The 136,395-nt window shown below is 41.1% G+C and overlaps 2 protein-coding genes across 2 annotated transcripts; one reads left to right on the top strand and one right to left on the bottom strand.

The window, feature by feature from the left end:
* Positions 1-21,806: 21,806 nt before the first annotated feature.
* On the bottom strand, positions 21,807-129,740 carry Homer1 (homer scaffold protein 1). Its single transcript, XM_004651657.3, has 10 exons — positions 128,959-129,740; positions 88,328-88,484; positions 83,780-83,911; positions 80,779-80,871; positions 73,616-73,755; positions 44,876-44,911; positions 43,215-43,371; positions 36,741-36,851; positions 35,323-35,403; positions 21,807-24,570 (listed from the first exon to the last, which is right to left on the bottom strand). The coding sequence occupies exons 1-10, from the start codon at positions 128,961-128,963 to the stop codon at positions 24,382-24,384; spliced, it is 1,101 nt and encodes a 366-aa protein (XP_004651714.1). The 5' UTR covers positions 128,964-129,740; the 3' UTR covers positions 21,807-24,381.
* LOC123454666 (basic proline-rich protein-like) lies at positions 129,186-130,499 on the top strand. Its single transcript, XM_045133398.1, has 2 exons — positions 129,186-129,362; positions 129,486-130,499. The coding sequence occupies exons 1-2, from the start codon at positions 129,186-129,188 to the stop codon at positions 130,497-130,499; spliced, it is 1,191 nt and encodes a 396-aa protein (XP_044989333.1).
* The last annotated feature ends 5,896 nt before the right edge of the window (positions 130,500-136,395 follow it).

The following is a 136,395-nucleotide window of genomic DNA, read 5'->3' as shown; positions in this document are numbered from 1 at the left end:
AATTAAAACTACTTTGAAATTCCATCTCCTGTCAGAATGGCTGTCATCAAGAAAACAAATGATGATAAATGCTGGTGAGGGTATGGGGAGAGAGGAACCCTTCTACACTGTTGGTTGGAATGTAAACTGGACAACCATTGTGGAAATCAGTGTGAAGGTCATGTGACCCAACTATAGCACTCCTTGACATGTTCCCTGAGGACTATACTTCACTATAGAGATACTTGTTCAGCCATGTTGATTGCTTTCTACTCACAATAGCTAGGAAATGGAACCAGACTAGTTGCCCACCAAATGGTGATTAGATAATGAAGATGTGGTACATTTGCATAATGGAATTTCTTATTCAGCTATATTTAAAAAATGAACTTAAATTTGCAGGGGAATGGTTGGATCTGGAAAGGATTATGCTGAGGTCACCCAGGCTCAGGAGGTCAAACACTGCATGTCCTCTCTCATGTTGATCCCAGATCCGAATGTCTAGATTTGGATGTGAGCTGGAATATAAGCAGTGGAGGCCTGTAAAGCAGAAGGGGCCGTGGGGGGGGGGGGGGTCAGTAGATACACAAGTAGAGGGCAGACGCTGGCAGGGCAGGGCTCTAAGCACTGTAGGAGGGCGTGCAGGAGCGGAGGGTTAGTCAAAGATGTTACGGAATCAGGCATATGGAGATTACTCCGCTAGCTAAATAACGCATGATTAAAAAGGAGTTTGGCAGAAGTACCCTGTGGGGGCGGGGTAGATAATACTGCATCAGGAACCATAGATTATTAACAGGAAATGTCAGTGCCAGCACTGGGATACTTTCCAGCGAACTGTTGGTCAGGCTGGGCCCTAATGCTTCCAAAATATTGTAGGCTATTTCCAAGGCTTTTGGATGCCCACCAGAACTAGATGGTAAGACCCTACTGCTGAAGACTCCACCACATGCCTGGGCTGCAGGACACGCGAAGTCAAGCTGGAGCTGAGTTGGAAGCCCCTCGCTGTTGACCAGCTGTCGAAATGCTGGAAAGAGCTGCGCAGCCTGTGGGCTAAAGTCATCAATGGTCTCAACCAGCAGTGGGCCCTGGAGCTCTGCCGCTGGCCGGCCAGCCCAATGTGCCAATTGGTGCAGTGGTGGCACGCCTGTTATTGGGAAAGCAACTGCTCTGATTGGATTTGGGGCTCACTCCATAAGGAGGAATTCCTGCCTGATGCTACCTACATTAGACCTGAATAATAGGAGGGGGAGAATGAAATCAAAATAGGAGAGACTAGTTGGAAAGAAAGGATTCAGTGGAGGAAGGATTTGGGAGTGGGGAAAAGGGAGGGCAGTAGAAGGGGACTCTATATATGGAAGTTGTCAAAAAAAAATTTTTTAAAGAGGGCATCTGGGCTGTAGAGATGGCTTAAACAGTTAAGGCACTTACCTGCAAAGCCAAAGAACCAAGGTTGGATTCCTCAGGACCCACATAAGCCAGATACACAAGTTGGCATATCCATCTGGAGTTCATTTGCAGCGGCTTAAGGCCCTGGTGTACCCATTCTCTCTCCATCTGCCTCTCTCTCCCCTCCAAATAAAGTTTCTTTTTTTTTTTTTAAACTTTTTTTTTGTCTATTTTTTATTTATTTATTTGAGAGCGACAGACACAGAGAGAAAGACAGATAGAGGGAGAGAGAGAGAATGGGCGCGCCAGGGCTTCCAGCCTCTGCAAACGAACTCCAGACGCGTGCGCCCCCTTGTGCATCTGGCTAACGTGGGACCTGGGGAACCGAGCCTCGAACTGGGGTCCTTAGGCTTCACAAGCAAGCGCTTAACCGCTATGCCATCTCTCCAGCCCTAAAGTTTCTTTTTTTAAAAAAAGAAAAAACAAAGGGCGTGGTGGCACACGCCTTTAATCCCAGCACTCGGGGGGCAGAGGTAGAAGGATCACTGTGAGTTCGAGGCCATGCTGAGACTACATACTGAATTCCAAGTCAGCCTGGACTAAAGTGAGACCCTACCTCAAAAAAAAAAAAAAGAAAAAAGAATTCCGTGAAGGAGGGACACTAGAAGGGAACTATGATCATAGCATACTGTCTATATGTATGGAAGCTGCTGATAAAAAAGTTATAAAGAAATACAATGGCAAAAAATTGTTATATATGTATTTTACCACAAAAAAAAATTTAAAATATTTTTTAGAGTGTGTTTATTCAAGGTAAGGTCTTGTTCTAGCCCAGGCTGACCTGGAATTCGCTATGTAGTCTCAGGCTGGCCTAAACTCATGGCGATCCTCCCACCTCTGCCTCCCAAGTGCTGGGATTAAAGGCGTGCGCCACAATGCCCAGCTTAAAATAAGATTGTTTAAAAAGCCAAGAAAAATGTAAAATATCATTCCAATAACATGAAGTTTAAAACTGAGCAAAACTATAGTGTTTAGCGATATTATTCAGCTAGTAAAACTATAAAGGAAAGCAAGATGATTAGCATAAAATTCAGGGTAGTGGTCACCTTTGGGGGAAAGGACTAGAAGGACTGGCCACTTGTGGAACTCAGATTTTAGTATCTAGAAGAGGGTAATGGTTAGACAAGGGTTCTGTAGACTATGTTCACTTGTAGGTAATTCTGAATAATATTGTATTTCATAGATTGATTTTAAAATCCTCTAACAGGGCTTCCTTTGTTAGAATTCTGGAGATTGCTTCCTGAATTCAGTTGTCAGTTTTTTTCCTCTGCAAAATAATTTGCATGCATGTTCTGCAAAACAATGAGAACCATATAATCTAGCTTGGTTCACGTTTTCTTTAGCTAGCAGGAAATCTGAGTCATAGTTAATGTTCTAGTGGCAGAAGCAGCACACTACAGGTTCCGGGTAACGCGGTTACTGCTCCTTTTCATATGTGTACGTCTTTGAACTCCTGCCGTAAGTTGTTTTGTTGTTTCCAGGAAGGATCTCACTCCAGCCCAGACTGACCTGGAATTCACTGTGTAGTCTCGGGGTGGCCTCAGATTCACAGCGATCCTACTTCTCCCTCCCGAGTGCTGGGATTGCAGGCGTGTGCTACCACACCTGGCTAGGAATTCTTTTTTTGTTAATTTGTTTTTATTTTAATTTTATTTATTTATTTAAGAGAGAAAGAGGGAGTGAGAATGGGGGCAACAGGGCCTCTAGCCACTACAAAGGAGCTCCAAATGCATGTGCCACACATGGGTCTTGGAGGATTGAAACCTGGGTTTGCAAGCAAGCCTCTTAACCACTAAGCCATCTCTCTAGCCCATAGAGGGTGGGAGGAGACATGCTTTCACCCCCGCCCCTCCTCAAGCCCGGTGCTGCAGTAAGGCAGGGAGAGAAGAGGTGAGAGTCAAGAGTTTGCAGGGCGCAGGAGGGCCTGAGTCAACGTGAGTGCGGTCACACCTCATCTGTGGCTGGGCTCTGCCAGGTGGGGGCAGCTTGAAGAGGGGGTGGAGGCTCCCTCTCATCACTGCCAGACACCAGAGGTCCATAACCTGCTTGAGAGAATGCCTGAGCCCCAGCACTAACAGCAGGAGGAGGACAGGCAATGCTGGATACTGGAGGGCTAAGTCAAGATATGCCTTCAAACCAGGCACCACTGGCTGCCCTCTGCCTGGCTCTGAGAGGCCCCGGAAAGGCACGTGGCCACCAGCTCTGCAGAACCCTCCTGGAAAAAGTCTGAGAGAAAAGACCTCTGTGGGTGGCTGTGGGTGATGGGGAGGTTGGCCAAAGGACCATACTGGCCCTATTGCAAAGCCACATCACCCTACCAATCCCCAGATGATGGTCTCACACAGGCCACTTACTGTCAGAAAGTCACCACCCAAAACACAGGAAGAGGACTGGAGAGATGGCTTAGCAGTTAAGGCGCTTGCCTGTGACACCCAAGGAACCAGGTTTGATTCCCCAGGACCCACGTAATCCAGATGCACAAGGTAGCACATGCATCTGGAATTCGTTCACAGTGGTTGGAAGCCCTAGTGCACCCATATTCTCTGTCTCTCAAATAAATAAAATATTTTAAAACATAGGAAGAAAGCAACTCTCAGAAACAGGGGGATTAATTAAAATTAGTTATAGCAGAAAAATACGATGATTTAAATGCTGCATGCACAGACAAGAACATGTTATAATAAAAAGGAATAATGAGAACAAGGACGGGCATTTAGAAGCTAAAACAACCACAGAGGAAATGATGAATTCGGACAAGTAACTCTTCAGGCTGAAGCAGCAGCCAAGGAGAGAAAGTTAGAGGACCAGGGCTAGCAGTTCACATCTGATTTATGCCTGGTCGGGGAGGGCAATGAAGCGGAGGGAATTATTTGAACAATCCAGGAGCTCACTGTTCTGTGGGCAGCAGCTCAGCAAGGCTTGCTTTCCTGTGAAGCCATGGACGGTCACCGGAGGAACAAGGCGGTGTGGAACTCAGGGCTGCCGGGGTGGTGGGGGGGGACCCCATGGGGAAGGGGGGCCACTGGCTGCCTTGGAGAGAGCAGCTCTGCTGAACAGTGGGCAGAATGCAGTGAGGTCTGCAGGTGGAGACACTTCGTGAATACACTTCTCTGAGGACCAATTTACCAGCTATAAGGATTAGACAGGGCGTTTTTTTAAGGGCTAAGGTGCTAGGAGTTATTCATACGTGATGGTTAAAAACAGTAAATGAAAAGCGAAAGTAATTTGAAATAGCAACACATTCCTAAAAAGCAATACATTTAGTGAGCACATACTGCGTATTGGCCACATTCCCGTCAGTTTATAAGCTTACCTTCTCTCCCCCTCCCCCATGCCACTGCGGGCCCTCCTCGGTGCGTGGTTTCACAAAGGCTCCCAGCACACCTTCTCCCCGCGCACTTCCTGCAGCCTTTCCGCCCCGCTCCTGCACTGTTCCTTGGGTGGTGTTGCAGTCCGCTTCACGTTGCTGGCAGAAACCCGACCAAGAGCGGCTGGTGGGAGGAAAGGGTTTACTTTGGCTTACAGACTGGAGGGGAAGCTCCATGATGGCAGGGAAAATGATGCCATGAGCAGAGGGTGGACATCACCTCCTGGCCAACATCAGGTAGCCTCCAGCAGCAGGAGAGCGCACCCAACACTGGCACAACAATAAGCTCGCCCCAGCAATACACTGCCTCCAGAGGGCTCCAATTCCCAAGCTGCTACCAGCCGGTGAGCTAGCATTCAGAACACACAAGTCATGGGGGACTCCTGAACCAAACCTCCACAGGGGTGTGTCATAAGCTTTCTTTAGCATTGGGGTCTCTGCACCCCCTCACTTTCTGCTTGGATGAGTTCTGAGTCTCAGTGTCTACTTCCAGCTCCCTGGAGAAGGTTCTCAGACGAGCTGGGAGAGCGGCACGCGTACTTGACGCAGCACTTCCTCTACAGCTGTTCCTAGGCCCGGCAGGGGCGCTGGAGGTGACCATGGAGCGCTGGGCAGCCAGCTTTCGTGTCAAGCAGATGGCTCTTGGGTCTATCTGGTACTCGCTGACATCTGGGCTCTGGGCAGCCTACTCAGTGCCCAGGGTTGGGGAGTACAATCTGATCAATACTCCCTACTCAGGGTTGGTCAGCAATTACATTCCTAGTTTTTAGATTTTCTGTTTAAATTTTCATTTATTTATGATGGGGGTCAGAAATTGTTGCACCAAAGCCTCTTGCCACTGCAGCAAACTCCAGACACATGCAGAACTTTGTGCATCTGACTTTACGTGGGTTCTTGGGAACCAAACCCCAGTGAGCAGGCTTCCCAAGCAAACCTTTAACCACTGACCTTTGTAATTAAAAAGAAAATGATAACGGAGCTTGGTGGGTGGCACATGCCTTTAATCCCTGCACTCGAGAGGCAAAGAAAGATAAGATTGTCATGAGTTCAAGGCCAGCCTGGGACTACATAGTGAATTCTAGGTCAGCCTGGGCTAGAGTGAGACCCAAGCTCAAAAAAGAAAAAAGAAAAGAGTGTGTACATGAAATCTCAATTATAGCAAGATCAAAAAGAAAACATTAGATTTATTTAGGTTCCTTTCACCTTGATGATGAGGGCAATTTAAATCCTAGGGTTGAAAGAATATGGCATGTTTTGGGGTGGTTTTTTTTTTTAGGTACCTACCTCATGGTTGTTATAGCCAGTGTTTTGTTCAGTCATTATTTCCCAGAGAAAGTTCCAGTAGCTTTCTTCCGGCACCAGTAAGTGATGTGAGTAGTCATGTAAGGTCAGCCGCCTTGTCACCCACTTGCTCAGTGAGTAATTTTCATGGCTGCACAAGACTCCGGAGCCCCACACCTGCAGTGCGCCACGGTGGCTGCACATGCACAGCGCAGGCCGTGCAGACTCCACGCAGAGCAGGCCAGAGCACCCTCACTCTGCGCGGAAGAGAGGCATGGGTGCACACACCCAAGGTACTTACCACGCAGCCTGGTCTCAGAGCACAGCACAGGGTAAGGACAAACGACTCCCCTGGGAAAGTGTGCAGCCTCACATCTGAAGACACCCAGGGGAACTGTCACTTGCTTCCTGGGGAGTCACAGTGTCCCCTCAAGACATCAGGGAACTCCTGGGCTGTTTCCTCACTCTGGGCTCATTCCTGGGGTCTCTTAACACTCTGGTCATCTGCAAACTGCAACAGGCTTCCTGGGAAAGGTCCCTGAAGAACACTCAGCAACAGAGCAGGTAACCCAGGGGCCAGGACGCTGCAAGATATCAGCTGTCTCTGTGTTTGCTTTGCTAGGCGTAGTCCAGGCTGGCCTGGTCCGCACTCTGTAGTTGCGGTGTCAGGGAGAGAACAGCTCGACCCACAAGGGGTGCAGCCTGCCCAGACACGGCAGAGCCCAGTGCACAGGCAGGAAGGCAGAGCTGCCGCTCAGATCAGGGCCTGCCAAGCTGTCACTCGGAAATTAGACCTAATTTACTCCCTGGCAGCAGCTGAATCACGAGAAGAATGTGACACCACTTCAACCAAGAATGCACTGTGATGAATGTTCTTCTGTATAATGTATCTGTTTCAATAGCCATCAAGGAAAAAAAAAAAAATAGGCAGAGAAAAAGCAATAATAATGGAGACACATTTCCCAGCTCCAGAGACCATTCCTATCCAATAAATAATTTTGTTCTAATTTTGTAAATGCAAGTAACAATGGAAATTTAACATGGCCATACCCCCCATGTGGTAGTGTGCCACGTTCTACGATAATCCCAAGTGCCTCTCATTTACTCACACGGCCAGGTTTGACCCTTGTGCTTCTCACAATAGTCAGAATCAAGAATTTGCTGCCTGTTCCAGTGAGAACTTGTCACAGCTTGCCTAAGGTAACCACCACTGCTGTGAGTTCGCAATTCAACAGCCATTTTATCACCAGAGGCATTTCACAGCACTCCTCCCCTTTCTCGCACTCTGACATTCTGCTGTATCTTCCCCTGGCCTTGGAGGGGGTGCTGTAGATGTCCTGTTCAGGGTTAACTGCTCAGCTGTCCCCTATTCTCACAGGGGGACTTTGATGAGGTATGTCTTTGTATTAACTGTCTTCCACTAATCTTCAGCAGGTCACTGACGTGAAAAACACTGTATGACAAATGCAGTGTGAAGGTCTTCAAGGATGGTAATGCCTAGACAGGAGGAGCTCCAGGGCTGGGAAGGAAGCTCAGCTGGAGGATTACTTGCCTAGCATACACAAAGCCATGGTTTTAACTTCTAGCACCACAGAAACCAAGAGTAGTGGCACATGCCTGTAATCCCAGCATTTGACAGGAGGATCACAAGTTCAAGGTTATCCTCAGCTACATAGTGAGTTTGAAGCCAGCATGGGAAATAGGAGACCTAAAATGTTGTCTCAGCTATGGACTACCAACAGTTGAAAGTGGTCTTAGTGAACCAATATCTTGGATGACATCTTAGAGAAAACCAAAGCCCCCAAGACTTAACAGATGTTTGAAGAGACTTCACTTATCCCTTGGGGTCAGCCCTTGGGAGTGGGAGCATCCAACTCCTCACCCATGCGGGGACTCATGCCTCATGGAATGCAAAACTGCTACTAATGAGTTCTGCCTTAATCCACTCAAATGGATTTCAGCCAACTTAATCCATTCTGTCTTTCGTTAAAAATGAAGGAAGATCACTAACTGATTGCATCTTTTTCTTAATCTAAAATATAAGCTTAAACACTCCACTTAACATCAAATTTCAGTAGAATAGGATTCTAGTTGAAGTGTACCTTTTCTCTGCCGTGGTCACTGTGCGTAGTTGGGAGAGGGAGATTTGAGACCATTCTTAGCTATAACAGCAAATCTTATTTTAGAATACCACTTGATGCATGACATTTTAAGTGCTGCAATCAGGTAGATCAGAGAACAAATATTTTGAAGAAAAAAACATGTTACCTGCAAGTCCTTAATCATAACCTCTGCAACAGATAAAATTACCTTCATTCTTCTGAGAAAATACAACGCGAGGGGGAATTTTAGATGTGAAAAGAATGTATTGGTCAAGTCTTTCTTGGTTTCATTCTTTTTCTTGAAGAAGTGAAAAGAATTGGAATGGGAGTCAACATTCTTCGAAGCAAACAATAGAAAGGCAAAAAAGCACAGCTTGCTGAGAGCCCTTATCTTTACCACATTGTCACAGTGGGCAGCTTTCTTCCAGGCAGCCAGGCTCAGAAGAAAACAAAGGCCATCATCTATGCTTGCTGCGCAGCCTGGAGACAAAGCCAGATTTCAACGGCACTTTCTGTTTTGTGCTGCACCCCACTGCTTTTTTTTTTTTTTTTTTTTTAAGACAGGTCAGCCTGGCCTGAAACTTGCCACCCTCCTGCCTCAGCCTTCAGACTGTAGGATTAGCACCGCGGATCATCCTGTCCAGCTTAGTATACTTCTGAGGCCCCGCCTTCCTGCACTGGGGAAGGAGCTCAGGGCTTTGTGTGTGCGAGCCACTGGACTCCCCTCGCCCCATGCTTTTAAGCAACTCATATATCTTCTGGCTCTGAAGACACTGTCCACTCCCAGCTGAACAAACCCTTCAGTGTGCAAGCACCACGGACCCTAAGCTTCATGTTGAATTCTTTCCTGATTGGAGGAGCTCTTGCTGTAGAAGGTGCTGGGGAAAGACCAAGTTCTCTAGATAAGAGAAATGGGTGCTCTTCTGGGGGGGATGGAGGGAGGGGGTTAGGCGTACTGGTACTAAGTGCTCCCCGTGTGACCGCCAGCTGTGAGGCACTCAGAACGAGAGTCTGGGTGGTCAGAGAACGGCCCCCAAGGTGGCTGTGAGCAGTCGCACTGCTCTACCCTGACGCCAGCAGACAGCCGCACAGGGACTGTCCACTGTGCGCAACTTTCTTGCACTTTCCCTGGGTGAGAAATGTCATCAGAGGAACTAGGCACTTGGTGAGAGTGGGAGCTCATCATGGACTCCTAGTCCTGTTTGTTGACCTCAACAGTCTAGTCTGGGGATCAAATATACAACCAGGCAACAGAAAGGACATTGGCTCATGGTCAGCTCCTCAGGAGAGACTAGTCATCCGGTGACCCTGCCCCAGACTCTAGCAGCAGCCTCAGAAAGAAGCATTGCCAATGCCAAGTCTGTCCCTCCCCTACCCCTTCCTCTTTCTCTCTTCATTTTTTCCTTCCTTCTTTTCCCTTTCTTTCTTCTTTCTCTTGTTGCCAAGCTTGGCAAAGGAAAACAGGCTGTTTAGAAAGACAGGCTGTAGATAGAACCAGCTTTGATCAACCTGGAACACCTCCTGTTCAGTGGTGGGGAAGTGCCGTGTCTCCGGGTAACTTCGACTTTTCTCTGGTCGCTAATCTACCATGTGGGTATCTTCCTTACACCACAGATCTACAACATCTAACTCTAGGTGTGCTCCCTGTGTAATTTAAACTTTAAACTCAGGGTAACTGTGAGTGTAGTCCTCTTCATCGTCAGCTCTCCTCTAAATCTCCACCTCTGCTGTGGTATCTGTCCTCTCACTCTTCCCACTCACCTCTGCTCTGAATCTCCACCTCTGCTGTGGTATCTGTCCTCTCACCCTTCCCTCTCACCTCTGCTCTGAATCTCCACCTCTGCTGTGGTATCTGTCCTCTCACTCTTCCCCCCTCACCTCTGCTCTGAATCTCCACCTCTGCTGTGGTATCTGTCCTCTCACCCTTCCCCCTCACCTCTCCTCTGAATCTCCACCTCTGCTGTGGTATCTGTCCTCTCACTCTTCCCCCCTCACCTCTGCTCTGAATCTCCACCTCTGCTGTGGTATCTGTCCTCTCACCCTACCCCTCACCTCTGCTCTGAATCTCCACCTCTGCTGTGGTGTCTGTCCTCTCACCCTTCCCCTCACCTCTGCTCTGAATCTCCACCTCTGCTGTGGTATCTGTCCTCTCACTCTTCCCCCCTCACCTCTGCTCTGAATCTCCACCTCTGCTGTGGTATCTGTCCTCTCACTCTTCCCCCCTCACCTCTGCTCTGAATCTCCACCTCTGCTGTGGTATCTGTCCTCTCACTCTTCCCCCTCACCTCTGCTCTGAATCTCCACCTCTGCTGTGGTATCTGTCCTCTCACCCTTCCCCCTCACCTCTGCTCTGAATCTCCACCTCTGCTGTGGTATCTGTCCTCTCACTCTTCCCCCCTCACCTCTGCTCTGAATCTCCACCTCTGCTGTGGTATCTGTCCTCTCACCCTACCCCTCACCTCTGCTCTGAATCTCCACCTCTGCTGTGGTGTCTGTCCTCTCACCCTTCCCCTCACCTCTGCTCTGAATCTCCACCTCTGCTGTGGTATCTGTCCTCTCACTCTTCCCCCCTCACCTCTGCTCTGAATCTCCACCTCTGCTGTGGTATCTGTCCTCTCACTCTTCCCCCCTCACCTCTGCTCTGAATCTCCACCTATGCTGTGGTATCTGTCCTCTCACCCTTCCCCCTCACCTCTGCTCTGAATCTCCACCTCTGCTGTGGTATCTGTCCTCTCACCCTTCCCCCTCACCTCTGCTCTGAATCTCCACCTCTGCTGTGGTATCTGTCCTCTCACTCTTCCCCCCTCACCTCTGCTCTGAATCTCCACCTCTGCTGTGGTATCTGTCCTCTCACCCTACCCCTCACCTCTGCTCTGAATCTCCACCTCTGCTGTGGTGTCTGTCCTCTCACCCTTCCCCTCACCTCTGCTCTGAATCTCCACCTCTGCTGTGGTATCTGTCCTCTCACTCTTCCCCCCTCACCTCTGCTCTGAATCTCCACCTCTGCTGTGGTATCTGTCCTCTCACTCTTCCCCCCTCACCTCTGCTCTGAATCTCCACCTCTGCTGTGGTATCTGTCCTCTCACTCTTCCCCCCTCACCTCTGCTCTGAATCTCCACCTCTGCTGTGGTATCTGTCCTCTCACTCTTCCCCCCTCACCTCTGCTCTGAATCTCCACCTCTGCTGTGGTATCTGTCCTCTCACTCTTCCCCTCACCTCTGCTCTGAATCTCCACCTCTGCTGTGGTATCTGTCCTCTCACTCTTCCCCCCTCACCTCTGCTCTGAATCTCCACCTCTGCTGTGGTGTCTGTCCTCTCACTCTTCCCCCTCACCTCTGCTCTGAATCTCCACCTCTGCTGTGGTATCTGTCCTCTCACTCTTCCCCCTCACCTCTGCTCTGAATCTCCACCTCTGCTGTGGTATCTGTCCTCTCACTCTTCCCCCTCACCTCTGCTCTGAATCTCCACCTCTGCTGTGGTATCTGTCCTCTCACTCTTCCCCCTCACCTCTGCTCTGAATCTCCACCTCTGTTGTGGTATCTGTCCTCTCACCCTTCCCCCTCACCTCTCCTCTGAATCTCCACCTCTGCTGTGGTATCTGTCCTCTCACTCTTCCCCCTCACCTCTGCTCTGAATCTCCACCTCTGCTGTGGTGTCTGTCCTCTCACCCTTCCCCCTCACCTCTGCTCTGAATCTCTACCTCTGCTGTGGTATCTGTCCTCTCACTCTTCCCCCTCACCTCTCCTCTGAATCTCCACCTCTCCTATGGTATCTGTCCTCTCATTTTTCCTTGACCCTCACCACTTGCCCTCTTAGCTTTAAGCATTTGACAAGTTCTCTGCATGTTCCTCATTTCTCCCTACACACAATCCTAGATTCTATTTTCTGGTTTTACTCTGTTTCACCTCAGTTTCATTGGGCTTGGTGGCATACACCTTGAATCCCAGCACTTGGGAAGCAGAAATAGGAGGATCACTGTGAGTTCAAGGCCAGCCTTAGAATACACAGAGAATGCTAGGTCAGCCTGGGTTAGAGAGAGGCCCCATCTGGGAAAAGCACCCCCCCCCCGAAAAAAGCCTCCATTTCTCACAAGCCCATGTGCCAGCAGCTTCACCCTCATCTTTCTTCAAAGGCCTCAGTTTCTCTCCAGTCACAATCCCCTTAAGCAAGCCCCACAACTTGTGATTTTCCCTCAATAAACTGAGTAAATCATAAAAAAGCATTCTCAGGAGTAAGGAAACACACACACACGCGCGCGCACACACACACACACACACACACACACACACGGCCACATGTAACCTGTAATATGTCCATAAAAGGGGACACTGAGAAGAAGTGAGAAGGGGGATGAAGGGATGGCTTAGCAACTAAGGCACTTGCCTAAAAAGCCAAAGGACCAAAATTCAATCTCCCAGGATCCACGTAAGCCAGATGCATAAGGTGGTACATGCTTCTGGAATCATTTGCAGCAGCTAAAGGCCCTAACACACCCATTCTCTGTCTCTAGCTGTATCTCTCTCTCTGTCCAGTAAATACAATAAATAAATAATTTTTTAAAAAGAAATGAAAAGGAATCAGGAAGGCTGGTGTGTGCCAACTTGGATACATCTTTCCAACAGATTAAGTAAAATAAGCAAACCACAAAACATACTATATAGTACTCTTTAACCCGCCCCCCCCAAAAAAGTTTCAATAAGCACATGTCTATTAATGTATATCAAATGCTGAGAGAATGACATTCAACAGGTTATGGTCATATTTTCAAGAGAATTGAAGAGGCCAAGAGTGATTTTTCTTTTTCTATATATTATTTAGAACATCACATGAAAGCCACTTGTATAATTTAAACAGTTCATCTTAAAAGGAGAGAGGTATGAAGAAAGTCTTGTTATAGGACCACTGTGTGATGGAAAACAAACCCCTGGGTTGATTCTTCTCACTGACAGGTCGTTAGCTATGGCAAACTGACAACTGCCTGTACCTGCCTTCTCAAAAGATACCCGTAGGTCACAGCTCAGGCGTGATGACGCGGGAGGGGCAGGGGCAGAGGCAGGAGCGGGCCTGTGCTTTCCTGGCCTGCTTTTCACTGGGTCAGTCTCTCAGCCCTGCTGACCCTCATAGGCCCCATCTAAAGCACGGGATGACTGAGCACCTAGGTCACGAGAATGTCTATGAAAACTGCTGTGACACAGAGTGCTTGGCATGCACCATGCACTACATAGTTCTGTTTGCATTCATATAAAGAATGCTGGGGTTTTCATGTGCAGAACTAAAGTAAAAGTTCTGCTAAAGGAGACCGACATTAATCAAATGGAAAATATGAACAAGGGTGGTTTAAAAGCTACTGTTGACTTGGCCATTCACAAGTTGACCTGCACATTTTATGGGTAATTTCAATCCAGCTGTGAGCACTGGTGACACATGTTTCTCTTTCTGGAATTGAACATGCTCCATTTGTTGCCCGGGTGACAAGTCATGTCTACTCAAGGAGTCCAAACTAATTTGAAATGTGACTCAAACTGGAAGTAAGATACCAGGGTAGCCTACAACTAAGTACAAAGAATGTATTTTACCATATTTGAAGTCATTCCTTCTGGAGATAAAGAGTTAGGGACATTTAGGATAACAAACACAGATTCTCGACTTTCTATAGCAATGCAAATGCAAGGCGACCTAGTCCAGTGCCGACTTAGCATCAGTGACACACTGGAAATGCAAGTCATGCGGGCGGGCATGCCCCTAGAGCTTGAGTTCAGGAGACAGAGGAACCATGAGAAGGGAGAGGGGCTGGTCCATATCTTTTGGCTATAGCCTAAATGCTGGACACTTAAATAACCGTATGCAGCATTTAACTGGTATATCAATAAAGACTACAAAGCTGTTTTCATAAACGCTTGAGACGGGTCTACAGGAGACAGGTTATTTCCTCCTGGGCTTCGGCTGCACACTGACCAAGCCTCCACTCCTACTGAGAAAACAGCACTGCTTCCCAGGCCTCAGACGTACCAAGAGCTCCTTGCTTCTCCAGAGACGGCCCTGTTCCCGCATCTGCACGAAAAGCACTTAGCCTGTGCTCACTGGTTCTGCAGCTCAGTGTTTTTAAATGCTACACAATGTATAGTTTGTTTTTACTTCCTTTAAAGTTTAAATGTATTTAAAAGTCAGGTATTAGTGAAAGATCTCAACAGAACAGTGTGAATACCATGACCTGAGGCATGGTGTTGATTTGTTTCTGTGTGAAGTCTGGCTTTCTAGAATTCCACTGTAGGCTTCTAGAAGGGCCCCTTTTCTGGTCAACACCAAGTCTGCAGGCCACTCTGCTTTCTCAAGATATATATAAGATATATAATGGCCTAGAGGCGCATTCTCACCTCCAATTCTCCCTTTTCATGCCCCCAGCTGCCATCACACATAGTGTCAATTTCCAAATAGCTACCTTTTTTTTGTTTTTGTTTTTTCAAGGTAGGGTCTCTCTCTAGCCCAGGTTAACCTGGAATTCACTATGTAGTCTTAGGCTGGCCTTGAACTCACAGTGCTCTTCCTACCTCTGTCTCCCAAGTGTTGGGATTAAAGGCAGGTGCCCCCATGCCAGGCCAAATAGCTATCTTAAACTTCCACCTGGACCCATACTTTCACGTAGACCTGAAACTCAGATGAAACTCACTTACTCCAGCAAGGATGGAAGGGAGGGAGGGAGGAAGACTAACCTGCTTCTCTAGGGTGTCCACCTTCCAGCTTCTGTGCTGAACGCAGTGCTGTGTGCTATCAGAACCAGAAGCCCTCCTGCAGGCTTGTTTTCCCTGCTATGTAAGTGAATCAAGAAGTCCTAGCTGATTCTGCCTCTGAGCCCTCTTCAAACCCACCCATCCCTTTGTCACCTCAGTGCCACTGCCATCAGCAGTCTCTCAGCAGGGACTGGGTGCGATTCCTGTGACGACCCGGGCTTATAAAGCAGTTCTGATTACCTGACTTCCCTGCAATGACATCCCCTCACTAACTCTCCAACACCACTGGAATGAAACCCAAACCTTTTGGCACGCCTTGAGCGTCCTGACATGCTCTCTGTCTCTGCCTCCTACTCTTCCCTGTCTTCCTTGCCCATATCCCAGGCCTGCTTCTTCTGAACTGACCCAACTTGACTTTGAATGTCTCCACGCTTGGCCCTGAGCCTGGGCACACAGCATGCTCTCTGCAGTCTTTTAACTCCAACAGCTAGCCAGCTCCTGATTCCCCAGCAGCGGTCCTCTGGGAGGACTTCCCAGTCTTTCCTTGGGCTATCTGCTTCTAGTGCCCCACTTTACCACAGCATTTTCGCACCACAAACAGCTGGGTCTTGCACTCAACAATGGCTTTCTACCAGTCCAGTCCACAACAGGGCGTGGGCCACAGCTGGAGCTGGGTGTCTTAGGAATAAAAGACATGAGCTTACAGGCTAGTGAATCACATACAAATCTATTAACGAACACTAGGTCAGACTATAATTGCCCAACATTTTGTTTGACAAACCTTTAAGTTTTACCTAATTCAAGCCCAAGTCTTTGCTGGTTCCTCTAAAAGTCAAATACAGTTACTGTATGAAGCACTTCCTCCTGGGCATATAACAAAGAATGTTAAGCAGGGACTGAAACAGATGGACAGACATAAATGTTCATAACAGCACAGCTCACCATGGGCAAATGGCGGAAACAACCCAACTGTCCATCAACTGGTGTTTGGATAAAATTCTGAGCTATACCGTAACATGAATGAACTATGAGAACTCAACAGTGAGACAAATTGGACCCACAGTGACAAACACGACTGCACGTACAATGGCACCTGGACCAGACACATCCCTGCAGGCATAAAGTAGAACGGTTTACTACAGCTAATGGGAAAGGAAACGATGGTGGTAACACAACACTACGCAAGTCCTTATGGACACTGAAGGGTACACTTAAACATGGTTTAAATGTAAGCTTTGTGCATGCTATGCCTATTTTAACCACACTTTTCTGTATGAGAAAAACACCCCAAGCAATGCTGGAGGACCTCCACAGTGCAGGCGCTCTCACAAGAGCTCACTGAAGGTCTACTCTGGAGCCACACAAAGTGCTTTTCCCCTCTCCATGCCGCAACTGCTGCAGAGCCACCTCTGACCACTACGGCGCCCACAGTGGACAGCAAAGCCCACACCTGCGAGCTCAGCGCTGCTGGGGGGGGGGGGGTGGATCCAGGTTTACGATTTGTTTTACTAGCGACCTGAAGGGCCGTTGCCTTCCTAAGGCCTAACAGCCTGCTACTGCTCTGCGCTGACACTTATCACGTGGCCAGGCTGGCTACACGGTAACTGGCAACGCTCCCGCCTCAGCCTCTCCAGTGCTGGGGCTGCAGGGGCGCAGCACGGCGATCCTTACATCTGGTACGCGGAGATCTTCGTGGCCCAGCTTCTCACTTAGGGACTCTACCCTCCTGGTTCTCGGGCGCAGTTCTCCGGCCGCCTCTTACTGTCTCGTTTCCGTGAACCCTGCTCATGTCCCCCCTTGGGCACGCACTGCCTGCCTGCCTTCCTTCCTTCCTTCACTTAAATTCTTTCTACAGTCTAAAACAATTGTAACCTTAAAAAGAATTTTCTCATGTTAGGTCAGAAATCTGTAAGGGAATTTTGTTCTTGAGGCAGTGTCTCTTGTTTGCTACTGTGAACAAGCTAGCTAGCTTGGAAGCGTCTGGGGCCTGTCCTGTTCCTGCCTCCCATCCTGCAGTAGGCATAGAATTACGAATGCACACTGTCATGTCTGGCTTCATAGGTGCATTCAGGGAGGTTTGGCCATAGACAGTTCTAGGCATCTGAATACAGGGTATCAGGCTTGCATAGCAAACACTTTCACTCGCTATTTTATCTACTCAGAGCATTGTTTTTTCAAACTGGGCCTATAACATGGTCCATCAATAAGAATACTACAAAATTATGATTTTTAATTTAACGATAAAAATTATAAACATTGGGGCTGGAGAGATGGCTTAGCGGTTATGCGCTTGCCTGTGAAGCCTAAGGACCCCGGTTTGAGGCTCGGTTCCCCAGGTCCCATGTTAGCCAGATGCACAAGGGGGCGCACGCGTCTGGAGTTCATTTGCAGAGGCTGGAAGCCCTGGCGCGCCCATTCTCTCTCTCTCCCTCTATCTGTCTTTCTCTCTGTGTCTGTCGCTCTCAAATAAATAAATAAAAATTAAAAAAAAATTATAAACATTGGAGAAGGATGAAGAAAAAAGACTGAACATAAAATGTGTAGGTAAATGTCCTGATAGACATGTAAGAGAGGCAAGGCAGGCAGGCTACAGGAAAGCCCTGTATCAGAACAATGGGCAGTACACTGCAGCATCAGACCAGTAACTATGGAATGCAGGCAGCACCCTCCCCGGGGCCTTTCCTCTCCTCCCCTTTCCTTCCAAACAAATATCCCTGCAAGGACCACTGTCAAGTATGAGACAGTGCCTATTGCAGAGCCGGTGTTCCACATGCCCATCTCCAACTGAGGCTGCAGGGAAAGCGCCCACCTCAAAGACATCCAGCCATGTTCTCCGAGACAGTCCTTCCATGTGAAGGTAGTGTGACAGAGGCCAGCCAGAGTTCCTTATTATGTGAGTGTACAGCAAGGTGTCAGAGCAGATAATAAAACATGTTAATAGAAAAACACAAGGGGGTCTGGAGAGATGGCTTAGTGGTTAACCGCTTGCCTGTGAAGCCTAAGGACCCTGGCTTGAGCCTCATTCCCCAGGACCCACGTAAACCAGATGCACATGGTGGCACATGCATCTGCAGTTCATTTGCTATGGCTGGAGGCCCTAGCCCGCCCATTTTCTCCCTCTGCCTCTTTTTCCGTCTGTTGCTCTCAAATAAACAAACAAACAAAATTTAAAAAAAAGAAAAATACAAGAACATTTTTTTCTGTGTTGCAGAAACTGCCTTAGTATCACATTTATTAGGCACCTACTACCTTCACTTGATAGTATTAAGATGAAGCAGAATAGTATTTCTTTCCCTGGGTATATATCACATGAAAAACCTGACATAAGTAGGTTAGAGGAGCTGGGAGAAGGCTCAGTGGTAAGCAAAGGCAGTTGCTTGCAAAGCCTTCTGGCCTAGTTCAATTCTCCAACCACCCATGTTAAGCCAGTCAAAAAGCAGCACAAGCCAGGCGTGGTGGCACACTCCTTTACTCTCAGCACTTGGGAGGCCAAGGTAGGAGGATCACTGAGTTCAAGGCCAGCCAGAGACTAGAGTGAATTCCAGGTCAGCCTTGCCTAGAGCAAGACCCTGCCTCTTTTATTAGCTTACATAATCAGGCAAGTGACAGAATGTTCCAAAAGTCTTTGGAGTTCATTAGGGTAATCCTCTTCATTTAGTTAAAAAGCAGCAGCAAAACGGGGAGTAGCCAGGGAAAGGCTTTGTATCTCTGGCTTTCTCAGCATGCTTAGGTGAAAAGTGAAGTCCTATGTTCCTATTCTTTTTGCTAGATCTACTTTCACACATACACCCACACACACACACACACAAACACACACACAAATTTTCTCTCCTCTATTTTTAAAGAGGTGGGACTCACTGTGTTGCCTCAGCTGGTCCCCAACTCCTGGGTTGAAGCCATCCTCCAGCCTCAGCAATCCAAGCAGCAGATGTGTGCGTCCTTGCCAGGTCTGAGCAGCTTTTTTTTTTCTTTGTCCTTTAAAGGACGAAGGTGCCCAGCAGAGATCAGGAAATTGATGGGAAGTTTGGTGGGCTGCTAGGGAGTTAACCCATGTCAGTAGGTATGCTTAAGCACATGCTCCCCACAGAACTACACCCATAGGCCTCTTAAAAGAGTCCCACTTAGTGTACTAAGCAGAGACCACTTGGGCAATGCATTGCTGGTCAGAATTTTCTTGGATAAAATTGTTAGCTATTTTACTAGGTAATATATGAACAAAAGTAATTTGTTTTTAAATTCGGTAATTGCACTTGTGGTACTTCTAAATATATAAATACTGGCATAAAAAATAAAGTCCAGGGCTGGAGAGATGGCTGAACAGTTAAAGCACCTGCCTGCAAAGCCTAACAACCAGGGTTTGATTCCCCAGGACCCACATAAAGCCAGACACAAAGTGGCCCAGGCATCTGGAGTTCATTTGCAAAGGTTGGAGGCCTTGGCACACCTATTCTCTCTCTTCTCTTTCTCTGCTTGTATATAAATAAATAAAAGCATATATTTAAAAAATTAAGTTCCAATGAAGACTTCTGTGGAATTTTATTCATTCACTTTCCCAAGAGCAAATCATTGTACTTTCACCATTTTTGTATACAAATGTCTCAATTCTGAGTGCCTAAGAGACTCCCTTTGCTTATTTCATCTTTATCGTTATTGTTTACTTTTTTTTTTTTTTTTTAGGTAGGGTCTCACTGTAGCCCAGGCTGACCTGGATAATTTTTTAAAATAAAGTTTCACGTAGCCCTAGACTGGCCTGCAACTCCCTATGTAGATGAGGATGACACTGAACTCCTGACCTCCTGTCTCCACCTCCCAAGTACTAGGATTACAGTCTTGGGCTACTGTACCTGGTTTTTAACACAAAGCTGGGGACCAGACTCAGGGCTTCATACTAGGCAGGCACTCTACCCTCTGAGCCACATCCCAGCACCTGCTTCTGCTTACTGTTTCCTCTTTTTATTTAAATAGTTTATTTGTTTGTTTGTAAGGGGTGGGGAGAGAGAGGGAGGGAGAGGGAGGAAGAGAGAGGGAGGGAGAAATAGAAATGGCACACCAGGGACTCCTGTCACTGCAAAAAACCCTCCAGACGCATGCGCCAGTGTGTACAGCCTGCTTTTCTAGGGTATTGGGGAATGGATCCTGGGCCACTGAGACCTTTGGGCCATCTCTCTAGCCTTTGTCTGTCTTTGGGAGACAGCCTCACTGTACAGCCCAGGCTGGCTTTCAACGCCATCCTCCACTTTAGCTTCCTCAGGGCTGGGATTAAAGGCACAAGCTACAATAAACACCCAGCTGATTTAAGACAGCAGAATGAGTGTGCTTGAAACAAATTTTAAGTACAATTCACAGAGTAATATTCGAAAAAATACAGGTTCACAACTTAGAGGAAATTGAGGACAATCTGCCCCATTTCAAAATGGTCCTTTTTAAGGATTACTAAGATAGCACTCTCAACAAATACTTATCCCTACTCAAGTGATAGTGCAGTGTCCTCCCTAAGATTATTTTTATAGGGCTGGAGAGATGGCTTAGTGGTTAAGTGCTTGCCTGTGAAGCCCAAGAATCCCAGTTCAAGGTTCAATTCCCCAGGACCCACATAAGCCAGATGCCCAAAGGGGTGCATGCATCTGGAGTTCATTTGCAGTGGCTGGAGGCCCTGATGTGTCCAGTCTCTCTCTCTCTCTCCCTCTCTCTGCCTCTTTCTCTATCTGTTGCTCTCAAATAAATAAAAATAAACAAACAAATTTTAAAAGATTTTTATAAATATGACAAGCTCTTCTTCTTTTTTTTTTTTTTTTTGAAGCAGTCTCACTCTAATCCACGCAGACACAGAACTCACATTTTATCGCAGGCCTTAGTCAGGGTGATTCTCCTACCTCAGCCTCCCAACTACTGAGATTAAAGGCACGGGCTACCATGCCTGGCCGGCCTCAAGTACTGCTTACCTGATCCTTTTCTTCTGGAAAGTTTTATATAAGCTGAGGGTGTAGCTCAGTGGCACAGCAATTATGCTAGCCCCTGGGCGTAACCCCCAGCACTGTGGAAACACAAAAAAGAAACTATTAATTTACTTTATGAATGAAAAAGAAACAATGTCACACAGACAAGAGACAAAAGTTCAGCGAACACCACTGTTCATTTTTAAGGATGTTAACATCCCTTGATGTCAGGTAACCGGAAGGATTACAGCATCTCCACCCATCCCGGTGCCGCGAGGGTCAGGAGGCCGAGGAGCACGGCAGTGGCGCGTTCCCAAGTGGGTCAGCTCACGGCAGACACGGGTGAAGGCACACCAGTCAACGGGCTGACTTTAACAAGGAAAGAAAGAAGTTTTAAAAGGCATCTGTGGCAGCTTAGTTGTAAGAGTCCTTCTTTAGTTTATCTGTAAAAATAAACACAAGCTTTTCTATAGGGACAAGAAAGGGTGCAACTGTAAGATCTTCTTTTAAGATCTGGAGCGGAGAAAGGGAGAGAGAGAGACAAGGAAAGAAGAAGGAATGGGGGAGAAGAACAAAACCAAAAACAACAAAAACAAAACACAATTTTCCAGGCAGGGAAATACTTATCAAACCTTTTATGTCAAGTTGGGATTTCATAGCATAGCCCTGAGGCACAGACCCCCGGAGCATGTGCAGGGTCTGAGTGAGAGCCGCGTCACGTAAAGGCTTTTCACTCCTTTTCAAAGAGAACAAGAAGTACATTCTCCAGAGCACAACCAATGTATTTCAAAATAAAAACTGTATTTTTCCAGTTTTTGCTTTTGTACCAGAATTCATAATAACTTATACACGAGGGGCTCGATCCTCGGTGTCGCCGCAGCTCCCGTGTTCAGGCTGTAGTCCCAACTGCGCACTCTGCTTCATGTGCCACCACAGTTCCCTCTCAATATAGATACAGTATGTCATATTTATCTCTGGGAAAAATCAAACTTTAATATGCAAACATTTACATAATACAGGAATGGAAAAAACTACAGTAGGCACACAATCCATGACTCGTAGATGCTGATCTGCGCGCTCCTACTGTAAATGAGTGTTTCAGAAGGTCTCAAAAAGGTCTTATTTATGACTCGTAGATGGTCATCTGTGCGCTCTACTGTAAATGAGTGCTTCAGAAGGTCTTACTTATATGTGTGCACTTGTGTCCACCTCATCCCATATACTGTACATGTCTACTGACAATCTGGGAATTTAAAGGTGCAGCCCTCAAGAAATTGTTTGATCACTAAAAAAGAAACTAGTAGGCTCTACTGGACACGGAAAACACTCACAAAATTTCCAATTTTAAATTTCACATCAGTAGGAAAATATTAAAAATAATTTTCTGTATATACATATACGTATATGTATATATTGAATTACACATATGTCTCACATTATCAATACAATCCAAGTGGAGACATTTTGGTGAGTTATTTTCCCATCAAATGACAACTGTGCCAAAATTTAAAAATATTTTATTACATCATTAAAATAATTCACTTGCCATTTCAACAGCTTACACTGTTTTGTTTTTTCATTTTTTTAAACTCTTCATTAACTAAATTCCCTGAACCCTAGTGTTAGTCTCCTATTTTAAATTAAAAACTTGGTATTCCTTGTTACTCAGAAACTCATACATAAAATCTGTTTCAAAGTCTATCCATCAAATACATTTTGTTACCTGATTTACCGGAGAGATATCTCAGCTCTGAGCATATTCATCTAAATTATTCTCCTTATAATAAACAGGCAAGGAAAATACCCTGATAGATGGAGGCGGCTTGCATGATGACACAGCACGTGTGACGCACGAGGACGAAGCGTCCGGTGCAAACTCTCAGAGACACCTAGAACTCACTGTAGAAACTAATTTCTGAAAGAAACCATTTATTTTCACCCTAATATAAATTAATATGTATGTATTTATGTACATACACAAATATAAAACAAAGTTATCTAGTGTTGAGAAGCTGTATGAGTGAAAAAATGGTTACAAATTGATGAGTTTGCTTACTTTTGCACTAACAAGTCAATCCTCTGGGGCACAAATAAGAAGTCGGTGCATTCAATGACTCCAGAGTCAGATTCTCCAGCACACACTAGAGGAGGACGCTCTTCGGCATCACAGGCACTGCACAGCAAGAATGTGTGTACCCTGGTGAAATTCCTCCTCCAAAGCAGACTAGACAGCACTTGGCTTACTTGTAAAATCGCTTTGTAAAAGAAATAGAGCATCTAAAGAAATGCAAGTTGGCTAAAAGTCTTTTAAAATTTCATCAAAACAACATTAAAACCTGCTCACTGAGAAGAGCCTGCTGAATGTATGTCCTGTTTTGAAGTGCCTAGTTAACAGTTCGGAATATTGCCTTGTGAGGTTTGAATAAAGATGTGGTTGATGCAGAGACCCAGACAGAGGGTATCTCTCCATCTCCATCTGCCATGATCACAATTTAGATACAGTCTTCTGATCAGCTATAAGATGTAAATGGATTCCTTGAAAATAGCTATACACCTTAAAATTATCTATAATAAACAGTTCCCTAGTAACCACTATTATTCATAAATTGAAATGCATTGATCATTCAGAAAAGATTTCTTGCAAAATATATAAATAACTGTAACTGCATATTTTCTGTAAATGTACTTAACATTGCTAGACTAGACCGTCAAGGACGGGCTGCTGTATTTCAGTTCTGTGTGTCAAATTTATTAGAAATTTAAAAAGAAAAATTTCTTAGGGACTCAGCTGCCTTTGTTAGTTGGCTTTAAAATGTGTAATAAAATGGGAGACAATATCCTCTCATAAATACATGGAATCAATATGGAAAAGTAAACTATACAACAGACAAGATTAGAGAATACCAGAGTGTACCAGAGTAGTCACCAGAGTGAAAAATCTTCCAGTACAAAAAAGGGAAGAACTCTATACACCTAGTTATAGTGATTTTAATTCACGATGCAGCTCTCTCTCACTCCTGGCAAGAATTAATTGGTAATGGCACTGCTTCTCAGCAGTGCAAAAATATCCTGAGAAATTATTCAGATTACAACAAAAGACAGGGCTTTCGTTACTAAGTTTTTGCACAAAACACAGCTCTAGATATCATAAATAAATTAATTTAAAAAGCAGATAATCTTCACTGTGTTAAACACAAATAGGGGGTGGGATCCAGACATTGTTAATTCTCCCATTGGCTAATACCAGGACCAAAAAAAAAAAGATTGCATTAAGTGTCTATTTATAACTTTCTAGTTAACTATGGCCAATATACATGGAGGTAATTTGTAGTTCAAGTTTTTCATCTTTTTTTTTTTTCCCAACTAGCTACAAGCTGAATTCTAAAATTTACACTGAAATATACAATTCCAATTTTCAAAACATCCTCCTCGTGGAGGAGTGATATTCAAAAATTTTTGTGCAATCTTGGTGCAGAGCCCAAACAGTCCTATGAAGACAGACAGTTATCTTTTAATCAACTGGCACTGAAATTTCACTTTCCTTAACTGCATTCTAGTAGCTTGGCCAAATTATCTCGTAATTCTGTTAGTTCAAATATTTTTCCATCCAGAATTTCTAAGAGTGTCTTCAGGTTATTGCGAAAAGCTTCTTGTTCACTCTGGCTCTTCTCCAGGCGTTGCTCTAAGTCAGAGAGCTGTCCCTCCAGGTCTTTGTTCCGAATTTCAACTTCCTTCAGAAACAAAAGCGTAATACACACGTATGCATCAGTTTATGGCTTAGAGAATGAAACAGCTTTCTGTTCTTACTGTATCATGTGATAAAGCAGACAGTCAGGACGTGTCTCTGAAACTCAATTTACCACAGCTTACGGAGGTTTCAAATCAAACAATCTCAAAAAGCTACAAGTTTAAAGAACCATCTGCCCACCTAGCAAATTGTTTCTGACTCATTGCTTCGTGCCAGCAACACTAGGCTTTCATGTACGAGACAGGACTGAATACCCATCCTGAGGCCTGTTTACATCTCACTTTCATTGCTGCTCTCACACAGTTGTGAGCAATCTCAGGTGAAAGTATGCAGAGAAAAGAAGTTCAGGTTTCTCCTTACTGGAGCGCTACAGAATGATTAGGAGAAAAAAAGCAACTCTATAACATGAAATGATGGGAACTTCTGATACTGATTCTCTGTTCAGCATCAAAGCAATGTAAGTAAGTAGAACAATACTGTAGTGAAGACTTACAGTATAGATACACAGTAACTATATACATTAGAGGAGTAGAAAGTTGCTAAAAATCTAGGAAGGAAAAAAATGACAAACAGGAAGCATAAGTTTTTAAAAACAAAAAACGGACTGTTTTAGATCTCCCTATGTATCCCTAACAGGCCTGGAACTTGCTTTGTAGATCAGGTTGGCCTTGTGTCAATCCTCCTGCCTCCCTCTGCCTCCCGTATGCTGGGATTACAGGCTTTAAAAAAATGTTTTAGGGCTGGACAGATGGCTTAGTAGTTAAGGCATCTGCCTGCAAAGTCAAAGGACCCAGGTTCGATTCCCCAGGACCCACATCGGCACATGTGTCTGGAGTTCGTCTGCAGTGGCTGGAAGCCATGGCATGCCCATTCTCTCTCTCTCTTCTCTCTTCTCTTTATCTCTCTCTGCTTGCAAATAAATAAATAAAAATTTTAAAAAATGTTTTAGGGTTGAAGAGATGGCTTAGTGGTTAAGGCATTTGCCTGCAAAACCTAAGAACCAAGGTTCAATTCCCCAGTACCCACATAGGCCAGATGCATAAGGTGATATATGCATCTGGAGTTCATTTGTACATGTTCTCTCTTTCTCTCTCTGCTTCTCTCTCTCTCAAATAAATAAATGAAATATTAAAATATTTAAAAAATGTTTTAAAGATTTGCTTCAGAATACTACCTGGCATACTAAGATTTATTCAGGGGTTATAGCTTTTAGCAGTGCTTCTAAGCAGAAGAAGTATAATGGAATCCAAAAACAAAAAGAAAACACCAAAATGACGTAAGTTGAGTTAATGATTTAATTTCAGTTTAAAATTCAACTTTAAAAGCTGTCAAAAACCAACTATTACACTCTAAATAAAACTATTCAGAAAAGCAATGAACTAAAAGTTATACACATCCTTTCTGGAAAGCTCACTTTTATATTTGAAAGGAACTGACTTGACACAAATCATATCCTAATATGTAAATTATATTGGCCAACAAAAACATTTTGGTAATAGCTACACGACATCAATCAGCCAGAGAAAACAAGATACTTCAAATGTTAATGCACCATTTAAATGTAAATCTCTGAAGAATTTCTATCAAGGCCTATAAAGATCATACAATTGGGTTGGAGAAATTGTCCAGTGGTTAAAAGATGGTTGTTTGTAAAGCCTAATGGCCTGGGTTCGTTTTCCAGTATCCATGTAAAGTCAGATGCAGAAAATGGTGCATGCTTGGAGTTCATGTACAGTGGCAAGAGGCCCTGGTGTGTGCATTCCCCCCACTCTGCTTGCAAATAAATAAAAATATTTTTAAAATAGAACACAATTTTAAAAGTTATGTTAGATGTTTCAACAATAAAAGGCACTTGCTTGCAAAGCCTCACAGTCTAGGTTCAATTCCCCAGGACCCATGTAAAGCCAGATGAACAAAGCGGCATATGCTTCTGGAGTTCTTTTGCAGTGGCAAGAAGCCCTGGTGCACCTATTCTCTCTGCCCCATCACTTCCTCACTGCTTGCAAATAAAATATTTTTTAAAATTGTATTACTGAGGGGCTGGGGAGGTGGTTTAGTGGATAAAGTGCTTCCTTTGAAAGTGAGAGGACCAGAGTTCGGATGTCTACTGACCACCTGAACTCCAGCAGGTGTGTCAGCTCACCTGTAATTCTAGTGCTCAGGAGGTAGAGACAAGAAATCCCTGGTGCAAGCTGGCTAGCTAGACTAGCCAGATCAGCAAGCCCTGGGACTTAACCGAGACCCTGCCTTAGTAAGTACACTGGAGAGTGACGGAGGAGGCCACCAGTGCTAAGTTCTGGCATGCGTGCGCATGCGCACACACACACACATGCTCACCAACCACACACACTAAAACTGGTGAAAGACAATCTGGTAAATGTTATATGAGAATATGAAACAGCTCATTGCAACCAGGCAAACATTTGTATGCGTGAGGATCCACTGGAAATTCACAATGAGAAAATAAGAAAGAATTTTAATGGTTGAGATTTATGGGCACCCCTGTCCCTGAATTTATTTTTCTCATAATCTCTTCAAAAAATTAAAATTTTAAGAGAAAGAATCAGGAAACTGACATGAATACATTTAAGAAAATAAGTTGATTTAGAACTCTGAACAAATCACATGCATTTGACTGAGATAATTATGAGCAAGGCTCAAGCAAGTACACCACACATGAGCTTCAAGGAGGGAATAAAACAGCTATGAATTATAAACAAAGGGTTTAAGGACCCATTCTAAACTATTTACTATTGCAGGTTAACCATGGATGTTTCTAGTCTCCCTTCTTCCAATATTGGTAAGGTGAAGTAAACTCGGACAGATTCTGAAATTAATATATCTAAGTTCAAAAGGCCAATACATGGAGGCTGCATGCTGTTAGGGAGGGTACAGATCCTGTGATCGAATGTAAGATTCCACCCATGAAGGCATGCCATGCACTCTGGTTGCTGAAACAGTAAGCTTAAGGATAGACTGTTTTCAGCTATAAAAATAGAGCAAATGTCACTCACCAGCAAACACCCACTTCACAAGCCACCACCCAGCATGCCCTCCACAGCCTCCTTCAGAAATGAAAGGCTCCCTTGTTCTCCTGGCCAATCAAAGAAATATCCGAACATTTTTAATGGGACCACAAAGAACACAAAATTCCCTCAATTCTTAAACTGCATTACACTCTCTAGAATGAGCCTCCTGCAGGAATGTTACCAGTTAGGTAACAAAAGGTGTCTACCATGATGCACATGGCCCTGGTCTATTTTTAGGCAGAGAGTGTGTTCCAAGGGCAAGAGCAGACAACCTAGAAAACAGGCCAAGCAGACGAGTGAAGTCATGGCCAGTGGTATTTCCCTGCTGCCCGTCCACGCTTCCCAATCCCTGCTCCTTGCCTTCTTTCCTCTTTCCAGTCTCAATCACCTGCTATCACTTGTGCCAGCTAATTTCCTTTTCCTTTTAACTGTGCACATGAAGGGCACCGGTTGCATGGGGCAAATCCAGTCAAGTACTGTACACAAGAATCTTGAATGCCTTTTAGAGTGTCTTAAAGGCTAAAAACTCAAATTATAAAACTCTACTGGGCAGAAGGTCATGGTCTATATTTGTTGTGACATTAAAGACTCAAACACTAGAGAGATTAAAAGAAAATCACACAAATATAACCATTACCAATGTGACCAGATCAGCTTAGTTTTCTCTACATTTAAACCCTACATCATTTCATCTAAATAAAAACCACGGAGGACTGTCTTACTGGCAGTTGCTTCACAGCTTACCTGCTTACAAGTAAGGTCCACTTACAGTGTATAATAGTGCAGACCTTCACACTTAGCATGACCTTTATACTTAACATTTCAATCTTCAAGTATTCACTTGTTTTTATACAGAAAAAAAATGGGTAAAAGACACGCATGTACATTCTTTACAATAGTTATTAAACAATTAATTATCAGACATCTTTACAAGTCATCGGGAATACAGCAGTAAGTAAAATTGAACTGGTTCTTGATTAAACTCAGCACTCATTCTATCAGGAAGGTACTGGCAATAAATAATTTGTGATTTCTGAGCAGTCCAGGGAATAGTGACTGCCCACCTGTGCACACCTGCCAATCGCTCTTCCCAAATGACATGGACACACAGTAAGCATAAAGTGTGAATGCTGTGACTTCAGTATTACTAACAGGTGAAAAACAACACAAGTGTCAAGTTACCTGCAGTTAGGTAGTGTAAGTAACCCCTTCTGCAGGTGTATTTCTCAGGTTCTAGAGAGAGGGTGGGGTGTGCAGTGTATGAAGGGGGAAGGACTGAAAGGCCCATGACTGAACTAGGATAACCCTACACTATGAATGTCAGTGCCTTGGTACAGCAGCCAAGATTACAAGAAGGGGACCTCACAGTGTCATGAAAGTTGGAGATGCAATCTTGGCAAAAAGGCAGACACTTCAGAGAGATGAGGAAGAAACAACAAAAGAAACTTTAAGATCTTGTTGAACAAAAGATGTTCAAACATAGACAACTTCTCCTTCTACTGTCTCCCCAAATGAGGGTGTTTTAAAATGTAAGTGTATGAATCACTTCAAACTGTCATTCTATCCACAAAATACAAAGGACAACTTCATCTATAAAATTATTACAAGAAAACAGAGAAGTCTCAAATCACCTTAGTTAATGAAAAAATAAAAAGCTTCCCAAACCAGTTATGAAGCAGAAAGTAACTCTAGAAAAATATGCCACTTTAAAAGTTTCCACACAAGTATTCAAAAAGAGCTTAAGGGCTGGAGAGATGGCTTAGTGGTTAAGGCACTTGCCTGCAAAGCCTAAGGACCCAGGTTCAATTCCCCAGTACCCATGTAATCCAGATGCACAAGGTGGCACATGTGTCTGGAGTTAATTTGCAGTGGCTAGAGGCTCTGGTGTACCTATTCATTATCTATCTCTACCTGCCTCTTTTTTCTCTCAAATAGATAAATAAAAATTTTAAAAAAAAGATTAAATTAGTCGTTCAAAAACTAAGAACAAAAATGAGGAAAACCATTGAAAAATAAGAGTTGACTGAACTGATGAGAGAAACAAAGGAAGGCAAACATCATAACTGAAATGGACAACGATGGGAGGGAAGATGGCTCAATGGTTAAAGGTGTTTGCTTATACAGCCTGCAGCTGAGTTCAATTCACCAAGCCCCCACATCCAGGCACATGGCTACTGGTTTGCAAAGGGAAGGAACCCTAGGATAATCATACATATACGAGCGCAGACAGACAAGACAGACAGACAGACAGACAGACAGACACACACACACACACACACACACACACACACACACACACACACACACACTCACTCACACAATGGAAATTAAAAGCAATGACCTAGAAGGTGGCCAATGAAAAACGGCCATTAGTAAAAAGTATTAAATTCGGGCTGGAGGGATGGCTTAGCAGTTAAGGCATTTGCCTGCAAAGCCAAAAGATCCAGGTTCAATTCCCCAGGACCCACATTAGCCAGATGCAGAAGGGGGCACACATGTATGGAGTTCATTTGCAATGGCTGGAGGCCCTGGCGCGCCCATTTTCTTTCTCCCTCTCTTCCTCTCTCTCTCTCTCTCTCTCTCGTTCTCTGTCAAACAAACAAACAAACAAATAAATAAATAAATACTATTAAATTCAATTATTCCTTACTTAAAATTTTTTCAAGACAATAAAAGTGACATAAGGTAGAGAAAACAGGTAAAAGAAGACAAAAGAAAAGCAATTCAATTACATATAACTGGAGCCCCTGAACAACGAAAAGCAACACATCCGAACAGAACAAATAGTCAAATTTTATGCAAGAATATATACACTACCTCTCTTGGGGGGAGGGCTTGGACAATCTAGACAAGCACTGTACCACTAAGTATCATACCCAGCAAAAATAAGGGAAGACGTGAATGAACAAATGAAGATGGCCCAAGTACTGGGATTAAAGGTGTGTGCCATCATGCCCAGCTCAACTAGTTGCTTTTATTTTTATTTTTATTTTTTTCAATGTAGAGTCTCACTCTAGCTCAGGCTGACCTGGAATCCACTATATAGTCTCAGGGTGGCCTCGAACTCATGGAGATCCTCCTACCTTTGCCTGCCGAGTGCTGGGATTAAAGACGTGTGCCACTAAGCCCGGCTCTCAACTAGTATTTTTACCTGATGAAGCTTGACAGGAAAAAGTCTTAAAAGTGTAAAAACTGGGAAAATAAGTATAATTGCCTCTATTTGCAAATTATTTGTTAGTATAATTAGAAGCAGAAACAATGAGAAATGTTAAATTTAACTACATACAATAATTTGTCAGAGTCAAAGGAGTGACATACTAAGAAAATATTTCTGTCACGATATAAAGAACAACTTGAAAATTTTGGAGACAGGGCCAGTCATTCTGTACAGAAAAGGACAAAAGACCCAAGTAGACAACTCACACATACTAGAAGATAGAGAAACGCCCTTAAAGAGCCTTTTATGAAGATGTTCCATTTTACCCATAATAAGAAAAACAAAGATGGCATTTCTCACCTACCAGACAGTGCCAAAATTTACAAAAAACAATAAAACATTCCGTTGGTGACACTAGAAAAACAGGCACACATGCAGCTGAATGGAATGGGAACTGGCATCATCCCTCTGGTGGAAAATTTGGCAACATTTAACAAAACTTTGTAGGTTTGTGATGATATGAGAAGGCCTTTGTTCTTAAAAAAGATAGTGAAGTATTCAGAGGTAACTATACACAATTTAGTCTCAAATAGTTCAGGAAAGAATATATACATGGAGAGAGAAAGCAAAAGAGAGGATCCAGAATAATAAAACAAAGCAAATATAGTTAGAACTATACTTATAGTAATATTTAGTAATAAAGAGTAATATTTGGAAAATGTAAGAACGGGGCATATGAGTAGTATTTCTGCATCTTTCCTTGTCTAACATTATTTCAAAATAAAAGTTTCAAAATGATGGGGCTGGAGTGATGGTTTAGCAGTTAAGGCACTTGCCTGGGAAGTCTAAGGACCCAGGTTTGATTTCCCAGGATGCACATAAGCCAGGTGCAGAAGATGGCACATGTGTCTGGAATTCATTTGCAGTGGCTAGAGGACTTGGCATGCCTATTCTCTCTCTCGATCTGCCTCTTTCTCAAATAAGTAAATATAATTATCTTTTAAAACTTTTAAAATAAGATCACTTCAAACACTGATAAGTGTATGATGGAAAATAAAATATGGTAATATTACAAAGAAAACCTGAGATTACAGGCTATGGAGATCTGCAATATATAGAGCTTAAACTGAAAAGGCAGAGAAATTAATGTTGGAGACAAGCCTTAAATGACAGGTGGAAGCTTCCTGTTTAACGGCCTGGAGCTTAAATTTCCAGACAGGAACACTCCATATACTCTTACAGTGAAACCACAATTGGAACCCTCAAGATAATAAAGACCACAAATATATAGAAAAATTTTCAGTATTACACATAATAAAACACGAGTAACTTTTCTTTTTGGTTTTTCAAGGTAGGGTCTCACTCTAGCCCAGGCTTACCTGGAATTCACTCTGTAGTCTCAGGGTGGCCTTGAACTCATGGTGACCCTCCTACCTCTGCCTCCCTAGTGCCTCAAACTCACAGTGATTCTCCTACCTCTGCCTCCTGAATTCTGGAATTAAAGGTGTGTACCACCACACCCAGCTATGAGCAACTTAAAAAAAATATTTTATGTATTTATTTACTTGGGAGATAAGAGACAGATAGAGAATGGGCATGCCAGGGCCTCTTACTTCAGATGCATGTGCCACTTGTGCATCTGACTTACATGGGTTCTGAGGAATCAAACTTGGGTCCTTAGGCTTCATAGGCAAACACTTTAACCACTAAGCCATCTCTCCAGCCCATGAATAACTTTTTTTTTTGGTATGTGTTTTTTAAGGTAGGGTCTTGCCTAGCTCAGGCTGACCTGGAATTCACTATGTAGTTTCAGGGTGGCCTCAAACTCTTGGTGATCCTCCTACCTCTGCCTCCTGCTGGGATTAAAGGTGTGTGCCACCATGCCAGCTTCCATGAATAACTTTTAAAAGTAAAGGAGACGTGGCCAAAGGCTGGAATGGAGCTCAGTAGCAGAGTGCTTATCTAGCATGCATAGAGCACACAGACCTAGGCTTGATACCCAGCACCACAAAATCAGTAAACAAATGCAGTGAGCTACTTTTTTATTCCCTGTGAGGACATAAGACCAACAACCAGTGTGTGCCCTGCCTTCCCACCCGCTTCTCAGCACATTATAAAATATTGCACTAACGGGCTGGAGAGATGGCTTAGCAGTTAAGCGCTTGCCTGTGAAGCCTAAGGACCCCGGTTCGAGGCTCGGTTCCCCAGGTCCCACGTTAGCAAATAAATAAAAATTTAAAAAAAAATATTGCACTAAGCAGTTCTCTTAACAGTTCATATTCAAGAAATCATCAGAAAGGCAAATAATCATGTGAAGAGATTCAGTATGACAGTATCTAATAAGCATGCTGGGGACAGCCATGTAAAGACACGCTGTCTAAACATTCACTGGGGAAAGGAGGGCCACACGCTTTGCTGTCGGGTGAGATCAGCAGGGTGATGTTCTCCTTTTCCAGTGAGCACATTACACTAATCGTTAGACATGTCTCAATATTAAAACCTTGGAAATCAGAAACAAGCCATCACATTCTGAATCACAACTCTGAACTCTCCTTCCATATGCAGACCTTCAGGTCAACTCTAGCTGCTGCGACTTCAGGAGCCCTTCCAGCTACAGAACTTGGTGATCCCAGTTTTCTAGCTTGAACTGATACATGAAAGGCCAAGGGTCCTGGGGATTTTGATGAATGGGAGACATAAGGTTTTGATAATAAATTTTGAAATTCAGTGAAAGAATGGGTAAAGCTGATAGCTACAATTTCAGGTATAAGCTAAAAACTTCCATCGCTGCTCAATCGAGGATGAGGCGCCTGTAGAAGTTCAACACAGAAGTTTGATATGAACACACTGCCTCAAATTTCCTTCAGAAATGGGACAACATAAATATGACTAAAGCTAACACTGACAACAAATCTTAAACAATCATCAGAGAGGGATGGCTTGAGTTCTGACTGCTTAAGAAAGTACTACAAACACAGAGAGACCACGACTGGGATCAGACACATCCGGGTTTCATTACTGTAGCTAAGTACCTTTATTCAACTTAACATATCTGACCTGTCTTCTCTTCGCAAATGGAATACTCAGCCTGCTGGCGTGAGGACGATGACGGCCCACAGTAAGTACCAGAAAAATGGTAAATGAGAAAAAACGAAACTGATTCCCTGCACTCACTGTCTAGTTCTCCATGAGGGTTTCTCAACCTTAGCATTCCTGACGTTTTGGACCAGACAGTCCTCTGGTTAGCAGCATCCCCGGCTTTGCCTAGTAGATGTCAACAGGCACTACTGAACCAATGAAAATATAGAATGTCTCCACACATCAGTAGATATCACCTGAGATGAAAACTTGCCTCTAATTGAGAAGCACTACGCTACATAGACAATTAAAATGTAAAAACATCACTTCACAAGACAAACCCAAACCAGCAGTCTCATTTTACCAGCCTGTTGAAAACCAGTGAGTGAGAGGAGAGGCAGAGGAAAATGTTTAATGCAAGGAACCTGTTTTCTTTATGAAGGGTCCCTACTGCTGCCGTTTGGTAGCTGAAGACAGGGGTGTTAGAAGTTTTCCCTCTCTCCATTTAAATACAGATTGAACAAGTTAATGTTTCCCAGCCTCAGCTTCTTCACCGTTACATAGATTAAATGCATAATACAGGTGAAGTGGTTAGCAAGTGCTGGACAAATGCTGCTCATTCTTATTATATTCCAATCCTGGGCTTTCAGGTTCCCCTTATCATGCCTTTTGCCAAATTCTATACTTTATTTCTAGTCCAAAGTAGTTCCAGAGTTCCAGACCCTCTCTGAGGAAGCTAGCCTGAGCTGGCAAGAGAAGACTTGGCAATTAATTCTGTAAAATCTTCCCTCTCTTATGTCTATGTTATATATTCACAGGATATGTGTGTGTGTGTGTGTGTGTGTATGAGTTAGCATCAGGAAGCAGATTACTTATGCAGAAAAAAAGGGAGCAAATTTAATTGAGATAGGAGGAAAACCCACTAACCACTAACTTGTGTTCCTTTAAGGCATAGTGTCTGCTATAATTTAAGACATTAATTTAGTGTACAAAATATGAGTAGAGTTCCTAAACTGAATGAAATCCACTTGAGAATTTCCCCTTAAATTCAGGGACTATTTAATTGCAGAAGTAGAGCTTTCCAAACTAACTTACTAACAACAACGTATAAATAGCTATCAATGTTTTTTTTTTTTTGGTTTTTCGAGGCAGGGTCTCACTCTGGCTCAGGCTGACCTGGAATTCACTATGTAGTCTCAGGGTGGCCTCGAACTCTCGGCGATCCTCCTACCTCTGCCTCCCGAGTGCTGGGATTAAAGGCGTGCGCCACCACGCCCGGCAATGTTTATAAACTACTTAAATGAAGTTATAATTTTTGAAAAACCAAAAGTGAGGAATGAACCAGAGGTACTAGAAAAGAAAACGGACTAAAATCTACAACAATGAAGTCTCAGGAAAAAAGTCATTACTATGTGAAAGCATGACTGATACCTTTTTATGCAGAATGAATCAATGATTCATTGGGGCTCACCTGTAGTTTCTGTGTTAGAGAGTCCCTCTGTTCTTGGAGTTCTCTGGCATTATCAATTTCTTGTTTTAATCTTTCTATTTCCTAGAAAGGTAAAGCAGCATAATTAACAACATTTAAACTATATGAAGGAAAGGGAGGGCCTAATTCTTCTGAAATTATTATTCCAGTTCTTAGAAAACAATAATTAAAAGAATATTCTTGGGCTGGAGAGATGGCTTAGCAGTTCAAGTGCATGCCTGCAAAGCCTAAGGACCAAGGTTCAAATCTCCAGGTTCCATGTAAGCCAGATGCACATGGTAGCCCATGCATCTGGAGTTGGTTTGCAGTGGCTAGAGGCCCTGGCATGCCTATTCTCTCTCTCTCTCTTTCTCTCTGTGTGTCTCTAATAAATAAATCTTTAAAAGAAAAGAATATTCTTTTACTATTTTTTAGAGGGATGAGTATCTTTTAAAAGATATTTTTTAAATTTACTAGAGAGAGAGAGAGAGAGAGAGAGAGATTGAGAATGAGTGCAGCAGGGCCTCTAGCCACCACAAATGAACTCATTCATGTACCACCTTGTGTATCTGGCTTATGTGGGTACTAGGGAACTGAACCTGGGTCCTTAGACTTTGCAGGCAAGTGCCTTAACCACTAAGCCATTGCTCTGGCCCTAGGGATGGAATGAGTATCTTTATAGGTATGTTGCCTAGAACATAATGGGGTTTCAGGTTTTTTTTTTTAAGGTAGGGTCTCACTTTGGCCCAGGCTGACCTGGAATTCACTATGGAGTCTCAGGGTGGCCTTGAACTCACGGTGATCCTCCTACTTCTGCCTCCCAAGTGCTGGGATTAAAGGCGTGCACCACCATGCCCAGCTTTTCAGGTTGATTTCTGACACAGGGTCTCGCCACAGTCTAGTTTGCTCTTGAACTCGTTATGTGGCGCTGACTGGGTGGCCTGGAACTTCAGCCTCTCCTGCTTTGGTCTCCCATGGGAGTTGTAGTCGTGTACCACCACGCTGACCTCAGAATGACCTCCGGCAACAAGTCTAACATGATGGCTTTGCCCAGCTCTGCTGAGAGTATCTGACCACTAGTTTAACATGGCTTTAAGTCTAAGATGTAATTCTTTCCCAAGGGATTCAAATGTTTTTTGGCTGGAAACCAAAGAAGGTAACATCACACAAAATTAACATCTAGTGGTTCTCTACTGATATTGTGAAAACAACTCTCATACAGAAGTCATGGGCAGTTTCTCAGACTGAGTGCCTTACCATGATCCACCGTGTTCACAGCAACAAATGAAGCAGTAAGGAGAGGCATGAACAGGCTCAGCACACTCAAGAAAAATGCTCCCTAGACACCTTCATGTCTGCCGTGGACTCATGTCACACACAAAGATTAGCTGGGTTACAGAGCATTGAACAGTGGTAAATACCTCTTCTTTTACTTTCAAGGTCTCTTCCAGTTCTTGTATTGTCTGATTGAGTTCTGTCTTATGGGTATTCACAGCATTTGCTTGGCTGCTAACACATTCAAGCTCAGTGACCTACAATTAAAAGAGAACCCAGGGCAAATTAGGCAGCAGTTTCAAAGGTTTCTTGCTGAAGACACAGCAGGCTCCCAGTAAGTGAATAATGAATTGTGGATGACTACATGACAATTAATTTTGAGAACTATCAAGCTACTAAGCATAACATAGATAACTTGAAGATGTGTATTTAACATAAGGACAAAAGAACAAAGGCAATATTTTACATGCTTGATTAGGGAAAGGTTAGGGAAACAAGTGATTTATCATTATAGAGAATTCCCATAGTGAATAAAGGTCTTCTTTCTTTTCCTTTTTTTTTTTTGAAGTAGGGTCTCGCTCTAGTACAGGCTGACCTGAAATTCACTCGGTAGTCTAAGGGTGGCCTTGAACTCACAACAAACCTACTTCTGCCTCCCATGTGCTGAGGTTAAAGGTGTGTGCCACTGTGCCCGGCTGAAAATTCTTTCTGAAAATATACTAAATATAGATATTGCCACCTGCCCTCCCCATCTGTAGTCTTCAAATAAAATATGGGTACTGAAAACTCATCTTGCAGAATTGAATTTTTTTTCCCAAATACATGTCCAAAATATAAGAGAAGGTAAAAAGAAAGATATGCTTAAAAATACAATCTAACTCATTAACTATTACAATGAATTCACATAAACAGTGCCTCTATGGGAAAGGTAACAGCTCTTTAGTCAAGTAGGATTTACTCTGAGCTCAATGAAAGAGCAACACAGTTTCAATTAGGACTTGAAATATAAGTAATTGTGCTTTTTTTGGGGGGGGTTTCAAGGTAGGGTCTCACTATAGTCCAGGCTGATCTGGAATTCACTATATAGTTTCAGGGTGGCCTTGAACACACAGCAATCCTCTTACCTCTGCCTCCTGAATGCTAGGATTAAAGGCATGTACCACCAGGCCCAACTACTGGACTTGATACACACACACACACACACACACACACACACACACACACACACATATATTGTTTGTTTGTTTTTTGAGGTAGGGTCCCACTCTAGCTTAGGCTGACCTGGAATTCACTATGTAGCTCAGGGTGGCTTTAAACTCACGATGATCCTCCTACTGCCTCCCGAGTGCTAGGATTAAAGGCATGCGCCACCACGCCCTGCTGGACTTGATATTTTTCTGTCCTTAAAAGTTATTCTATCCCACGAGTCAATACAGATGTAAATCCCATACCTATCATAGTTCTTTACACACATACAAATGCACACGCACACCTATCATAGTTCTTTACACACACCAGTTTCCCAAAATTCAACACAGACGTAAATCCCATACAAATGCACACGCTCACCTATCACAGTTCTTTACACACACCAGCTTCCCAAAGTTCAATACAGACATAAATCCCATACAAATGCACACGCACACCTATCAGTTCTTTACACACACCAGCTTCCCAAAGTTCAATACAGACGTAAATCCCATACAAATGCACACGCACACCTATCACAGTTCTTTACACACACCAGCTTCCCAAAGTTCAATACAGACGTAAATCCCATACAAATGCACACGCACACCTATCACAGTTCTTTACACACACCAGCTTCCCAAAGTTCAATACAGACGTAAATCCCATACAAACGCACATGCACACCTATCAGTTCTTTACACACACCAGCTTCCCAAAGTTCAATACAGACGTAAATCCCATACAAATGCACACGCACACCTATCACAGTTCTTTACACACACCAGCTTCCCAAAGTTCAATACAGACGTAAATCCCATACAAATGCACACGCACACCTATCAGTTCTTTACACACACCAGCTTCCCAAAGTTCAATACAGACGTAAATCCCATACAAATGCACACGCACACCTATCACAGTTCTTTACACACACCAGCTTCCCAAAGTTCAATACAGATGTAAATCCCATACAAATGCACACACACACCTATCACAGTTCTTTACACACACCAGCTTCCCAAAGTGTGTTTCACCAGAATATAAAAAGTTCTAGCAGGCATGGTGGTACACACTTTTAATCCCAGCACAAATATAGGAGAATTTGAGTCTGATGCCAGTCTGAGACTACAGAGTGAATTCCAGGTCAGCTTGGGCTAGAGTAAGACCCTACCTCAGAAAAAAAAAATAAAATAAAATTCTACACTATCAGGAAAATACTTTAATTTTTTAAAAAACTTTTTTAAAGAATTTATTTTATTTATTGGAGAGAGAGAGAATAGTTACACCAGGGCCTCTAGCCACTGCAAACCAACTCCAGATGCATGTGCCACCATTGTGCATCTGGCTTATGTGGGACCTGGACAATTGAACCTGGGTCCATAGGCTTCATAGGCATGCGCCTTAAACACTATGCCATCTCTCCAGCTCATTTTAATTAATTTATTTATTTGAGAGTGGCAGAAAGACAGAGAAAGAGGCAGAGACAGACAGAGAGAATGGGTACAGCAAGGCCTCCAGTCACTGCAAACGAACTCCAGATGCATGCGCCCTCTTGTGCATCTGGCTTACATGGGTAGTAGGATATTGAACTCAGGTCCTTATGCTTTACAGGCAAGCACCTTAACTTTAACGTCTAAACCCCTCCCCACCCTTTTTTTTGTTTGTTTGTTTTTCGACATAGGGCCTCACTCTAGCCCAGGATGACCTGGAATGGAATTCACTATATAGTCTATGGTGGCCTTGAATTCACAGCACTCCTCCTACCTCTGCCTCCCAAGTACTAGGATTAAAGGGGTGTGCCACCATACCCGGCTTGGACATACTTTTGTTCCTTAAACTTACCAGTGAACTACCCTTTACATTCAGTTGGCATACCTCTCACATCACTTTCTACTCTTGCACTAATATACTTCCTGTACAGACTATTACCCAGGCCTCCCAGTGGACTCAAATTATAATTTCTATCTGTTTTTACCTATTCTGCAAATGCTAACACATAGTCTTTCATTGTGTGACATCCCCATTCAAAACATTCCCATGTATCATCTTTTCCCAATAGCATTTTTTTCTTTTTCTTTTCAGTCTGGGTTTGAACCCAGGGCCTTGTATGTGACAGGCAAACACCGTACCAAGCACCTTTAACAGCTGGGCCATCTCTTCAGTCCCATAAGGTGGCTTTTAATTGCGATAAAAACATAACAAAAATTATTGTGGTGGTGTGATTCAGGTGTCCCCCATAAATTTAGGTGTTCTGAATACTAGGTTCCCAGCTGATGGAGACTTGGGAATTAACGACTCCTGGAGGCGGTGTATGCTGGGGGAAGCTTATGGGGATGCGGTGGTTTGACTCAGGTGTCCTCCAATCAATTTAGGTGTTCTGAAGACTAGGTTCCCAGCTGATGGAAATTTGGGAATTAACGCCTCCTGGAGGCGGTGTATGCTGGGGGCAGGCTTATGGGGATGCGGTGGTTTGACTCAGGTGTCCTCCAATCAATTTAGGTGTTCTGAAGACTAGGTTCCCAGCTGATGGAAATTTGGGAATTAACGCCTCCAGGAGGCGGTTTCGGGCTTACAGGTATTATAGCCAGTTTCCCTTTGCCAGTGTGCAGACTCTTTTGAAGGGGCCTGAATGCTGAAGAAGTGTGCTGTTCTTCAAAGTCTGCTTTATTCCCCCCTGGATTAACAAATCGGTAGCCCACCTGGTATTATGAAGTATAAGAAATGCAGGAAAGAGAATGTTATTGAATTTGCAACGTGGTTTTGCATTTTGGAAACAACCATGGGCAATTGGGTTTGCTGGATTACCTGCGTGGAGACCCAATGGAGATGCCAGGACTATGGGATGGCTGCCAAGGAGAGCTGCTAGCCTCAGATGAAGTTTTCCAGGACTGTGAGTAGCCTAGCTGGAGGGGTGTAATTGGAACTCCAGAGACTTGTGGCTGGTTAGAATTATGGGACTTGGAGATTTGTTACTGGTTAGAATTGTTGGAATTGGAGCTACAGAGTTTGATGTTTGCCTTGTTTAAATTTTGTATTGTTGAGTATTGTATTGCTATGCCCTATGCCATCTTTTGCAGTGTGAGTGTTTATTCTGTGCCATTATGGATTTTTCAAGGTTTTTTTTTTTTTTGAGGGGGGGGGGGGATTATTGCTCAGTTAAAAGATCTCCGGAGCTGGAGAGATGGCTTAGTGGTTAAGTGCTTGCCTGTGAAGCCCGGTTCAAGGCTTGATTCCCCAGGACCCACATTAGCCAGATGCACAAGGGGTACATGCATCTGGAGTTCATTTGCAGTGGCTGGAGGCCCTGGAGTACCCATTCTCTCTCTTTCTCTGCCTCTTTCTCTCTCTGTCGCTCTCAAATAAAAAAGAAAAAAAAAAAAAAAAGCAAAAGATCTCCGACTATGGGAATGATTGAATGAACATCATTAGGGTTGATAAATACTATGGGGACTTTTAAAGTTGGATGAATGCATTGCATTTTCACATCATGGATGGTTATCAGTTTATGGAGGCCAGAGGCAGAATATGGTGGTTTGATTCAAGTGTATCCAATAAACTTAGGTGTTCTGAATGCTAGGTTCCCAGCTAATGGAGATTTGGGAATTAATGCCTTCTTGAGGCAGTGTATGGTTGGGGCGGGTTTATTGGTGTTGTAGCCAGTTTCTCCTTGCCAGTATTTGGCACACTCAACTGTTGCTGTTGTCAACCTTATGTTGGCCAGGGGTGATGTCCATCCTCTGCTCGTGTCATCATTTTCCCTGCCATCATGGACCTTCCCTTTGAGTCTGTAAGCCAAAATAAACACTTTTTCCTATAAGCTGCTCTTGGTCAGGTGTTTTCTGCCAGGAATGTGAACCTGACTGCAATAATTATCTTAATCATAAAGGGTACGGTTCACTATTGCTTTAAGTATATTCACATCACTTTAAACAGAGCTCCCTATACTTTTTACCTTTCAAAATTGAACATTAATTTATATACATAGGAATAGGATGATATTTACTTAGGAATGAAATACAGATAATGAGAGATCCCTATTTCCATCTCTGTCACACTATTACTAAACCTATTCCCTATTGTCTGTGGAGTTCATTACTTGGCATCTTTTATAAAAAGAGACATTAATGACATCTGCTTATTTGGCTGCTGATAATAATATTAGGATTTCTGATTTTCTGTTTCAAATCTCCATTACCATTTTTTGTATGTGTATATATGCAGCATTCATGTTTACTCCCAAGTGTATTGGTGCATGTGTGTGCAATTGTGTGAAGGCCGGAAATCAAGAGAGCGCCTTCCTTGTTTGTGCTCTGCTTAGTTCCTGAAGGAGGTCTCTCTGAATTCACTGATTCGGCTGGTCTAGCCAGCCAGCTTGCCCTGGGGATCTTGTCTCCGCCTCCTGAGTGCTGGGGTTACAAGAAGGCAACCACCCAGCATTTATGTGGATGCTAAAGATACAAATTCTAGTCCTCATGCTTAGGTAACAAGTACTTTATTCACCAAGCCATATTCCCAGCCCTCTAGTATTAATAATTTATACCTATATTTTTAAACTGTTCCTTCATTAAAGTTAGTAACATAAAATAAAATCATAAAAGCAGTTTATTGACTCATTGCAACTTACTGAGTCAAGGCAACTATATTACCACTCCAGTTGCTCAACTGACAGGAATTGTACAGGCTATATGCTTTGAGGATGGAATCTTGATATGTTGCCCAGGCTGGCCTTGAGATTAGGAAAGCTCGAGAAGTCTCCCACCATAGCCTCAAGTAACTGGGAATATCTTTAGAATTCCTGTGCCCAGGCAGAATGTGGTTTTGACTTACTGTAACTGACAAATGTGCATGTTAATCTTTTTTTTTTAAATATTTATTTATTTATTTATTTGAGAGCAACAGACACAGAGAGAAAGACAGATAGAGGGAGAGAGAGAGAATGGGCGCGCCAGGGCTTCCAGCTTCTGCAAACGAACTCCAGACGCGTGCGCCCCCTTGTGCATCTGGCTAACGTGGGACCTGGGGAACCGAGCCTCAAACCGGGGTCCTTAGGCTTCACAGGCAAGCGCTTAACCACTAAGCCATCTCTCCAGCCCCCATGTTAATCTTTAAGGGATTCCAGAGACCATACATGATTCTTATGTTACAGGAGAAAATCCTGAGCTGAAAGAGGATTAACTTTCCAAAGTCGATACAGCTAAAATGGCACAACTGGGCTACAATCAGCTCATTTGATTTCAAAAGCTACACAATCTTCATTCCCATTAAACTATGGGAAAAGTTTTCTTAACCCAACAAACCTCAAACACAATTCATATATATGTTCTGCCAAACAATGAATATCCCAGAAGATGGCCATGTGCTGGATCTCCCTGCAAATTTCTTCTGTCAAGGAAACCGTTATCTCTGCGTCACCCTACTCCTGCACGTACCCGCTTATGCAGGCGCTCTGCTTCCTCTTGATAGGCAGCAAGCTGCTGCTTCCATTGTTTCACGTTGGCAGTGGACTCCAGCAGGGCTGCGGTGAGTTTGGCATTATTTCCTTTGAGGGTAGCCAGCTCAGCCTCCCAGTGTTTGCTGATTGCTGAACTAAAATAAGATGAGAAAATTCTATCTATTACACTAAATAGTTTCTCAGTGGACAACAGTTTTCAGTTCTGTTACTGAGCTTATAGTCAAAGAATGTGTTCAAAGACAACCCCCAGAATAGAAACACAAATACCTCACTGAAATGTTCCTAGTTTGGGGGGGGGGGGGACAAAGTAAGTGAAGAAATAAAAAATGTATTTAAGTCTTAGTCTTATCATGGAATGGTTCTCTCGTTCATTGCAACAGAAACCATCCACTCTCTTTAGAAGAATAATTTTTGTTTTGTTTTTCGAGGTAGGATCTCACTCTAGCTCAGGCTGACCTGGAAAATATTTTTTAAACCCCAAATTTAAAACAATATCTAGCCATGTGGACATCTAAGCTACAGTACAATTTCATCCCTTAACATATAAGGATGCCTAAATGACAGAAAGATTTAGGGCATGTAGTATAGTATTTCTTTTGAAATTAATGATTTATATCATCTTATTCAGAATTTTAAAAATGATCTCATATACAACGATTGATTGTAATAAGCTGACTTAATCATATGCTAGACCAAGAAATTGGTTCTAATAACTTAATTTCTAGTAATAATTCTGAAATCATATATGAAAGACAATAGTAATTCCTTTTTCTTTTTTTATATTTCACATCATAAGTTACCTAGGGTTATATATCTCAATCAAGGCTACTTTCTATTACAAAGATAATTTGGCTGGGGGAAGAACTCTCTCTTGATAATTCCTTTCTAATTTCTCAATGTAGAAAGATCTGCTTCATTTGAAAGAGAAAGGTGGCTTCTCTATTTTTTTAAATATATGTATTATTATTTATTTATTTATTTATTTGATAGAAAGAAGCACAGGCAGAAAGGGAGAGAATGGGTGCACCAGGGCCTCTAGCCATTGCAAATGAATTCCAGACGCATGCGACCCCTTGTGCATCTGGCTTACATGGGTCCTGGGGAATTGAACCGGGATCCTTTGGCTTTACAGGCAAACATCTTAACCACTAAGCCATCTCTCCAGCCTGAAAGGTGGTTTCTCTTATGTCAATCTTGAACTTTATTCCTACTAGTGAAATTCTTCTAATCTCAGCCCAGCAACTTATTAGCAATGCATCTGTGCATCACAGAGGAGAAGCTTACAGAATGAAATTTTATAGTAGTTTTAATAAAGAAAGCTTCTATCACCAGACTTTCTAATGCTAATCACTAGTTTTAAGATAGGTACCCATCATAAACTCCCTGATCACTTCCTATGATTTTCTTAAAATCAAAATCCAGGATGTTAAATAAGGAGAAAATGTCATATAAACCCAAACTTAAACATAATGTTCAAAATAATTAATCAAAACACTTTAAAAATGTAAAGATAAGACTAAGGGGTAGAACAGAGGAAACTAAAAAATAACAATTACATACAGTGTGGGATCTCTGGATAGGTTCCTGTAATAGAAATGGGACATTAGACTAAGATACAGTTCAGTGAGAAGCACTTGCCTGGCATGGGAGAGTCCCTGGGTTCGATCCCCAGCACTGTACAAAGAAAAAAGAAAGGGTCATTAGTAAAAATTGAGGTTTTAGTTAGTATTATTACATGAACGTTAATTTCTCATTTGACAATTACATTATGGTCAGACAACATCAATGAAAACAAGGTTAAAGGTATATGGGGAAAGTGAAGGTTTTGTAACTTTCCTGCAAATATAAAGTTAGTTTAAAATATAAAGTTAAAAATGTTCCTAACTGGGCTGAAGGGAGTGCTTAAGGCATATGCCTGCAAAGCCAAAGGACCCAGGTTCAATTCCCCAGGACCCATGTTAGCCAGATGCACAAGGGGGTGCATGCATCTGGAATTTGTTTGCAGTTGGCTGGAGGCCCTGGCACACCAACTCTATCAAAAAACAAATAAATAAAAATATTTTTTAAAATGTTCCTTTACTAATTTCATCAAAACATGTGAGCTTGCACTCATCTCTTCAACTTTGGTTTTTCATGTTAACTATGGAGACTAGTCAAGATCTGTATTATCCAAATAGCTACTAGGTGCATGTGACTATTGAAGTTGCTAAAATTAAAGGTGAATTTTCTGCTGCTTGATCTCATTAGGTACATTTCACACAGTCAATGGCCACATAGGACAGCAAAGATACAGAATTATGGCAGAAAGTGTTAATGGACAGTGTCACCCTCGACGATCTCTACATTTCTGACTAGTTTTTCACTTCTGTGTGTTATAGGATCATTTGTGTGACATTCTCTAAATTCATATATTGAAGCTCTATCCCCAAGGGCTTCATGGTATGACTATACTTAGAGGTAGGAGTTTTTAAAGAGGGTTAAATAAGATCACTAGGGTAAGCCTGACTCACATAGCTGATGTCTTTATAAGAAAAGATATGACCACTGAAGTTAGCACATTTTTTAAATTCATCCTGGGACTTTCTTCATATTTGGTTATTACTTAGACTAAAGGAGAATCAAGTTTAGGATACAACCTCAAATACTGTGAACACTATTGTTAAATCCAGGTAAATGTAATGGCCATTGATTTTTTTTTTTTTTTTTTTCTATGTATGTTCATAAAACTTTGGGATTTCATGCTTGGAATGGCATTTGTTTGTAAGCAGGACAGCTATCAAAAGTATTTTTCTTTTTTTAAAAAAATTTATTTATTTATTCATTTGATAGAGAAAGAGAGAGACAGAGAGAGGGAGAGAGAATGGGCATATTAGGGCCTCCAGCCACTGCAAATGAACTCCAGACGTGTGTGGCCTCTTGTGGATCTTGGGGAATCGAACCTGAGTCCTTTGGCTTTGCAGGCAAATGCCTTAACTAAGCTATTCCTCCAGCCCCTGCTTCTTCTTCTTCTTCTTCTTTTAAATCAAAAGTACTTCTAAGACTCCTGGAAGCAATAGAAGCTTTTACCACAGACTTTTATCAGGTGCTCAGGAGAAAGACTGGAGAAAGGGAGGGAGGCAAGAGAGGATCCTGGATTAAGGGAGAGGCCCTTATTGTAAGAAGGCCACAAAGCCTGCCTGGACTCTTCTCTGTGGAACCAAAGCCCTTCTGGGAGAAGGTCATCCCAAGTCCTGTCACCCCTACTTCCTCGGACACAGGTAAGGACCTACTGTTGCTCGGAAGACTCTCCAACTTCAAGAAGAGGAGAAAGTAGTCCTGGAGCCAGGTTTCCACCCCCTGGGAGAGGGGCAGGAGACCGCTACAGCACACCCTCAAATCCACAAAGCCAAATTTATCTGCTGCTGGCTGGGGAGCAGTGTCACTGAGACACAGGGTGCACAGGATGTAAGGGGACAAAGACACCCAGAACCCTGCTTTGTCCTTACCACAAAGCTCACAGCAGCTGCCCACCATAGGGACACTGAGACTACAGAAAGACCATGGGGTGACCAGGTACCAGAACAGTGAGAAGAATTATCTAGCAACTCCTCCTGACCCTACACACCAGATAATGCTAGTTTAACACCTGAGGAGAATGACTGAACTCCGCACTAACACCACAGCAGAGGAGTCACGCCTGTCTAAGCAGGAAATACAGTAGTCAGCCTGGTTGCATATCCATGGGTCTCACGTCTATGGACACAACCAATCATGAACTAGAAAGATCCAGGGGAAAAGATGATGCTTGTATTGAGTAAGAAAAGACTAGACTTTCCTTACAGGAGAACAGTTCAGTACTGTTTGTGTTTCTAAACTGTTTTAATCTGTGTGTGAGAGAGAAAGAGAGAAAGAGAGAGAGAGAATGAATGAATGATGAATGAATATGGGTGTGCTACAGCCACTAGCCACTGCAAATGAACTCCAGATGCATGCATCACTTTGTGCATTTGGCTTTATGTAGTTACTGGGGAAACTGAACACAGGGTGGCAGGCTTTGCAATCAAGTGAGTTTAACCACTCACTGAGCCACCTCCCTACATTTTCATATAGTTGATTCAAAGGTAAATCTACATATGTTCTTCTGGTTATTCACAATATTAATCACATTTTATCACTTGGTAACTCTGACTCTGTTAGAGGACATTCTTGCTTCCTCTACTTTGAGTAGTCCCTTGAGGAACTGTACTTCTAGGGCACACAGTGAAATAAAAGTTGGCACATACTTTTGCCAGTCTTCCTTATCTTCTCTTTTTATATATTCTTTTTGTCATCAAATGCCCAAGTGCTTCTAATAGGATGGCTTACACAATTTCAACTTCAATAAATACCATATCCTAAAGATGTCCTACATGTGAGTTCTCAGATGTATTTCATATTTCTCTCTCTCCCTCTCTCTCTAGGCAAATTTTAATATTTTACATATTGTTTAAAAAAGGTTCCTTTCTATAATATTTAACTTTACACTGTCTTCTTTTCTACCAGATTAATACTTAGCAGATAACTTTGAATTAATTCTGAAACCAAATTTTTAAGTCAGCATCTTACATTTTCAGGAATAAATACTTATTTAAAAAAAAGATCTGAGCTTGGTGGTGCACACATTTAATCCCAACACTTGGGAGACTGGGGTAGGAGGATTGCTGTGGGCCTACAGAGTGTGTTCTAGGTCAGCCTGGGCTACAGTGAGACCCTAGCTTTAAAAAAATTAAAAAACTACAAATAAAAAAAAAAAAACAAGAATGATGGAAACTGGCACCTGCCTTGCATGTATGAGGCCTCAGTTTTATTCGCAGCATCACAGAGTTGAGGTCCTCTGTGGGGAGTGAGCTATACAGATACTATACAGGTTATTATAGGTGTTGAAAGTTGTACAGTATCAACAAAGAAAGTGAAACTGTCTAGTGGGACATAGCATGGAAGCACTGTCATGACCTCATGTCTGAATGCTGGGATAAGGGCAAAAGAATGGCTTTTCCTTGCGACTGCTCAGTCAAGTTTCCCTTCAGAAAGGAACAGCCAGCTTCCTGCTGGCAACAAATCTAGAAGGAGTTCAAAACACTCCTGGAAAGTTTCTTTAAACTAGAATTTGTTTCCCTTTATTTAAAGTCAAAGTTCTGGGGGAAAGTATTAAACTCCATTAATTACACAGAATCAAGAGGAATAAGTACTTCAATAGACTAACAAAACACGAGCCTAATGCATGAGCACTGTGCTTAGGAACCCCCGGAATAACTCTGAGTGGTCACTTGCACAGTTTAATAAGGGTGTCTCTCCCAGGCCTGCAGAATTTTGGGTCAGTCGTCAGAATCCAGAATCATAAGCCCTTATCTGTACTCTTCAAGCACATCAACTATGCAGAACTGACTTTCAGAAGAGGATCAAAATACGGGATGCAAGGGCTTTTTTCCTCAACATGCTTCTTGGGACCAGGAGTGAGACCACCCCTGAATGGCTTAACAATACCACCTGATCTCCAGGTGGCCTGCTGAGTTACTTGACTTCTCACTTCCCAACTGACTTAAATCTACTTGTGTACCACGTTCGGGCTGCATGTCCTCACATTAGCCTATCAGCTCTAGCTGGCGCCACTTAAAAGCTATTGATATAGTCAACAGTTCAAGGTCTGGGGTTCTGTTTCTTTCTTTTCTTTTTTTGTAATTCTTTTATAAGAGAGAGAGGGGGTGAGAGAATTGGCGCTCCAAGGCCTCCAGCCCCTACAATTGAACCCCAGACACATGCATCATTTTACGTGCATGTGCAACCTTGCACACTTGCACCATCTTATGCTCACATATGGAGAACGGAGAGCCGAACCTGGGTCCTTAGGCTTCGTAGACAAGAACCTTAACTGCAAAGCCATCTCTCCAGCCCTAAGTTGTCCTTTTAAAGGCAAACAATTCCTCTTATATGGAAGCAGTGTGTGCTTGTTCATCAACAAGTATATATTTGTTAAAATGAAGTACATGGGTAGAGGTTTCAGGTTTTGCCAGGCAAATAGTCTACTATATGAAGAGAATATTTTCCTAGGTTTAACTAAAAGGCCTGACTTGCCTAAATGCTTAAAGATACCTCTAAGAGTTTACTGTCATTTTTGGCAACTCATTAACTTTAGCCTACTAAACAAGGTATTCCTTTGAAGTTTTTTGTTTTTTTTTTTTTTTTGTTGTTGTTGTTGTTTTTTTAAGATAGGGTCTTGCTACATAGACCAGGTTTTGCCTCAATCCCAGCACTCAGACAACTAAGGAAGGAGGATTTAAAGAGTTTGAGTCAATCTGTGATACATGGTAAAATTCTGCCTCAAGAATGAAATTATAACTGTATAATCTCAAAGTTAATCAGATAAGTGAGATTTCAATATAAAGTGACAGTAACTCCTTAAACTACTTGTTTTATATATAACACATGTGCACAAAAGTAACATGTATTACGTCTAGGGAAATGGCTCCATGGTTAAAGGCACTTGCTTGTAAACCCTGTTGGCCTGGGTTCGATACCAAATTAGCCATGAAAAGCCAGATGTATAAAAAGGCTCATATGGGGCTGGAGAGATGGCTTAGTGGTTAAGCGCTTGCCTGTGAAGCCTAAGGACCCCAGTTCGAGGCTCGATTCCCCAGGTCCCATGTTAGCCAGATGCACAAGGGGGAGCACGCGTCTGGAGTTCGTTTGCAGAGGCTGGAAGCCCTGGCGCGCCCATTCTCTCTCTTTCCCTCTCTCTTTCTCTCTGTGTCTGTCGCTCTCAAATAAATAAATTTAAAAAAAAATTAAAAAAATAAAAAATAAAAATAAATTTAAAAAAAGGCTCATATGTCTGGAGTTCATTTGCAGTGGCTATACGCCCTGGCATGCCCATACATTCTCTCTCTCTCTTAAATAAATCAATTTATTAAAAAGTAGCATATTGGGCTGGAGGGATAGGTTAGGAGTTAAGGCATTTGCCTGCAAAGCCAAAGGACCCAGGTTTGATTTCCCAGGACCTACATTAGCCAGATGCATAAGGGACACACGCATCTGGAGTTCATTTGCAGTGGCTGGAGGCTCTGGTGCACCCATTCTCTCTCTCTTTCTCTCTCCCCCTCTTTCTCTGTCAAATAAATAAATAAATGAAAATAACTTTTCTTTTTAAAAAAAGTAGCATACTGAGAGCTGGAGAGATGACTTAGCAGTTAGGCCTTTGCCTTCAAAGCCAAAGGACCTTGGTCCGTTTCCTCAGGACCCACGTAAGGGGATGCATGTGTCTGGAGTTCATTTTCAGTGGCTGGAAACCCTGATGTACCATTCTCTATCTCTTTCTCTCTCTCTCTCAAATAAATAAATAAATAACATATATTTTTTTAAAGTAGCATATTGAAATCTATGTCTAAATAGGTCTAAAAGAGCTATCAGATATAGCTTAACTGACCATATTTTTTTCTTGGTGAAATGAAATATATTGATATGTTCTATTATCTTATAAAATTTACCTAACTCTTCTAAAGAAAATGAAATATCACTGACTTTAAGGAAGTTATGAAATTATTTCAAAGTGCATAATGAATGCCTTAGCAGTATATTCATATTTCTGAGTTGTAGAATATTTTGTTAAATACATAAACATAAACCAACTGTCCTAACACAGGTTTGGGGACTGTAGAAATGGTCCAATAGTTAAAAGTGCTTGCTTGAAAAACATGCTGGCTCTGAGTTTGATTTCCCAGCACCCATGTAAAGCTGGATACAAAGTTTGCAGTAGCAAGATACCCTAGTGCGACCCCTCCCCCTACAGACACAAATAACTAAGTACATAACTAAATGAGTAATTTTTTTAAGTACAGGTTAAGGCCTTAGGCAAGTTATTTAACCTCATTAGGTTTCATCTGCAAAATTAGGATTTGTAACAACTATCTTCATAGGGTGAATTTCAGGAGTAAATAGCCTATATAAAACACAGAATCGATTCTCAAAATATTGGTACCTTCTTATATGTATAAGCAGTAAAGAATCTTAGAAGAGTCTTAAGTGAGCTAAGAAAACACTAAAATGATTTAATGTTAATTATTTTATTTAAGGGCCTCTTTTAAAAAATATTTAATTAGGGCTGGAGAGATGGCTTAGCGGTTAAGCGCTTGCCTGTGAAGCCTAAGGACCCGGGTTTGAGGCTCAGCTCCCCAGGTCCCACGTTAGCCAGATGCACAAGGGGGCGCACGCGTCTGGAGTTCGTTTGCAGAGGCTGGAAGCTCTGACGCGCCCATTCTCTCTCTCTCCCTCTATCTGTCTTTCTCTCTGTGTCACTCTCAAAAAAATAAAAAATAAAAATAAATAAATAAATAAAATATTTAATTATTTGAGGGGGGGGAATGGGCACACTGAGTTTACTGAGCAAACAGAAATCATTCTCAAAAACAATGGGATTGGTTTCTGATTGTGAGAGAGGGGAGGAGAAGCAGTAACTCCTGGGTCTGCACTATATTATTTGTACCTCACAAAAGACTCTGCACTACAGGGCAGTTTCCTATCTGATTCTGGAGGGCATGGAATTCTGGCTGTACCTCAATTTCTATTCACTAACTGGAGAGAGCCTATAGTAGTGCTTGTAAAGGCCTGGTTCTCATCACAGTGCTCTGTGCAGTGAAAGCAGGATTTCTCCACATGGATAAGCAGCTCTACCTTGAGATGACTGTGTACTGCAGATGTGTCTGCCTACATCTGCTCACTGCCTGCCTGACACATGGCCTCCTGTGGTCTTTGCACTGTGCAAAGTTGTGGCTGAGGACTGGAAATAGAGCTGAAGGGCCAAAGGAGTGCCAGTTTCCCATGTACTTTACAATCTCACTGCTGGTTCTTAAAAGCGTGTGCCAAGGAAACCAGAGATTCCCTTTGAGGAAAAAAAATTAAAAATATTTGTTTACAAACAGACAGAGGGAGGGGCAATAAGCACACCAGGCCTCCTGATGTAGTACTACTTTGTGCATCTGGCTTTATGTAGTACTGGGGAACCTGAGCCAGGGCTGTCGGGCTTGGCAAACAAGACCTTTAACTGCTGATCTCGCCACCCCTCCTTGGAAAATTGATAGCAGAATAGTCTCTATAAGGTAGCAGGTGTAGATACTTCCTGCTCAAACATTTACTTGTGAAAGGCTCAAATTCTTTACAAGTATTTTAAATATTTTAACATAAACTAGCCTTCCTGTACCACTAAGTTAAGAAGGTTGAGGTCCAGATTTGCAGGAAAGGAAGAAAGAGCAATTCAAGTAGACTACTGGTATGTTGTAAGTAAAAAGAAAAAAAATAATTAGTGCCTCAAGATAATACTGTGAGCTACACACCTATTATATCCATGCAAGTAATTATTTATGGTGATTTCCTTAAAAAAAAAAAAAAACTATGAGCTGAGAGCTTTTTCCTTGCAACGTTATCCCAAGCAAGATGCTAATTATCCTATTGGGGAGAGATGTCTTCAGGAAACTAGCCTTGCTTATTAAGGGAAAAAAATATGTAACTCTTGACTCTCAGGAATCTTTCAGAGTAAGATCAATGAATTTCTTGCTGGCTCTTATTTGCTAGCTTATTACCATTATAATCTACTCAAGACAGAAATGACTTTTTTAATTTATTTGCAAGGAAGAGGAGGAGAATGGGTGCACCAGGGCTTCTAGCCTCTGCATACCAACTCTAGATGCAAGTGCCACCTTGTGCATCTGATTAAACTAAGGATTAAACTAAGGGATTAAACTAAGACTCCTGCCTTATAGTGTTTTGCTTGTTTGGTTTTGTTTTTTGAGGTAGGGTCTTGCTCTAGCCCAGGCTGACCTGGAATTCACTATGTAGTCTCAGGCTAGCCTAGAACTCAGTGATCCTCCTCCCTCTGCCTTCCAAGTGCTGGGATTAAAGGCATGTGCCACCACACCAGCAGAGGGGATGGGGTAAGAGAGAAAACGAGTGTGGGCATACCAGGGCTTCTACTTGCTGCAAATGGATCCAGACGCAAGCGCCACTTAGTGCATCTGACTCTACATGGGTACTGTGTAATTAAACTCAGGTTGTTAGGCTTTGTGGGCAAGTCCCTTAAACTGCTTGACTGTCTCTCCAGCCCCCAACCCCATAGTTATTTTTATTTTTTTAAAACACTTATTTGCAATCAGAGAAAGCGAGCTAGAAAGTAGAGAAAATGGGTCTGGGCACACCAGGGCCTCCCTTTAGCCACTGCAAATAAACTCCAGAAGCATGCACCACTTTGTGCATCTGGCTTATGTGGGTTCTGGGGAATTAAACTTGGGTGCCTAGGCTTCACAGGCAAGCGCCTTAACCACTAAGCCATCCCTCCAAACTCCCTTATAGTTTTATTTGATTGAGATATTTTTCCACACATGCTGCCTCTGCTCCAGTACCTGATGGGAGATAGGTAATTGGCAATCATGTAACAGGTTACTGAGACCATCACACAGAGATCACCAAAAGACAGGACACTAGTTTTCAACATGTTGGAATATGGATTAATAGTTATTGAGAAATATCATCCTACTCAGGAATGAAATGTTCACATTGGGGTGAAATTTTTTAATAGTTTAAAGACTTTCTGGGCCTCATCCTAGTCCACTTTGTAGCCAGGGATGGTTCAAACTCATGACAGCCTCTCAACTGCTGGGATTAGGTATGGGCCACCATGCCCAGACTGAGTTTCTACTGTGGAAATGGGAGACTATATGCTACACTTCTATTTATACAAGAGTAAATAATTTTACAACACACTTAAATGTTAGTATCTATGAAACTGCTTTAGGCCCTTCCACTGCTGTCTGCTAGGCTGCTGCCCATGGGCAAATGAAGATTACACTAGAACTAGACTTACTACTGAAATGTGCCTCTAGTTTACTAACATCTCTAGAAAAGCATCTTAAGTCACCTCACAGTCTAAGCCTAGCGGAAGATCTGATCATAGACATTGTGTTCACCTGCACAGGCGGACTGTCCGGGCAAAAGCTTTGTGATGAGGACTCACTGATGATGACTCGTTCCTCAGGCTGTCTAATGATCTCTCTCTGATTTTACTGAGTTACAGAAAACAGACTAAAGCTTTAGGAGAAACTATGCGAATACAGACCTGAGGTCTGACTGCCTTGCTGTTTCCTCAAGAATCGTATTAAAATGGTATGACTTGCAATGATAAACTTCGTATGCACATAAAGATTGTTAATCTGGAATCCAGGGCCTCATCCATGCTAGCCAAGTGTTACCATTGAGCTATACTCCCAGCATCCCACAAAACATGTATCTTTTGAGAGTAAATTCCCTTTTCAGATATATTTTTGTAAAAGTGAATAAAGAAATAGAAGAAACAACATTTAAATTCTATTTAACTGATACTACTTAATACTGTATTCACTGAGGGCCTTAATAGGAGTGCTAAGTGATATTCTGGATTTAATATAATTAGAAGTGCCTCTTTATAACAAACTTTCATCAACAGAATCATTTGACAAATTCTAAGAAACTTAGGAATTTGTTTTGGCTTCTGAGGTTTATATGAAAAACATGTGGAATAACTAAGTTTAGTTCAATTATCTGCTTGCAAGATCTGCATTTCAGAGCTGGAGGGGAAGGGCTACCAAGGTTCACTGGAACCCACATGATGTCATCATTAGCTGCAGATACTGGACAAGGAGTTACAGGTTTTGGCATTTGACCTGCTAGTTTTCTTGCTTTGCCCTCCAATTCTTCCCTTGTAGAACGGAATCACTTCTTCTATGACACTGTACAGTGGAAGTAGGTAAGTTGTTTTTGGTTTTATAGGGACTTATAGCTAAGAGTTTGCCTTGAGTCTCAGAAAAAGTTTGGCCTTCTGAATAGTGTTACCAACTGTATGACAATGGAAACTTTTGAAACTGGACTGAATGTATTAAGATATGGTCATGAGCCTATGGGAGCTAGGGGTGGGTGGAAGGTTCTGGTTTGAATGTGAACTGTCCCCCTCAGGATCACACATTCAAACACTAGGTTCCCCATTGGAAAGATTCTACAAACTGCCAAAGCACTCCACAGTTGGGAAGCAAGTGTCACAGAATCAGTTATTATCTGCATTATTAATCAACAGAATAAAGAGGGCTGGAGAGGTGGCTTAGCAGTTAAAGTGCTTGCCTGCCAAGCCCAAGGACCCAGGTTCAATGCCCCGTACCCACATAAAGCCAGATGCACAAGGTAACACATCTGTCTGAAGTCTGTATATATAGTGGCTAGAGGCCCTGGTGCATCCATTCTCTCTCCATCTGCTTCTCTCTTTCACTCTCTAACTCCCTAATAATTCTGCTTTGCAATACTCATAAAATCCATTTACAATTGTAGAAGATTTACCTCAACCTATAAGTTACTAATTAACGTGTCTCCATCTTTAGATCTACTTAGCAGCGAGCAGTATGGTTCTGAAATTCACTGTAATGCATTCCAGGCTAGTCTGAGGTCACGTTATTTCTTGTCCCAGTGCTCTAATTTTACATGACTCTATTGTTGAAAAGTCATAACTAATACATCATACATTTTCAATTCATAGTGCCATCTGGAAGGAATTTAAATTTTAATTATGTATGCATATAATGCCAAAGCATAGAATACTACTGTTTCTTAATGTTCTACTTACAGATAGAAATGGCTAATTTTCCATATGTAGTGGGTTCTTTCATGTTACATAAAAACATTGCCAGTATTTTTACGATTATAAACCCAGTACTAAACCTTAGATCCAGCCTTGAAGACCCTAAGGGGATATAGTATTCATATCTTGGACAAAAGACAGGGCTGTGTTACGATAATCAAGGCAAAGCTACTTTGAAACCACACTCTAACCTTTCTCTCAGTAAGTAGATGAAAACTGTAGTTCCAAGCAGTGAAATCATTTGCTCTAGTGAATAAGACTGGTGGCAAAGCCAGAACATATGCACAATTCCTTCATTTTTTTAAGATGGTAAGACTGTTTTGTACTTTTAGAGACAATAAAATGAAGATAAGACCACTATGTTATAAGTTAAGTAACTCTTATCTGAATTACATGGGATCAGAAGTGTTTTAGATTTTAGAAATTTTTCATATAGACGAGGTATCTTGGAAATGTTATCTAAATCTAAATAAATGAATGAAATTCACACAGATAATCTGAAGGGTTATCTAATACAATCTTTTTGGTATGCCTACATTTTGACTACATACTATCACAGGAGGTCATGTGCAAAATTTCCCATTTGTGGTATTGTGTTGGTACTTGAAATGTTTCAGATTTAAGTATTTCAGATTCCAAATTTTTAGACCAAGGATGCTCAATTTGAATTCATGTTTTTTCCCAGTAAATTATTCCTTCTTCAATTAAATCAAGCTCAAGATAGAGTCTATAAGCCAATCCCATAATAAACTGGGAAATGATACAAAAAATCCCATCTAAAATTACTAAGGTAATTTTTATTAAGATAATTAATGATTAGTGGCATTATATTTCTTCACTATTTCTAAAGCATATGCTCACTAACTATAACACTTGCTCTCTGTAATACATCAGCTAGAAAAGCACAATTTTCAATTCTACTGTATTAAGGGAAGAACAATAACTCTTTTCTAAATATTTTATTTAAAAAAGTTCTTTGAATTAGATTCCATCTTAATGTATAAAAAGCAAGGTTCAGAATTATCCTTAAGGAGCTTTACCTTTATTCTTTTTAAAAATACTTATTGATCCATCCTCTCTCTCTCTGCTTGCAAATAAGACAGATTTGGTAGATAGATATAGATTAAATAGATAGTTAGCATGGGCATACCAGGTCTCCAGCCACTGCAAAAGAATTCCAGATGCACATGCTGCTCTGCATCTGGCTTACACAGGGACTAGGGAATTGAACTCAGGTCATTAGGCTTGGTAGGAAAACACCTTAACGGCTGAGCCATCTCTCCAGTCCTTTATTATCAATTCTTATACAGGAAATTTTATTAATGATTCCTTTCCTGAAATTCAGTACAAAGCTTACTGTTTATTATGAGATCAGAATCTTCAAAATACTATTCCTATAGTATACAAATGTGTATGCTCAAAAAGACATGAAATACCATTCAAATAAGTAATCAGGTTCAAGGTACAGTATAGTTCATTGTAAAGGCCTTGGTTTTGATTCTCCAGTACTCAAAAAAAAAAAAAAAAGCAACAAAACTGCCACCCCTACCTCCCAATTGAAGCAATTTACTTCACTAAACAATTCTTTCTATGGTTCCCATTCCTACATAAGTTTGTAAAAAGCTAGTAAGTGAAATAACCAGAGCAAGTGATCTACAGCATATAGGATAACAAGAGTAGTAGTTTCTGGTGAAGTTCGGAAGGCTCATTAAAAGGTATTAAGGAATAGGGGCCTAACTCAGTGGTTAGAGTGCTTGCATAGAATATGTAGAACCTGGGCTCCACCTCCCAGCACTTCAAAACAATCAGCCACACAAAAACCATATTCAGGCTGGAGAGATGGCTTAGCAGTTTAGGCGCTTGCCTGCAAAGACAAAGGACCAGGGTTCGATTCCCCAGGACACACGTAGGCCAGATGCACCAGGCACATGCATCTAGAGTTCATTTGCAGTGACTGGAGGCCCTGGCACCCATTCTCTCATTCTTTCTGACTCTCTCTCTCTCTCACACACACACACACAAATAAGTAAATATTAAAGAAACATACTCTTCCCTTAAAATTATGTCTTTACTTTTTTATAGCATATGTAAAATAAATACTTAAATGACATGGTAATTTAGAAAATAAATTCTGAGTTATTTGCTTAAAAATAGCCTATAAGTTTGAATCCCTAAAATCACTTTGAATTGATTTGTCATGTGATACTCAGCAGGAATCGACAGTAGAGTATAGAAATTTGGTAACAATTTTAACACTTGGCTTTGGGAACCATTATCTGAGAATTCATATGCCATGACTTGAAAACAAACTGGGAGATTGAGTTGTGTGAAATAGAAAATGTTAGACAATTACTTGCCAAATTATGTATGAAAGTTACATTGTATAAATGCAGGCTCTCAGGAATTTTCTATGCATGAATTTTGGCATCTCTCCTTATTTAGTAGACAAGGGTTTTCTTTTTGACCTTTCTTGCTATAATATGAATCATGCATTTATTAAATCTCTATTTCTATAGTAATCCCATTCTTCATCAAAATACTACTTGTATTTCACCTTTACTTAGTAACAGTCTCACTCAGTTGTCTTTTGGGAGAAAGGAAGGGCCTCACTCTAATCCAGGCTGACCTTGAACTCGTGGTAACACTCCTATGTAAGTCTTCCAAGTGCTAGGGAAGGAGCCACCAAGCCTTTTTCACTCACTCTTTATGGAAGTCTGCATTCTGTGTATCTCTATATTCATAAACCTTGTTCTTAGATTTTTTTTCCTTTAAATTATATCTATTTCATCATTTTCTATTTTCCACCATTAGAATTTGATGTTCTGGGTTGTCTTTTATCTAAGAGGTATAAAATGGTTACATAGCAACTAAAAAAGGGGGAAAACCAGACATTTTTATGGTAGCTTTTCTTTAATATTGAATAAAAGCTCATGTGTAAAATAATCAATTTAACAGTTCATACAGCCAAATTATTCTTAATACAAAGATGTGCACTGCTAAATCAAATACAACTTCATTATGTTCCATTTCAAAAATGTTACCTAATATCCATTCACAGATATGGGAAAGCGCTTGTAAATTTTAAAATAAACAGAGCCTTATTATAGAAATGATCAACAAAGAGCTAGGCAAGAGTTACTACTTCTAAACTTTTCTTCAGAACATTTAAAGTTTGCCTCACAACATCCCTGTGAGGTAGGGAGGTGCTTTCATGTGACAACAGACAAAACTGACCAGGATTACAGGCAGCAAAGCAGTGGTACTTGCAATTCTTAAAAGAAATGGCGTCTGTGAGCCAGTTCTACTCAGAGGTCCAAGAAAATTAGGTTGCTTGCTTTTCACTATCTTCATCAGGAAGTTATTTTTATTTTCAACAGATTTTCCCCCTCCATCAAGGGCTTGTAAGTCTTCTGAAAATCAGTGAAGGAAGCATAATGGCATTTTGCCAAAGGAATGAGAAACGCCAAGTCCCTGTGTTCTTCCTCTATATGAGGATAGCTTAAATGTTACCCGGACATCCACAGGTGTTCAAGCAGGTGTCTTCATTCAAAGTACTATTTCTTTTGGTTCTTCCATGTTAAAACTGCGATGACTAGGTCTTTTTAAATTGTCATGTTTCTTCCATGTTACTTTCTTCCAAACATGGATTATCTTTTTGTTTAGAATAAACTGCAGATACTCTTCTTCCAAGGCAATAGTAACTCCATTAAGTTCCAGAGGTAAAGGTGATCACTGAAGTCCCTCACCAAAGAAAAGGGCTGTCTCCGGGGGCTTGGGTAGACCAAACTAAGAGAACAGATCTTCTCCTACTTGTTAAAAAAATAATAGCAAAAAAAACACAAAAAAACAACAGTGCTGGGTATAATGGCACATGCCTTAACCCCAGTACTCAGGAAGCCGAGGTAGGTGGATCCCTGAGAGCACACAGTGACTTACAGGTCAACTAGAAGGAGATCCTACCTCGAAAAACCAAAAAAATTAATTTTAAAGTCAATAAACAAAACAAAAAACTGATCCAATAAGGTCTAAGACTGAAAGGGAGTAGAGTTCATCTTTTTCATAAGAAAGAAATGTTCAAGCAGAATTAAAAAAAAAAAAAAGGTAGGGAGTGAAAGGGAAGGGAGTTTACTTATGTAAAGTTTTTATTTATTATTTCTCAAGATAACTTCATCCTCAAAAAAAAAAAAAACCCTCACAAAATGTGGTAGTATATTCAGTATGAGTTCAAGACTAACAATTAGTAGGTCCTTGTGAAACCAGGACTTTGTGGCTACATGTAATGATGGTAGAACAGTCTACATGGTTTGAATGATGCTGAACAAAGTCTGCCGGGAGCTGGGCGTGGGGAGCACACCTGTAATCTTAGCACTTGGGAAGCTAAAAGAAAAGCGTTCTGAGTTCAAGCCCAGCACAAGCTACACAGCAAGACCAGACTCGATCTCAAACAAACAAAACACACACAATGTACATAACATACAGTATACAGTGCATATTACACAGCAGCAGTATTATGTGAATCAGCACACGTGATATAGTTCTTCATATAATTTAATTATTACTATTGTCCATTTCTGTGTTTCTGGGGGAAATCTATTATTTGGTAAAGCATGAGGTGGTTTTTTTAAATAGTAACTTAGCTTATAAGCAAGCACGTCCTAGGATGATGACTGAGTTGCACAAAAGTTTTAAGCCACAGGATCAAATGTGCTTTCTAAAGATACATTTTCTAACAGGCAGCACCGCTGACCTCATATTACGGACAGTAAGGCTGTATGACCTTGGATAAGGAACTATGTCTAATGTTTCATACTGAGTGGCAAAGAGAACTCTTCTTGTTGAAGATTAAAGCAAACAGGAAACAAACCCTTTTGGTGGTCCAGTCCATGAGGCCGTTTTTTTTTTTTTTTTATTTCGGACTTAATTTTTTACTCATATTGCATAACTTTCAGCATTCCCTGTGATTATAGCCTTCTTGAATTGCTTGAAGGTTAATACAAAAGTATGCTGAGCACTCTTAAAATGCTAGCATCAGAAACAATCTCTTCAGGGGCTAGAGAGATGGCTCAATGGATAAAGGCCCTTGCTTACAAAGCCTGAAGGACTCATTCAATTCCCCAGTGCCCACGTAAAGCCAGATGCACAAAGTGGTGCATGCATCTGGAGTTTGTCTGTAGTGGCAAGAGGCCATGGAGTGCCCATTCAGTCATTAATATTCTCTTTCAAATAAAATAAAATATTTAAAAGTAAACCCCTCCATGTTAAATGGTAGGACACTGTCAACAAAAAAGTACTGATCATTTAAAATGATCAGCTGATATTTCTATAATGCAATAAGAAAAAAAAATGAGTCATTTCTAAAGAATTACACTAGAAATCAGTTATCTGAAATGAATTAACTTAAAAATGTTTTTTATTTATTGGAGAGACAGAATAAACAATATCAAGTGCAAATGCATGGATATGCCAGGGCCCAGGACAGCAGACTTTGCAAGCAAACACCTTTAACCACTGAGCTATGTCCCCAGCCCTGAATAACTTTTAGTATATAACTTTTTATTCATTAAAATAATGCAGGTTTGAGAGATGGCTGAGAGGTTAAGGCCTGCAAAACGTAAGGACTCAGGGTCGATTCCCCAGTACCCATATAAGCCAGTTGCACAAGGTGGTGCATGCATCTGGAGTTCGTTTGCAGTGGCTAGAGGCCCTGATGTGCCCATTCTCCCTCTCTCTCTTCCCCAAATAACAATTTAGAATAATAATATTTCTTGTATATTTAATGATATATATATTAGTTTTCAAATGGCATGTTCTTATTAGCTATTTTTAGTAAACATTCACAAAAATAAATAATACCACTTAAATATAGCAAATGTGTTCTATTCCTACCCTCTATAAGAACTACTTCACATTTTCTGGAGAGATAAAAAGCTAGAAGACAGGAAGACTTAAAATTTTTGCATAGAATGGGTTGAAGAGATGGCTTAGCTGCTAAGGTGCTTGCCTGTAAAGTCAAAGCTCAATTCCCCAGGACCCACATAAGCCAGATGCACAATGTGGTGCATGTGTCTGGAGTTCGCTTGCAGTGGCTGGAGGCCCTGGCATACTCATTCTCTCCACCCCTCTCCCCACCTGCCAATTTTTCTCTCTCTCAAATCAATATATTTTTTTTAATGTTGCTTGTGGGTTGGAGAGATAGCTTAGTGGTTAAGTCATTTGCCTGCAAAGCCAAAGGACCTAGATTTAATTCTCCAGAAGCCATGTAAGCCAGATGCACATACATGCATCTGGAGTTCATATGCAGTGGCTGGAGTCCCTAGCATGTCCATTCTCTCTCTCAAATAAGTAAATAAAAATAAAATATATTTTTTTAAATGCTGCTTGTAATCCAAAGAATGGGGATTCTAAGTCAGGTGGATCCCTGGGACCCAAGGGCCAGCCAGTCTAGCCTAATTGGAGAGTTCCAGGCCAGTGAGAAATCAGTTTTGAAAAAGGTGGACGGTATTGTCTTTTTGCTGCCATATGCACACATAAAACTTCTAAGTGATATTTTTGCAAGAATTTTTCTATCAGTCAAGTTCTATTTTTCCTTTAAAATAACCCATGAATTACCTTTCTAGGACTAAACATTAGTCAAGTATATTTCTGTGCTTGTCAATGCATCACATTGAGGAAGTATAAAAAGAAATCACTAACCAACAGGACTTGATATTAGTAGAAAAATGTTAAAAGGAAAATGGGAACTTGTTCAACTTGGTAAAAAACTTTTACAAAAAAGAAGATATAACTGACATTTTACTTAATACACTGCAGTCTGAATGCTTTTCCTTAAGGTCAGATAGAAGGGGCCTACTTTTGTCATTTTTACTTAATATTGTACTGTAAATTTTAGCTATGACAATTATTCAGGAAAATGAAATCAAAGGCATCCATATCAGAAAAAATTATCTATCAGCTTGCCAATGATTTTTGTAATGAATCCACTTTTAAACTAATGTATAACTCTTCCCCTTTCCCCTCCCCCCACTAGAGTGAGGTAGGGTCTCACTCTAGTCCAGGCTGACCTAGAATTCACTATGTAGTTTCAGGGTGGCCTTGATCTCATGGTGATCCTCCTACCTCTGCCTCCCAAGTGCTGGGATTAAAAGTGTACACAACTATGCTTGGCTTAATGTATTAGTTTTAATGAATCCTTATCAGAATCCCAAGCAGTTTTTTGGGGAGGGTGTAGAAATTCATTCACTTTGCCAGGAAATAGAGTTGGGGAGATGGCTCTAAGGTTTGTTGTTGGCCTGGGTTTGATCCACAATACCCACATAAAGGCAGATGCACAAAGTGGTGTGTGCATCTGAAGTCTGCAACAGCAAGAAGTCCTGGTGTACCTTCTCTCTCTCACTATTCACAACTAAATAAAAAAAAATTAAAAACAAAATTTGCCGACAAATGTTAGGTACTCAAGATTCAAAACAATCTTGAAAAGAGAAGAACAAGGTAGTACAGATCACAACCTCCTATTTCACAATTTAGTATACAGCTATAGTAATTAAAATGACAATGTAAGCTGTGTGTGGTGGCGCACGCCTTTAATCCCAGCACTCGGGAAGCAGAGGTAGGAGGATCCCCGTGAGTTCGAGGCCACCCTAAAACTACACAGTGAGTTTTAGGTCAGCCTGGATGGGAGAGACTCTACCTCAAAAAAGCCCCCCCAAAAAACAAATAAATAAAATAAAATAACAATGTAGTGATGACACGAGAACAGTCCAACAGAATCTAGAAATAAACCTTCACACTTATGGGCAAATGATTTTTTTTTATCAGGATGCCAAGACATTTTCAATAGGGAAATAATAGTCTTTCAAGAATAGTGCAGCAGGGCGTGGTGGCACACGCCTTTAATCCCAGCACTCGTGAGGCAGAGGTAGGAGGATCACCATGAGTTCGAGGCCACCCTGAGACTACATAGTGAATTCCAAGTCAGCCTGGGCCAGAGTGAGACCCTACCTTGGGGGAAAAAAAAAAGTATAGTGCAGGGGCTGCAGAGGTAGATGACTTAGCAATTAAGGTGCTTGCCTGTGAAGCCCAAAGACCCAGTTTCAATTCCCCAGGTCCCATGTAAACCGGAGGCCCTGGTGCACCCATTCACTCCCTCTCTCAAATAAATCAAAAGAATAGTGCTGGGGCAGCTGGACAATTACATTCAAAAGAATGAAGGCAGGCTTCTATCTCACTGTATACACAAATGAAATAAAAGATAGATCAAAATCACAATGTAAGAGCTATGACTCAGAAGGAAACATAGGTATAATGCTTAGACCTTGGATTTGGTAATAATTTCTGAGATATGACACCAAAAGCATGAGCAACTGAAGAAAAGAATAATTAGAATTAATGAAATTTTTTAAACTTTTGCACTGCAAAGCACAATATTAACAAAAGATGTGACAACCTACAAAACTGGAGAAACTACTTGTAAATCATTTATATGGTAGGGGTTAATATCTAGAACATACAAAGGACTCCCACAACTTAAAAATAAAAGGGAGGAAACCCAACTGTAAATGGGCCAAAGGCCTGAGCAGCACTTTGCTGAAGATACACGGGTCGACAACAGGTGTTATCAAAAGATGTTCAACATCATTATCCACCAGGAAAATAAAAATCAAAACCAGGGCCAGAGAGAAGGCTTAGCAGTTAAGGTGCTGGCCTGAGAAGCCTAAGGACTCAGGTTTGATTTCCCCAGTACCCATGTAAGCCAGATGCACAAGGTGGTGCATACATCTGGAGTTTATTTGCAGTGGCTGGAGGCCCTGGCTTGCCTATTCTCTCTCTCTCTCTGCCTCTCTCTCTTTCACATAGATAATATTTTTTGAAAAGATTAAAAAAAAAATCAAAACTAGAACAAAATACTGATTGATGGCTTGTGACATGACTTGGCAATTAAAGACACTTTCTTGCAAAGCCTACTGGTCTGGGCTCATTTTACCAGTACCCATATCAATCCAGACACACCAAGTGTTACGTGTCTGGAGTTAGTCTGCAGTGTCAAGAGTCCTCTGGCATGCCATTCTTTCTCTCAAATAAGTAAGTAAATAAATGAATAAATAAGCAACCTAATCAATTTGAACAATACCAATTCATTCACTAGGCTGATATAATAGAGACAGAGGTGGAGGGTGTAGCTCAGTACAGAGTGCCAGATTGGCATACATGAGGGTCCAGGCTGGATGACCAGAACCAGGAGGGTTGTGGGAGACAGACAGGAAGAAATACTGGTTTATTTGAAGGAACTGGAACCCTTACACTGTAGTGATAGCAATGTAAACTATGTAAAACAGTTCAGTCCCTTACATAACAGACTGGCAACTCTTCCAAAGGATTAACACAGAATTAGCACATGACCAATGCATTTATATGATTCTATTTACATAAAATGTTCTGAGAAGGGCTGGAAAGATGTTTAGTGGTTAAGGCACTTCCACACAAAGCCAAAGGACCCAGGTTCAACTCCCCAGTACCCATGTAAAGCCAGATGCACAAGATAGTGCATTCATCTGGAGTTTCTCTGCAGTGGCTGGAGGCTCTGGCACACACTTGTGTGCTCTCTCTCTCTCACATGCTCTCTCTCAAGTAAAATAAAAAATATTGTTTAGAATGCTCAGAGAGTCAGCCAGGTGTAGTGTGTACGCCTTTAATCCCAGCACTCGGGAGGCACAGGTAGGAGGATCACTGTGAATTCAAGGCCACCTGAGACTGCACAGTGAATCCAAGTCAGCCTGGTCTAGAGCGAGACCCTACCTTGAAAAACAAAACAAAACAAAAAAGTTCAGAGTAGAGCAGTGACAGGTTAGGGTGGGAGGAGGAGAGAATGTGTAGGGAATGGAGAGATTCCTAATGGGTACAGGATATTTGAGAGCAAATTTTTTGAGCAAATGGCAGAACTGTCCTTATCATACACCTCCTTTAATGGAATCCACACTGTGGTTTGCTAAGCAGAAAGAGAAAGGGGGGTTTTAAGTCTCCTCAGGGAAGAGATGATGAGTCTGGTCCTTGGCCAATTACCACACTCTACCTAGTCATCTTCTGAATAGTGCAAGCTGATAATCACTGGGGATGGACTGAAGAACATACTTTCCCAATAAGAGTGGGGAAAGGGCAAGGCCGCATGGGAACCGGCTTACGAATGTCTTTATGGGGTTGAGGAGATGGCTTAGTGGTTAAAGGACTTGTTTGAGAAGCCTGACTGCTGGGTTCAATTCCCCAGTACCTATAAAAAGACAGATATCAAGCCGGGCATGGTGGCACACACCTTTAATCCCAGCACTCACTAGGCAGAGGTAGGAGGATCACGGAGAGTTCAAGGCCACCTGAGACTACATAGTGAATTCCAGGTCAGCCTGGGCCAGAGTGAGACCCTACCTCAAAAAACCAAAAAATAAAAATAAAAATAAAAAGACAGATATGCAATGTGGCACATGCATCTTGAGTTTGTTTGTAGTGGTAGGAGGCCCTGGCTTGCCTATACTCACTCTCTATGTGTCTCTTTGTCCCTGTCTCTCTCTATCTCTCAAATAAAAAAAAAATTTTTTAAAAAAGAAGTATCATTACAGCATATGAAGAATAGTTTACTTCTTATGAATATTCTATATTGATTGACAAAATGTTTAGCATATTTCAACATCTTCCACAAAATCTTTTGGAAATTAGTTCCTCAAAAATTCAAATCAAGAAGTTTAACTATTCATAAAACCAGTAAATCACCCTTGCTTGAGCAACTATAATCTATACTGTTCGTTTGTTCGTTCGTTTTTGTTGAGATATGGTGTCATGTAGCCCTGGCAGGCCTCAAACTTGCTATGTACCCAAGGCTTGTCTTCAACTCTGGATACTCTGTGCTAAGTGTTGGGATCACCCAGCCGATAAACTGTATTTTTCACTGACTCGAATCTTAATGTATAATTGCTTCTCAGTTTCTCGAGATCAGTATTTATATTGCCAAATTCCTCTAGCACATCCACACATTATGAAGGGTTCTGACAACCCTGAACTGCTGCATTAGGACCTCTTACAAGTTGACTGTGCCTTCACATTACCTTTGAAGGACCTGATCTAACTTTTGAGGTTTAAAAAGGGAACAAAAATAATATTTAAGTCTTGTGACTATACATTCTTAACCTGAAATTATACCCAAACAAAAGTTGTTTACAGAAATTATTTTTACTATAGTTTATTGTTATTTTTTAAATTTTTATTTAGTTAAGATGTTTTATAAGTTTCCAATTCATAGTTTTTGAAATTATAAAAAATAAAGCCAGACATGGTGGCACACACCTTTAATCCCAGCACTCGGGAGGCAGAAGTAGGAGGATTGCTGTGAGTTCGAGGCTACCCTAAGAATACAGAATGAAATCTAGGTCAGCATGGGCTAGAGTGAGACCCTACCTCAAAAAACAAAAAAGAAAAACCAAATTAAGTAAATAACATAAAATAAAAAATAAAAAAAATCCTGGGCAAAACTAGTGGCTTTCTGTAATTTTGATAATGTCTATAAATGGAATGAATCCAGCAAGATGGCATACCTTTTGGTAAGATTATAGTTATACTGATTCAAGTCAAAATCAATATACTAGAAAGGAAAATGGCTGAACACATCCTTTAATGAGTATTTGTTGCAAATACACATATTAGGTAGCAGAAAAGTCTAGAAGAAGATACATGCAGTACCTCCAAAATGCGTTAAGTCCAGCAGCACCATGAGATACATTATCAAAACATTAGAAATATCCACACATCATCAGTGCTTAAAAGAGCCTATTTTCCATTACAGTAGTCAAACTTATCAAAACTCATCAGTACAAAAATAACTTCACAAACTGTTAATATATATCTGTCCTAAACTTTCAAAAGATATTAGCAGTTATTTATCAATATAGTACTGCATATCTGAGAATCATAGTTATCATTTACAAAATAAAAACTTTCAGGTTTCAGTGGTACATTTCAGTTTTATATTCCAACAGCATTAGAATACTATAAAACTATTTACCATAGAATTTTGGTTTTAAATCTTAAAAATTTTTGAGTACTTATTTGTAAGAAATAACAAGTCCTGCAACTGCACACAACTGATACTACAAAGCAAAACCTTTCCCCATTCACATGTACATGTATATGCTAACCTATCAGGACACAGCTACATTTTAATCTACAACTAGCCTAAGACTATATATATAGTCTAAAAGGATGCCCTAAAGATTTTAGGTTGTCAACATAAAAAGGATGTTATCATTTAGTTTTAAAAATAATTCTAAAGAGAAAAAAATGATAATATTTAATAACATTTCACCAAAAAGCTTAGCACACATTTGGTCCTCATAATGCCTTTATTTTGCTCACTAAACTTTTTTAAATGTTTAAAGTACACTAAAAGTATTAATTCATTGAAAATTATTTGATGAGAATGTTTTTGCATAGTTTATTACAAAAACATAAAAACAGTACTGTAATACCTGACTAAGGAGTATTGAAAAACCCATACATTTAAAATTTAGTTTAACAAAAATTATTCAAGCTGGGGCTGGAGAGATGGCTTAGCGGTTAAGGTGTCTGCCTGCAAAGCCAAAGAATCCTGGTTCGATTCTCCAGGACCTACATAAGCCAGATGCACAAGAGGGTGCATGCATCTGGAATTCATTTGCAGTAGCTGGAGCCCTGGTGTGCCCATTCTCTCCCTGTCTTTCTATCAAAAAATAAATTTTAAATATATATAAAAAAGATGAAAAAATTTATTCAAGTTAACTTATGCCACTAAATCATATAATAAAAAATAATTAATTGTGTGGTGATACATGCCTTTAATCCTAGCACTCAGTGGTGAAGGTAGAAAGATCTCCATGAGTTCAAGGTCAGCCTGAGCTACAATGAGACCCTGCTTCAAACAAACAAAAAAATTATACTAGCCTAGTATACAATTTTTTTAAATTCTCTTTAATTTTTAAACTTTTTGCCTCTTTTTTAAAAAAAAAGAGAGAGAGAATGGGAGCACCAGAGCCTCTAGCCTCTGCACATGAACTCCATATACATGCACCAATTTGTGCATCTGGCTTACATAGGTCCTGGGGAATCAAATCTAGGTCCTTTGGCTTTGCAAGCAATGTTTTAACTGCTAAGCTATCTCTCTAGCACACTATGTAATTTGTTTAAAGTTCAAAAATAAGTTTAAGAAATTCGTCTTAGGTAAAATTTGGCATGGTGGTGCACAACTTTAATCCCAGCACTCAGAAGGCCAAGGTGGGAGAATCACCATTAGTTCAAGGCTGACCTGGGTCTACAGAGTGAATCCCAGGTTAGCCTGGGTCAGACTGAAACTCTACTTAAAAAAAAAACTAAACTAAAATAGTATTAATGATAATGGTAATGAATAATAATAGACTGTTGAGGTGATGGTGTAGCTCAGTTGATACAGTGCTTACCTAGCATTTCTGAGGACCTGGGTTTGAACCCCAGCACCACAATGATGATGATACAGTAATAGAGTGACTAAGAGTAGAGATAAAACAATACTGGCCATTTATTCTCATAACTGTTAAGGCTAGGTGATTATTTCCATGAAAGTCCATTTTTATAGTGTCTCATACATATTTGAAAATTTTTACAATGAAAATTAATGTTCTTTATCTCTCTGAGTCTGCAAACAAACTTTAAGAACATAGTTCACAGGGATGGAGAGGTGGCTTAGCAGTTAAGGCGCTTGCCTGTGAAGCCTAAGGACCCCGGTTCTACTCTCCAGATCCCACGTAAGCCAGATACACAATGGTGAGGCAAGCGCAAGGTTGCACATACCCACTAGGTGGTGCAAACATTTGACATTTGATTGTAGTGGCTGAGGCCCTGGTAGACCAATTCTCTATCTCTCTGCCTTTCTCTTAAAAAAAAATTTATCCATATATATATATATATATATTTATTTATTTATTTATTTCACAAAGACTACTAAAACCTTCAGAGTAAATAAAAATCAAGGCCTCTTTTTTTATACCAATTAGGATTCATTAGATTTAGGCATAAAGTATATGAATTTTGAAAAAAGCACAAATACAGTTATTACTACAGTAAGTTTTACCAACTAGATCGCTAATGTTTATAGTACCTTTCTTTTTAAGTGTCACTATGAAGCTTAGGTGTGTCTCATTATGAGCCTAGTTATGTCACCACACCATCCTTTTCTTGTTTTACATTATATTATAGTGATTTTGCTTTATTCAGCACCAAAATGGGTCCAACCAGAACCAAGAAATACTGGCTAAGACAAGTACTGAGGAAGGAAAGTAAGATAAACCAAAAAGCTCTAAAATGTTAAGTTTAAATTGTACTCCTTTGCCATGGAAAAAATAGTATATTCAATTTAAACATAGGTTCTTCAGATTTACATAAATTTGTTCTAATATTCTTTCATTCTTTAATTCATGAAATACTTGTTTCTACAGAGGTCTTCCAGGATATGAGCCTTTATAGACTTTCTGACCTAATAATGTGCTTATGTTGGATATTTGGTTTAATGTACTACTAACTGACAGTATCTTTTATGGTTGAATCAAACAAACTGTTAAGTTGAAGCGATTATTAATGAACTCTGACCTGGGACACATGAACTCAGCTCAGGCAGTCAGTCTTCTCATGAGCCAAAGCATCAAATTTTGATGCTTTATACTGTCATCCAGCATGCATATGAGTACATGTTTATGTATGGCATATCACTGAAATGGTTATAAAATTCAAATTTTACTGATTTTTCTACTTAATTTCTTTTTCAACATGTGATGAATAACCTACTAAATTGAGTTAAAACTACTAGAATCTGGGAAATACTGTATTATATTATTTCTCAAGTCTCTCTTATCTTTTACTTCTTCGAATTCTAGCATTGGCTGTAAAATAATGTATTTCCCAGGGAAATCTTGATTTCAGTCAAGAAACTGGTTGAATACCAATAAATCAAAACAAGTTCAGACAAGCAGCTTTCTTTTTTAAAATATCTATATAATTTAAAAAAATTGTGTTTTGGTTTTTCAAGGTAGGGTTTCACTGTAGCCCAGGCTGACCTGGAATTCACTATGTAGTCTCAGGGTGGCCTTGAACTCACAACAATTCTCTTACCTTTGCCTCCCAAGTGCTGGGATTAAAGGCGTGCACCACCACACCCAGCCCAATTTTTTTAAAAGTTTTAATTAATTAATGTATTTATTTAATTATTTGAGAGAGAGGCAGGCAGAGGAAGAGAAAGACAGAATGGGCATACCAGGGCATCTAGCCACTGCAAACAAACTCCAGATGCATGTGCCACCTTGTGCATCTGGCTTACATGGGTCCTGGGGAATTGAACCTGGGTCCTCTGGCTTTGAAGGCAAGCACCTTAACCACTAAGCCATCTCTCCACCCAGAGAAGTAGCTTTCTAATACCTAAAGCTGAATATTCTTATAATAGTAAGAAAATTATAAGATTAAAAAATGTCTTCATACAATTAAATGTTAAAAATTAATCCACTGGGCTGGAGAGATGGCTTAGCGGTTAAGCGCTTGCCTGTGAAGGCTAAGGACCCCGGTTCAAGGCTCGGTTCCCCAGGTCCCACGTTACCCAGATGCACAAGAGGGTGCACGCATCTGGAGTTCGTTTGCAGAGGCTGGAAGCCCTGGCGCACCCATTCTCTCTCTCTCCCTCTATCTGTCTTTCTCTCTGTGTCTGTCGCTCTCAAATAAAAAAAAAAAAAAATTAATCCACTAAGTTTTGTATTTAGAAATCTGTGACATAACTCAATGGAAAATCTAAAAATTCCCATAGTCAAAGAAACTATATCTTTAAGTCAACGTAACTCTTATTAGATTCTCAAGAACAGAGGAGGGAAAAAGTAGATGAAGACCAATCCCAGGTAAGTAATGCCAAATACATTCAGAAATTTTTAGATATATAAATAAACCAGAAGTAGCTTTTACAAATGTTAAATTTAAAATTTCTCATTTCTAAATGCTAAAGTATTCAATGCAGATGGTTCACGTTAGGTGTTAAGTATGTAATTATATTCAGTAAAGTTTTATTAAATGGAAATGTTAAATATAATTTAACAGGCCAGTGAGTTTTCTTTCCCTTGATGTAAATAAAATATTTTAAAATAGTATATTGACATTCCACTATTTATAATTAAAGAACATAATATTTTGTGGAAGCTACCTAAGAACTATAGTCTTTTATTAAGAGAATACGTTCAATAAATCAACATAAGCACAATGTTTGGGTTGAAAGAACTAAATTTTTTTCTATGTTCAGTCATCTTTATAGCTTTGGAAAGGAAATATATTTATATTGTCATGAAGCATGAAAATATTATCTCCAAAATGCGATCTTATATAAACTTATTAGTACTTTTAGCAATAAATTAGAATATCTTGTTTATTCCTAAAAAGCTTTCCTAGTTCATTTTCTTTTATCCTTAGTCTAATCAAAAGGTCCCTCAATGCTAGTCTATAATTTGTTGTTTTGTTTTGGTTTTTTTGAGGTAGGGTCTCATTCTAGTCCAGGCTAACCTGGAACTCACTCTGTAGTCCCAGGCTGGCCTCAAACTCTCAGTGATCCTCCTACCTCTGCCTCCCAAGTGCTTGGATTAAAATGTATACCTCCATATCTGGCTCCATCTATAATATGTCAATCCTATGCCCTATTACTAATAAATTCCAATGAAAATAAAAATCCTTATGAGATACACAGTTTGAAATAGATAATCCAGTATCCCAAACAATTCAACTATAAATTGATCTCCCAAATGGACAATAAAATTATATTTTAAATTTTACCTAAAACTACTTAGTAAAAAGTACTCAAGGATAAAAATTAACTTTAAGATAAATTACTGACAGGCATTCATTTTATATTTGCAATTCTGGAATTTCATAGGCCCCTATACATCCTAAAAATACCACAGTATGGTCAATGATTAATCTAATTGGCTTCGAAGACACTTAACATACATTGCATGTTTTTAGAATATCAAATTCTTTTGAAATTCAGAAGTAGAAAAAGCTTGCTTTTTCTCCTGTTGGTGTGCAAAAATAATTCTGCCATTAACATTAAGAGGCTAATGCTAAGTTCCCCTGCTGTTTCCTTCTGCAAAGTCATGCTGGGACATTACCTTTAATAATACAGCAAAGCCCCGTCTAACAGTACAAACCTATTTTTTAAAAACACATAACTTATAAACCTTAAGGAACATACATGAAAACAGAAAAGTGGGTTAAAGGAAGGGCTTTTAAGGGTCTATATTTTAAAAAGCCAATAGGAGGGAACATATTTTGTTTCCCTGAAAAGCAGTTTCTTGGCATCCATCATTCTGTATCCTTCCTCACAGTGGATGTGATGATATGATCCAGTTCCTTGCTCCTGCCATTCTTTCCCTGCTATGACAGACTCTACCCCCAGGAACTGTAGGCTGCAATACCTTTCTTTCCTTAAACCAAAATTCTCTAAAAGAAAAAAAAAAATTCTAATAATTAGCTCAATACTCCTTTTTCAACACAGATAAAGGATACATTCACTCTGGTCAATCTAAGCAACCATAACTAATAAATTAATATAGGAAATCTGACCTGGTTATAACTTCAAGAGTTTTTGAAACCAAATAAACTCCCATATTTGCACATTTTATTTAATCATGATTGCTGAATTGAATGGGTACCTATGTGAAAATGGCAATGCATTCTGAGTTGGCTCAGCCCTTGGCTCTGAGTTCTGTGTCACGTCAGGCGTTCTTTCATCATCCGTTCCATTGATACTTTCTGGTGTTAAAGGAGACTGAAGATCTCCACCTGCAGATTCCTTTAAGAAAAAGGTGAGGATTAAAAATAGGTATATTTTGCTCAAGCACACAGTATTAGCTAAAGTTAAAACTGACTTTGACAGATTATTTTTTTATGGGTCCACTTCAATTGAAATTTGACTCCAACAAAAAGTTCAAAGAGAATTTTTGAAGAAAAACAACTCATTTGAAAACTCACCAAAACATAATACAATTCAGAATCAAAAACAACACAACTGCTGGGCATGGTGGCACATGCATTCAATCCCAACACTTCAGAGGCTCAAGAAGGGGGGTTGCTGTGAGTTTGAGGCCAGCCTGAGACTACCAAGTGAATTCCTGATCACCCTGAGCTAGAGTGAGACTTTACCTCAAGGAAGAAAAATTTTAAAGAAAACTAAAAAAAAAAAACACCACAACCTAGGAACATGGCTTCAAAAATCTAAAACCTTCAAATTAATAAAACTAGCTATTAGAATAAATGATATTCAAAGAATGAATTCAGAAGAAGAAAATAGCTGTTGGACATGGTGATTCTTGCCTGTAAGCCCAACACTCAATCACAGGTAGACATCAGGATAAAGCAGGAAGATTTTGAGTTTGAGACCAGTCTGGACTACAGAGTAAGGTCTTATCTCAAAATCATCAAAATAAAACAGGAAAATCAATCATCCTGGCCCACACTCTGGGGCAGAGGAAAGGGGGAGGCGTGGGAGCCCTTCACTCCCTACAAGGCCTTGCACCACAGTTACCGTCATCTAATTCCAATAAAGCCTGAAATGAAATTTCCTGTTCCACTTTCATCACTTAACAAAACATTCATGGGAGAAGATTTTACTCCAGCCTTTCATATTTAGATGACAATAACACTATTCTTTTCTGTGCAAATGCTCTAACAGGAAAAACTGGGAAAGGACCTCATGATTTTGAATTTCCATGCCAGTCTGCTGATGTAAGCACCAGGCGAGAGGCCAGAAGAAGAGCATACATGGAACATGGAGTCGAGGTCACAGGTGAGCATCTGTTGGCAGTTACTCCCTATTCTTAGTCACCATCCAGAGTTGCCCTTTCTGAAATCCCACGTTCTCACAACCTAAAAGCTCAATGCCTGCCTGATTGTGCAAGGCCATGGGTTTAATCCCTAACACTGACAAAATGGGTGGTAGATGGGACCTTTGGAAATATTCTTCATTGTCTGTGTAAAGGGTATTGACTGACTGATGGTCCCAGCTACAGGGTGGTTGCTGTGCTTATATATTTTCCTTTTTTTTTTTTTTTGTTTTTCAAGGTAGGGTTTCACTCTAACTCAGGCTGACTGTAATTCACTATGTAGTCTCAAGATGGCCTCAAACTCATGGTGATCCTCCGACCTCTGCCTCCCAAGTGCTGGGATTAAAGGTGTGCGCCACCACACCCAGCCTGTGCTTACATATTTTTCATCCAATAGTCATATCAAATGCTTAAGATCCAGATGTATTTGTCCCAAGACAATTTATGGCAACTGTATTTATACAGTTAATAATGGAGCTAAATATGTAATTCAATGAAATCTCAATCCAAAACTAGAAAAACCAAATGCTGTATCTTGAAATGACTTTAAAGCAAATGGCTGGGCTGGAGAGATGGCTTAGCAGTTAAGCGCTTGCCTGTGAAGCACTACCATGTGTCAGAAAAATCACATAAAAATCTAGTATCATACTCAGGTTTAGTACTACATAAAAAAGAAAGCAAACTGGGGCTAGAGATGGCTTAGCAGGTAAGGCACTTACCTGCAAAGCCAATGGACCCAGGTTTGACTCCCCAGGACCCACATAAGCCAGATGCACAAAGCGGAGCATCCATCTGGAGTTCTTTTGCAATGGCTGGAGGCCCTGGAGCACCCATTCTCTCTCTCTATCTGCCTATTTCTGTATCTCTCTCTCAAATAAATAAATAAAAATAAAATATTTAAAAAAGAAAACAATCTGGAAACTACAGATAATTGACTGTTAAATATAGCTTATACAAAAAAAAATAAAGTGGGATTAAGGGAACAATAGCATAAAAGGCTTTTAGATAAAAATACTGGTGAATAAATAAAACATATTATGGAATTTCAACATAAATTTTAATGTAAGAATTCTTTTTAAAAATTTTCTTCACATTAGTATTATTATTTATAATATTGGAGACTGAACGTAGGGTCTCCTACATACTAGACAAGGACTCCACTACTGAGTTATACTTCCACCACTCTTTGTACTTATTTTTATTTTGAGACAGGTCTCACTAAGTTGCCCACTCTATCCCAGCCCCTTTCTTCTGTTCTTCAACCTCAAGGAGATTTACTACAATCTCTTACCTACTGTCCCTGTCATCCTGAGACTACATAGTGAATTCCAGGTCAGCCTAGGCAAGAGTGAGACTCTATTTTGAAAAAACTAAAACAAAAACAGACTTTTTATCATTATCTTCACAATTAAAATCACACCAATAACAATTGTCTACAGTTGAACATTTATTTATTGAGCATTTACTATATTCTAAGCATTTTGTTGTTGTTGTTGTTATTCAAGGCAGGGTCTCACTCTAGCTCAAGGTGAGCTGGAACTCACTCTGTACACCCAGGCTAGCCTTGAACTCAGTGATCCTCCTACCTTGGCCTCCCAAGTGCTGGAATTAAAGGCATGTGCCACCATGCCCAGCTATTCTAATAATTCTGTTTTTGAAAAATATTTTATTTATTTATTTGACAGAGAGAGAATGGGTGTGCCAGGGCTTTCAGTCACTGCAAACGAACTCCAGACATGTGCCACCTTGAGCATCTGCCTTATGTGAGTCGTGGGTCCTTAGGCTTCACAGGAAAGCACCTTAACTGCTAAGCCATCTCTGCAGCCCCTATTCTAAGCAGTTTCTAATTATTTTTTATTGTGTATATGATGTGTATACTTGTGCTCATGCATGTTTGTGTGTGTGTGTAGACACAGATGCATATGTGTAAGTGTGAAGGACAGAGGTCGACATCAGGTGTCTTGCTCAGTTTTTCTCCACTTATTTTTTGAGAATCTCATAGTGAACCTATATGTCACCCAGCTGACTAGACTAGCCAGCCAGCAAGCCCGGGGGAATCCTCTTATCTCCACCTTCCCATGTGACAATATGCCTGGCTTTTTAATTTTGGTGCTGGAGATCCAAACTTGGGTCCTTATGGTTTGCTCAGCAAGCCCTTTCTCAAAACCAGACCTTTTTAATCTTCACTAATTCATACAATAGCCCTGATAAAAACATTTTGTTCTTACTGCCACTCTGCAGACAAATACACATATCCCATCACCACGAGCAGCAGTAACTTGTCTAAATTCATAAAACTAGTGAAGACCAGTGCCAAGATTCAAAGCCAAGTCTAGTGCCCATAAAATTAAACATGAGTTGCCACTACTACTCACTTTTATCAACAATTCTATAAAAATAGGTAATGTAATACTCATTTTATAGATGTATAAATACACTTAAATTAATCAACTTTCCCAAGATCCCAGAAAAAGAATTGACATTTAAATTTGTCTTACTTGAAAACTGACACATTTGTCTTGTTGGTTTGAGGCAAACTCATGGCCTGGTACGGAGGTGTTCAGTCACTAAGTTATACTCCTACCCCCAAGCCTAGATACCCTTCACCTGTGAGTTTTGCCTTTTCAAATAAAACAAAAGCTATGACCACCTTCTACTATCATCAGTGATTCCATTTAAGCAGTTTTCCCATTTAACATCATCTTTGTTGAATTCCTTTGTAATAGTCCATTTTTCAGGCTGAACATTAATTCAGCAAATTGGGCTAAACCAGTGAATCAAGCTCTCTTTTTAGATGAGTAGGAGTTGCGATGGGTCATACAAGTCAGCCAAAAACAGAAACATCAGATTATCACAAAAGTGGTGAAGAAAGAGAAATTAAAAAAAAAAAATCTTCCTATTACCATCTAGCCTGCGTATATTAACAGACTTTAAATGTTTTGAAAAGATAAATTAAGACCTATATATTTTGACCAAATGATGGTCAACTATTTCTCTCTATTTTTTAATTTCTTAGCATTTTCCAAATATAAGCATCTTTGACAAATCAATTTGATGAAAGCAAAGGCTTAACATTTCTTCTTACCAGCTTGTAATAGCTTACAATGAATTAAAATTGTAAGTAATGATTAGAGAAGCAGGAACAACGTACAACAGCAATGTTTAATCCATTACCATTTTATTGAAATCCTTCAAGTATCCTCCTACTGATACACTGTTTGTTGCATTTTCTTACAACAGAATCTGAGGAAGCAGGATTCCCAATATGAACTGGTACTTGATTTTTAAATGGACTTTAAATGGCTTACAAGTATCACCACACTATCTCAGCTCTTACAGAAAAGATTCAAAGGAATTTAATAATGATCATCTAACTTATTCCTAGTTACTGCAAACACAGAGAATAATGGAACTCTGGCTTCAATGCAGAATACACCTTCAGTCTGTGAGGAAATAAGTACTTAAAGAACAATTAACAGGATTCTCCTTTACTATTAATAAAGAAAAATCACTTTTTATACTTGTGGGGTTTACCAAATGGAACAGACTTAAAAGACTTTAAGGGCTGGAGAGATGGCTTAGCAGTTAAGGCACTTGCCTGTGAAGCCTAAGGACCCCAGTTTGATTCTCCAGGTCCCACATAAGCCAGATGCACATGGTAGCACATGCATTTAGAGTTTGTTTGCAGTGGCTGGAAACCCTGGCATGCCCATATTCTCTCTCTCTTAAATAAATAAATGAAAATAAAATCATTAAACAAAAGTACACTTTAAAATCAGGTAGAATCACTTCTGGGCCTTTTGGCTAAGATCAAGTGTAAAATCAGGTAGAACAAACTGGATGGTTTGTTTTTCTAATGTTCTGGCATCTTAAAAGAACACCTTTCTGGGGCTGGAGAGATAGCTTAGTGATTAAGGTGCTTGCCAGCAAAGCCAAAGGACTCAGGTTCAATTCCCCAGTACCTACATAAAGCCATATGCAAATGGCTCATGCATCTGGAGTCCATTTGCAGTGGCTGGAGACCCTGGTGCACCCATTCTATCTATCTCCCTTCTCTCCCTCTCTGCTTGGAAATAAATAAAATATTTTTAAAAACTGGCCTGTGCTAGTGGATAAAGGTTAAAAAATAAATAAAAAATCTTTCTAACTCCTTCTTTCCCCCAGGACTAGCTAATTCTTAAGAAATACTAATGGCTTGTGGGGAACATGCTTTTGATATCAAACTAGCCAGCCTGGTATCAAAACTGCCACATTGTAGTCAAACTTCCTTATCTGGCCTATGCATTCCAGACATAGTCCTCTGCCTTACTCACCCTGGGCTAGGTGCTGGTCAATGGGAGATGACCCTAATAGCGTGGAGCCACTGAAACTACCTAAACAGTCAATCCTCATTGGTTTTCCTGCCCCTCCCCTTTTCTGGAAAAGTCCCCACAAATGCTCCACCTTGGTTTTCCCTTTGCTCTTGTTTTCTGCCTCCCCACCACCAACCACCCTCAGGTTTTCCCATGAGGTCTGCAAGGCATGCTACACTTCGTCTTCAGGACCTGTGTGTGCAGTAATTTGATGTTGGTGTCGTTTTTAGGTTTTTTCCAGACAGTTTCACTCTGTAGCACCAGGCTGACCTGGGACTCACATGATCCTCCCACCTTAACCTCCCAAATGCTTTTTTTTTTTTCCCTTGAACCTCTCCTACAGTTCCACTGGGGGCCAAATCTGCCTGACTGTTGCCTGAAAGAACACAGAGCAACAAGACAGGCAGGTGGCACATGCCATTCATCCCAGCACTCCGAAGGTAGAAGTAGGAGGATTGCCTTGAGTTCGAGGTTACCCTAAGACTACAGAGTGAATTTCATGTCAGCCTGGACTAGAGTGAGACCTTACCTCAAAAAACCAAACCAGGGTTGGAGAGATGGCTTAGTGGTTAATATGCTTGCGTTATAAAGCCAAAGGACCCAGGTTCAATTCCCCAAGACCCACGTAAGCCAGATGCACAAGGTGGCGCATGCATCTGGAGTTCATTTACAGTGGCTAACGGTCCTGGCATGCCCATTCTTTCTGCCTTTCTCTCTCCCAAAATAAAACAAAATAAATAGTAGGTGGTGGCGATGAATTAAAAAAAAAAAAAAGAAAAGAACACAGATCAAAAACACAGACCAGTCTATGATCTTTGTATACCTTTTTGCCCTCTCATTCTTAAGACACATTACATACTTCAGTCTACTTCTAAACTAATATTTTTAAAATATTCTTGGAAAAATAAATACATAAAAATATTACTGAGACTGGAAAGATGGCTGAGCAGATAAGAACACTGCTGTGTAAGCATGAGGGCATGGCCATGCATGTGTGGAAGCCCAGTCCTATGGAAAGCAGAGACAGGAGAAACACTAGGGTTTAATGGTCAGCTAATCAGACCGAAAAAAACGAGTAGCTCAGGTTCAGTGAGAAACAATACAGAGGAGTGATAGAAGGATACTTCTGCTTCCACATGGAAAGCACATGTGCACACACATCTGCATACACTGTGTACAGACACACGGCCCACAAACAAATGGTTTTTGGTTAGGCTGGGGAGATGGCTCAATCAGTAAGCACAAGGACATGAATTCAGATCCAAGCACCCATGTTACAGCCAGCCATGGTAGTGCATGCTTGTGATCCCAGGGCTGGGGAGGCAGAGAGAGACAGGAGAGTCCCAGAAGCTTGCTTGTTAACTAGCCTAGCCCAAATGGCAAGCTCCAGGTTCAGTGAAAAACTAATCTCAAAGAATGAAGTGCAGAGTGGTTGAAGACAATATCTGATGTTGACTTCTAGTCTCTGCACACATGTGCACACACACACACACACATGCAAAAAAAACTTATATTTGTAAATGACGACAAAGGAAAAAACCTTTCTCTGGCAATAGAAATTAATCCGAATTAGGAACAAATTTAACTCTGTCATAAAGAAGGCAGTCTTACATTAGGAGAGCTCATAGTAGAAACACCTACCTGTGAGGGTGTACTGGTGAGCTCCATCTTCTCCTGTGACTTCTCCTTTGCCAGCCGAGCAGCTTCTTTAAATTCCTGAAACTTTTCTGCAAACTGAAGGTACAAACACGATACACATTGACCAAATCACAACAAGCCACAATAACTACTTTGGACTTAGTTGTCTCTCATTTTCTGAACTGACTCTTACAGAAGCAATTACAGTTACAGCTGTAAAATGAAAGTAATAGAAAAAGAAGCCTGAGCACCAAAGCACTCTGAAAAATCTCATCTAAAACATTATAAAGTGAAATTAGCCTGATTACCTATATACCTCTTTGCTAGAACAAGTAATTCATTAAGACCAAAGTGAGAGGGAGAATCAGTGAAAGCAAGTATGCTATTTTCTTTAAATTAGTGATAAAACTGAATCACTTAAGTATCTATTTATAAGATGCAGCACAAAGAAAATACTTTCATTTGTTTCTATACTATAAACTTGTATTATGTGTCTTATTTTCAATATCAGAAACAGTAATATTATTACTGATATAATTAATAATTATTACCAAAGATTTATAAACAGCTAAGGTTCAACACTAGAATAAAAGGTCTTTAAGATGCACAATTAAAAAAAAAAGATGCACAATTAATTACTGCTCATAAAATGATCATTTTTTTCAGTTTATCGAGGTAGGGTCTCACTCTAGCTCAGGTTGACCTGGAATTCACCATGTAGTCTCAGGGTGGCCTCGAACTCACAGCGATCCTCTTACCTCTGCCTCCCAAGTGTTGAGATTAAAGGCATGCACCACCACGCCTGGATAAAATGGTAATTCTCAGCCATGAACTATATATCCATATATAGCTTATATAGTTATAAGCTACAAAACATCATGGCCACACACAGTACATACTTATGTTCTAGAAGTAGGAGCTAGTCTATTATCAGAAAGTTAAGTAAGGTGAATTACAAAACTATAAAAGCTTAAAAACCTTAGAAGACCAATTTTAAGCTCCTGGAGGCAAGTCTAGTGAATGAACAAACCAAGTTTGGCTACAAGAGTTTAAGAGTTGTTTTCCCAATATCCAATACCCTCAAAATACTAGGGCTCACCATTAGTAGTAACTGGTTTAAAATGTATTTTACAGTACAATGTTATGGGGAGGTAATATGATGGAGAATGGAATTTCAAAGGAGAAAATGGGGGGGGAGGGAATTAACACGGGATTTTTTTATAATCATGGAAAATGCTAATAAAAATTTAAATAAAATAAAATATATTTTACACAGAAGAGGGAAAATAATTCTTGAAAAATAAGTCATTCCTACGGGGAGGAGGAATAAGAGGAGATAATATGATTGACAAATTTAGCAACCACTCCTTTTACTATAATAGCTACTTGTTCTGTAACTTAAAAGATGTAATGAACCATTTAATTATTATCAAAATTACCTAACTCTAAAAGAAATTTCATGAAAGTCTATTTTAGAAATTAACCCACAATTTAGTTACTTGATTATAAAGTCATAAAAATCAGAAAGTAGAAAATAATTTCTCCCTTTCATAGATAATTCAAAAGAAAATTTTATAAAGTTTCTTCAGGGCTGGAGAGATGGCTTTGTGGTTAAAGTGGTTGCCTACAAAGCCAAAGGACCCAGGTACAATTCCCTAGGACCCATGTAAGCCAGATGCACAAGGTAGTGCATGTGTCTGGAGTTTGTTTGCAGTGACTAAAAGCCCTGACACATCCACTCTCTCCCTCTTTCTCTCTCAAATAAATAAATAACTTAAAATAGATCCTAATAAAAGCTTATTCCTTTAAAAAAAGTTTATGCATAATAGCAAAGTATTAGAATAAGCACATAATTTCTAAGGAAGATTGTTTATGGAAGAGCAATGCTCAACTGAATATCTGTGTTCTTCTTATGTTGAGAACTTTGAATCTAAACCTTATACCCAACACCACAGTTCAAGAAACAACTTTAGATATTAAGATATGCATAAAAGAAAGCAAATCAGATAAAACATGTTTGTTTTATAATAATCAACTTACAGAGAATGACTTCAGTTTAAAGAAATATTTACAACTCAAATGGAAGAAAATGAAGCATATTTCAACTACTAATTATAGCTCAATATTTTCAAAAGTGTTAAACTTTGAAAGAAATCATTTGTAGGAATCTAATTTCTGAATGAATAGTGTAAGGTTTAATATAAATAAGTCATGTCTATATAAAAGAGGCCTGTCACCCTACAATTCAACATTTCACTCCTCAAACCATCAGATCCTATCTATACTAAATTGCACATGTGATTTATTTAGTGCTTGAAATGTAGGTTACCCAGTTATCTCAGTAGCCTGAGGTGTTTCTCTTTGCTGTACACTCTTCCTCATTTACACTTTCTGTGTAACATCCTCAAGAACTCAAGGTGCTTCTGGTTAGGAGAACTGCGTGGCTTCTCAAGAGAGAGAACAACTGTCTATTTCCAATATTTAGTCTGGTAATGCTATGCACTTTCTTAGCCTTTCTTAGCCACAGCAATTCATCTAGTCAACATTCTCCAAGAATTCCTCTTGGTTTCTACTGAATCTCACTCTTTAATGTAAGAGTTTAGAGACTTTCTATACTTAAGCAAAACATAATTTCTCAAATTATATTAATTTACATGTGATGCTGTCATATAATTGGAAAAAAATGGCAACTTTTATCATTAGGAGCCTCAATTCTCAAATTCAGAAGAATCTATTGTCTGCCTATCTTCCACACCATCTCCAACCAAGAGACACCAATCTCTGAATAAAATCCCTTTGGAAGTAATAGCCTCCACCTGTTACTTCTTGTCATACATAAAATTAACTATGTAAATTCTTCTCAACCAATGTTTAATATGTACAATAAATCGTGCATGGAAATACAACAAATTTCTCCTATAGTTCATACTATCCATTTGTTATTATATATTTAAAACATGAATTAAAGACAAAGATTTTCATTCACATCTTTGAGTTAACTTACTTTTGAAAGATGGTGCTCGGAGGAGAATCCTAATCCATATACAGTGTTTGCTCGGCTATCAGCCCACTGGCCAAACTTCTGAGATGTTTTAGTAAATGTCATGTTTGGGGTGATGGTGCTATTTATTATTGCCTGAAAAATAAAACAAATATGAGCAACCAGTCAAAAATTATCAAATAGGCATTTCAGTGCAGGACAATTTAGTGACAAGACTTTGAGACCACTAGTAACCCAGTGTAAAATACATAAAGACAATTCTGATAATTAATGTGAAAATATGGTGACTAATAAACCCTAATACATCCTCCTTTCCTTCCCTCCTCCTGCCTTCCGTCTCTTCTTGCTTGTTTGAAAAAGCAAAGCAGGATCTCACTCTAGCCTAGGCTGACTTACAACTCACTCAGCAGCCCAGGTTGGCCTAAAACTCACACTAATCCTTAGCCTCCCAAATGCTGGGATTATAAATCTGAGCCATCATGACCACCTAAAACCTAAACGATAATATATAAATAAATAAATAAATATATATATATATATATATACACATACATACACACACACACACACACACACACACACACACACACACACACACACATATTTTTTTTTTTTTGAGGTAGGGTCTCACTCTAGCCCAGGCTGACATGGAATTTACTATGTAGTCTCAGGGTGGCCTCAAACTCATGGCAATTCTCCTACCTCTGCCTTCCCAGTGCTGGGATTAAAGGTGTGTGCCACCATTCCCAGCCATAAACAATATATATATATTTTTTTTTGAGGTAGGTTCTCACGCTAGCTCAGGATGACCTGGAATTCACTATGTAGTCTCAGGGTGACCTCAAACTTATGGTGATCCTCTAATTCTGCCTGCCAGGTGCTGGGATTAAAGGCATGCGCCACCACGCCTGGCCAACAGTATGTTTCTTGATAATATAAAAATATTTCAAACAGGGCTGGAGGAATGGCATAGCAGTTAGGGCATTTGCCTGCAAAGCCAAAGGACCCTGGTTCGACTCTCCAGGACCCACTTTAGCCAGATGCACAAGGGGGCACACACATCTGGAGTTTGTTTGCAGTGGCTGGAGGCCCTGGCATGCTCATTCTCTCCCCAAACCCCTTTCTCTGTGAAAAAAATAAATAATAAAATATTTTTTAAAATTTCAAACAATTTTTAATATGATCCATTTCTTCCCTTTGAAATGCATTCTCTCTGTCAAGTAAATAAATATTTTAAAAATAGTTATTATCTTTGGATATAATTTTCTAGAAGCAAACAAGTACTTGTCTTAATACTATTTAAATATATCAAAAACATAAGTATCAATTAAAACTGATGACAATTTTTGTTTGTGGAAGCAGGGCCTCACTCTAGCCCAGGCTGACCTGGAATTCACTCTCTAGTACAGGCTAGCCTTGAACCCAGTGATCTTCCTGGGATCAAAGGGCATGTACAACCACACCCTGTGATGCTAAATTTTAAAAAATTCATAATCAACTTCCTAAACTTGATTTACCTGAAATATATTGTGCCACAGGAAAAGATTCAATCACTTAGCAAACCCCTAAGTATGTACCTCATTACTTTACTCATAAAATATATAGATTCATGACAAAAATCATTTCTATTTTATACTTAAATCTGTTAGAAAATTATTATTTTAGTATGTTAGTAAAGATTAACTTTGGTGGTCATAATAAATTTCACTATTATAGCACATTAATTCATGTTCTTTGCCAGTGCTGGAAAAGGAGTCATTTTCAGTTGGGTGGCCTAATGCCCTCTTAAATCAAAACTGAAATATAACTCCACAACATACATGTGTAATGTAACTCCAACAATAACATACATGTGTAATATAACTAACTCCACCAAGAACAAAAACATACATGTTAGCAAGCCCAGAAGCAGTCATTTGGCAAACTAGTAAATGTGGAATGAAAAATAAGCATTTTCAGAACAAATTTAAATCTTTTACTATGTAAATAGTACTACAAATATAAAATATTTATGAGGCTGGGCATGGTGGCACACGCCTTTGATCCCAGCACTTGGAAGGCAGAGGTAGGAGGATCGCCATGAGTTCGGGGCCACCCTGAAACTATATAGTGAATTCCAGGTCAGCCTGGCCAAGAGTGAGACCCTACCTCGAAAAGCCAAAAAACAAACAAACAAAAAAAAAAAAATATGAGCTTTGCATGTTCCAATGACCATTTAACAACAACTATATAGATACTTGCCTACTAAAGATGACAGAACAACAGAAATTGGCCCGCCCTTTCACAGAAACTAAATGTGATACCTATTATATACCAGCTCTTATCCTATCTTATCTTATTCAGACTAAACTGTGTTTCATATGAATAAATCTTTCTTGCCCTTCAGTTCAAAAGAGCGTCTACAGGCATATTATTCTGGATATGCAAAAACTACTACTTTAACTCGAGAGACTGTCATCAGTAACTAAAGAGACTGGGAAAAATGACAAGTGATAGGGGATCACTCATTTGTTCAGCATTTTTTACAGGATACTTATTAGATGCCAAGCACAGTTCTAGAAAACTGAGATACAACAGTAAGAAAGGCAATGTGATGCTGGATTTGAGTCATCCAGGGCAAAGCAGATCAACAGCTAGCAATGGCATTCCACAGCGTGCTCAGTGCTTTGCTCAGTGCTGTGCAGCTCCCTGCAGGATGTGAGGGCGGAAGCAGGAAGGTAAAGACTGGCAGGCACTGCTTAGACTGGGTGGCCCTCAGTGTTCTCCAGGCAACAGATCAATGTGATGACAGCACTTTCCCATATGACCCCACAGCTGGGTAACAATACATTTTACAGGCATCGAGGGAAGCAAGCTGGCTAACATGTATTCATCCTTGACCCCGTTTTTTTTTTTCCTTACTGATTTCAAAACATCTTTGGGCTCTGTGGAGATCAATTTTAATCTCCACTCAAAGCCTTTTCCTTGCCTGTGTTTCTTGCCCTTTAATCACAGAAAGAAAGAAAGAAAGAAAGAGGGAGGAAGAGAGGGAGAAAGAGGGAGAGAGAGACAGAAAGAGGGAGAGAAAGAGAGAGAGAGGGAGGGAGAGAAAGAGAGAGGGAGAGAGAGAAAGAGAGAGAGAGGGGGAGAGGGAGAGAAAGAGGGAGAGGGAGAGAAAAGGAGGGAGAGAGGGGGAGAGAGAGAGAAAAAGAGGGAGAGAGAGAGAGAGAAAAAGGGGGAGAGAAAGAGGGAGAGAAAGAGGGACAGGGAGAGATGGGGAGAGAGGGAAAAAAAACCTTAAGGGCCGGAGAGAAGGCTTAGCAATTAAGGCATCTGCTACGAAGCCAAAGAACCCAGATTCAGTTCCTTAGGATCTACATAAGTCAGATACACAAGGGACATATGTGTCTGGAGTTCATTTGCAGTGGCTAGAGGCCCTGGTATGCCCATTCTCTCTCTATCTCTCTCCTTCAAATAAATAAAATGATAAAAATAAATATGTCTCTCAATCCTGAAGTCCATTTGAGGGGAAAAAGGAAGAAATTCTGTGTCATTACAGACCACGGAGTACCTTGACCCTAGCTAGGTTATGTTAATGTCCCTCAACACAGCCCCAACATGCATAGCACAGTGACTAAGAAGAAAGCTAACAAGACAGTTTGCTCTTGGGCATCTCAGGTCCCAACTCAGTCATGAAGTACAGAGATGGAGGTGGGGTTGGAGAACAGAAAAGCTTGAAAAATTTGAAAATCTAATCATTTCTATTCAATTTCTCTTCTTGGACATGAATTACTTCAGTTTACCTTTATTTTACTTTTACTTATTTATTAGACAGAGAGGGAGACAGAATGGGCATACTAGGGCCTTTCGCCACTACAAACACATCACTTTTTGTTTCTTAAAAGTTAAGCTTCAGGCTGGAGAGATGGCTTAGTGGTTAAGCGCTTGCCTGTGAAGCCTAAGGACCCCGGTGCGAGGCTCAATTCCCAAGGACCCACGTTAGCCAGATGTACAATGGGGCGCACGCATCTGGAGTTCATTTGCAGTGGCTGGAAGCCCTAGTGTGCCCATTCTCTCTCTCTCTCTCTCTCTCTCTCTCTCTCTCTCTCTGTCGCTCTCAAATAAAAAATAAACAAAAAAAATTTTTTTAAGTTAAGCTTCTAAAAAAGCATGAGAAGGAGCTGAGGATATGGCTCAATGAGTAAAGTACTGGGAAGATGGCTCAGTGGTTAAAAGTGCCTGCTTACAAAGCCTACAGACTCACGCTCAATGCCACAGAACTCATGTAAAGCCAGAAACACTAAGTGGCTCACACATCTGGAGTTCATTTGCAACAGCAAGAGGCCCTGGCACGGCCATATTCTCATTTCCATTCTCTCTCAAACAAAAACATAAGATTAACCACCAAGACTGTCCTCTGACTGCCACACCCACGAAGGCATCACATGCAAATACACACACATAGAAAATAAATCTACAAACTCAAGAAATACTTTTGTTTAATAAATAATAGTCTAAAAGTGCTATGTTGTACAAAGCAAAGCAGCAAAATTCAAAGTAAATGTAACTTACCTTCGAGCCATCTAAACTGATTATCCTATACACATTTCTTGTGCTATCGTAGAAATAAGACACAGTAACTGCATGCTTGCTGGTGGGCACCCAGTTCTTCTTGGTGTTTGGGTCAATCTGGAAGACATGAGCTCGAGTGCTGAAGATAGGTTGCTCCCTGAGGGCAGAAAAGATGATGACAAACTCAAAGGAAGCAATTTAATTCCATCACACAAGAGAACATAAAAACAAAGGGAAACTCTGCAAAGTCAGCAACTCCCACTTCTTCCACAGAAAAGCTTCTCTAAAGCAACTAGAGTCCATTCTTATTTTTTTTTCTTTTTGCAGATGCTAGATATATGAATTCAACTGCTAAAATTTATGCAAAACCCCAAAGTATTTGCAGCATATTTTAGCCTTCAAAATTGAGTTACAGAAATCTCTTTTGTGGATTCTCATGGAGCAGTAGAAAACTGTGAGTCACCCAATGCATATTGGCCAGCTGTGGTATCACCTTCCCATCTGTAGTGGTTTGATTTGGGTGTCCCCCCCACAAGCTTAGGTGTTCTGAACGCTAGGTTCCCAGCTGATGGAGATTTGGGGATTTATGCCTTCTGGAGCAGTGTGTTGTTGGGGGCGGGCTTATGGGAATGTGGTGGTTTGATTCAAGTGTCCTCCATTAACTTAGATGTTCTGAATGCTAGGTTCTCAGCTGATGGAGATTTGGGAATTACTGCCTGCTGGAGGCAGTGTATTGCTGGGGGTGAGCTTATGGGTATTATAGCCAGTTTCTCCATGCCAGTGTTTGGCACACTCTCCTGTTGCTATGGTCCACCTTATGTGGGCCAAGGGGTGATATCCCTCCTTTCCTCATGCCATCATTTTCCCCTGCCATTGTGGAGCTTCCCCTCAAGCCTGTAAGCCAAAATAAACCTCTTTTTCCCAGAAGCTGCTCTTGGTTGGGTGCTTTCTACCAGCAATGCGAACCTGACTGCAACACCATGTGAAGACAAATAGACAACACTGTCTTCTTGTTTCAGTACTCATACTATGTAAGCGGATATCTTTTTAGTGGTGCTTAGCACCATGGCTTTTGCATTACTGTGCTTCTGTTGTTTGTACTGCTTAAAATGCCTCCTCAGCACAATGTTCAAATGTTCTTAAGAGTTACATGCCCAAGTTCAAGAAAGTTGATGAAAGCAATGAAGAAAAAAATGTGTGCTAGATAAGCTTTATTCTGACAGAAATGATACCACAGCTGGCCAAGTGCTCAGTGTTAATGCAATAGCAATACAGAAACTAACACATGCAACTGAATGTAATGCTGCACACCTATAGTCCCAGAGCTCAGGAGGCAGAGGCAGGAGGGATGGCAAGTTCAAACCTGGGCCAAACAACAAGTTCAAGACCAAACTGGGTTATATACACAGCAAGACTATGTCAATAAATTAATAACTATCAATAAATATACAAATAAAAATTAAAAGAAACATAATTAAGCAACGTTATGCATTGATTAACTAACAAAAATGTGACCAGAGGCTTTTAGGAACATGACACCAAGTTTTCTCTAGGAACAGTGTTTCAAAATTTGCTAATTCTGTGTTCTTGGAGCCTTTCTTCATCATTAAGTACTATGAAATACAAGAACAGACTATGGGAAATACAAAAGTTATCCTTCAAAGCTAATAACTTTTACTCATTTAAAATTCAAATATTCTAGTAACAAATGAATAGTTTAGTGAAGAAGTCTGCATTCAATACACTGCATGTTCAAGTACTAAACTGAAAAGAATATGAAAAACAAAGTTTCTCAAACCAGCCATTATCATTATCTTAGATCAAGCAAGGTCTTAAACATGCAGATCTTAAAAGTAAAAAGAATCAAAACTATATATTCAAAATACTAGTACCAAATTTGTTACATGATGAAAAGCCAGTGGGAGATGATCTGCGCCTAAGAGAAGCACTGTAATGTGGAACTTCCCAAGCTCTGAGTGAACCGCTTGCAGAAGCTTTATCAGGTTATTGCACCCCAGTTCAAATAAAGCTGTTTTTCATTCACTGCAGAGCTGCCTGCCTTCCTGAAGTAGCTTCAGATCCTAAAGAAAACTTATTTATTTTGGCTTGTGGATACACTGCATCACTTTGTAGCCTTCCTAAGCTAGCCTTGAACTCACTATGTAGTCCAGGCTACTCCTGAACTTGATCAAGAGTCTGCCCTGGCCTCCTGAGAAGTAGGACTACAAGGGCAGGCCTACTCTGAACTTTAATTTGTATTATTTAGCCCAGAATATTAATCTGTAAAGTTGAGAACTCGTGTTATGGGATCGAGTGTCCCACATTTCTACTGTGAGTGAAAAGAACAGAAAAAGAAACAGTAAGGCTTGGGGGTCGGGGAGAAGAGCAAGGAGGGGCTAGCTCACTCCTGACAAGCTCAGATGCTCTCCAAATGCCCAAGGACTGTGGGCCAGAGGCTTAATATCTGTATAGAACTCTGGGGAAAGGAGGTAGAGTGAAAAGTTTTGGATCACCACCGGCTCTTACAAGCAGGCAGCTCCAGACACACTTCACCACTACACCTATCAACGTGTTTCATTTAGAGAAAAGCTGTGGAAGCAGAAGAGAAGACACATCTGAAATCTTGTCCTCTTAGGAAGCCCTAAAACACACCAGAAACTGTCCCAAGGGGGTCCAAGTTGAAGACTACTGCCTTCTAATAAACTAAATGGCACTTTAAGTAACAACCTGTTTGCTTGTCGAGGTAGGATCTCACTCTAGCTCAGGCTGACCTGGAATTGACTGTGTAGTCTCAGGTTGGCCTTGAACTCATGGTGATCCTCCTACCTCCGCCTCCTGAGTGCTGGGATTAAAGGTGTGTGCCACCACACCCGGCCCTAAACAACAATCTGACATGCGATACACTACTTCTTTTATAATAATCCAAGTAGTTTATAATGCCTTATAATAATTCAAATACTAATGTATCAAGTAGTGTTTCTCAAAGAATGATCTATGAAACAGTACAGCAATAAGTGTTTCATATTTAAATGTGTTACTACCACTAATTCGGTAGTGACTATTACTACATAAATATACTATCAGAAGTAACAGTAGGAGGGGCTAGCTCACTCCTGACAAGCTCAGATGCTCTCCAAATGCCCAAGGACTGCGGGTCAGAGGCTTAACATCAATAACTCCATAACTCCATAACTGTGTCTGGTCTGGAAGTCCATTTCAGAGATCCTGAAGCTGTCTGCTACAACAGCATACCGTTATTCTACAGGGTTATCAGGAAGGTGGCTTAAATCCCAATCCTCAACCCCCCTTCTCTCACACACCTAAGAAACTCTTGACTCAATACCAGCTTCATGCTGCTAAACTACCAAATGTATATTCCTATTACCACATTATGCATTTAACAGTTAATTGCGTACATACAGAACATTGTACTTTTTGAGGAAAACCCAGATTATTCTACTGCACATAAACATATAGGTATACGGCAAGAACCCACCTAGTGATGAATCAAAGTTGCAGCATGCATATTATAAGACTTACAAGTTACTATGGGTAAATACAAATTGTAACATGACATTGCTGTAACAGGGGTATTCAGACTTAAAAGGTGACAGTAATAACTGACTGATATTTTCAAGAATTTTTTTTTAATTGTATGAGTTTAATTCCTTGGTCTTTAAACTGATTACACATTCAAATGAAATCTTTTGTGTGTAGATCACTAAATTATTACAAATGGGTATCAGAAATACCCATGGAATGCATTCATTTAATTGGCAAATAGAATGTAGACATCAAATAAATTTTTTTCCATTTGGAAATTAGAATTATTAAAGTTATCACAGAATAATAACATACTTAGGCAATAACAATACTGTCTATATTTCTTACATACCATCACTCCCCTTATAAGAGTAGTTTTAGAGCTGGGTGTGGTGGCACACGCCTTTAATTCCAGCACTCAGGAGGCAGAGGTAGGAGGATCACCATGAGTTCAAGGCTACCCTGAGGCTACATAGTGAATTCCAGGTCAGCCTGGGCTAGAGTGAGACCCTACCTTGGGGGGAGCAGGGGAGTTTTAATGAATCTCACTCCTTCAATGGTCCACAGCTGTGGAAGATTTTAGTTCTAATATATTCAAGCACTATATTCCACAGATGCACTGAGAAAGGTAAGTGATATAATGAACTGTGGAGTAAAAAGCAAGCAAACCCACTCAATGTGCAGATGTAAGCAACATCTGGAGTGTTCAAAGAACTTGGCTTACTATGTATGAAATAAGTGGCTACTGGCACGTCCATGCTTTTATGTTAAAAAATGCTTTAGTTGGGCATGGTGGTGCAGGCCTTTAATCCCAGTACTCAAGAGGCAGAGGTTGGAGGATTGCCATGATTGTTCAAGGCCACCCTGAGACTACATAGTGAATTACAGTTCAGCTTGGGCTAGAGTGAGACCCTACCCCCCACCCCTGCCAAAAAAATGCTTTTATTTATTTATCAAAGTAAATGAAAGAGAAGAGAAAATGGGTGCGCCATCAAGGCCTCTTGCCACTGCAAACTCTAGACACATGTGCCACTTTGTGCATCTGGCTTTATGTCAGTACTGGGGTATTGGACCCAGGTTGTGAAGCATTGCATGCAGAAGCCTTAAGTGAGCCATCTCTCTGGCCCATTTCTGTTTTTTTATCCATTTAAAACCCTATCCACTTAGAAATTCAACCAAAACACAATGTTTTAAAATGTTATCAAGAGCTATGTCTGATACATGCAATATTTAAACTTAAATTTTGGGGAGGTAATATGGTGGAGAATGGAATTTCAAAGGGGAAAGTGTCGGGGGGGAGGGAGAGAACTACCATGGGATTTTTTTTTTTATAATCTTGGAAAATGTTAATAAATATTAAAAAAATAAAATAAAATTAGTATGCATATGTTTTTTAAAAATATTTATTTGAGAGAGAGGGCATGCCAGGGCCTCTAGCCACGAACTCCAGATGCATGTGCCACCTAGTATATTTAGCTTATGTGGGACCTGGGTCCTTTGGCTTTGCAGGCAAGTGTGTTAACTGCTAAGCCATCACTCCAGCCCCATTATCAGTTTTATTATACATTAAACAATCTTCTCTTCCCAGATGATTTCCACTATAAATAAAGCTAAAGTCAGAGGACGGACAATATGCATTAGGGAAATCTGAGTGAATAGCTCGAGTTTAACTTCTGTTAATGTAGGCAGCACATTTAAAAATTTAAAGAAGTGATTTCTCAGGATACATTTAGTTCTTCAAACTTTTAAAAATGAATTAAGCATTAAAAGGCCATTTATGTTCTATTATCACCTTCAAGGAACAGTACGATTCTCAGGTACACTTTCTACAAAATAAAGTGGATAGTCAATTTATGTAATATTCTTTAAAAAAAAAAAAAAGGCCCTGAATGGAAGTAGAGTATACAAAAGTACCACAGCAAAATATCAATATTTGCAAAAACTGACCAAGACACCTAACTGTTATCCCCATACCTTTTGTCTAGTTTTATTAACATTGCAAAACTTGATTAATCATTGTATTCCACACATATGTAGACAACTGAACTGCATGTAACAGTACTTATGCTATGATTAGAACCACACTATCCAATATGGTAGCCACTACTGGTCATCTGAAACACAGCACTGTGGAGAAGGAGCATGAAGTTTAAACTTTTCTGATACTCGATCCAGTTACTGAAAAATGTTTAAGTATGCATGGAATGATCTGGGTATGTGGATCTCTTTCCAACAGAAAATTTTATGAAATTTAAATTCAGATGAAGTACTTCCAATAAAAATTTAACAACCAAGTTGCAATGTGCTCTCAATGCAAAATATATAATGGTCTCAAATATTTAGTATGAAAAATGAATGTAAATAGTCAATGATTTTTACATTAATCCCATTTAAAGGGTATGTTTGTTGTCTCAAAATATACTAAAATTTCATTGTTTTTAAAGTAAATCAAAAATTATATCACATTCACTTCTTTTTAAAATATTTTTAACTTTTATTTAAGAGAGAAAGGAGGAAAAAGAGGCAAATAGAGAATGGGTACATCAGGGCCTCCAGCCATTGCAAACAAACTTCAGACACATGAGCCACCTTGTGCATCTGGCTTACATGGGTCCTGGGAGTTGAAACTGGGTTCTTAGGCTTTGCAGGCAAATGCCTTAACTGCCAAGTCATCTCTCCAGCCTGACATTCACTTATTTTTAGTGGAAAATGCTATACCAGACAATATGGTATTTAGCCATTTCCTTATGGATAGACACAAAGGTTGCTCCACTTTTAACACTATTAAGAACAAAACTGGAGCCGGGCGTGGTGGCGCACGCCTTTAATCCCAGCACTCGGGAGGCAGAGGTAGGAGGATTGCCATGAGTTCAAGGCCACCCTGAGATGACAGAGTTAATTCCAGGTCAGCCTGGACCAGAGTGAGACCCTACCTCGAAAAACCAAAAAAAAAAAAAAACAAAAAAAAACTAAAAAAAAAAAACTAGGCATTGGGGATTTAGTTAAGTAGAAGACTGCTTGCCTAGCTAGTATAAGCCCTGGGTTTGGTTTTCTGCCCCCCCCCCCAAGAATAAACTGTTTTATTGTGTACGTGCGTACATATGTATGTATGTATGTATATGTATACACACACACACAGACAATATACTAGAAGACATCCCAGTAACGGGGTATACATCCCAGAATATATCAAAATTGCTCACCACAGCACTGTACCATTGTGTACTCTGATAAGTGATTTTTAAAAATTGCCTGTGTGTGTCTTGCCGCTGAAGACCAGGTACATGCGCCACTTAGTGTCCTGCTTTTATGAAAGGCTAGGGAACTGAACTCCAGGCTGGCAAGCTTTCTAAGAAAGAGACTTTAGCCACGGAGCCATCTCTCCAGCCCATGAGTCAGATGCTACATTCTGCCAACTCTGGGTAATGCACAAGCACTGTCTTTAATTTATGCCAACCTTATGCACGTGGAATGGCCTTTTCTTGCTCTACTTTGCATATGCTCAATTTACGGGTAAGGCTGGGCTGTTCTTTGTGCACTTCTGGGTCATTTGAGCCCAGTGGATTTCTGAGATTATATACTCTTATTTTAACTTCAGGTAGTGAAAAGGCCAGAATTTAAAAATCACTCAAACCATGTACATGATAATATCTGATACATCCATTACTAGTCATATGTAAAGCATAATTAAGGTCAACATTTGCCAGAGCAGGGTTGAGTTGCTGATTTTCCTAATGTGATGGCATTTGTTTGAAAAATCAACATAATATTGATACAGTATAAATAACTTGCTCTTTTCTTTTTCTTATAAATGTTAGGGTGATTTATCAGCTCTGCTCTGGGCAGTTCCAGTTTGTTTACAATGACGAGTTATCTAACTCTGAACATACGGCACATGGCAATTAGAAGTCATCAGGGGAAGAGAAAACCCACAGCACACAAGCCACAGAGAACAGCGAGGGGCACGAGGACGGGACGGCGCGTGTTTATTACGGTAGGAAAGACTACTCCCTAGGAATTTTAACAAACTAGAACATTATACTGGGAGAACAAGACACTAGGATACAAAATTACAAGTGTTTTAACTCCAGGTCTGTCCCCAGCTCCACCAAGAAGCAAGTGGAAAGACAGTTGAAGCAAACAGGCAATTCTGTAAAACTAGACTTAGAAACCCTACAAATCTGATTAAAATCTAAAACTTGTTTTGCCTTAAAAAATTTAATATATCAAAAGGCCTGCTTTAGTGACATGCTAAATCCAACCAAAAAATAACCCTGACACCCCCTTGTCAGTAACAAAGTTGACCAGCCAACTCATACTTCTAAACCCACGTGTGGACAAGTGCGTGTGTGTCTTCTAGAGTTAGACACGGGGCTCAGAGACTGCAACTAATGTGTACCATCGCCTGCAAAAAATGGGCAGGGAAATCCTGGTAAAATGAGGAACAGTCCCAAATAACCAATTTTTCTAGTACTGTGCTCCCCACTGCTACTTCCTTTACTTACAAAGGGGACCCTTGAACCAAATAATTTACCTCGCATTTGGCACCCAGTGACCAGGATGTTTGTTTTCTTTAGAAAACCATACATATCCACAACCCTTATATAATTTTTTTTTGTTTTTACATTTAAATATAAAAATACTACTTTGCTTTGTGTTATAAATGGAGGACCAAGCAGTAAAGAACTTTTCTTCTCTTAAGGTAGGACAGCCATCTGTTGTCCCTGAGCTGCTGTTTGTGAAGGGTGTGTGTGGCTCCAAGCAAGAGAAACACAAGGGGTAAACTAACCCCCAGTTCTTGCTCTTCTCCTAACCTCCACTAGTGAGAGTTGGTTTAATCTTAAGAACTGAAGGAGACATGCCATCATAAGTAGTCAGCCTGCCCTTTCAGCTGTCCTTTAGAGAAAGTTCCTTCCTCCTTCAAACACTGCTTTGTGTGGAGGTGACATCTACCAGACAAGCACACCTCCAGAGAGAAGCGTCACCACCTTTCCCTGCGCCCACCCACACATCAGAAAGGAAGAAAATGGGGGCCGGGTACATGGGAGATTAAGAACTTGACCCCTCTATCCTGACCAAGGAAAAGCAAGGTTCACTGGGCATGAGGAATAAAAAGACCTTGAAATCCCACTTTTGAGTAATGAGGATAATTAAGACAACAGGGAGCGAGGGAGTTGCAGTGGGATGAAGAGCTGGGAAGGGCTCAGTCGCTGGAAGCATCGTCCCCTTAGTTTTTGTACTGGAAGGGCTCGTCGCCAGTCTCATTGAGAAGACATGTGTGGATGATGGCCTCTGTCACTGCCAAGGGGTCACAGTTGGCAGAAGGACACCAGTCTTCAAAATAACCCCTGTTCTCCTGGCCTAGAGACAGGGGAACGCTGCGCTCGGCTCCCATTCTCGGCTCTGCCAACTTGCTCTTTTCTCAAAGGTAGTAATCATGTTGTTTCAGCAAAAAATTTAGTAATTTTTATATACCAAAGTTTCTGATATTCTTATAAATTTTTGTCTTGTGGAGGGAACGGAAGGGTAGTAAAGCTTTAAGCTTTTATAGTTACCTAAAACATTCACTTGGCTCAGAATCAAAAGGCAATTTATGGAAAACTTACTTAATGTTAAACTACAGGTCAAGAGTGAAAACCCAGTTCCAGAACCAATTAGGAAAACTCCCTGGGGTGGCGGGAGTGTTTCAGTAGCAAACCACCATCCCACCCCCACTCCGTTTCTCTGTGCATTTTCACTCCACTCTCCTCAGACTTGAGAATGATTGCTTTATTTGATCGAGTTTTCTATAATCACAACTATATGGCTACCTAACTCCCGAGTGGTCCTTGGGCCATTTACCTACAAGTCTGTAAGGAACAACATCTTTGTTTTAATGTGCAATAGCCACATTCCTAGTTCCCTGGTGGTATGCAGCTTTCATTCTCCTGTTTGTTTCTGCTAACGGGGTTCTAATGTAAAAACTAAGTGAGAGATTACCTGCTTGGGACCCTCCCAACTCACAAGCTCTGGCTTTACTTTTTTTCCTAAGATAAATTTTTTGTTGTTAATTTTTTTTACATTAAAATTTCCAGGGAGTAAATTTTACTAGTGGTGAAAAGAAGTTGGCTTTTGAGGTACTTGAAGTGGTAATCACAGTAGTTAGAAAAGAACCAAACTCGAAAAAATACCACAGAACTGAAACGGTGTTTTGCAAACTCTAGGTTCACAACCCTGAATGCTGTGATTTAATGGTCTATAGGAGCATTTTTGAAACTGAGTAAATGTAAGCTATCACAGTAGATCACATGTGATGGAGTATGTCTGCTGTTCCATGGGACTTTTGGCTACTATTTACATATGCATATCATAATGTAAAATGCTTAAATAAAAAACTGTGGCCAGGCATGGTGATGCACGCCTTTAACCCCAGCATTCAGGAGGCATACATAGGAGGATTGCTAAGAATCTGAGGCCACCCTGAGACGACATAGTGCATTCCAGGTCAGCCTGGGCTAAAGTTGAGACTCTACCTCGAAAAAAAATCAAAAACAAAAACAAACAAACAAAAACCTGTAAATCATGGTCAGCTTTCTCTGTGCTTTAATGCTCATGAATACCCATTAAAGCAGGTGTATAATACCCACTTTACAGTTAAAAAAAAGAGGTCGTAGGTAACTCACTTATACAGCTGGCAACTGATAGAATTATTTTGAAAATGAAAATGAAATCTACCTAACTAGAAATCAAAGAACTGTAGATCAAAACCATGAGTTATTTTTTCACCTGTCAAAACAAGATTTTTTTAAAAAATTCTGAACAAAATTCAATGTTGGTGAGTTTAAGGAAACTTGACACTTTCAGAAGCAGTCAGTAGGAGTATAAATTAGTAAAGCCTTTCTGGAAAACACTGACAAGGCATTTCAACATCCCTTAAACCTGTGTGCATCTTTTGACAAAGCAATTCTAGTTCAGAAATTTACCTTAAGGAAAGACTCATGAACATATGCAGATAATTATCTACAGGGATCTATTACCATATTGCTCACAACAACGGATGAAGGTTAAATGTACAACAATTGAAGATCAAATTAAAGTACATCCTTCTAGTGGAAAAGCATCTAGCCATGAAAAACAAAGTTGTAGAGTACTCAATGACAGAAAATGTTCAACGTACTGAAAACGCTTCCTCAATGAGTGGATACAATATAAACTTGTGCAGTGTTTGCACATGAAAAAAATACATATACCTTTTCACCCCTTGCCTGTCTTCTCTCTCAACCTAGAAGGTAAATGACCCTTCTTAAAAACCAAGTTAGCATTAAAATATTCTACAGAAAAGGGGGCACAGGGTGGAAAATAAAGTAACTCTGGCAAATTCTCCACTGACTTCAAGACATGTCACAGTAAATGCCAACGCCATTCTATGGTCTACTGACACTTCACACTTTCTTGCCTCTGGCTGCATAACAGAAACCAGCCTCCCTCTCATAATCAAAGGTCTTGGAAGGACGGCCAGGCACCAATGGTTTGTAAAAAGCTTCTAAGGTCATTCTCAGGTGCTGCCAAGGAGGGAGAACCACTGTAGGATAAGGTTCCAGGTCCCCCTCTAACGTCATTTGCCCTATACCCTCTTTTTGCTTCATATTGGCACTCCCCGAGGTTTCAAACATGGCTCCACCCCACACACATCTGAGGCCTTTGTTGAAGGGCTCCTAATACTCAGATCTACCAGGATCTTATTTCATTCCCTTTGGATCTTTGCTCAAATGTTTTCTTCTCAATGAAGTTGTACCTGGTCACTCTATATAAAAATTGTACACTTTTACCTGTAGAATGCTTTCTTTCCAAAAGAAAGCTCCACAAATCTTTACTGATGCAAACTTTTCTTGGCAACTCCTGTCAGCTTAGAAGTCCACTTATGGTACACATCAGTATCTAGAGTTATCTTACCCAATAAAGTAATGTACAGCTACTTGTGTGAACCTGCAAGCTCACCTTATGGGATCCCACAGCCTCAACTTTATAGAGATCCAATGGCTTGGGCAGGGGATATAGTAAAGTGCCTATGGTACAAAGTATGAGGACCTGATCTCAATCCCTAGAACCCATGTAAAAAAGCTACACATGGTGGCATGTGCTTGTCAATCCCAGTGCTGGGAAGAGCTCACTGGCCAGCCAGTCTAGCCTACTTGGCCAGTTCCAGGTCAGTGAGAGACCATTTCCCAACACAGTGGACAGTACCTAAGGTGGTCCTCTGCCCCTCTACCACACACACATATCAACCTAAGAAAGCCAATCATCTAACACTGGATAGAGTTCCCAAGCTGGTTATCCAGCTAACACAGCACAGAGAATGAAGACTCAACCAAACACACATATTTGCTTAACCAAAGCATTAATATCAATTTTTCTAAAGTTTTTGTATTTGGCTGTAGCACTTAAAACTTTTTAAAAATTTTATTTATTTATTAGAGAGGATAGGTGCCACTGCAGACAAATCGCATACACATGCACCACCATGTGAATGCACAAGGTAACAAATACATCTGGAGTTTGTTTGCAGTGGCTACAGGCCCTGGCATGTCCAATCTCTCTCCTTTCTCTCTCAAATAAATTCACCTCAGTTCTCCTAAGCAAAGTGGTGATACCTACTCTTAAGTCTTTCCTGTCAACAATATTATGGACAAGTTCTAAAGTCTTAGTCAAATGGTCTTTGAAACACTTGAGAACAAATTATCTTTATGAAATGAGAGATAAGGAATTTAGTAACAAGGGTACCACAAACAGCAGCATAAGCATAACATGGCACACTGCAACAACTTACATCATGGTAACAACAGAATCTTTTTGTCAAAAATAAGTATGCCAAGACTATGGTGGAGAATGCAAGGTTTATGAAAACTCATTGAATCACATCATGCTATTTCCTAAATGCATTACTCTTTAAAAGCTGTCCCTTGGTAACTACAGAGGATTGGTTCCAGGACCCTAATGGAGGAAAACCATGAATGCTCAAATTCCTTATATAAAATGGCAGAGTATTTGCATGTGCCCTACACACATCTTCTCAAATACTTTTCTGTAGATAGCTTACAATACATAAATGCGTAAGTAATTGTTATTGTGGACTATTTAGGGAATAATGACAAGAGAAAAAAGTCCACACATGTTTAGTACAGATTTATTTTCAAATTATTTTAATTCATGTTGGTTGAATCCTCAGATTTTTTTATTACATTATCATTATTACTCTGAGGCAGAGTTGACTCTAGCCCAGGTCACCTGGAACTCATGCTGTAACCCCAGGCTGGCCTCAACTCACAATGACACTCCTACCTCAGCCTCCCAAGTGCTGTGATTAAAGTTGCAGGCCACCATATCCACCTAGGTACAGAATTATAAGCATTTAAGGACATGTAGACTATAAAATTTTTCAAAACCAAAATTCTTTACCCCTATATAATAGTAATATAGCTAGAAGGCAAATTTCTGATTATCACAACTGCCTACAGGAATGTCTTTACTGAATTAAGATTGATAGTGCTCAGCAAGGCACAGGGCACAAACCTGTAATCCCAGCCTTCAGAAGGCTGAGGCATGAGGATTATAAGCTCAATGCAGTAAAAAACCCTACCTTTAAAACAAAAATTATAGCTCTCCCTTGAATCTTCAACAGATTATTAAAGGAAACTCCCACTGGATCACTACATTACACACTATCTATGTGACCACTTTCTGTTGTAGCCAAACAGGACTACAATGCTATACACTCACTAATTTACCAAGCCATGTTCAGCTCATCTCAGGTATGTACTAAATCTAATCCTGTGTCTTTTCAACATTGTACTTTTGTTATTTTCAGAAAGGGTCTCATGTAGTTCAGACATTAATGTCAAATCACTGTGTCCCTGAGCAAGATTTGGATCTCCTGATCCTCCTGCCTTTACCTCCCAAATGCTATAATTAACAGATGTGCACCAACATCAATATGATAATTTATTTTCTTCCCTGAAGTAGGATCTTGCTCTAGTCAAGGCTGACCGGGAATTTACTATATATCATCTCAGGGTGGTCTCGAACTCACAGCAATCCTCCTACCGCTGCCTCCCAACTACTGGGATTAAAGCCATGCACCACTATGACTGGCTCAACATGATACTTTCAACTCATTTTATCATGTTCCTGATTTAAAAAAAAAAAAGCTCAGATTTCTGTGCAGAAAATAATTCTTTGTAGAAAATGTCACAGACATAAAATAAAAACTGAATGGTTTAAATACCAGAAAAAATTAACCATAGCTGGGCATGGTGGCACACACCTTTAATACCAGCACTCAGAGGCAGAGGTAGAGAATTACATGAGTTCGAGGCCACCCTGAGACTACATAGTGAGTGAATTCCCCGTCAGCCTGAGCTGGAGTGAGGCCCTACCTCAACCCCCCCTCAAAAAAAAAAAAATCACGGCAGAAAATATGGGTAGCTTTTAACCTTTTGCAGCTGAAATTATGTGAGATGCCTTTTATCAGTTAAGATGAAGACCAGAAAATGTTCAACAATTTAAATCATTTGTGCCAAATAAGGAAAGCCACAGATTGCACAATCCAAGCTAACACATGTAAATACGCTGTTCTGAAACACAACTCCAAAGCCTAAACCTGGGAAGTAAGCAGGAGGTCAATTCTTTCATCACAACTAACAATTTTTTATATTTTATTTTTAGCAGGTGTATGTGCATGCATGTGTGGGAATATGTGTGAGTATGTGTGAGGGGTGTATGGAAGCCAGAGGTTACTGTTGAGTGTCCTCAATCACTCTTCACCTTAGTTTTTCTGAAAAGGTCTCTCACTGAAGCCCAAGCTCAGCAATTCCGCTAGGCCAGCAAGCCCTGGGTGCTCTCCTTCCCCCACCTCCCCAGCGCTGGAACAACACTGCACCCTTCCTCTGCGCTTTGGCAAGTGGTAAACACTTTACCTGCAGAAATATCTCCACAGCCCACAGCCAACAACTTTTAAAGCTAACCACCTGGTCACATAGGGCTCCAAGCATTGTGCCTGCAATAGACTTTCAACCTTTGTGAGTAGTCACTAACATACCTTTTCTCTCTCTCCCCAAATTATTTCTTTTAATGTTTTAAATAAAATTCTTAAAAGTAAGTAATCAATATAACTAGTCATTTTAAAACTTCCAGGTGACTGGGCAAGGGTTTGGGGAAACTAAAATGCTTAACAGTTTTTGAGAGGTGATGGGTACCTATCAAAGAAGAAAATCACATGGCCACTTTCAAATTATACTCAGTATGGCCACCTTTTAGTTATAATGAAAGACAAAGTAGAACACAAGTCTACAGCAAATCCTAAACCAGAGCTTAGTCAGAGTTGCCAGTATGCTACAGAGCACTGGCTCAGCAGTACGTTTTCTTCTGAAATGGACTTCAGGTGGCCTAGGCTGGCCTCAAACTCCCTATGTAGCCTGATCCTCCAGGGATCACAAATGTGTGTTTTATCGACCTCTATCACGGTTTCATCATCATCTTTGGTGCAATACAAGATGAGAAGTAGCAGGATAATAAAGGTATACCTTGAGGTATGCCACAGATTAGACAAAAAAAAAAAAAAGGCCAAGTGGGCTGGAGAGATGGCTTAGCAGTTAAGGCACTTGCCTGCAAAACCAAAGGACTCAGGTTCTATTCCCTAGGACCCAAGTAAGCATATGGGGGCACATGCATCTGAGTTCATTTTCAGTAGCTAGAGACCCTGGCATGCCAATTCTCTCTTTCTCAAACAAATAAGTAAGTAAATAAAGAAGTGATTCCACTGGCACAGTAGGGTAATATTTTCAGGTTTTATTTACATAATCTATCTTGATTGGTAGTCATAACTAAACTTTCAAAAAAATGACAATTTTTAAATTTTTATTAGTTATGAGAGAGAAAGATAATGGTGACCAGGGCCTCTAGCCACACTGCAAACAAGCCCCAGACACATGTGCTACCTTGTGCATCTGGCTTACATGGGTACTGGGAAAGTGAACCTAGATCCTTTGGCTTAACTGCTGAGCCATCTCCCAAGCCAAATTATGACTTTTTTTTTTTTTTTTTTTTTGGTTTTTCAAGGTAGGGTCTCACTCTAGCCCAGGCTGACCTGGAATTCACTATGGAGTCTCAGGGTGGCCTCGAACTCATGGCAATCCTCCTCCCTCTGCCTCCCGAGTGCTGGGATTAAAGGCATGCGCCACCACGCCCGGCAAATTATGACAATTTTTAACCAGATTCTTTTTACACTTAGAAGTAGGATTTTGTGCATATTTTGTCTTTTCAAGGCAAGGTTTCAACTCAGACCTAGAACTCACTACGTAGTCCCAGCCTAGCCTCGAACTCATGTCAATCATCCTACCTCTGCCTGCTGAGCGCTGGGATTAAAGACATTCACCTTTAGATTTTTAAAGAGGAAGAAATTACCAACCACATCTGGTTCCCAATTCAGGGTGTTATTACTGTTTTGCACCAACACCAAGTTTAATATGACTTTGCTATAGAACTCCAACAAATCTCATATGCATTGAATTACTGTAATTTCATTTCAGAAACTCTTAACAACTAATAACTATACCTTTAAATCCAATGTTCAGATTATAGGAGAAAGGGGCACTTTACATGTCAAAGTTTGATAGGCAGTGGTTCAATGACAATTCTACTGGGTGGTTAGTAGAGTTAGAAAGCAATCTAAGAATAGAGATCTAGCTTACAGAGCCACTCCTTGTAACAAGCAAAAGAAAGAATCAGCACATTGTGCTATATAATACAGCCAGTCACTGGCATACAAAGAAAGTTCTGCTTGAACCTGTCTGTTAAACAACATTGATTTTAAAATTTTTTTTTTTTCTTTTTGGTTTTTTGAGGTAGGGTCTCACTCTAGCTCAGGCTGACCTGGAATTCACTATGTAGTCTCAGGGTGGCCTTGAATTCATGGTGATCCTCCTACCTCTGTCTCCCAGAGTTCTGGGATTAAAGGCATGAGCCACCATGCCCACCTTTAAATATTTTTATACGTTATTTATTTGAAAGAGAAACAGGGAGGGGGAGAGAGAGAGAAAGAATGGGGTGCAAGGGTCTCTAGCCTGTGCAAAAAAGCACTCCAGACACATGTGCCACCTTGTGCATCTGGCTTACGTAGATCCTGGGGAATCAAACCTTGATTCTTTGGCTTTGTAGGCAAGTGCCTTAACTGCTAAACTATCCCTCCAGACCACATTGATCATTTTTAACTCATGCTCTATGCAATGACTTTAGTCTTTGTGTCATTCAAAAACTAATTCAGTCCGGGCATGGTGGCACATGCCTTTATTCCCAGCACTTGGGAGGCAGAGGTAGGAGGATCTCCTTGAGTTCGAGGCCATCCTGAGACTACACAGTGAATTCCAGGTCAGCCTGAGCTAGAGTGAAACTCTACCTCGGGGGGGGGGGGGGGACTAATTCAGATCTATCAAAATTCAACCATACACCACTATTTCAAAGCATCAAAAATGCACCATCAAGATAAACAGGGTCTCACTCCAGCCAAGGCTGACCTGGAGCTCACAGCGATCCTCCTACCTTGCCTCCTAAGTGCTGGGGTTAAAGGTGTGTACCACACCCGGCTCTTGTGAAACATTTTATGTATTTTTGTGATGTGGACAAGGAAGGAATGCTACTTTATAGATAAAACTGTAAACAGCTGATGGAAAAAGAAAGATGAGCAGAAGACTTTGATAAACTTGACACCTTAAAAACAAAACTACATAAAAAATCTTAACATGTACAAACTAGAGTTTGTTAATATACCCTTTACATGATGGTAGAAGTATGAATGGCCCCAAAACACATCTGGGTCTTCTCCTAAGAACCCAGGAATGTTATTTTACTTGGAAAAAGGGTTTGACAGATGTCAGAGCATCCTGGATCATGTGACTAGGTGAAGAATGGTAAGTTACAACTGTCAGCAGTAAGGAGAGGCAGTATGGCTGAGGAGGACATAAGCCCTCGGGGGAGACACTACTACTGCTGTCATGCACATATTATGTCCACCAAACTGCAGCACTCTAAACACTTACGTTTATGCCCATATATTAATGCTACTCTCACCTTTGATTAGAGAAGCTTCTCGAAAATCACCAAAGTGCTGAGAAGAAATGGCAGTGGTATGTTCAGCATTAAGTGAGATACCTCTATCATGCCCTCCAAAGCTTGGGGCCTATTCTAGAAGAGGTGCTTACAATACTGTCCCTCCCACACAAAGTGGCCTTGATATGCATGACCTAGCAGTGGCTGACACTACCTACACAAGACCTGCAGAACAGGAGGTTAAAAAAAAAAAAAGATGATATCAAATTAGAAGAGAGATTAATTGGAAAGAGGGGTTCGATTGAGGGGCGATTTGGGAGGGGAAAATGGGAGGGTGGAAATGGATTACGATCATGGTATCTTATCTACACTTAAGTAATAAAAAGTTAAAAAAAGGGGGAGCAGACAGAAGGAGACAACTACATAGGAAGGAGAACTGGTCAAGGGAGATGAGAAGCAGTCGGAAAAGGAAAAGCCACGCAAAGCCATGAGCAGGCAGAAAAGGGAAGCCCTCCATTCTCCCCTAGGGCTTCCTGAACAAGTGCAACCCTAGTGACAAATGTCACTCACTGAAACAGTGTCAGGTTTTTAACTTCTGAACTATAAGAGAATAAATCCTAACAGTCATAATACAAAGTTTAAATTCTTAAAAATTTATGAGTCTGTCAAACTCCCAAAATATAACCAAGATGTAAGCTTGGGCAGATGTGACGGGTTAGTGACTAAGTACAAAACTTCCTCTAGTGTTCTGCTCTTTCCTTCTTCATGAAAATGGGCCCCAAAGCAGATAGCTATATGCATTAGAACAGGGCTGCTGAGGGGCTGGAGAGATGGCTCAGTGGTTAAAGGTGCTTGCTTGCAAAGCCTGATGGCCTGGGTTTGACTCCTCAGTACCCACATAAAGCCAGATGCACAAAGTGGTACATATGGAGTTTGCAGTGGCAAGAGGCCCTGGAGTGTGCCCTTTCCTTCTCTTTCTCTCTTTCTGCTTATAAATAAATAATAAAACTTAAAAAGGGGGGGGGCTGTTGTAAGATGTGCTCAGCAGGGGTCCTGGCACTTTCAATAGATAACAAGGCACTATACAACCATGTGGGAGGTAGAAATCAGTGCATGAAATTAGTGAGGCACCAGATATCCATCATTTATTCATACTCATCAGGATTTAATCAGGTAACCTTTTGATTTCAATTTGGCTTCCATGGTAACAATTTTTTCTACGGGAAAAATGTGTTGATTTATTAATAAACTACCACTCTAGTTTATATATCAATTTGTGTTTTAGCATAGTCAATTAATCTTTACAGTCCCAAACCAAACACCTTAAATAAATAATTAGTAAGCTAAAAAGCCCAAACTATGCAATGTGATAACCACACCAAAATGTCAACCTTTCTTTTACTGTATTATCCTTTACATAGTAATAATGTTTTCTAATATTAAAATAGTGTAATAAGTAGAAAAAAATGTCAAATGTAGTACTAATAGTTACCATTCACTGAGGAGTTATCAGGCCCCCAACTGTCTGTATATATTTCACTTATACCTTAAAGCTGGGTGGATCAAATACTTTCATTTAACAAATAAGGAAAATTATGTTAAATCAAGACCACACAGCCAAGTTAAGGATGGAGCCAGGATTCAAATCTACATTTGATATTGTGCCAAATAAGATCTTAAAGTGTAGAATAAATGACTTCTTGTTGATCTGCATGGTTAACAAAACCAAAGCGCAGTCTCTATTGTGCACATGCGCAATAATCAAACACCTAGTATTCTACCAAGCATTCTAGTAAACGCTGAGGGGTCCAAAGAAGAAACATGCCTGGACCTATTTTCAAGTTTGATTTTGAAAAATTGGTTTTTCTTTCCTGCTGTTGTTTTGTTTCGTTAAGATAAGGCCTCAGTGGTTAGCTTCAGGTTGGCCTCAACTTTGTCTTCCTCTTGTCTCCACCTATCTCAAGCTGGGATTTCAGGTGTGAAGTACCACATCCAGCTGAAAACAATTTTTTTTAAATATAGAAGGTATACTGGGTGTGGTGGCACCCACCTTTACTCTCAGCACTCAGAAGGCAGAGGGAGCAGAATCCATGAGTCTGATGCCAGCCTGGGCTACAGTGAGGCCCTACCTTTAAAAAAAAAACAAAGAAAAATATTATAGAGATACAACTTTACAAGAAGCCATTCTGTACCTGGAAACAAACTATTTAAATGACTTACTTCATCGAAAGACCAAAAATATTTACCAACACTAAAAGAGAGAAATTGCAAAATCGTTCTGCAAATAAAAATATACCGAGTTTTCAGTAAAAATCAGAGCACTGGCTAAGTGTTTACGTATCAATTAGCTTTTCTGACTTCCCTAGATATGAAAGAGGGGGGTAATTACTAAACAATCCTTCCTTATACACTGGTTCACCAGGGATGAATGTGCTCTGTGTGGCATATATATGCTGTGCACAGTAGGTGATGAGAAGATAAATATCAAGTATAGTCTCAGCACTCAGAAAAACTGCAACTTGCCAGTGACTTGGTCTCGGAATGTTTCCAAAGGGTTTAAGGGTATTGCTCAGTGATTAAAAAAAAAAAAAAATTGCCTAGCATGCACAAGGACTTTGGTTCAACCCCTAGTATAAGAAAGAGAAAAAAAAAATTGAAAGCAAAGAAAAAAGAGGAGAAATAAGGAAGGAAAGAAGAAAATAAGGAAGCAACTGAGGGAGGAAAGTTGGTTTTTTGGCAGACTTGATACTCATGAAGTTGCTCTTCCACAACAAACTGTTCTCTATGAGGGAAAAAGAGTAACTAAAGGGGGAAAGAGATACATAACTAAAATAACTAAACAGAACACTACAAAAATTAGAGATAAACCCTTCCATGTTACATTTTAGCAGAACCCTTCTTCCTGCTAAAGTACAGCAATAACATAGAGTTAGTGTGTGCTCAAGAACACCTAAACTTGTGGCTGGGTCCTTTAAGCTATTAATTGTCCATGGCCAGCAGTTTCTCTATTCTTCCTTCTCTTCCCAAGGCCAAGTAACCTTTACACACTCATTTCTCAGCTCAGCAGATAGCTTTTATTATTCACTAGAATATAAACTTTATGAAAACACAGCTCTCTGATATAGATGGATCTCATATTTAGAACAGTGCCTAACTAGTATATTTGTTAGGTGAATCAATGACCAAAAGAAAATGGCATCTTACTAGCTATGGAACTAAGTCTCCTGTCCCTTAACACTATAAACACTGTCATCGCCTTCCTTTCATCCTTTCCTTCAGTTTCTGATGAAGATATTCCTCCTCCTAACAGTTAACTCCTACACCTGCATACGTCATTACATAGTTCATCTCATTTGCACAGCTCTCCTTAATAATTTTCCCTCTGCTGTAATGTCAAAATACCTTAAGCTGTAGACTCCTTTCCCAATGCCTAAAAAGAATACTTAACCACATTTTGTAAACAAAGCCAAAACAGTTTCCTAACCCTTACAAGCATTCTGGGGCTATGCTATTTCCAAGAGACTTCATCTTAGAGGAGAAGTCTATACTTCTAGCCAGCTTCTTCAGCCTGCACCCTCACTCTTTGTGGTGAGTTGGTTTCCACTATAGGACTACAGGCTGCTTCAAGTTTTCAAGGCAAGCTCTTTAAAGGACCGCATTTTTGTTATTCTTGTTTTCCACGGCAGGGTCTCACCCTAGCCCAGGTTGACCTGGACTTCTGCCTCCTGAGTGCTGGGATTAAAGGTGTGCACCACCACGCCCGGCAGGAGCACTATTTAACCAAACTCACTAATACTTCTTGCCTCATCTGATGATTCTACTACATTTGATCCTACTCATTTCTGAAAGCTCGCTCATTTTCTTAGTTTACAACACTATTCTTTTGCCTAACAGCTCTCTTAGCTCCTCCACCTGCCCCTTAAGTGACTATTTGTGAAGATGGTTGACCTGTTCTGTTCTATAAATACCTGGCCTCAGCTCATCCACATTCACACCATCAACCAATAGTTATACATGCCAATGACTCCTAAACTATGCCTCGCCAAGTTATTTTTACTTTTTACTGAATGTAAGACCTGGATATCCAACTACAAGATATTCCCAATGCGGGTGATGCAAAATACAACAGCTTTCAATCAATTCATCATCTCATCATCTTGCAAACTTTCCTCTCCTTCCTGGTTCTGTACCTCAAATGATGGCCAAGCAAAATCACCTCTCCACTCCTTTACCTCCACATCTGTCTCATTTACTGTCCACTCCAACATACACTACTGCAGATATCTTTTGAATCCTAGCCATAGGCTACTGTTTTCATTTTAACAATTATTCTTGACTAAATTGCTAAATTAGCCTACTGCGCAATTAAATTCTAGTGTCGCTAAGACCCCGGCTATTTCTCACACATGCACATCCCTCTCTTGGGTGTTACACTTCCTCATATTAAGGTCTGGGTGGCTGATCTACATTGCAAGAGCAGTGATAACCACCTGCTTGGAAGTGTTCCACGGCCCACCACTACTAAAGCAGTGGCTTTAGTCTCTCTTCTTGCATGTCCACTGTTGTTTTTTCAATATATGCTCTATACCTATGATATTACACAAGCATGTATACATAAATATATACACACACATTGGATATTAATTCATAAGTATACACACACATATGGAAGAAATTCAAGATCTTTCATGGGTATGGGCACATAAAAATACAAAAAAAGGACTGGAGAGACGCCTCAGAGGTTAGGTGCACTTCCTGGGTGTGGCCATGCGTGCAGGTAACCCAGTGCCATCGGGTGCAGAGATGGAGAATCTATGGAGCCCCACAAGCTCCATAAGCAATGCAAAGAGGGACTCCAGCTGAAAAACAAGACTGGAAGGGTGAAGGAGTGAGAAACCCAAGTTTACCATTCCACTCTGGCCACCACTGCAAGCAAGTGTATAGGGTGCTGCAAGGGCACACATATGTCACATTTTACACACACACATGCACACACACACACATGCACACACACACACACACAAAGTAAAATACATGAAAATCACTAAGCTAGAGAAAAAGTACAGTCCTCTTCATATGAGTGTCATGAGCTAGCCCCGACTCACACTTCCCTTAACCACCTTAGTTTTTGAGCTGGCATCCTTCTCTTTGCAACTACTTATACTACCTCCAACCTCAAATATCCTAACACCATCCTCTATCCCAACTCTTTGTTCAAGGTTCAAATCAAACTTACCTTGCTAAATAAAACATCTCTAATCTTCCACGGAACTGCCTTTCTTCCCTGTTTATTTTTTCTGAAATAATGCACACCTCTAGTTCAGCACTTCACACCTAAGTACCTTGCAGTGGAGAAACCAAGTACTCCATTCCACTAAAGTATGAGTTGATGACCAACTTTAGGTTTTTAACTTTAAAATGTGGTTACACATTTTACAAAGGTGGTGTTTACAGCCGGTGGTTTTCAGAAAGCCAACACTACCAAGTTCCAATGACTTAATTGTCAACAGAGTCAGCACACTCTGAAAGATGTCTTCCATAAATTCAACAGCTCCAAGCTTGGTCAAACATGACAAATTAATTGCACACATTCGCCCTCCTTTTCTAAAATCCCACTCCAATCAAGGAGGAGGGAAAAGATAAAGCCGTAACAACACAGACCAGAGAAAGAGGGTCACAGCGTAAGTAACTGCAAGTCTTCAAGGAGGAAAACTGAAGGTAGAGTACCTGAGCCGCAGGGCTGAGGAGACTGCACGAGTCTGTGAAGAACCAAGTGAATGAACTGCTGCACAAAACTCAGAGGAACGCGGCCTGCGGAGGAAGTATGAGGCGTGGTACTGGAGTTACAGATTTTACTGCAAGTTTAAGTAAGAGAGCAATGAGATGTTTCAACCCTGCCCTATCTTCCACAGTCCTTTTAACCACATTTCACAATGGAAGTGGTACTTAAAACAGAAGCATTAAGAGAAAGATGGGCTGGAGAGATGGCTCAGTGGTTAAGGCACTTCCCTGCAAAACCTAACAACCCAGGTTCAATTCCTCAGTGCCCACATGAAACCTGATACAAAGTGGCCCAAGCATCTGTAGTTAGTCTGCAGTGGGTAGAGGCCGTGGTATACCCATTCTCATTCTCTCTCTCTCTTCTACGTCTCCGATTGTAAATAAAAATATTTTTTGAAAAAGAGAAAGGCTGGGCTGGAGTGGTGGATCAACAGTTAAAGGTGCTTGCTTGCAAGGCCTCTCATGGCCAGGATTGTATATACTAAGTGGCGTACACATCTGGAGTTTGTGTGCAGTAGCAGGAAGCCCTGGCATGCCCATACTCATTTTCTGTTGGCCTCTTTTTGTGAGTGTGTGTCTCATATAAAAAAAAATATTTTTTAAAAAGAAAAGAAAGGCTACAAATGGAAGTAGGCCCTCTTCATGACATACCAATCAACAGACCTTCTAGATACATAGTAGGAAAATACTCTTACCTTGATGTCTGAATGCTAAGAGAGTGGGCATGTATGGACAATTCCTCTTGAAGGCTGAATCTCAGCAAGAAAACCTACAGCCCAGAGTTCAGGCCTCCCTCTAGTGACACTTGAGGACTGCCCAGAGAGAAGACTGGTTTACCCAAGTATTTAACAAGAAGCCTGCTAGAGACAGGCCTCACTAATGCACTAAGACTTTTCGCTTTTCAGTACCTCACCCATTTCCAGAATATTTCTAAAATGAAATTAAGGGTAAAAAAAAAAAAAAAACTAAACAAAATAGGCACATAAAAGTTTCAATAATAAAAAACAAAACTTCAGGAGCTGGAGAGACGGCTTGGTGATTAAGGTGTTTGCCTGCAAAGCCAAAGGATCCCAGTTTGACTCTCCAGGACCCACATAAGCCAAAACCCACATAAACTAGATGCACAAAGGGGTGCATGCATCTGGAGTTCACTTGCAGTGGCTGGAGGCCCTGGTGTGCCCATTCTCTCTCTCCCTCCCCCTCTCTCAAATATATAAAGTTAAAAAAAAAAAAAAAAACTTCAGCCAGGCATGGTGGTGCACACCTTTAATCCCAGCACTTGGGAGGCAGAGGAAGGAGGATGGCCGTGAGTTCTAGGCCACCCTGAGACTACACAGTGAATTCCAGGTCAGCCTGGACTAGAGTGAGCCAAAACTTCAAAGTACTGTATATGTCCCCAAAGGAATAAACTATTTAAAAACAAGACTTAGAAATTAAAAATTATATAGATTATATAATTGGCTGCTTTGGTTTTTGAAACAGGTTAATATTCTTTTGGTTAGGCCAACCTAGAATCAACTCTATAGTCCATGTTGGCCTCACATTTGTAGTAATTCCTCTGCATCAGTTTACAAGGTACTGAGATTACAGGCATGAACCACCATGCCCAGCTACATAGAAACTTAAAATCAAGCATTTTTAAAAAAGGAAAGAAAAGTACAACATTTAAGAGGATGAATTACCATGTTTTTTTTAAAGAACTCAATGGGGTTCATAAGAACAAATGGTCAAGAAGTGCAAAAAAAAAAAAAGGGGGGGGACTGGAAATGAGCTCAGTGACAGAGCACTTGAGGGGAGATCCTAGGTTTGATCCACAGCACTGCAAATGAATGAATAACAAAACAAAACCCTTGCTCTATCATCATGAACTTTTACAACAGCAGAGGAAAAAGGAAAATCTCCCCTTTCCAATGTAGGGGAAAAGCCACAAATGAGGAAACAGAGAACAGAAATAAGCAGGCATCTACAAGAAAAACTAGAATAGAGTAAGCTAAGGGTCTTCATAGGAGTAAATAATCTACCCAGTTGGGGGATAGGCTAATAGACACACACAAAAAATCTATCTCCTTCCTACCTTGTCTTTTTTAGGAAATTAGAGAAAAGTATGTTCTGTAAAAAAAGACAGAAACCAAAAAGGGAAACATAGTATCTAGTAAATGAGATAAATTTTTGTTTGTTTTTTGAGGTAGGGCTTCATTCCAGCCCTAGCTGACCTGAATTTACTATGTAGTTTCAGGGTGGCTTCAAACTCATGGCAATCCTCCTACTTCTGCCTCCTGAGGACTGGGATTAAAGATGTGGTGCCACCATGCCTGGCCATAAATGAGATAATTTCTTTAATTATAAGGGAAGACATAGTTGCCTAAAGAGTAACCAATCCAGGAGTTGCTGGAGAGATTGCTTAGTGGTTAAGGCACTTGCTTGCGAAGCCTATGGACCCATGGTCAGCTCTTCAGATCCAAAGTAAGCCAAACACATAAGATGATACAAGCGTGCAAGGCTGCACACAAGTCGGGAGTTCACTTGTAGTGGCTGGAGGCCTGGCCCACCAGTTCTCTCTCATGCACATGTTAAACAAGGCCAGTCTGTTGGGTTTGCCTCAAAAAACAACAACAAAAAATTGAGTGACCAGTCCATATAGGAGCATAAGTACAGAGGGCTATAGATTTTTCAAGGTTAAAAAAAGTAAAAGGCCTAAGTGAGGTCAGGGGAAGAGATTGAGTAAAGGAAAGGTGGGGGAGGGCTGATCAAAATCTAAGAGGGCATGAATAAATCATATGGAAACCTACTTTTTTGGACACTGGCACACCCACAAGCCATAGACTGTTAATAGAAAATTTTCAGTGCCAGGGTTGGATACCTTCCAGTGCGTTTTTGGCCAGGGAGGTCACTGAAGCCCCCAAAACATTACAGGCCATTGCTGAGGCCCTTGGTTTCCCACCAAAAGTAGTTGGTAAGACCCTATTGCTAAAGACTTCTCATACTTGGGCTGCAAGATCACTGAGAAGTCTTGCTGGAGCTGAGCTGAAAACCTCTTTCTTGTAGACCAGCTGACAGAAAGTTGGAAAAAGCTATGCTGCATGCAGTTCCATGGGAGAGAAAGAAATCACCAGTGGAGATAAACAACAGTGGATACTGCAAGCCTTAAATTTAGCCAGCTAGGCCAAATGAGCCAACGTAGTGACATGTCTGTTATGGGGGAAACCAACTGCTCTGTAATTGGACTGGAGGCCCGCTCCAGTGGAGGGAATGCATGCCTGGTACTGAAAACCTACATCAAGGGAAGCATTGAGCCTTATGGGTGTAATGTCTGCTGGTGTCTGGCTAATACTATGCTCAACCAAACTGTCCAGTAAGCACTTCTCTTAATGGTCATACCCATATATTAATGCTATTTTCACTTTCGGTTACAGAAGCTTCTCTTTTCAGGTGACTCAGAAGGCAGCATAAGTTGCCATAACATGCTGAGAAGTGACAGAGGAGTGCTCAGCACTGAAACATCTCTATCACACCTTCCAAGACTCAGGGTCCATTGCGGAAGAGATGGCAGAAAGAATGTAAAATCCAAAGGAAGGATAGGACTCCTTACAGCATGCTCCTCCAGACACAATCTACATATGTCCATTTTTTTTCATTTTTTTATTTATTTGGGAGTAACAGAGAAAGAGGCAGATAGAGAATGGGCACACCAGGGCTTCTAGCCACTGCATATGAACTCCAGATGCGTGCGCCCCCTTGTGCATCTGGCTAACACGTGGGTCCTTGAGAATCGAGCCTCGAACCGGGGTCCTTAGGCTTCACAGGCAAGTGCTTAACCACTAAGCCATCTCTCCAGCCCCATATGTCTATTATAATAGGAGGAAAAGATGACATCAAAATGAGAGACTGAAAGGGAGAAGGGGTATGATGGAGGGTGGAGTTGCAAAGAGGAAAGGGGGGAGGGAATTACCATGGTTTATTGTCTGTAATTATGGAAGTTGTCAAGAAAAAAGAAAAACTCAAAAAAAGAAGTAGAATGGGGGCTGGAAGAATTGCTTAGTGGTTAGGCCTTTGCCTGCAATGCCAAAGGACTCAGGTTCAATTCCCCAGGACCCATGTAAGCCAGGTGTACAAGGTGGCACATGTGTCTGGAGCTCATTTGCACTATCTGGAGGCCCTAGTGCACCCATTCATTCTGTCTCAATCTCAAATAAATAAATAAAAAATTTAAAGTAGAATAGCTTAATAATAGCCAAGGACTTGGAAAATGGGGTGGTATTCCTTTTTCAATATGGCCTCTAAGAAGCAAACCATCCTCTGATGAACACTTTCCGCATAAACTCTCAAGTGTGGGTGGGCCCACTGAGTAGAGTGGGGAGGCACACAGGTGAATAAAGCACAGATCTGTTGGCTGAAATAACCAAATGGGAGATTATTATTGAGTGAAATGAATCAGAAAGAGGCTTCTCTTCCTGGTCTTGACACACTGCAAGCAAGGAAATGAATTCTGCTGACAAGCACAGGAGTAGGAGTTAGGTCCACCCGTGATGACACTCTAGTCCCAGCAGCCACCTACACTTCCATCTTATGAGACCCGAAGAAGACCCAGCTAAATGACACCCAGGCTCCAGACTCAAAAACTATGAGATAATCAGCTGGTGCTGTTTTATACCACTAAAAGTTTGATACTTTCTTACATAGAAATAAAAACCTAATACTTATGGCATGAGAAGCATCTTAAAGATACCTAAGCAAGATAAACAGTTTAGGAAGAAATCATTTTCTACTAAAGCAAAAAATCACAAAAGTCACAGCAGTCTCAGATAGTTCTTAAAACAATACACTTAGAAATGTCAGAAAGCAGAAGAAACTGAATGGGAAATGGCGCATTTGGTAAGCACTGCTAAAAACAATTGGGTTCAAAGAGACAGATCAGTCTCAGGTTACCCTGGATCTTTGAGCTTATAAAAAATAGATATGCAGCTAAATGAAGACCACATGTACCTAGATAAAAACAAGCCATCCAGGTGATTGTGATATCGATCCAAAACTGAGAGCCCCTGCTCTAGTGTTTATTTCTGCCCCACCGTCATACTATGACCTGGTCTTTCTGCGCTAGCCAGGAATTGTGCACTTCCAAATTGACTGTGTCCAGCCTCGGCCATAGTAGCACAACTGCTAGCACACAGCAGAAGCTCAAAGATATACTTGCTGAATAAAGAACTTCTGCGCGGCCAACGACAGCATTAGTTTGGGAGCTAAGGGAAAAATAACTGCAAAAGAACGACAGATTTAAATCTGGGTTAAATATAAACTAACCTTTCTTACAAAGAAGAAAACAGATACCTTGCAATTTGAAAACTGTAATGTGCTACACCTGGCCCTTCCACTTGTGGATCTCTACTCTTAAATCCTGAGGAAAATGATACACAATAATATCTGCAGTTCCCCTCCCACACACACTATAAGTCTGAGATCTTCAGAGAAACAAATCCTATTGATTTACGTTTTCCAGAGGTTTATGTGCCCAATAATTACAAGGGCCATTAAATTTCAAAATACAAAAGTTTCAATTTAAGATCAGTTTTGGAAACTACACCAAACACATGTACTAATGTCAAATCATGTATAAGTACTTCAATATATTCCAAATATAATGTACTGAGTGGTGTATTCATAGTACAGTGGTGAGGAGAGCTGCCTTCCAAATGTCATACATTGAGCAGAGATTTAATTACATTAAAATTAAAATGCAGATTTTGCAGCATCTTCAAGAAAAAACAAGATTTAAGGAACATAAATTTAAGGAACTGCCAAGATACTAACCTTGCACTAAATTTGGATGTTTTAAAAGAGCTATGAGGGCTTATAAACAACTTTCCAAAGGAATATGAGTACCCACTTACGTTCCCTGAGCCAATGGCAAGAGGTCTGAGGGGCGTAAAGATTTGGCACATGCTCTGCCATTTCAAACCTGCGTGGCCTCCTGTCAGCACCACACTTCCTTTGCATTCTGTCTTTCTCCATAAAAGTGCACATTAGCATTAATACCCGAAACACTCCTTGTACTCAAACAGTTTTTGCTGGAGTGGTAGGGACCTACTTCTTCAGTTGACTATAGAGCCTACATATAGCAACAGTGACAAATTCTGATACATTTTACATAGGCGTAACATTTTTAAAATACCGTGACCTTAAATCCCTAGAAGCGCTAAAATATAACTATATTAATTTTAGAGAAGCTATTAATGAATTTCCCTCAAATCTTCCTTTTAACCATACAGTGCTGGGGACTGAGCCTCAAACCTCAGGAATGCTAGACAAGCACTTGATGATGAGGCACAGCCCCAACTCTGCTTCACATCAATTAATGAGACAGAGAGAGGGGCCGGCACAGAGAAAATGACTATGAACCTCCTGCCACTGCAAATGAACTCCAGACACATGCCCACTTTGTACATCTGGCCCTACATGGGTACTGGGGAGTTTAAACTGGGCTATCGGGCCTTGCAAGCAAGTACCTTTAACTGCTAAGCCATCTGTCCAGCCTTCACATCTTTTTTTTATATATACAAATATATTTTCTATATTCGAGGTCACAAAGAATACACTTTTACATCCGTGTTTCTACTGGACACAACCATTTAAAAAAAATTCTTCACACTTAGCTTCTTATCATGTGAACAGGCAACAGCTTTGCTTACCTGTAAGATCATATGCTGATTACTGAACATATACTAATCTGTCACAAAGTAAACATTGTCATTAATATTATCACTGAGATGGCACTATATTAGTACTTAACAAAATACCAAACGAAAGCAATAATGAAGACAGACAACTACTGTTGTATAGATTGCCAGTAAAGCAACAGCAGCCTGAAAGATTTAGAACTGGCTCTGCTGTTGCTTAATGAATCTTCAGAAAGGGCAACCAGAGCCTTCTCACTCAGCTAACACACAGTGATTCCTGGCAATACTAAAAGAGCAGGCAGAGCCCTCTTTCTGTGAATATGTTAGAAAGCATCAGAGAAATTAAGCAAATAACACAAATTCTCATGTTCAATGTGAAGGGAAAGATTCAAAACATCAGAGTAAGAGAGAAAACTGCATTGTTTCACAAAAGAACAAGTAAAAAGGAAGAACAGAAAAGGTAAAGACATGGTAGGAGGTTCAAAATCATTGTCAGGTTTGCTTCCATACAGGAAGACTGACGACAGAAGTTTCATTCTGAGGAATGGTCTCTCAAGATCACTTCCTAGAAGACTGTTTTTAAGAGCATGATGGAGAAACTGAAAGTAATCAGGGAAGAAAATTCCCAGTCACAGAAAAAGCCTTATAGAATAACTGAGACTTGTCACAAATACTTAAGAAGAAACAGAAGAGCAATAATACCTATTTAAGTAAGATTGAGGCATAAACACAGTTAAATGGATCCAACAATTGACCTAGAAAAAAGTAGCAAAACAGTAGCTGCCTCATCACTACTGTTAAAAATCAGGATTTTCTGCATACTGGGGCCAAATTCTCCCAAATCTATTAAGATCGTGTTGCATGTGTGGCACTGTGCTATGAGCTAGCTCATGTGTTGGGAAACACATTACCAACTGAGATACACAGCAGCTATGGCTCCCACAGCTTTCCCTCCTCCCCTTCCTCTGTGGAGGTGGTGGGGAATCAAACCCAGGGTCTCAGTGCTCTAGGCTAGTTGCTCTGCCCCTGAGGCACGTTCCCCAGCCCTCTGCGCATCTTTCTATTGTGACCCTCCAACTAAAGCCAGCACAGAATGTGGAACAAACCTTTCCATGGAGTTTAAAATCAGGGATACTCTCTTCTACAGTTCTTTCGGATTCTGCAACATGTGAGCACACGGGTCCAGATATGCTAGTAGATGTGACATGGTGACATGATTTTAAATAACCTTATAGAGTAAAGAAAAGTGCACCTTATTTGTCATGCTTTAGCAGTTTTTGTCTGGTTTGCATTTCCAAATAACTCATTTGGTAATTTTACAAAAAGACCTTAATTTTTTTTAATTTGTGTTTGTTTTTTAAAAAACAATTTTTTTGAGGCAAGCCCAACAGACTGGCCTTTATTTTATCTATTTGAGAGCAACAGACAAAGAGGTAAAGAGAAAGAGAGAGTGCCAGCTGCTGCAAACGAACTCCAGACACATGTGCCCCCTTGTGCATCTAGCTAAATGGGTCCTGGGAAATCAAGCCTCGAACTGGGGTCCTTAGGCTTCACAGGCAAACGCTAAACCACTGAGCCATCTCTCCAGCCCTGTGTTTGTTTTTTTTTAATATATATTTTATTTATTTATTTGAGAGAAAAAGGTAGAGAGAGAGAATGGGCATGACAGGACCTCCAGTCACTGCAAAGGAACTCCAGATGCATGTTCCCCCTTGTACCTCTGGCTTACATGGGTCCTAGGCAATTGAACTGGGGTCCTTTGGCTTTGCAGGCAAACACCTTAAAAACTAAGCTATCTCTCCAGCCTCGAAGACCTTAATTTTTAACAATCATTGTGCCTTAATGATTTGGTACCAACCCCTTACAAAGATAAAACAGAAGCACTTCATGTTTTATAGACCTTATTAAGGAAGTGTTAATTTTAAACTACTAGATAGTAAGTGATTAAGGTAATTTTTCAAAAACTGAAGAAACTATAAAAGTAGACTGTACTATGAAGATAAATATTGATTAGAGGGCTAGAGAGATAACTCAGCAGTTTAGGAACTTACCTGCAAAGCCTAAGGACCCAGGTTTGATTCCCCAGTACCCATATAAAGCCGGATGCACCAAGTGGCACATGTGTCTAGAGTTTGCCTGCAGCAGCTGGAGGTCCTGGTGTGCCAATTCTCTGTCTCTCTTCTCTCTCTGCTTGCAATAAATAAAAATATTTTTAAAATATTGATTAGACTATTAATTTTTTCTGGATTTCATAAACAATTTCATTTTCTACTATAAGAAAACAATGACTTTTTAAATATTTTATTTATATGGGGGGGCAGACAGAGATAGAATGTGCACACCAGGGCCTCTAGCCACTGCAACCAACTATAGATACACACGCTAGTTGGTGCACCTGGCTTGGGGACTGGGGAATCGAACCTAGACCCGAAGGCTTTACAGGTAAGTGCCTTAACTGCTGAGCCATCCCTCCAGCCCAACTTTTGCCTTTTAGTAGCCCAACTACAAAGGGGAAAAGGTAGTTAAGTGTAAATGAGTATCAGCTCTAAACTCAGTCAAAATTTAGTTCTGTATATTTAAATTTTGAATTAATTTTAATTTTAGTTTACACAAGAGCTATGATCCATTACTGAGAGGGGAAAAAAAGCCTTATGAAGAATTTTTGTTGTTGCTGTTTTTTTCTTTTGCAAGGTCACCAAGAAGATACCCTACAAAATTAACTCAATTATACTTACTAGGAAAGTGAAGACATTTTTTTGGAAACTTTAAAAACAAGATGAAAAATAAAATGCAAGTAGAGGGAAAAGGCAAAGTTATTAAAATGATGAGATATATGTCACTAGTTTATCCTCTCAAAACTATTACTTAAAAAATAAGGAAGAGTCAGGCATGGTGGCACATGCCTTTAATTCCAGCACTCAGGAGGCAGAGGTAGGAGGATCGCCATGAGTTTGAGGCCACCCTGAGACCCCATAGTGAATTCCAGGTCAACCTGGACCAGAGTGAGACCCTACCTCAAAAAGAGGAAAATAGGTTCTCAAGGTTTTTGTTGTTGTTGTTGTTGTTGTTTTTGAGGGGGGGCAGGGTCTCACTCTAGCCCAAGCTGACCTGGAAATCACTAAGTAGTCTAAGAGTGGTCTCGAACTCATGGCAATCCTCCTATCTCTGCCTCCTGAGTCCTGGGATTAAAAGTGTGCGCCACCATACCTGGCTTCTCATTTTTCTAAGTAACACAGAAATGAGCAATGTGCTAGTTTTGTGTTTTTTTTTTGTGTTTTTTGTTTTTTTTTGTCTATTTGTTTTATTGTTTTAAGGTAGGGTCTCATTCTAGCCCAGGCTGCTCTGGAACACACTCTGTAGCCCTCAAACTCACAGTGATCCTCCTGTCTCAGCCTCCCTAGGACAGGAATTGAAGATGTGTATCACCATACCTGGCTGTGTTAGTTTTTTTTATATTTGAGAGAGAGAATGAGAGAGAGAGAGAGAGAGAGAGAGAGAGAGAGAGAGAGAATGTATGTACACCAAGGCCTCTTGCCTCTGCAAACTCCAGACTTCTGTGCATCTGGCTTCACATAGGTACTGGGGAATCACACCCCAACCATAAGGCTTTGATTTAAATAGGGTGGGAAAGAAAGTATATCAAGAGGTATTAAGTGCTACAATTAACAACACAAGTTCAAGTGTGATGGCACACATCTGTAGCACAGCACTTTGACCATCAGGAGGCTGAGGATCATAAATTCCAGGCTGGGCTACATGGTAAGACCCTATCTCAAACATATACACATGAATGTGCAAAACCACACATACACATATGTGAAGAGATGTGCAGTAATTTTCAGGATTTATTTACAATATTATTTACACATTATAGATCATTGAATGATTAATTGGGTGCGGCAGTTTGATTCAGGTGTCCCCCATCAACTTAGGTGTTCTGAATGCTGGGTCTCCAGCTGACGGAGACTTGGGAATTAACGCCTCCTGGAGGGAGTGTATTGTCAGGGGCGGGCCTATGGGTATTATAGCCAGTCTCCCCTTGCCAGTGTTTGGCACACTCTCCTGTTGCTATTTGTCCACCTTGTGTTGGCCAGGGGGTGATGTCCACCTTCTGCTCCTGCTGTTTCCCTGCCATTACAGAACTTCCCCTCGAGCCTGTAAGCCAAAATAAATTTTTCCCTCAAGTTGCTCTTGGTTGAGTGATTTCTGCCAGCAATGGGAACCTGACTGCAACATTGAACTTTTAAACATTTTACCTGTAATATTCGGTAAGATCTGAAAAGTTTATAGGTCATGGTGGTGCACACCCAACACTCCAGATGCTGAGACAGGAGAATCTAGCCTATGAGGCCAGCCTGAACTAGTTAGCAAGACCCTATCTCAAAGAAAAAATGATTTGAGGGCTAGAGAGACGGTTTACTGGTTAAGGCACTTGCCAGCAAAGCCAAAGGACCAAGGTTTGCTTCCCCAGGACCTATGTAAAGCCAGATGCTCAAGGTGGCACATGTGTCAGGTATTTGTTTGCAGTGGCTAGAGGCTCTGATGTGCCCATTCTCTCTGTATCTGCCTCCCTCCCTCCCTAAGTAAATAAATAATTTGAAAGTTTATTTCAATTCTTGTACATGAGCTAAACTTCACATATATTCCTATCAGCTACAGAATCTTCCCTAATGAACTTCTTGCAACCATCAGCCTCCAAATTTTTCAACTTTAAAAAAAATTTTTGTTTTTGTTTTTTGAGGTAGGGTCTCACTCCAGCTCAGGCCAACCTGGAATTCACTATGTCATCTCAGGGTGGCCTTGAACTCATGGCGATCCTCCTACCTCTGCCTCCTAGTGCCTGGGATTAAAGGTGTGCACCACTACTATAAAAAAGTTTTTTATCTTTGACAAATCTTATTCATTCCACAAATCTCATAAATTATTAGCCACAGATCAGAAGGCATTACAAATAAGCAACACAAACCAAAACTGTACATTTCATTCAGCTAAGGAAGGCCTAACCAACCAAGATATCCTAAAAATATTTAAAAGTTATAGTAGAAAAAAATGGTGTAGCCGGGCGTGGTGGCGCACACCTTTAATCCCAGCACTTGGGAGGCAGAGGTAAGGAGGATCGCCGTGAGTTCGAGGCCACCCTGAGACTCCATAGTGAATTACAGGTCAGCCTGGGCTAGAGCGAGACCCTACCTCAAAAAAATTCAAAAAAAAAAATCAAAAAAAAAATGGTGTACAAGGTACTAAGTACTTATTTGGGACCCATTTTCCTCTTCTGTCCAGTGAGGTGGATTAATCTTAAATGACAGAATAAGTTGATAACTAAAAACAAATACTACTGCCTCAACTGAACACCAAAAGATGAAAACAAAACTACAAACTAAGTACAAAAATAGTCTCTTGTCAATCCTTTAACTCTCAAATTCATTATTTCATGACCCAATGGGAGTAAGTGAAATGCCTGTGCTGTAAAATACTCTGTTGTTTACAGCATCTCTACCTTTGTTCGTGAAATACCCTACTTCTGCTGGGGTGTGCTCACATAAGCCTTTAATCCCAGCACTCGGAGGCAGAGGTAGGAGGATCGCCCAGAGCGCAAGGCCACCCTGAGACGACATTGTGAATTCCAGGTCAGCCTGGGCTACAGTGAGGCCCTGCCTCACAAAACAACACAAAACAGAAAAAGAAGACATATCCCACTTCCAAAAGACCCACTCAGCCAACCACAATCTTCATGGTCATCATTCTGCCCATCTCCACACTAGAACTTCCCAAGGCCTATGCAAATTACCCACTTTCTTTACCCAGCCAGAGCTCACTGCTGTGGTGTTTCCACGCCAAATCAATTTTTAAAATCCTACTTGCCTGCTCCACCATGTTACTGCTGTTTCTAACTAACCCTGTGTTTGTCCTCAGTGCCAAGGAAGAGCATGATTTTCTGATTGTCAGTTGCCACCACAGGGCTGTTACCCATTTACTGAGTCCCTGCCATCATTTCTTCTTAAAAATGAAATCCAAATAGAATCCAACCAAATAAACACAAACTCCACACACACTGCATCACACAAAGTAGGGTATTATTTTGTGCCATTTTAAAATTTATGTAAAAGACTACTTGATCACACTATAAAAATACATGCTACCCAATCAGTTGTATCTTCCACTTTTGTTATTTTTATTTACTTTTTTATTTTTAAAAAACATTTTATTTATTTGAGAGAGAGAGATACAGAAATAGGCTGGGAGGGGGAGGAATGGGCGCACCAGGGCTTCCAGCCAGTGCAAACGAACTCCAGACCCATGTACCCCCTTGTGCATCTGGCTAACCTGGGTCCTTTGGCTTTGCAGGCAAGCACCTTAACTGCTAAGCCATTTCTCCAGCTCTGAATTTACTTTTTTTGAGACAGGGTTCTGGCTATGCTCTAGGTTGGCCTTAAACTTCAGATCCTTCTGTCTCAGCATCTCAAGTCCTAGGATTATGGAGCACAAGCCAACTAACAAGGCTGGGTCATACTTCTTTTTGGTTCAGTAGGTAACAGCTTGGTTTTGATTCCCCATTACCTATGTAAAGCCAGACACACAAAGTAGCACGTGTCTGGAGTTTGTTGGCAGTGGCAAGATGTCCTTGTGTACCCATACGCACACACTCACCCACACTCTCTCTCCTAGCAAACGATGTTAAAAACTAAATTTAAAGTTTGAAACACTAGTCTAGAGCATAACCCAGTCTTTCTTTGGTCTACAAGGCTGGAAACAGGCTTCTGAGTGAGTCACCACCTGACAGTCACCTCCACGCCCCAAAGGGCCCAGACAAAGGCGCTTTGCAATTTCTTAGTGCGGTCAGCAGGTGTCCTGCCAGACCCACCTGTCCTTGCCTTTCTGCATTCAGAATCTATGGCCTGTCCCACATAGCAGCAGTTCCCCCCCCCTTTTGGTGGCTCTTTCAATATTTCACTTTTTATTTTAAACTTGACCGTGGTCTCAGTTCTAAACTACAAACTCCCTGAGGGAAGGAGCCCATGTGTCTGCTAGTCTGTTTTGCAGCACTGAGCTGAAGAGATGGTATGAAAGTTTGGTTAAATGAACAGGAAAGAACTAAGGACTTGCACGGAAAATCTTTCCTGCTAGAAGTACGGTTGCCTTTACAACAAAGCACCCACACACTGCAGTGAGGGTGGAGACTTCCATAAACCTGTACAACCCTCAGCAACCGGAACCCACACAGCCTCAGGCAGAGTCTGTCTCCAGGCTGCAATGTCGCAGTAGCCACTTCCATGACTCGTGTTACATGGGGAAATGTAGGGGATCAGAGTTCCCAAGGGCAGGTAGATAACTGGAAAACGAACAAGAGAACCCCATTTTATGTATTAACTAGCTCACTACACTAAGTAAAGCAAAAGGTCATATGAAATAACTGGGATTCTCTGATCACTGTCCTCTGCTGCCTTCTCTAGCGGTTCTGAAATAGCTCTTGGCGCACTCACTGCTCTCCCCAGGACAGCCACAGGACAGTCTACTAGGGCGCCAGGGAGTTCCCAACAGGTGCCCTTGCTGAGCCGGCCCAGCCCTGCCGGGTGTTTCCCCACTTCCCCGCTTCGCCTTACAGCCAGCCAGCCACACAGTAAGGCGTCAACCCCTAAGCTCGGCTCTTCTTCACATTCCACTGCAATTCGGAACACTTCACCCAACAAGAAAAATGCACTGACACACACTGCCAACTCCCTTTCAGCTGATTTCCTTTTCCACAAAAGTTCACCAACTATTACAAGAGCTGTAATTTTTTCTGCCTAATCACTAATTTTATTAAAAGTAATTCCTTTGAGCCGGGCATGGTGGCCCACACCTTTAATTCCAGCACTCAGGAGGCAGAGGTAGGAGGACCACTGTGAGTTCAAGACCACCCTGAGACTACATAGTGAATTACAGGTCAGCCTGGGCCAGAGTGAGACCTTACCTTGAAAAACCAAAAAAAAAAGTAATTCCTTGGCTTACACTTTCCCCCAGACTTGTAATTATAGGCAAGATATAAATCCTATTATAACCTAACATTAATCAAAACTTTATCTGAAGCCAGGCGTGGTGGCGCACGCCTTTAATCCCAGCACTCAGGAGGCAGAGGTAGGAAGATTGCCATGAGTTCGAGGCCACCCTGATACTCCATAGTGAATTCCAGGTCAGCCTGGGCTAGAGTGAGACCCTACCTCGAAAAACCAAAAAAAAAAAAAAAAAAACCACTTTATCTGTAGTATATGAAACTATCTACAATATTAAATTTTAGTTACTTAAGAGAGTAAATAAATTTAGTACTGACTGGGAAAAATTTAAGGCCATTTCCTTTTATTTCTTTGAAACAAAAGGGTCTAGAGGATTTATTCCACATACACTGATTAGGTATGAAGCTTCTAGAAAGTATAAAAACTGCAAATGCCTTTGCTGTATGGTTTTTCTCTTCAATTTCCACCTCCTCCCATCTGTTTCAACAGCGGGGCTGAAGCAAGTCTCTCTCAACACGGAAGAGGGACATATTCCCAAGTACAGACATTGGGGAAAGAGGCCTGTGAAGGTTAGTTCCTCCCCTTCCAAGTCCAACTTTAAAAGGTTTTTAACAAAAGGACAAAGAACTTGTTTGCAAGCAAATTTAATTATGTTGGTCTAAATGTGTGTTACATGGTAGGAGCTTACTTTCACGTTTCAAATACCAGTTACCTTAGTATGAAGTTCTTCTCAGGCTTCGGGATGTGGTAAGAACCCTAGGCTTGTCTGTAGTTTAAAGCGAGGAAAGCTGGTTCCCTTTCATGATGCTGCTACTCAGAACACAGCCTTCAACAGGCAAATCTGTCACTTGATTGGTGCGTATGTGCGCACCGACGCGGCACTTCAATGTGCCCCACACACATTTTAAACAGTGGAGATGCAGATGTTCAAGGGAAGCCATACTTCAAAGGTTTTAAAATTTTAATATTTTTCAGTATTTTCTTTCATTTAAACTGGTGAATTGATCCAACACATTTTGAAATGCCATTATTTCTCTGCTTAAATTACCTCCATCTGAAAGATCTGCTAAGAAACCAACTAGTGAACACTAAATTGGAAGGGTGGGAGAATTTATTTTTAACGGGCTGGAAAAACCTTTAGAAGTCATTTTCTCTAACTCCTTTACAGATAAGAATACAATCCACAGAGGTTGAGTAATGTGCCTCAGGTCACCAAGCTGTGAATAGCAACAATAGAAATAGAATAAGGTATTTTAATTACAGTTAGCAGTACCCAAAATGATGAAAGTCATATATTTATATATTCTCATCACTTGTCATTTAAGTCTTAAAATAAGTTATCAAGCCGGGCGTGGTGGTGCACGCCTTTGATCCCAGAATTTGGGAGGCAGAGGTAGGAGGATTGCCGTGAGTTTAAGGCTACCCTGAGACTACACAGTAAATTCCAGGTCAGCCTGGGCCAGAGTGAGACCCTACCTTGAAAAATCAAAAATTAAAAAATAAATAAGTTATCACCTTGTCATTAATTCCTGAGGATGAACTCCTACAACATATGCTCTGAATATGAAAGTTGTTTAAGTTAATAAATTTCAAAATCTAATTCCCTGAACAAAAATGGTCCTATCCAAGAACTTCAAAGAAGTGTGTGTCCCCCAAATCATCACAATGAACTTCAAGTCCATCATGTCAAAACTTGTTCCTCAACAATGTTTCATTTGTTTTTCCAACCAGAAAGAAAGAAAGAAAATAAATAAATAAATTCTGGAAGTTCTGACAGAAATCATTGACAATCCATTAAAGAAACAAGAGGATCAAGACATTATGGGCTTCTAGCTAAAATTAATAAGCATTTTATCAAGCTACAGTGTGAAGAATGAGAAGTCTTGAAAAAGCATCCATGGCTGTCTTTGGTTGTCAACGAAGGTGTACACCTAATACTGTTAAAACTAAAGGTATGGACTTAAAAGGGGAAAAAAAGTGAAAAGATACGTCCGCCTTCCTGCACCTGTATTGTGAGGACCACATCAGTGGCACTTCCAACTTTTGAGGCTCCAATAAATCAACTCTACGTCTTAATTTGGGACATTCAAGGGCAAAACGGGGCTCGATGAGGGCAACAACTTACATCGGATCAGTCTGAAGGACCGTAGTCTAGTCACTCATTATAACTGCTCCTCGGGGCACAGATTACCTCCACAACGTACAGAGAAGGCAGGTTCGCTTGGAAAGGTAACTGCCAACCAAACCAGAGATGATGGCATGGGGGCTGGGAAACAAACTGATGCAGCGGGTTGACTAATTAAGAGGTGCTAGACAGAATGTTATCTTTATGAATATTACAAAGCCATGATTAAGTTACAAACAATATGCACATTGTCATTAGGACCTCTGGTGTTAGTCTACAATAGAAAGACGATCTGTTAAAAGGTTAGCAGCACGCAACCGATATTATAAAGTAGGATCAGCTCAGCAAGGGGACAAATTTTACAACAAAACGGGGCTACCGCCGCTCAATCGCACACGTACCCGCACGGACTTAAAGGTGGGTAAAGCACAAACTCCTTACCCCATTTTGCCCAATGAAAACTTGCTCTGAAGTTTCCGCTCTTTGGCTACGGAACAGCTTCCAAAGGAATTTTTCGGTCAGTTATTTCGCAGTAGCTTTTTCTACCCCCCCGAGATCTTTTCCGGAGGTAACACAACGATGCCGATAACTCACTGAGTTCTCGTAGGTACAATGATTTCTCTCTCGCCGAAACCAAAACGTCCAAACATTTGCTGATTAGCGTTAAAATGCTGCGCGGAGGATTCAGCAGTCAACTATTTCCCAAAATGAGTGCGTGCACATGTAGGAAAACGCAGACGCCAGCTTCACCGAGTCCTATGAAAAATGAGTTCGCTGTTCATTTCGCTCTCGTCCTCCTCGACCCTCGGGAGGTGCCGGGTAAACTGGGTCTCTTGGGTGCTAAGGCAAGTGGGTTCAAATTTCTTCCACACCAGGTCTCTGTGGGTGGAGCGTGGCAACCCAACGACGAGCACTTTAACAAAAATCCGGAAAGCAACGATGCCACCGTTTCCCTGCGTTCACATTAGGAAGAGAAAAAGGAAAAAAACCACCGATCTCCACGACGTGCACACCCCGGCAGCTCGCGACGTGCACGGCACACCACATCGGAATCTGCCTCCTCAAAGGTTTCTCCCCCTAAGACTCGGAGCGGAGAGGAGGCGGAGAGGCGGGCGAGGAGGCTGGGCAGGACCGGTGCATTCTCCCGGGGAGACTCGACGGAGCCATTTCCAGGCTCGGCAGGCGGCAGGCAGTGGGGTGGCGGTGGCGGTGGGGGCGCAGCAGCGCGCGCCGGGGAGCGGGCCCCGATCCCGCCTCCCCCGGCCCCTTCCCGCCGCCCAGCACAAAGGAGGCGGCGAGCCCCGGCTCAGCCCGCGCCCGGCTCCCGCCTGGGCGGCGGCGGGCAGAGGATGAATGGGTCAGAGGCGCAGAGCCCGCGCGGGGCCGCCCCGCGCCCGCCCTCCGACACCCTGCCCCGGCGCCGCGGGCTCCGACGAGCCGCCGCCGCCACGCCGAGGGCGCGCAAGGGAGAGCGAGGCGCGAGGCTGCCGCCGCGCCCCCGCCCCGGCTCGTCGCGCGCTCCGCCGCCGCCGCCGCTCACATTCCCCGGGCCCGCGCCCCGGCCTCCAGCGCTCCCGGGCGGCCTCCCGCGCCCGCGTCCGCCGAGCCGCTCGCACAGCCCACCGAAGGGCGCCGCTCGCCTGCCCGCCCGCCGCGGAGCCGAGCGGGCTGCGGGCGGGCACGGGGACGCGGCCGGGCGCGGCGCGGGGAGGGCGGAGGACGGCGCCGCAGGGCCGCCGAGGGCGAGGAGGCGCGCGCGGAGCCGCGGGGACGCGGGCGGGGCGTGGGGAGGCGTCAGGCTGCGGCCGGCCCTCGGGCGCCTCTCGTCCGTCCGTCAGTCCGTCCGTCCGTCCTCCCGCACCCTAGCGGCCGGCGGCGGGCGGGCAGGGCGCTCGGCTCGCGGCCGCCACAGGCTGGTGCGCGGCCCGCAGCCCGCGCTCGCGCCGGCTCTCCATCCTCCCCGCGGGCGGAGCTTTAAATAGCGACGTCGGCGCGCCGCTCTGCGCACTCGCGTCAGCGCCGCTCGCGTCAGCGGTGCGGGGGATGACGTCACGCGGCCGGAAGCACGGCTAAATTAGGGAAGGAGCGGGCGGGCGGGCGGGCGGGGGAGGGGAGGGGACGGCTCCTGGGGCCCACCTGCTCCCCGGCGTCCGCTGGGAGGCCCGAGCGCGGGACGCGGCCCCGGGAGGAGCTCGGAGAGGCCGCGGCGGGAGGAGCACACGTCCTTGCACCGAAAAATTAAAATAATAAAAAAAAATAAAAACGTGCCCAACGCTAGTGATTCACGGCCAGCATCCCGGGGCTGCTCAGGCCCAGCCTGCAGGGAAAAGTGGCGGAGAGACTAGAGAGCCTGAGCGCTAGAGGTAGCTGCACTGCAAGGGAGACTTGGGGAAGATCACGGTGATTTTAGTAGAAAGTCATCAGATATCATTTTGAACTTTCAATTATTCCACTTTTAAAACTTTCCGCCGCCCCCCCCCCCTTTAATAGTTAACCTAAATCACGAACTGATAAAGACAAGAGCTAGGAACAAGCCTTAGGTCACAAAGACGAGCAAAGTTAAAGGAAGGGGAGATCATTGAGTGATCGAAATGTTTTCATTTGCAAAACAGCCATGGTTTGTCATAACAATTACTCAGATTCACTGAAATAAAAGTGTACTCAGATAATTATCGTCTATCGCTTATCAAATGTCAAGGGATCCTGTCAGTTTTGGATTATCAAACATGAATTCCACTCTGGAGAAATTAAGAAGTATCACTAAATTCTTATTACCACACACACACACAATTAGATTACTTTTTTCTTTTATCGCTTTCGCTAAGCACAATTCTGAAGTATGTTGTTTTTCATTCTCTATATGGCAAGGATGAGCAGCTATAGATTCATGGCAATGTGTAGCTATAAAAATCAGTGTGAAAATATAAAATTATAAAAATGATCTCATTGTTTTAAGACAGCTTATTAGTGAATAGATTTAAATAATGAACTTTGATTTTATTTAACTTGACAGTCATGGCCCAGAAATAGAGTTACTGCATACTGCCAAAGGCCATTACTATTTCAGAGTTAATCTATGAACTCAGTAACTATATTTTACAAATCAAAATCTGGGCACATCATTTGACATTAAACAGAATATTCAAAATCTGAAATGCCCTGGACAATTCTGCATATAATAGGATTATAGGCATATTAAGTCATTGTTGTTGGAAAAATTATAAATGAATACCAGTACAGTTCTAAACAAAATCATCTGCAGCTCTTTAGAATGTGTATTGCCTGTGGTGGTTTGGTTTTGTTGATTTTTGAAATAAATTCTCACTGCTTAGCCCAGGCTGACATCAAATATAAGAGCCTCATTCCTCATGCTCCTGAACACTGGGGTTACAGTAATGTCAGCCTGACCAGACTACCATGTGTGGTTTTTAAAATGCAGTTTTAATGTTAACTCACAGAATTCCCAATTTTTTTTTCAGGCACGCCTGACAGACCGGCGTGCGTGCGTGCGTGCGTGCGTGCGTGCGTGCGTGTGTGTGCACGCGCGCACGTGCAAAAGTGAGAAAAAGAGAGAGAGAGAGAATTGGCACATCAGGGCCTCCAACCACTGTAATCGAATTTCAGTCACATGTGCCACCTTGTGCATTTGGCTTACCTGGGACCTGGAGAGTCGAACATGGATTCCTAGGCTTTGCAGGCAAGCACCTTAATCACTAAGCCATCTCTCCAGCCCCATTTACATTTTCTTGTTCAAGCTTGGAGTCCAAGATTAAAGGACACCAACAAAATTGTTAGAGCCAATTTGCAATTGATTCCGACTCCTGGTCATCTGTGTTCACATTTTAAAAAATTACAATCTTACTTAAATTTTGAGATATTAAAATAATATCATTTTTAAAAAAGATTATGGTGAAAGATAAATGAAAAGCAAATATCTTTTTGCCAGTTTGTCTAATATATTATTATACTAATAGAAACTTATACTAATATTTCAGACATGGAGATTTTTACTTATATATAAAATGCTAAAACAACAAAACACATTCTTCAAATAATGTCATCCTTTGGTCCTTGCAAATTAAAGTACAACTTGTGTTATTATTCTATAAAAAATTTCTCTACAAACCTATTTCCTCTGTAAACATTTTCCCTTTCAGTTCTTTCCCTCCATGTTCATTAAGCTTTCATTCTACCAAATGCTTGACCTCTTTCATCACAACTTTCTCCATTTATAATCTTTATCTGCCTGTCAAAACAGCCTGTCAAGTGCTTCTGTGCCTTTAGGATAGGAACCCTGTGTCAGTTTCTACTCTTTACAGTAGCAGTGTTTCTCTTCAGCTGTCTTGTGTTAACTAAAAATTGAGAATGATCTTTTTGGACATAAATCTAATGTTGCACTGTGATATAACTTACCCAAAATTTATGTGATCACTTCAACCTCTTTTAATTTTTATTTTTTTATTATTTGAAAGAGAGAGAATGAATGAGAATGGGCATGCCAGGGCCTCCAGCCACTGCAAATGAATTCCAGATGCATGCACCACATTATGTATCTGGCTTACGTGGGTCTTGCAGAGTTGAACCCGGGTCCTTTGGCTTTGCAGGCAAGTGCCTTAACCGCTGAGCCATCTCTCCAGCCCAACTCCAAGCTCTCGATTTACAAAATTCTAACTATATAATTGTTCAGGTTTTCTTCCTAGTTTGTGTGAAATTAGTTTGTCAACAAGTACTTATGTTCATGTACCCAAAGGTATTAATATATATTTTTATTTATTTAAGAGCCAAAAAGGAAGAGAGAGAGAGAGAGATTGGGCACATGAAGGCCTTTTGCCACTGCACACAAACTCTAGATGCATGTGTGACTTTACGCATGGCTTTATGTAAACACTGGGGAACTGAAAACAGAGAGGAAAGTTTTGCAAGCAAGTGCTGTTAAGCACTGAGCCATCTCTCCAGCTCCAAAGGTATTAGTAAATCGTTAAGCTAGGTGTGTTTGGGCAGAGGTAGAGGAGGCAGAGGTAGGTGGATCATTGTGAGTTCAAGGACAGCCTAAGACTACAGAGTAAATTCTAGGTCAGCCTGAGCTAGAGCAAGACCCTACCTTGAAAAACAAAAACAATCTTTAAACATTTTATGTAATATGAGCTACCTCAAAAAAATAAATAAATGTCTTTTCTTCCTCTATCTTGAAATAATTCCAATATAGTTTCAAGGAGATACAGCAAACTGTATTATGACTTTCCATCTATTAGTAAATATCTTTTCTTCTAAAATGAGCTGCCATGGCCCAAATTCTACTCATGAGTTTCCAATCTAATTTCTTTGTATGTTTTTTAAAGTACTGAGCTTCCTAGAAAGTGACTTATTTCTTTTACCGGAAGAGGAAGAAAGTACTTTAGTAGAATTTCAAATTTTTAAAAGTTACTGTTTCCAACTACATTCTCAAAATTTGTGGGGCGGTTTATGAATACCCTCTGATTTTAGAATCTGTGGGCGAAGGCATCTGTTTCAGTTACTGCATTTACTTTTGTGCCCTTAGTAGGAAATGGTAATCTCCAATGGAGTGCTGATAGGCTGGTCATGAGATATGTCTTTTTCAATGAAAAGTCATTCATGAGCTAGAAAAAAATGCAGAAAAGCTAGTTTAAGCCAGATTTTATTTTTAATTGACTAACATTAAATAATTGCAACTTCCTTTGAAGTGCCCTGTTTTTAATCACAAAATACCACTGATGCTTCAAATAAAATCGTGCTGAAATGAAAGATATTTCCCCTTAAAGTAGAAATCTTCCTAATTTATGACATAATCGTGAAGAAACTCAATAACTAGTGAAGAATATAAGTAATGATGAGTAAAGAATGAAAGAGTAAATACTGAAGCATAATTTTTCTAGTGGACGACAAAATCATTCCATGTTCTCTCTTTTTTTTTCCAAGGTAGAGTCTAACTCTAGCTCAGGCTGACCTGGAATTCACTATGTAGTCTCAGGGTGGCCTGAAACTCACCATGATCCTCCCACCTCTGCCTCCTGAGTGCTGGGATTAAAGGTGTGCACCACCATGCATGGCTACATTCTATGTTCTTCACAAGTTAGAATACCCAGGCCAGTCTATGCCCAAACCAACCAGAACATGCTGATCTCATCTAGAATACCCAGGCCATCATTAAATTCAGTTTGGCTTGTGTAAAACTATCTTTTGTTATTAGTAGTAGCAGTAATAATGTTTTCAATAGAAATAGTAGTTATAAAGTCTTTTCAAAGGAATCTTAGTCATTTAAAAATTATCTTAAGGGTGAGAATATCAGTGCCTTCCTTCCCCAATGCAGTGACTTAAGGACAATTTTAACTCATCTAAAAACATCCACACTTTAAAAAATCGGAATAGTTTGGAAGTTGTGGAGGGAGAGGTGTTAGAGAATTGGAGAACTATGATAGTGAGCATGGGAAACGATCTCACAGAACTCTCCCCTCTGCTGACTTGCCTCCGGTGGTCAAAGAAGCCCTAGGCTTGTGAGAGAAGACACCCAGAGTTTTCATTCGGCTGCTGATGCCCGAACGGAAGAAAATTAGAGGAAATTGTTGTCATGCTGTTTGTAAACTTTTCTTTTTATACTCGGGCGATGTAGGACTGAATTGTTTCGTTGGCTATTTTAAGCAGCAGTCACAGTGAACTACAGTAGCGAATGTTGTGTAAAGCTGGTCCATACCCGGGCAGTTACTTACACTGGAATGCTGGCGAAGCTGATCGCCATGGTAACCAATAATCTTTTTCCTGAATGGGGAAACAGAACAACCATGAAGAAAATATTTTAAACGAGCCACCTCATTTTGTGACTCTTTTGGTGCCAACTAGGAGAAAAACAACACCCAAGGTATAAAGGACGGCCAAGCTTGTGACAGGCTATGGCTTCTTTTGGAAGAGACGGCTGAAGCAGCTCTTCTTCCGTGAAGGCTCTGGCAGGCTTGGAGCAGATGGGAGGGCAGGTAGAACCACTGTGACAGGCTCACCCCGGCGTCAGAGTCGGAAGGGTGCTCAGCCCTGAAGATTACAGCCAGATCATCTCGTGACTTATTTGCGAGGCTTTTATTTCTTTACTTAGTGTAAGTTTTTCAAGGTAGGGTCTTACTCTAGCCCGGGCTAACCTGGAATTCACCATGTAGTCTCAGGCTTGTCCCAAAGTCACAGTGATCCTCCTACCTCAGCCTCCCTGAGTGTTGGGATTAAAGGCATACGCCACCACACCCAGCCTTTATTTCTTTTAATTTGGTTCTAATAGTAATTTCTCTAGATATTAAAATGAAAATGGAAAATCTGCATGTTAGGATTCTATAGAGAAACCAAAACAATAGGATATATGCATAGAGTGATATAGAAAAAATATATTGAAAGATTTTAAGCATTTATTATAGTATTTGGCACTCATAACTATGGAGAACAAAAAGTCCCACATCTGGAAATTATAGAACCAGGGAACCTGGTATTATAATTTTAGTCTGAAAGGCCTGAGAACCAGGGGAGCCAAAGGTGGTACTCTTAGGCCAAGTCCAAAGGCTGAGAAGCTGTGATTCTGAAGGCTAAGAGCAGATGATTGATTGCTCAAGCTCCAGGGCATTTCCTAGTGTGCGCGTTAGTGTGTAACCAGTGCATGGAATAGACATTCCAGCTAATAGTGACTAAACCTATATGTGTGTTATTTATCTCTTTCTTGACAAGAAGTCTGAGAATAGTGATCTTGCCATTGGCTTGGAAGGTGCCCTTAGCACCCTTTCTGTCCTTTCATTTTGCCATTCTCCCATGTTGTCAGACCTGGCTTTTTATCTTATAGCCGTGACAAGGTCATTGTATGATACTACTGAAATACGGGTGCATCCATAT

Source organism: Jaculus jaculus, chromosome 14 (assembly GCF_020740685.1).
Source record: "Jaculus jaculus isolate mJacJac1 chromosome 14, mJacJac1.mat.Y.cur, whole genome shotgun sequence".
NCBI classification, from domain to species: Eukaryota; Metazoa; Chordata; class Mammalia; order Rodentia; family Dipodidae; genus Jaculus; species Jaculus jaculus.
This window is presented reverse-complemented; position numbering and strand designations above follow the sequence as displayed.

Coding starts and splice junctions, on each gene's coding strand:
- Homer1 (XM_004651657.3), bottom strand. Junction 80,872..83,779: donor CCGAGCACCATCTTTCAAAA/GTAAGTTAACTC, acceptor TTGTACCTTCAG/TTTGCAGAAAAGTTTCAGGA. Junction 44,912..73,615: donor GCATTGCCATTTTCACATAG/GTACCCATTCAA, acceptor TTCTTTGTACAG/TGCTGGGGATCGAACCCAGG.
- LOC123454666 (XM_045133398.1), top strand. CDS start 129,186: ATGCTGCGCGGAGGATTCAGCAGTCAACTATTTCCCAAAATGAGTGCG. Junction 129,363..129,485: donor TGGGTCTCTTGGGTGCTAAG/GCAAGTGGGTTC, acceptor CGTTCACATTAG/GAAGAGAAAAAGGAAAAAAA.